The sequence below is a fragment of the Cinclus cinclus genome, chromosome 7, assembly GCF_963662255.1.
Source record: "Cinclus cinclus chromosome 7, bCinCin1.1, whole genome shotgun sequence".
NCBI lineage: Eukaryota > Metazoa > Chordata > Aves > Passeriformes > Cinclidae > Cinclus > Cinclus cinclus.
Genome location: NC_085052.1, coordinates 9,471,277 through 9,614,618, shown reverse-complemented (window position 1 = coordinate 9,614,618; position 143,342 = coordinate 9,471,277). Strand labels below are relative to the sequence as shown.

At 41.6% G+C, this 143,342-nt stretch overlaps 4 protein-coding genes across 6 annotated transcripts in view; 3 read left to right on the top strand and 1 right to left on the bottom strand.

The window, feature by feature from the left end:
• The window catches only part of PDCD4 (programmed cell death 4), a 15,996-nt gene extending 2,189 nt beyond the window's left edge, over positions 1 to 13,807 (top strand). For both annotated transcript variants that reach the window (XM_062496089.1, XM_062496090.1), the window contains exons 3-13: positions 308 to 404; positions 3,701 to 3,997; positions 4,540 to 4,634; positions 6,283 to 6,396; positions 6,655 to 6,876; positions 7,140 to 7,237; positions 8,747 to 8,861; positions 9,708 to 9,815; positions 10,855 to 10,965; positions 11,718 to 11,857; positions 13,061 to 13,807. In XM_062496089.1, the coding sequence (XP_062352073.1) occupies positions 365 to 404; positions 3,701 to 3,997; positions 4,540 to 4,634; positions 6,283 to 6,396; positions 6,655 to 6,876; positions 7,140 to 7,237; positions 8,747 to 8,861; positions 9,708 to 9,815; positions 10,855 to 10,965; positions 11,718 to 11,857; positions 13,061 to 13,121 (1,401 nt within the window). In that variant the 5' untranslated portion in view covers positions 308 to 364 and the 3' untranslated portion in view covers positions 13,122 to 13,807. The remainder of the gene's footprint in view (positions 1 to 307; positions 405 to 3,700; positions 3,998 to 4,539; positions 4,635 to 6,282; positions 6,397 to 6,654; positions 6,877 to 7,139; positions 7,238 to 8,746; positions 8,862 to 9,707; positions 9,816 to 10,854; positions 10,966 to 11,717; positions 11,858 to 13,060) is intronic.
• Positions 13,808 to 13,926: 119 nt separating this feature from the next.
• On the bottom strand, positions 13,927 to 14,792 carry BBIP1 (BBSome interacting protein 1). Its single transcript, XM_062496092.1, has 2 exons — positions 14,725 to 14,792; positions 13,927 to 14,649 (listed from the first exon to the last, which is right to left on the bottom strand). Exons 1-2 carry the CDS (start codon positions 14,768 to 14,770, stop codon positions 14,474 to 14,476), a joined length of 222 nt encoding a protein of 73 aa, XP_062352076.1. The 5' UTR covers positions 14,771 to 14,792; the 3' UTR covers positions 13,927 to 14,473.
• Positions 14,793 to 50,512: 35,720 nt separating this feature from the next.
• On the top strand, positions 50,513 to 86,654 carry SHOC2 (SHOC2 leucine rich repeat scaffold protein). Of its 2 annotated transcripts, XM_062496252.1 has the most exons (8): positions 50,513 to 51,215; positions 63,899 to 64,036; positions 76,173 to 76,303; positions 79,010 to 79,198; positions 80,457 to 80,579; positions 82,644 to 82,781; positions 83,238 to 83,355; positions 85,255 to 86,654. In XM_062496252.1, the coding sequence occupies exons 1-8, from the start codon at positions 50,513 to 50,515 to the stop codon at positions 85,461 to 85,463; spliced, it is 1,749 nt and encodes a 582-aa protein (XP_062352236.1). In that variant the 3' UTR covers positions 85,464 to 86,654. The 2 variants fall into 2 exon arrangements, with proteins under 2 accessions (XP_062352236.1, XP_062352237.1); XM_062496253.1 differs by lacking the exon at positions 63,899 to 64,036.
• Positions 86,655 to 103,976: 17,322 nt separating this feature from the next.
• ADRA2A (adrenoceptor alpha 2A) lies at positions 103,977 to 105,311 on the top strand. Its single transcript, XM_062496440.1, has one exon. It carries the CDS (start codon positions 103,977 to 103,979, stop codon positions 105,309 to 105,311), a length of 1,335 nt encoding a protein of 444 aa, XP_062352424.1.
• Positions 105,312 to 143,342: the final 38,031 nt, after the last annotated feature.

Sequence of the window (143,342 nt, the reverse complement as noted above, 5' to 3'; positions counted from 1 at the left end):
TTTATCAGCTAAAAAAAGCTGTGTACATGGGGCTTTTAGCCTTAAAATAACGGCTTTTGTCCCCTTTATAGGCAACAGAACTGACAGCTGCTAAGGCATCCAGGCTTAGATGTATTGAAGGGTGGTGCTCCTCTCTTGCTGCACCACTTACCTTCCCATGAACTTTTCAGCTGTTGCTAATAGTTAATTATAGCTCAGCACCCCCCCCCCCCCTTTTTTTATTTTTTATATATTTTGTGAGTGGAACCTTTGCTTTTTACTTTGGTCTAGTGTTTTTTGTTCTCTAAGCTTTTCTGTTTCTGTTTAGGCCTTGGAGGGAAAACATTAAGACTTTACATTTCACAGTCAGGTCTGTTAAGCAGCTATGGAAATAGAAAAGGAACACATTTATATTACTCCAACAGGTAAGTAATGTATTCAGTTGTTTTGGTTTTTTTTTTTACTTAAAATTGCTTAGCTGACCAGAAGTGTTCGCTGTAGAAAAAAATGCATCACCTGATAATTTTTTAACAATACTGGTTAAAAAAAATATCAAAACCTTATAGAATAGTTCTTTCAATTATATATCATAGAATCTTGATATATTATGTTTATTTAAATTTTATTAAAATTAAGTTGGCATTTCTTTAAGTTACTGGTTAGTAGTTGTACTTGTCTCCTTATCATCTGAGTTCAAGTCGTGTTGGTGTGAAGAAAAAAATAAACCTAAAAGTAAAATGTGTAGATGTTTTTAAGAGGTACAGATTCTGCTTTTATGCAACAATTTACCTTAAAATTAAAAGAAACAAATGTTGAAGGGCTTGACTGGAAGTGGGTTTGCATGGGAAAAAATTAGGAAGTACATGTTAGAGACTGCTATGAAATGGACTGTTTTGTCCATATCACACATTTATTTTATGATGCTTGGTCAGGGTAACACAGATTCTTGTTGCTTTCTGTATCTTCCAAAGGTTATGATGGTCTGCACTTGACTCTTTCATGTCAAAGAGATTTTAAATGTTTTTCAGAATAACATGTGTATATATGTTAATATGGTGGGTATTGCAGTTGAGCTGGCAATATATTCCGTATGATTTCTGATATTTAACCAAAATTAGGTTAATGCAGAGGACGCCTTGATTCTTAGCACTTTAGAATTGTATTTGGATAATACGTGGAAGACTGCAGGAGAGCTGGGTTGACAGAGTTTGGACAGTTTAAATTGGTAGAAGGCTTTGTTGATGAAGGTTGCCCATAAAAGCAAAGATTTTAAGTGAGCCTGCTAGGCTTAATAGCAGAGTAATGAGCTAAATTTGGATAACTTCTTAATATATAGTAAGCAAAGTATTAAAGTTGATTGAAGACTGTTACTGCCTATATATGTATGTTATATGATGTGAAAATGAGAAGCTGGAAGGAAGATCTGCACCATTGTATAGGTTTGTTTTATTTTATATTATTTGATTTTAATTTAAGTTTTTGGAAAGCAGTATATGTGTTCAGTCTGTTTTTTCAAGCCTAACTAGGTAACTAATAGTGGAGGGCCAGTTGGAGAAGGAGGTTGGAGCTGGAAGTGACTGTGTTATATAAAAAATTGTGTAGTAGTGCAGTGAGAGATAATAATTCTTATGGGTTAGATGTTTCCTGTGGAGGATTTCCTTTAGTCTTGAACCTGAGATCAGGATTGTGTAGGGAGGTTGGACTGTAGCCTCCCCGGTAACCTCCAAAGCTGTCAGAGTCAGGACTGACTTGTGTTAATTGTTGGCCATTTTCTTTGGAGACTGAAAAAGTAAATGGTCATTGAAGAGTGGAGTTTCTGGACAGCCAGGTCTCAGGTGTAAACTGGAGAAATTCATGGGAGACTGAGCATGAAGAAGAATTTGAGTGCATTTGACTGAGAGGAGCTGGTTGTTGCTGATGGAGTCTCTTGGGAGATGAGAGGAAGGAAACCTGTTTGGGTTTGCTCTTTTCTTCCCCTCTGTTAGCTTTATGCAAATATCTCATTGTTTTATTAAAATGTTAGACAAACAGAGAAAGCTGCTTGTGAGAAATCTTTTCCTGGATGTGATGCCTGCTTTTCTTTTTTAGCTTGCTGCAAGCGTAAAAGGAATGCTTTTGTGGGAGTAATGAGTGGAAAGATGAAGCTTAGCCTGGAATGGTGGCATTACTACTTAGCTGTAGCATTCACATCTGAACACCAGTATCTAAATGTTATTTCTTTGATGGAACTGCCTCCTTTGTGATCAAAGTTTACTCAGTTTAATGTACTCTTTGACATGGGTAAATACTTTGAAATTGGCAATATTCTATTAGTCCACTTTGTATTAAAAAAAAAAAAATCATGAACTTGTTTTGAAGTGAAAATAACATAATTCTGAGAAATACTGCCAAATGCATGGTGCTGATGAGAAGGTATTGGAAGGGTGAATTGATGCATTAGCTAAGTTCAAATACAAATTTTGAGTACTCTTCACCTTCTGAGATTATGCCAGTGACGTTTTCTGTAAAGTATTGGAAAAGCAGCTTCTTCTGAGTGCCCTTTTATTGCTGTCCTAGTGTTGGGGCCATGGGTGTGTCTTTAGAACTCTTCTCAGTTCTGAAGAAAGGGAGAACTGTGTAACAGAGAACTGAGGCTGTTCTCTGTCTGTGTGTCTCTTCTAATTTGCAAGGACTCCCAGGGTACTCACTGGAACATAAATGGGCTCTCAGGTGTTTTTTATTTTTCTTTTTTTTTTAAATCTTGATTAGTTAAGGGGAAGAATAGCTTGTGAAAGTTTTTGTTTATTATGCTCTAAATAAGACATTCTGCTGAATCACACAGCACAAGTAGGGGACAACTTAACTTTGTGAAATGACTTCAGACCTAAACATTAAATGTGCATTAGCTTCCACAGAGAGTGAAGTTATTGTGCATCTTGGTGCTGTGAGATATTTACGGATCCTTAAGCTGAATTTTTTGTTGAGTACAAACCAAACCTTTTATATTTGATTGTGTTCTGTTCAGAAACAGTCTTGACAGAAGCTACAGTGAAGGACAATCCATAGAGAAGAGAGATCCCACTGATTCGAAGGACTGTGTATTGTAGGAGTCTTCATTACCAAGCTCTCCAAGCTTTGTATTGAACAGCATTTTCCTCCCCATAACCTCAAAAACATAAAAGTAGTGATGTTTTATATTCTTCTGTGCCGAAATTTTTTGCTTTTCTTGCTAGTGAGCTGTGTTTGAAATTCCTTGAATTGAATAAGGGAGATGTTGGTTGATGATTTAGGGAGTTAATTTCACTTTGGTGACGAGTTCTGTAACATTGGCGAGTTCCTACAGAATTTACTGTATTGGCAGTTTCATTTGTTTCTAAATCAAGAGAAGAGTGGGTGGAGTGAGAACGAGGCACTTAGATCTAATGCACTTAGGAGTTGGGATAGTTTTTGTTTAACAAGGGTGGGGTTTTCTGTGGTTTATGTATTTATGTATGGTTTTATTAATTTGCTTTCCAGCTCTTGACATTTGCTCTGTTTAGATTGTGGATATTTTGTGCAGGGGAATAAGGAACTCCTTATTACTGCAGTATGTAGACATACCTTAAAAACAATGTTTGCCTTAACACTGTTGAAAACAAGAATTCCATATGATGTAATAATCCTTACTAAATGCAGTGTGTTTTGGTATTCTAACATAAAACTGTTTAAAATGAAATTTTTTTTTTTCTGTCTTCTTTTTAAGAGCTTGAGAATCTAAATGATGCTCCATTTTCTGGTGATGAAGAAAATGGTGGGTCTGAGGAACGAAAAACTGAAATCAATGGAAATTGGATTCCTGCAACTTCAATTACTGAAGCCAAAATAAATGCTAAAGCAAAGAGACGGTTGAGGAAAAACTCTTCAAGAGATTCTGGGAGAGGAGACTCTGTTAGTGAGAATGGAGAGACACTGAAGATCGGAGTTGTACCAACGAGCCCAAAGGGGAAACTCCTGGACAGGCGATCCCGGTCTGGAAAGGGAAGAGGTCTACCAAAGAAAGGTTGGTGTAGCTTAGTGAAGAGAGTAGAATGAGAAAGATCAAGATTTGTTCAAAGCACAGTACTTTTTTTTCTGCTGGGAATAGTTTTCATAAACCACAGTGTCTGTGCAGGCATTTGGCCCTTTATGTTATTTAGTGGGTGACAGTAGCAGGTGCCAGCAAATATAATATGTCTGTGATCAATCAACATCTGTCTTCGAGGGAAGTTCATTTCCTTAGCAGGCTTAATACACAAATCTGAACTGTTGATGGTTCATGGGACTGTTATTAATGCAAATTTAAATAATGGCTGTATTTGAAAGTAGAGTTTCAACCTTCAGTAGTTCTTGTGCAGTCCATACTGCTTCTAGTGTCTTACTGGAAAGTGATGAAAAGTGGCTGAGGAGGTGGGAACTTGTCAGACAAACACACTTGCTTCAGCATGTATTGTTAGTCAGGAGATGGGCACAAGCAGTGGAAGATCGCTTTTAAGTGAAAGAATGTTGTGTTGAAATCAGAAGCGTTTGTAAACTGGTGGTCCTTACTCTCCCATATTTTGCCAGGTGGAGCAGGTGGTAAAGGAGTTTGGGGAACACCAGGTCAAGTGTATGATGTGGAAGAAGTAGATATTAAGGATCCTAATTACGATGATGACCAGGTATGCCTATAATTTCTTTGCAGTATTGGTTTCTATTTCCTTTTATCGATTTTGATGGCCTTGTGAGTTAACATGAATGTCAGCCTGGCTACACTGAAATGCTCATTCTTATGCTCAATAGTAGATTATTGGCTAGTAAAATGTCAGCTAGTGCACAAGTCACTGTGTAATACTCACAAATCTTACTCCCAAACCCTCTTTCTGTGCCTGAGTAAGTGGCATCCCTTTCCCTGACGCATGTTCTCCACTGCTGGTTCCCATGGAGGTGGATGTTGCAGTGCTGCTCTGTATTGCACACAGACACTGTGTTAAAAATGCAGCACAGACTTGCTCAGGTTGGGAGTTTAGTGGGGATAGTATCCTTTATAGATTTTTCTCTTCTCTGTATTCTCAGCCTGCCCAATGTCTTGTCTGCTTGGTATAAACACTTCATGAAGTTGATAGCCTGGATATTTTGCTGATATACATTTATTTAAAATATGTTATGGAAGATTGTATCTTTCAGCCATGTTACTGCAGGAAGGGGAAAAAAAGCAAAGCTTATTGGGCAGAGGGGCTTTATGTAATTGAAAGGGAAATGGTGATTACAAACAGACATTGCAAAAGTCTCTGAGATCAATACAATTGCAAGACTGACCATAAGTACGTTCTGTACGACATAAGCAGAGCAATGGTGGTGTCCTTTGAGTAGAGGCTGTTTTCTGTGGCCATAGCTGCTGAAAGAATGGTACATGAGAATACCAAAACCTTCCAGGATCAATTTTCCCTAATATGTGGCACTTCACATAAACAGAAATAGCCATTAAAATGGAGTTGGCAAGTGCGTAGAACAAAGTTTAATAAAGAATGAACATTCTGTGAAACTTTGGTGTGATGGAACAACAGGTTTTTTGATTTCTACTATACTTCTTGATCATGAAAAGTTTCTTTCCATTGAACATTGGTTGAAAAACTTCTTTGATCAGGTGTTTTTGTTCAGCTCTGTAGTATTGCTCTGAATGTTGCTTCTGTAGGTGCAGAGTAGGGAACTGAATTAGAGCAGGGAGATCTGGTGCTGCTGGAACTCTGCAGGACAGGTGATACATGAGGCAGTTGCTGTGTGCCTCTTTTTCTCTCAGGGAATGCCTTTGTTCACAGATATTCTGAAAATGTCTTTTCTGTGATTTGTGCTTGGCACCACCTATCTGGTCACACAATTACCAGGGAAGAGGGAGCAAGGCAGGGTTCCTGCCCGGGACAGGAGTGCCACTTGCAGGGGAAGGTGCTGTGGTACAGACAACTCTGCTGGGCTGGAGCAGGAGCCTATGTCATTCTCCCTTCAGTATGGAGGCACTTGACCTCTGCTCCTGTGGTTGGTATCAGCTGAATCCTAGGAACAGAGTTTGGTGTGTTTGCCATTCTTTAACAGTAAATTCAGCCTTTCAGTTGCATTCAGCCAACAGTAGATTCAAAATATGAAGAAGTATGACAATTAGCCAGCATCATCCACACTTCAATAGTATAGACCAAGTCTAATGTTTTTTGGCAGATTGATTACTAAGAACAAAGCATTAAGGATTTAAAAAACCACTCTTTTGATACTATTAGTGCTGCATAAGGTGCAAGAAAAGATAGTAAGGGTATCTGCTTTTGTTGTCTTTTAAAACAGGAGAACTGTGTCTATGAAACAGTAGTTTTACCTCTTGATGAAAGAGCATTTGAAAAAACCTTAACACCAATCATTCAGGAGTATTTTGAACATGGAGATACTAACGAAGTTTCGGTATGTTACATGCCTTTTTATTTCTTTGTTTTGGGGGTCAGAGCTGTAGCATACAGGGTAATACAATTGCCAGCTGTGAATGAGTTTATGGAGAAGTTGGCAACAAATGTACTATAAGAATACACAAGCAGTTATATTAATTACATGAGCAGAAGCATATATGTAATTGTATAAATACATAAATATTTGAGGTCTGTTTATATATTTAAATAATAAAAATTATGAAATCTCATTGTTTTGTTTTTAAATGTTATCTAGGAGATGCTGAAGAATTTAAACCTTGGTGAGATGAAATACAGTGTGCCAGTGCTGGCTGTTTCCTTGGCATTAGAGGGGAAGGCTAGTCACAGGGAAATGACATCTAAGCTTATCTCCGACCTTTGTGGGACAGTAGTAAGCAAAACTGATGTGGAAAAATCCTTTGATAGACTGCTCAAAGAACTACCTGAATTGGTGTTGGATTCTCCCAGGGCACCGCAGGTATATTTGTAAATCCTTATGCCAGTAGTCAAAAGCTTTTTGTGGCTAAAATAGATCAAATAAACTGAAATAGACTCCATGTTTTGAAAAATATCTATTGATTTTCTTACTGTCTGTAATCCTCTCCCAATTACCCAGGCTGTGTTTTCACTTTGAAACAGCTCATTTAAATAAAATCAGAAAACCAGGCACATTATAATTATCTACTTAGAACTTCTTTGAAATTCAGCATTTAATTAAAAAATCCTTCTGTTTTGTTGCAGTTGGTGGGCCAGTTCATTGCTAGAGCTGTTGGAGATGGGATCCTAAGCAGTACCTACATAGATGGCTACAAAGGCACTGTGGATTGTGTCCAAGCTCGGTAATTTCCTTGCTTTCTATATAGAGAGAGTTTTCTATTCCAGATGTCAAAGATGATGATCAGGAATTTACAGCTTCAGAATAAATCATGCAGCATACAGTTCTTTAACTTCCTTTTTTTTTTTTATTTGAAATAAAAAAAACCCCACTAAATCTGCAACAAAACTAGCAAAATCCAGAAATACTTAAGTCAGAGAAGTACTGAGTTCTGAAAAATGTATTAATACATTTGCATTCAGTTTGTCAGGTTTATTGTCCATCTTATGTTTGAGGGTGAAAAATGAGCTGGAAAAAGAAGTGGTTATAGAATGTTTTGTCTTAGAAAAAGCTTTAATGTGATTAATGGGTAAATATAGCATCAGGACAGCTGCTGTAAATATGTTGTGAAATACACAAGGGATTAACTGTTTTGCCTTACAGAGGTTTGAAGCTTGTGCAGGGATTTCCGAGACTTTCTCTGTACTCTGTTTGTCAAGAAGGACAATTGTTTTCCATGTCAGTGTGAGAAGTTTGAAGAAGCAATCTCTGACAAAGAGGGATGTTTTAATAATGAGTCATGTTTTATTTTTCTTACCCCCATAAGTGTATGTTTCAGGCTTAATATGGAGGTGCTGAACTCCTGTTTCTTCCCGAAGCTGCATTTGCAATGATTATTGTTGGGCACTTTCAGAAGGAAGAGCAGTTCTTGGCTGCCTACCTTGGGGAGCTCAAATTGAGAAAATTGTCTGTCACTTATATAAATGTGTCCTGTGATTTGAAGGATTGTAGCCTGCATTCTGCACATCTGGGATGCTTGCTGCCTTTGTTATTTCTTGGCCAGTCTTTCCTGCTCATTAAATCTTGGTGAATAGAGTTATTGTTATTGGCTTGCCCCCAGCATGAGGACTGGGACAACTGTTCAGCCTTTACACGGATGGTACATACTGTATCCCAAACTGCTTTTTTTTCACCTTACTTCCCTTTTAAATTCTTTTTTTCAATAAACTGGCAAGCACCTCTAGCTTGTGCTATTTTTCCAGCTACATATTTACCTTCTGAAGTGTTTTCTTTGGCTTAAATTCTAAAGGTTTCATAATTCTTCAGACCCAAACGGAAAATAGTATTTCAGTAGAAAACCGTTTTGAGTGTGGCAGCAACTCAGACCTTTCTAGTTTGAGATCCACCTGCCAAGCAGCATTTGTAGAGGAGTCTGGATACAATCCACTTCTGCATAAGAAAATATTCAGCTGTTTTTCTGTGAGGATGTTTCAGCTTCCGCATTGGTGATTTAATCTACTGGCATCAGACTGAGGATTGTAACCTGTCCTTGGTATGAGCAGGAGCATAAGGGTGACAGAAAGACAATGCGGGCAGCTTATTTGCTGGTTTTATGATCCAGACGGTCCCTGTGCAGTTGATAACCCTGAGTTCTTCCCAAAGATCTGGTAGCTTTGTATGAGGAGAAGTTGCAGATGCATTTAATGAAGTTCTGTAAGTTTTAAGGGGTTTTAAGCACTGACTTTGCCTTCAGAGCTGCGCTGGACCGAGCGACGGTACTGCTGAGCATGAGCAAGGGAGGAAAGCGCATCGACAGCGTCTGGGGGGCAGGAGGGGGCCAGCAGTCTGTCAAACACCTGGTCAAAGAGGTAATGGCAAAACTCCCCTCTCTCCAGCTGGCTCTTGGTCTAAGCTTTGTTTGGGGTAGAGAGAAGAGAGACGTGTATCCTGTATTAAAATATGTCTTAGGTCACGAGTGTTGGTTTTCTTTTGTTGCTTGGACCTTCTTTTTTATGTAATTGATTTAAACAAAGTAATAGAACTGATGGAGATGATTTTGGTGATTTTGTAGTATTTGTCACTGGTGGGAGCATGCTCATACAACATCCTGTATTGGAATTACATGTTTATTTTTGCTTTAAGCAAAACTTATAAGCATTCAGCTCTTTAAGTTAAACCTCACAGTATAAAGTGATGAAGTAATTAAAAGAACCAAGATGAAACTGCCTAAACTAGATAAACTATTATTTTTTTGGTGTTGCTGATCAAAGGCACAGTACTAACTGAAAAAAAGAGAGAGGAAGAAACAGAAATCTTTAGAGATGCATACTATAAAGTAAGCAGGTCTAAAGGAGAAGTTCATGTTGTCATTTCTAGGTTGGGAGTGCAACAGATGATAGGAGGAGGCATTCGAGGGAGAGGATAAACTTAAAAGACACCCATATTCACCTTTTATGGTGACACACCTTATAAAACAATGATTTTGGTGCTTCTGTATCAACACTGTGGATCGGTATTTGGCTTACACTGTATTTCAGGTTCCTGATAACGTCTCCATGTAATTAATGCCTGAATTTAATTACATCTGTAAAAGCATTGGCAGCAAGTTTGAGGAACTAACTTGTGGCTGGGTTGACAGTGGATTATTGAAATAGTTGACAGCTTTCAAATTTTGTATCTAATTAGTGTTGGGTCTTTGTTTTAAAATTTAATAGATTGATATGTTGCTGAAAGAGTATTTGCTTTCTGGAGATGTATTGGAAGCAGAACGCTGCCTTCAGGAACTGGAAGTACCCCATTTTCATCATGAACTTGTATATGAAGTAAGGAGAAATCAGAGTCCCTTTAATAATTGTTGGTATTTTGATGTGGGCATGCAAATAATATAACTGGCAGCTGAAGCTTAGGTTGCTTGTTGTTATTTGAATAACTAAATTGTTTCATGTAAAGTTAATGGTTTGTGTGCTCATTTGTGTGTGCATTGTGCAACACGCAAGTTGTTGCTGATTCTGGGAAGATCCAGAGGTAGTTTTTGGGGGTTAAATAGTTGAATTCAGATTATTATAAAATTCCTGAAAATAAGAGTTCTGTTTATTTTCTGCTGAGGAATAGCAACACCAGCAACAACAAAAAAAAGCCCCCCATGCTTTGTTTTGGTGTTTTATTTCCTCCTAGTTTCAGATATCTGGGTATTCTAATGGGTGTTACCTGTTTTTGTTAAGTTTATAGAGCTTCCTTTTTCAGGGTGGGATTGTTTCAGCCAGCACATTTGTAAAAGCTTATATATTTCAGACCCATCCTATATGGAAGATGTTCCCATTTGTACTCTTTTATCTGCCAAATTGGGAAATGGTTGTTTACCAATGAAGCTGAACACCCACAATCTACGAACTTGTTACAGAAAATTCCTTCACAATAGAACTACAGAATCATTTCAGTTGGTGGGGGTTGTGCAGTATTGTAGATTTTAAGCATCTGAGTCCTTCTAAAATCACAGCTAAGAAACCCCCATGGATGCCGAATTAAAACCTCATGGATACAAAATCAATTAATTGCCATCTGTACTGCAGCAGCCATATGCATATAGTGCTGAAACCAGAGACAGAAAGGCAATGCTTTTCATTCTGTCTAATCCTTTCTGGTTTTTCATACCTTTTATCTTATCCAAAGAATTTTTCATCAGTTTTTGTTTTATAATAATAATAATAAACTGAAATTGTGAGTGCATGTAGCAAATGGGCTTTTCCTCCCAGAGAATTAATAATAATGCATTCATTCCTTTTTGTATTTCATATGGTCACACACCTTGTACCTGAAGCAGTGTTTTCATTTTAGTCAAAACACTTGCATGATTTGTTTTAGGCCATTGTACTGGTTTTGGAGTCAACTGGAGAAAAGACCTTTAAAATGATACTGGATTTGTTGAAAACTCTGTGGAAGTCTTCTGTCATTACTGTGGACCAAATGAAAAGAGTAAGTATGGCATTTAGAGGACTTTGCATAAGGTCTTCCAAAATGTCCAGCTGCCTTTATGCAGTTAAATGGTTAAAACTAATCATCTAAAATACTGCAATATTGCTTAATCTTTTAAATTTGTCTTTTTATCTGGTAATTCTTTGTAACTGAAGTAGTACAATAAAGGCCTACTAATTACAAGTGTCAAGTAGAGCAGTATAACAACCAATATTTTGTACAGTTGGAATTATCTGTGACTTTACTTCTCAGGATGAGTACAGGACAGCAGTTCTGTCCCAGGGCAGACTGGGGATCACGTGAACACATATAAAAATTGACCCAGCTGTGTTGCTGGTGTGAAGTGATGAAGTCGTCTCTGGCTGTCCCCAGTTTCTCCCCTGCTGCATATACTTTTGTTGGTCATTTGTGGCCACATTTTGTTTTCACTTACATAGAAGACCTACTAATTTTCTTCCCATGTTACTACCTATGTAGTAAAGGCAAGCTAACATACAGATTTCATACTGTCTGGATTTCTGACTTCTTTAGAAGTTAAAAATTCAGGTTGTGTTTTTATGTAGATAGATATTTGTATACTGCCATGGTATGGGCTGATATTATATACCTTATTTCTCTACTGACTTGTAACTGCAATGTTTAGGTTTGTGAAACCATATTTATAAAGTCCTTTGGAATGCAGAAGAGTATTTAAAAACACTGTAATAAAATAATAGAATAACCTGAAGGTTATTTGAATCCTTACACTGCAGGGCTATGAACGAGTTTACTGTGAAATCCCAGACATTAACCTGGATGTGCCACACTCCTATTCTGTGCTCGAGCGTTTTGTAGAGGAATGCTTTCAGGCTGGAATCATCTCCAAACCACTGAGAGACCTCTGCCCTTCAAGGTACTTTTTTGATTGTGGATAGGCAAAGGCACTGCTCTTCGTTCCTATCACAGGTTACAGAGAGCAGCATCTTAGGACCAAAGTGTTACTGATTGGAAGTGAAAACTGAAGGATGGACAAACAGCTGGGCTGGTAAAACGTGTATTAAGAAGCTGCACTGATGTGAAGCCTTTTGAGGCTGGGATAAATACTTGAGCCTCCTGTGAATCCCAGGCAGCACCCCTCAGTGCTCTCCAGAGAATACAGGCTGCCTCTCCTCTAGTTTTCCAGTTTGCTCAGTAGAAATCAGTGCAGCACCAAGCTGGAAGATCCAGGTGTCACAATGGTCCATGTAGGTGACAGTGGAAAGCTGTCAGCTGTGCTGGGGAAATGGGAAAAAAAATTCTTTAAAAATGGTTTAAACTTACCAAACAGTGTAAGTAGAATTCTAAGACGAGACAACCAGTCCTAATATTTATATAAAAAGGAACCGGAGACAAATATGGGATAAGTTCTGCACACTCCATTCCTCACATCTGTCCTGTGAATCGTATAATGGTTTTGGTTTGTTATGGCTTGGTTACTCCTAGCAAAAATAATACTATGTGAGCTGTATGTGATCAGTGTGCTGTTACCTCCTTACTGGTCACAAAACTGTTAGTAAGTTTCATTTCTTCTGGGGAATATATTTAACATTTTAAATAGGATGTTAAAACTATTATTTGCAGTTTTATGCATTGGGAATACTAGTTATTTGACAGGTCTTTTCTATTTTGGGTGTTTTGTTAGAGTTTTTAAACCATCTTGACAGCTTGTGATAAATTTGGATCTTGGAATGTTAGCATCTTTATCAAGAACAGCCTCCATTTGTGGACTTCACACCTAAAACTGTGTGTGTGTTGGTATCAAATGTTTTGCAGGTTTTGGGTGTGTGGGAGGGTTGAGAGTCATCACTGCATCAAAAGCTTGATTCTACTTTGGTTACCAGTTATATGTTGAGAGGCGTTTTTGGTTTGTGTACTTCAGTTTTAAGTAGAAAACCACCATCCCTAGGTTTCCAAACAAGCATTTTTAAGCAGCTGAGCTGACACTGTGATCACTGCTAACCCTGCTGAACTCACACTTTATATTTGACTTCTAAGACCCAAGAGGTTTCTCTCAGTGAGAAAAAACAAAGCAATGCTACTCTAAATTACTGAAAAGATACTTTCTACTTTCTTACAGGGGCAGAAAGCGTTTTGTGAGTGAAGGAGATGGAGGTCGTCTGAAGCTAGAAAGTTACTGAATGTGGGAACTGCCTCCTGAAGCCTTACAAGTTGAAAGGGAACATAGCTTGCTATCTATATACACGCATGCTCCTCTGGTGTGTGTATGTATATATGTATACACATCTAGGAGATACCAAATTTAAGAGTTGCTTAGCACAGTTCATATTTTTTTAAGAGCACATGTTTTGGGTACAAATTGTTTTTTCTTTGTTTGTTTTTTTTTAAATAGTTTTGTAAATTTCAGGAAGAAGTGTTCTTTCTCTGGGCATATAGTAGAACAACTGGCCACTCTGCTGTGGTGGTGCCTTGAAATAAGCTATCTCTGTATGTGCCATGTTTATGACCTAATCATTCCACGTGTGCATCGATGTCTGACTGCCGCTCGCTCTTTCCAGGACAGTGCTGTCATCATAAAATCACTGGTTTATACAAAGCTTTATTATAGAAGGGTCAAGTTAAGCTGCTGTGATCCCATTTCCATTGCTGCTAAAGAAATACTGTGCTTTGGGAGTTTAAAAAAAATAGCAGTTTCTTTGTTTTAAAGAACCCAAGAAAATGCAGTTGGGTCACAAGATTAATTCATCTGTTTCAGGGGAGAACACTGGTTGGTTTCAGCCCCCATGTACCAAACTTGTCTTTTTTTCTATGTAACTGGAAAAGTGAAAAGTTCTGGTAAAACATATTAAAAATATTTTTTTGTGAAGCTCTTGTTTCTGCCTCCTTTTTATTTATTTTAAACAGAATAAATTAAGCAGTACATCAAACGCTGGCCTTTGATATTGCAATCAGGAGGAGAGCACAGAATAATTAAGCTCATGCTAAGTAAGTATTTACCAGATTTATTTTGGAAAACACAACTGACTTGCGTAGGAGCGTCCAGGCTGGTGCAGATACTGTGAATGTGTCTTTGCAGCAGAGCTTCGCGAAGCCCTTGCTCAAGAACAAGACGGATCTAAGGAAAAATCGCTTACAAGAACATGGTAAAACCTCCCCTTTGTTTTTCAGTTTCATGTCAAGGTTTCAGGTGTTCTGAAATGCTGGGAAGAGCCATTCCAGGGCCAGGAAGATACTGCGCCCTAGGAGCCAAGCGCTTCAGGGCTCGAGCGGGTCTGAGAAGGCCGGCCTGGAGTAGGGGAGCTGTGGAACTCGCCTCCTCCCGCTTTCCGAGGGGTTCCGGTACCTCTACAGTCGCGTTTAGAGCATCGCGTGGGCAGCGACCAGCGCAACTTCTACGGCAGCAGCGCCCGACGCGCGGCCTCCCCGCCCAGCCCGGCACCACCGCCTGCGTTCAGGCCGCGCTTTAATGCGGAGCCCCGTTCCACAGCGGTACCTCCGATCGCGGGTGCCGCCGGGCACAATCCTCCCCGCGCTATTGCCGGGGTTGCGCGGCCCCCGCGGACGGCGGCGGGGCCGCCTCGGGCGCCTGGGCCGCCTCCAGCGCCGCCCTCTGCAGCTTCTCCAGCTTCTCCAGCGACACCGACTTGAGGGGCAGGATCTTGGGCTTGCACAGCACCATGGCGACCGTGTCCTCCACCGACAGCTGCCCTGCAACGGGAGAAAAGGGCCGTGAGCGAGGGGCTGGCTGGGCGGACAGGGCTGGGCGGTGCTCGCCGCCGGTACCTTGCTTGGGCAGCACCTCCCGGAGCGCTCCCGTTCCCTCCGGCATGGCGGCTCCGGCACGGCACCGCCCCCGGGGACACTACAGCTCCCAGCTTGCACTGCGCCGTGCCACGCCCCTGCACCCCTGTCGTGCCACGCCCCTGCACCCCTGTCGTGCCCCGCGGAGCGTGCTGGGAGTGGTAGGCCTAACGGGGCTCCGGCTGCCCCGATGCGCACTGGGAACTGTAGGCCTGAGCCTGTCGCCGCGCTGGGGCAGCCCCGAGCGCGGCGGAAGCGGCTTCCCGGGGTTCCCCCGGTCCCGGGATTCCGGGATGCTGCTCCTCGCCTCACCTGCGTCGGGATCTCTGGGGAGGAGCCGTCCCACCTGCGCGGGCTTGCCTGGCCCCGGCACGCCGCCCGCCCGCCCGCCGGGGCCCGCCGCGGAACTCAGGCTTTGAGGCGCTTTTCTGGTTTATTTTTTGCTTCTGTAAATAAAATCCCCAGCAGACACCGACCAGCAGACGGGCGTGGCCAGGGCGTACACGTCCCGGTTTTCGTTTCCAGGCAGCGCCTCGGGATTCGCGATGTGAATCATGCTGCTGTTTGACATGTAAACAGCAGTAAAAGCCGCTGTCTTTCTAAATACTGAGAGCTTAAATGTCGCCGAACCTGATGGGCCAGTGCACTGGGATCCCCCACAGGGGTCCGCCTTTTGGAGGATCTTTGCTACCGGGAGCAGCTTCCCTGGGAAACCCCCGCGGGCAGCCGCGTGTGCCCCGGGATGGGCGGAGAGGGATTCACCTGCCCTGTGCCTTGGCCGTGTCCCAGCAAGCCCCGATTCCGGGATGTGTTGTAATTTTAGAGTTTGCTAATGAGCTTGCTTGTGCGCCCTGCACACCCTGTGTGCCTAAGGATTGGCAGTCCAGGCTGGTAATCCTGCTAACCTGGCCTTGGCAGGCGGGGACGGCTCCTTTCAGTGTTCTGGGACTGAGATCTGGCTTCTTGCTATGAGTAGAATGAGGGAGAAAATTAACTTTGCTAATATTTCTTTTCCATTCTGCCTTGGCAGTGGCTGTATGCTTCCTTCCCTCTGCTAACTCAGGTGTCAGCTGTGGGATCCAAGATTTGCTGGGAGAGCAGTGATATAACTTTCAACTTCCAGTAAGCAGCACCTCTCTGATAGTTATTTAAAGCCCCTGTTTGCATTGTTCCAGGATTATTTCCTTTTTCCTCTAAGCAACCTAGAGTAGGAAGCTGACAGTCCCTCAGGTAGCCCGGTTCCACCTCTCTGGAAGCCTCGCCTGATGCTGGGTTGGAGGCCAGCAGAACGCACAGAGGGTGAGAGCAGGGCTTCTCCTTCCTGCTTGTTGTGGAGCTGGCCAAAATAACACTTCTGGGCTGGTCCAGGGCAGCTCAGAAATGGGCCCTTTTTGTCCTTATTCACATGTTCCACTTTCAGGTCAGAGGATTGCTGTTGATGGGGCTGTAAAATGGATGTGCTTGCTGGGGACATCCTTCTCTCCCCTTTGAAGTGCTCAGAAACATTCCCAGTGATTTCAGTGGGAAAATTTGTCTGATGTGCTTTTTTCCATGTGCCAATCAGTATTTTGTGCTGACTGGACGGGAAAGAACAAGGCACTACTTTATGATGGATGTTTTTAGACCACAACATTTTAAACAGTGCGTGCAATTTGCAGATCAGTAATTTGCAGGTTTTTGTCAGTTTGTTTTTCAAAACCAATCCAGCATCTTAGATATGGCTATGGCTGAAAATGAACATAAAAGATACCCAGTTATGACTGAAAATTTTGCGCTGTTAAAGCAGGAGTTATTGCTGTGGCAACAAATATGGCTTGCAGAGCAACAGAAATGAGCTGAAAGCAAGATGTTGAAATCAAATTGTAGGCCAGGTTTTTTGCCAGTGTCCTTCACAGTGCCAATGGCCACCTGGAGTCCAGCATTATGTGAACACTTGCATTTGGAGCCCATCTCAGTCGTGCAGGGAATCACTTTCCAAAAGCAGTTTTCCTGCCAACAGCGTTTGTTTGCTTGGTGGTAAGAAACAATGGTCAACTCAGTTTGTTACTTGAGTATTTTAGTGACTGAGGACTCTGGCATCCTGTGCTAGATCCATTTTCTTAGCTACTCAAATGCCAGCTTGGCAGCCCATCTAGGAAGCTGATAGCACTGGGACAGGCGTGATTGTGGAGGTTATTTTCAACAGTTTCTTGTAAGTCTGTTTTTAAGATACCGCCTTTCTTTTTTTTTTCTTTCCTGAGGAAAAAAAAAAAAATCACTGTTACCACCTTCATGACTGGGAGGTCTGGATGAGAGAGAGGAGGGAAGCATGGACATGCAGCTTAATATCTTACTTTTCAAAGTGCCTTAAAAACAGGATTTGATTTAGTTTTGAGTAAGGCTGGTATTTATTCACTAGAATGCTGTTGGCTATAGTTAAGAGGAGGGAAAAGCATTTAATAGAGGACCTAATTCCCCTTGTTTTCTTGGCAGAGAAACAACAAGAAAAAAAAGTAAATTTTCCAGTTTCAGATGAAGGATCCAATCTCTTCTGCTAAAGAAAGAATAGTTATACCCCATTTTTTGATCTTTTTGGCCTCTGGGGTCAACATGTGCTGAAATACCCATTCATTTCTCTCACGGGCCTTTCCAGTTGCCAGGAATATCTAGGAAGCTGTTTGCCAAAACCCTTCCATCTGGGAAAAGCACCGTGCACTTGCAATGGAACTGTGCTGAGTCAGTGCATTATCTTGGTGTCATTCCATGAGACTGAAGCAATCCGAACAAGACTGTCCTTGTGCCCAGGTCTCAAGCTGTGTCCCCATGGCATGAAGCTTCCCAGAGTCCTGAGACTCGACCTCGGGATGAGACCCAGTGTTATTTGAGAATGCGTAAATGTGGTATCCATGGAGAGGACAATGCGCTCTAGGTTGCACATCCTTATTTTACTGATGTCAAAAACAAGTTATTCGTGCACTGTGGAGAGCCTCACAACCACAAAACCAGCAATAATTCTATAAATGATAAGCTTGTTTTCCTCCTCCTGTTCCCAGATACTCTGAGTGCAGCAGACAGCGGAGATATGCATTGCTGGAATCCAGAGGGTTTCATAATTTGGCAGCCACTTGCTGAAAGCCCTGCAGATACAAAACAACACTTATTTCAAGTCTTGAGAAACATCTCCTACTAAGTAGAAGAAAAAAGCATTTAGGTGAAGCAATGTTGCTGGTCCCATTTGTTTATGAGGCTTAGGTTTTTGTCTTTATGCATTTTAAATGCTTTTTATTTTCCTTCTGCTTTTTGAGCCTTTCAAGTTCGTGTTTTCCATACGACAAGAAAGTCTGGAATCAAGTCCTTACTTAAAAAAGCAAAAATTTGGTTCAAAGTCCTGTATAATCATGTAGCTCCAGACATGGGGTGTTTAAAAATAAAGCCACTCTGATGAGAACTACCCATCTTGAAGGTGACTTTCTGTTTGAGTTTAAGTAAATACTTTGTTGACAGTTTAAGAAGCTTTTAACAGCACCTGATCTATGTTTGCTTTCCACTTGGATCTCTCTCTTTTTTCTTCTTTTCTAAATTTCTAGAGTTTGTTTCACCTCTCTATGTGCTGACAAGATCAGAACTGTAGTGTGGCAGCATTTGGTGAACGATGCATCTCAGTGCTTTCAGAAATACACCTGCAGATTTCATGCAATTGTCCCTGAAGCCGCTGAGTGGTACCATGGGACACAGAGCCCCGCTTCAGAGACAGGAGGAGGAAGGTGGTTTGGGTTTACTGGGTGGGGTAAGGCCAGGAACAGAAAGCCTGGTGTGGTTCCTTTCGGGAATCCCAAATGCTTTCACAGCCTGAAGCTTGATAGCTTGGTGTTTAACCCAGTCCTTGTTTCTGAAAGGGAGTTGACAGACAAATGATTTTTTTTTTTTTAGTTGAGCTTTCTGAATATACTTATTTTAAGTTTGTTGTTTGATGTAGTGGGATCCTCAAGCTGTATACAAAAGGGAAGATGTGCCTGGAAATGCATTATGCCAGGGACACAGAAACAGCTTTTTGACAGGCTGCTCTTCCTGCTAATACCTGGTAAATGCAGAGACCTGGCTCCATGTAAGTCCCATTCTGGTCTCCTAAGCCAAATGCTCTACACTGGCATTTCTAGGAGGTTACTGCTCTACTTGTGTGGTTTGAATCGCTTGAGTCTTTGGCCTCATGCCCTGGAGTGCCAGCAGAGGCTTGCTGTAATTGCCCGTAAGTGCACCGTCTGTCAGATTATTGTTTAATTATTCCAGCTTCTCACCGCCACACACTGATCTGTGTCTCTCTTGCTATCTTTATTTAATTGAGTGGAAGAAATCTGAGACTTGTGCTTCTCTTACATCACTTTGTTTTTACCCATCCTTGTTGCATCCTACTATGAAATCCCACCTTTTGTTTGCAGAAGCTAGTTTTCTATAGAGAAAAAAAACTATTGTCATTATATGTTAAGCATATGTTAGAAAAAGAATCAATATTTTAACACATGGTAAAGTCAAACCATAAATCTCTCAACACAGTCAAATGATTGTATTATTCTCCCTTGAAACACTGCTCCTCCCCCTGAGAAACAAGAGAGGGAAAGAAAACTCTTGGATAAGTAAGCCCTTGTCCTCACAATGCAGGACTGTTCTTAGCCCTTCACTCTGTGTCGCTCCTTCCTCTTCAAGATCTGTCTTTCCCTAGCCCATCCCTGTTCATCTGTTCCAGAGTATTACTGGGATATCAGCTCTTTTCCTGAGATCAGCTTGTGATGACCAGTTCCACTGCCTACCTGCTGCCATTTCAAACATCTCTGTGCTTCCTCCCATCCTTGCAATCAGGCTCCTAATAATGTGTGTTGAAAAATAATCTTTCTGAGCTTTCTCCAACACTCTCCTTGTCTGTATGGCCTATAAAAAAACCTGGCAGCACTCTGACTGCTTTTCTTCTCTCACGCTTCCTGTGCCTGTGACAAATGTGTGTCATTTTTCTGGTCTTACCCTTGGCTTTCAGCCTCTGAATTAGAACACTTTTCTTGTATAGCCCCCCCACAAAGCTCAAGGCTCCGGTGCACTACCACAATAATAGTAAATGTTAGGGTTGATGGCACTCACTCTGCTCTAGTTTTCATGGCTTTGGGCAGAAGGAGTTTCAAGATGTCCTTTTGGAAGATCTATCTTCATCTGAATGATTTAGTTTTCAGGGTTGCATTTAGAAATCCTCAGCTGAAACCTCTCTTTATATGTGTACTCCTTGTAATGCCTGGCTCCTTGACCAGTTTTTTGGGTTGCTCTTTTCACTTCCTGCAACTGAACTATAGGATTACTTATTTCATACTACTTTCTGAGGTTTTGTTGGGGTTTTTTTTCATCCTTCTCTTTTCTTCAGGAAGGAGTGATTAATGTAAGAATTTGTATGGAATTGACTTTAGGCTTTATTGTTATTTGTCACCCTTCAGGAAATACATCCCTGGCTCCAGCACTCAATCCCTGCTGGCACTCTGAAGAGGAAGAGAAAATAGCAGAGCTGCAGCTATTAAGACTAACAGGCAAATATTTTATTCAAACTCAACTTCTTCTTTCTGGGTCACGCTTAAATAATTTTCTGATTGTGAGGATGCGAATGAGGGTTGTGTTTGTTTGTTTGTTTTCCTGGAGACTCTCCTATTCAGCTGATCTTCATCTTCATCTTCGTCCACATTTCAGGCAGCAGAGCTTGCAGCCATGACAAGCTGTAAGCCCAAGGAAAAGTGCTTGTGCCTGTGGCCTGGGTTAACCTGCTGGCAGTGATACGTGCCTGGGCAGGGGCAGGTGTTTCACACAGCTCAGCATGGACATGCTGCCACTCCCAGCCACTTTTAGGACACAGGTGAGTTGTTTACAGCAATCTCAAAAAAACTTGTAATAAAGTTGTTCTGCCTTCCTGGAGCCACCACTCCCAGAGACCTTTCCCCTTTCTTGGCTACTGTGGAAGCCTCCTTCCTTCGGCTTCACGCCTTTATCAGCTAAAAATGATACAGTTCAGAACTGGTTCTGGTCAGACTCTGTCCCAGAAGGAGGGGCTGCACTGCCACTGTTGTGGCTGCTGAGAACAGGAAGATCAGAGAGGACAATGGGGAAGTGGAAGCCTGCTCCCTCTTTTATGTGGAATGGAGTCAGGATGTGCCCTTGTATGAAGTTCAGCAGAGAAAAACTTGGGCTGCTCTTGCATTCCTACCCACCATGCCATTCCAGTCAGCCTGGTACTAATCTCCACAGATCTCTGAAGGCATGAAACAACATGCAGTGTAAATGAAATCTGAGCCACGCCGCACCACACCGCGGTACTGGTGCCAGCCAGTTTTAGAAGACTGCATGAGAGCCAAGGGAAACAGGTACAATGGTAGAAGATGCCTTGTTCCACCTGCAGGCACAGACCTACAGCACTCGAGCAGCTCGTGAGGCAAGGGAAAAGCTGGTGAACCCAGGGCAGCTTAGACTTGAATGCTCTTTCCTGGGGAGGAAGTAGCTTTTCCCTTGGAAAGCTCAACTCCCCAGGGTCTGCATGAGGTCAATGGAAAAAGTGATTTCTTCAGAATATGATTCAGAGCACCTAAGCACAGGGCTTACCTTATTGACTACAAAGGAAGCTCAACCTCTGTAGATTTAAACTCACTTTTGAGAATACTCATCCCCTCTTGCCCCTTAATTGTGGGAGTTGTACTAGACCTGGATGTTGTTAGTCCTTGGAAGGCACACTACCTACTGAAATTCAGGTGCTGCAGACCAAAGCTAAGAGATTCTTGTCCACCAAAGCACAGGGTGTCCTGTTGGATCCTGCTTTGTCCTTTTGAGTTACCCTGGGATGTCAGAAATGGATTTGCAAGTACCAGAAAAGAAAATTATACCAAGAAACGTTGGTTTCTTCATGGTTGTCCTGACTGAAGCTGGAATATTCAGCATCTGTTTCATTTTAACTGAGTTTTCATTCTGGCCTTTCTCCCCTTTCAAAGTACAGGCAACTGAAGCCTTTAATTTGCTCTGTCTTTCACTGCAGAGAAAAACAGGAGTTTCTAACAGCTGTTACTCTCCTGTCTAGAATAGCTACACTGGAAAAATACAGTTTATTGTCTGTGAATGAAAAAGCTCTTGCTTGTTTCTGTTTGTCATGTTGACTTTGAAAGATAAATTGTTTGAACTAGTTGACTCGCCGTTTGTATAACTGAAGATTAGCTTGCTTGATAGCCTTCTGGATTTGCAGTTTTCCCCTGCACTAAAAAAACTGAAGAACTGCTGGGCTTGGGGTAGTTAGGACACACTGGAAAACAAGGTGCATACAGGTAAATAAGAAAATAACTTCATGAAGGACATTCTGGATGTGCTGCTTCAGTGCTCATATGTCCTGTCTTTCTGCCTGAAAGAGCTCTTGTAAGACTTAGGAAGCCTGTTTATAAATTGCTAACAGACATGGATAGGTGGCTAATGAGTTGAAAGTAGAAGCTGGCAGGACCAGAATTAGTTTTTACATGGTAGTTCTAAAATCCTAAATTGTGCTGCTTGCTTTTTGAGAACATAGGTACTCTGTCCTTTTATGATACATTTGCTTTGTAAAAACAACTGGAGAAAAAAAAGCAAAAATAACTTCTTGTCACTCAAATAAGCAGACCTGGCTCTGAATGTATAAAAGGAAGTGACAGTAAAAATAGAAACATCTTACTGTACCATAGTCCTTCAATAGAGAACCACATTTTGAGGTTCCCTTTCTTTGCATCCTTCTTTGTATTGCAAAGGCATCTTGCCTCAAGCTGAAGCTTTTGTTCTGGGGGGTCAGAGTCTGATTCAATGGGACAGAGCTTGGTGTCAGCCAGTACATTGAGTATCAGCTTCTAGACATTGACAAGGGCTCTGGCTCTCCACGTACATCATCCAGGTTTGGTTTCTGTGCCTTCTTCTCTCCCCTTCTGCCAAGTGGTCCAGCCTTCCCAGTTTTTGTCTACTCATAATAAAAGCAGTGGAGCCATTCAAGGGGAAGACAGAAAATAATGACAAAGACATACACTATTTCCATGATGGTTATGGTGCCCACAAAATTAAGTGGGATTTGTTGTGCCATCAGCCTTCAAAACATGCTTCTCTTCCCCAGAATAACTAAACCCCTTGCAGCCCTTGGCCAAGAGACTGAAGCCAAACTTCTGGTAAACTGACAATTCAAGGGAAAGGAACAGGATATGACAGGGAGGTCTGGATAGATTGAGGTGTAGATGAGAGGTAAAACTTAGTATGAAATTTTGAGATTTGAGACATGACATGAGACATTTGAGATATAGTGGGAGACTGAGATACTGAAAGAAAGAACAACTGGGAATTAGAGTTTTATGTTGAGACTGGTAGGCAAGGAACTGGCAGACAGAAGACACACAGAACTTCAGTACAAGGAAAGAAGAAGGGAGCGGAAAGTGGGATAAGCAGTGACATGAAGAACCAGACAAGAGACTGGACTGGGACCTGGCATGGGGAACCAAAGTTGGAGGCCCTGTTGGAGATTAACAAATAAGGGACAGTCTGGGGAAGGACGAGGTGATCCAAGTCTGAGAGTGGAGGCTGGGCACAGGCAGCAGGGAGGGAACAGAGTAGCAGGGGAGAGCTGTGGGAAGCAGCCCCACATGGGGCAGAGCAGAGGGGTATGTGGGTGGAAAGGGGCACAACGGGCTGTGCTTGCTGGGACATCCTGACTTGCAGAGCTGGAAATGGAACAGAGCTTCCCTGAGGCTGGCCTTCATGTTGGCTCAGCCAGCAAAGAATTTGCCTCTTGTGCTGTTTGCCCCAGCAGCAGTACAGAAACAGCTTGAGCTCTGTGTCCTTGGCTGAGGCAGCAGCTGCCTGCCTGGGGGAGGACAGCAGACTTTCGGGTAGTTGACAAAAATTTTACAGTTGGGAGGAGGTAGTGAAAAGGCCACATGACTGAAGGAGAAAGGGTCAATTCATTAGTCTGGCAGCCAGTAAATTAAGTAAAGACAAGTGGGATTATATATCAGAGGTATCTGAATCCAGTCAAAGATGATTCTGAAGTTACTAGATTGGTCTTGTGGTCGGCTTAAGCAAGCTTAACTAATTAATTGCTTTATTTTAGTTCACTGTGTAAGAGCTAGCTCCTAATAAATCACCCTGTTTTGTAGAAACATGCTTGAAACAACTGTGTAAATACTAAATAGCCTTAGGAATGGTCTTATGAATCCACTGAATAATCCAAATTCCAACACTCATCCCCCTCTACTGCTGGTCTGGATGGAGAATAACAGTCCACTGCTGCTGTTCCTCTTTCAGTAAAAGGGGTAGAAATCTGTGCTGGACACACAAGAATGGGGACACCCAGCTGGTGGCCCATGGAGGTGCTGTGATTCTGCACCAACAGCTGTCCTTTTCAGGAGCAAAGGAAATGCTACAGGTGTTACAGGAACATTATGAATGTTACAAAGCCAAGCCTTTAAAGGTTAGGCAATGTCCAAACGAAATTGCCAGTGAAACCTTAATTCAGAACCATGTAGGTTATAAAATGGTCTTTAATTATATTTCTCCTCCTGCTTGTTTCAGTGTGGATGGCAATAATTCATGGTGCTTGTACAGTCCTGTGGGGTTGCTGGGACAACAAAGATTGAGGAACCTCTGACTTGCTGTCTCTGGATTTATCTTAAGGAGGGGTACTCAGTCACAGTACCACAAGGTTCAAAATACAGGACTGCCAGCACAGACTCCTCATCCTGAGAGATCCCTCACTAATACTTGTAAGGACTGTGAACTCATACTCACCTTGTGCTCTGGGGCAGGTCTGTGCCAGAGAGATCTGGGGACAAACATTGCTGATGGAGACTGGGAGCAGGTTGGAGCTGAGCTTTCCAGCATCCAGTAGGAGGATATAAAATTAACTACTCCATTTGGGCAGATTGAAAACAAATCTTTCATGCATGAATTCTGCCTTTGCAAAAATGTCTGTTAGTTCTGATTGTTGGCACAAGTATTACCATAGTATCAGTCTAATCTCATATGACATATTTAAGAATTTGCAGCAGAAGGGTGGAGTTACCAGTGTAAATTTCTTGGCTGATTTATCTCATGTGACAATTGTCCTGCTCTGCTTTATATCAGCTTTTCAGAACAAATCAGTGGTTTTGAGTATAAAGTAACATTTCTTTAGATTTCAAATAATAATTTCTTAAAGCAAAGCGAGTAGAAACATAAGTAGAATCTCTAAGAGAACCAGAGTACATGTAGCACATATCCTTGGTAAATATTTAAATGCTAAGGCAACTGGGCAGTGACACTTTGCACACAAAGTGCCTGAGAAATGTAAAGGCCAACAAAACATTCAGATCTTTTTTACAACACTACAGTATTTTAATGCAAATTACTGTGTTCAATTAAGCCACACAAGAAGTACTTTTTTTCAGATTCCAAGCTCTCAAAGCAAAGTGTGTATTTCCAAAGGATCCTGCACTGTCCACAATGAAGTTTTACTGATTAATAACAGCAAATAAACATCCGGTCATTGTAAGAAATATTGTCACTAGGAAATTTCAACTGGTTTCTGTCTTGCGATCCAATATACCAAAAATCCAATTCTGGTTTTAATGCTGTCCAGCATTTATTAGTAAAAGCCCACATAACCACATTGAACTGTCTGGTTTGCCAAAGATTCACACAAAGGCGATTGGCAGAATTTTGGTATTTGATAATTGAATTTGAATAGCCTTGTTTCACTGAAACCAGCCCAGATGATTGCCAAAAGTTGTAAAAATCTCATCGAAATAGCAGATACTCAGATTTGACTATCTGATGTAGGAAATGGCTCCCAAATTTGCTCATGGTTTTGATTCTTCTGAAGTAGCTGCTGAACTTGAGCCTGTGGGACCAGTCCAGACTAGCAAGTACTGAGATCAATTAATAGACTCCCATTAAATTGAACATATTTTAGAAATTACAAATTTGAGATACTACTGCAGTGCAGAATCCATCTAGGCTTGAAAGGGGAACTGATTGCAACCACCTGAGAACTTAGCATTAAAAAGCTAAACCTTTCTCAGCAAAATACTGAAAGATCTGTTATAACAAATCGTCAAAGAACTTGCTTTTAAAGCCCATCCTAAACGAAAAGGGCGACTGATGGCAGGTGCTCTGTCACACTGGAGTGTATTTACACAGAGGTGTGTTTGTCACTTTCTGAATGGCTGCTGCCCTTTCTTGCAGCTCCCACGTATCCCCTGCAAAGGCAGCGTTCTTGGGCTTAAGAAGAATCAGCACACTGGTCCGAGGTTACGGTAATTGCCAACTGGGGATTGTCCCGATTTTGTAGAAAAACGAGACACGGGAATGTGGCGGTCCCCGTGTCCGTTCCCCGGGCCGTGTCCCAGCCGCTCCTTGCAGCAGGAGCGGGTGGATGCGCCCGGAGCGTCCAGCGCCGGGAGAGCTGCTCCGCACCGACCCATCCCACCAGGACTCCCGAGCCTGCCTGCGCCGGGGATCGTCACTTCAGCTCAGCTGTCGGAATGGCAGCAAAACACTTCGTGTTTGTTTTAACATTTTAACGAATTGCAGCGGGACACCGACGGAGCTACGGGCTGCCCTCCACAGCCGGGGACATCCCGGCAGCGCTGGCACGAACGGCAGCTTTCAGCGGGGCGTGCGGGGCCGGAGACCCACGGGACCCGCTGGGACAGCGCGGGGGAGCCCTGCCCGAGCCCCGCGGGGAGCAAGCCCGGGCTCCGGCAGCCCCGCACGGCCCCGCTCCCGCCGTCGCCACGGGCAACGCGCGGCGCTTCCGCCGTAACCTGGAAGCGCTCGGGGTCCGCGCTCGGCGGGCCCGCCCCGAGTGCCGCGGGAGGGCCGTGGGCGGGCGGTCCCGTGACGGCTCGGTGCGCACAGACGGTGGCCGGCAGGGCAGGGCCGGGCGCGGAGCGGAGCGAGAGCCGAGCGCGCCGCGGGAGGATGGCGGAGCCGCACGGTACGGGTACGGGTGAGGGAACGGGGCGGGCTGGCCGGGGGGCTCGGCCGGGCGGCGGCTGACAGCGGGCGGCGGCCGGGGGCGGCGGGAGGCCGCGGGCACAAAGGCGGGGAGGGCCGGGGCGCAGGTGGGGGCGGCGGAGTGCCCGTGCCCGCTCCGGCGGGACTGACCCGCCCGGTCCGCGGGCCCGCCGCAGGTGGGCCGGGCCGGGCCGGGCCGGGTCAGGGGCGGCCATCGCCCCCCCGGGGCTCGGCTGAGGGGCTGCCGGGCGATGGCAGCGGCCGCCACAACAACAACAATAACAACAAAAAGAAAGGAGGAAGCTCCGTGTTACAGCCTCACCTCTCGTCCTCCCCGCCAGCTCTCGGTGCCGGGAGCTGGCACAGAGAAATTGAAGCGAGCTGTGTGTGTGTAGTGGCAGTGGCGCGCAGGGTAATGATTACCGGCGTGCGGGTAATGATTACGGCTGCCTCTGCCCGTGTCAGTGCGGTCCCCCGCCCTCCCGCTTAGGCGTGAGGCTCTTTTCCTGTTTCACCCCATGTATTTATTGTGGCCGTTCTGATGGAGCCACAAAGACAGAACCTCGTTTCAAAAGTCGTCGTCTTCCTGTCTAGCCAGGTGATTTTCCCGGTATTTAAAACAGAGAGGTGTGACGGAGAAAAGCGGTGTGACAGCTTCCGCGTAGATTTGTGGCTGTCGAAGGCGTCTTCACCGAGTTGTTCGTGTCTTTCTCTAGGAAATGCCTCAAAAGCTGTAGTAACCTTAGTAAGGTGAACATCAGCGTTGACTGAAATTGCGACTGGGCGTGAGCTACACAGCAATTCAGCAGAACTGAAGTTTGGTGAAACTGTGTTGCTGCTTCGCTTGTCCATCCTATTTAGGAGCAGGTATGGACATGGAATAAAAAGTTGCAGTGTGTAAGAAAACAACTGGGAAGTGCTGAAATAGTACTGGTAATTTTTAAGGTGTGTTTTTGGGATGGGATCATGGAAGCATCAAGTTCTGCACATGTGCAGACTTTTGAGGCAGAATATTCATGATCAAGGAGTTGTAATTGTGTGTATTGTTATTGCTGCAGTATGTGGTGAGGATTTTTTTTGACTATCAGAATAGAAATTAAGATGGTTTTGGTAATTACCTTCAGGGTCTTAATTTTCTGCTGTTTCTTGTTTGCGTGTTTGACTTTATATATTGTTCTTTTTACCTTCTAAACTGTGTGGGGGTTTTTTTTGTTTTTTTATCATTAGTCATTATGATATACTTTTATTTATAAAATCAAGGGCTTAAAGTAGGTGGTGGTCAAATTAAATCACACTTATTTACAGCTATATTTCGGGCATATGTTGTATGGTGATCTTGATATAAACCTAGTCTGGTTTTGAGAAAGATTTACAGTATCTTATGAATTTGTTATTACACTACTGTGCATACATTTTAATTTTAGTAACACCCTTATCATCTTAATTCCCCTTGAATGTTTTGGATTTCACTATTTTGTTTTTCTATGTAATTATTCTCTGCTTCAGATGAGTAAAATGGGAGATTATTTTACTAATTTAACGCTGTATTCCTTTAATTTTAGGCTGTTTGTCAGCCATCAGCATTTCTGTACATGTGGCAAGGCAAAGCACGGATATTAGGCAGAACTAATTTTATATGTAACCTTGTAATACACAAAGATGATTCCAGACAAAGCTCTCCTTGTGTCCACAGCCTTCCTTTGAGGAATACTGAGGGATCCTCAAAGAGGATGCTGTCTTCTTCCACGTCCCTCTATCTGCTCTTTCTAGAAACAATCCCCAGCATTTTTTGGTTTGTGCTGATGGCCGGGGAGGGTCGATGAACGGTTCTGGTTGCTGCTGTTCTCGGTGTAGTTTTCCCTTTCCAGCGTGGCATATCTGTAAGGCAGGAGGTGCTGGGAGGGGCGTTCCTTTGTTATGTTGACACTTAAACCGCTGTGACGGGTGTATTCTCCTCCAGGAATTTTGTGTGATTGAAGGGATTCCTTCAGACGAGGAGCATTTTCTCCAGCTGTCTTCCTGCGCTCTTAGATTATGTACAGAAATTAATTGCTTGGAAGATCACTGCTGTGCGTGTGCCTTTTAGGAAACCCTTGTATTGATTGTGACTTGGCTGTGGCTTTCTAGAAAAGCATGTTTGCGTGTGTGTGGCAGTCCTGGCTTGTCACCGTGCAAGCCAGCAGCTGCCGACCAGTGTCCAGCACCCTTGAAATGGGTGGATGTAGGTGTTTACATGTGGGAACGGTGCTCATGCATGGTAACTGAATTAGGGCTGTCAAAGCATCTTCTGCCTGTTTGAAATAAAGGTCACATTCTGCAATCCCTTCTTGACAAGGCTGAGGAAGCCTAGTAAATAACAAAGCTCTGTTTTGGGAAGGTTTAGTACGGTAGCAGGGAAATAAAACTGCTTTAAGAGACGTCAGTGATTCCACTGAGGAGAATACCACTGTGGAGAATTTGGGTGGGTGCTAGGAAGGAGCTGTGTCTCTCTAGGAGCAGGCTCTCCTTCGTGTCTGAGGAAAGATGGAAACTTCTGTGCACAGGAGGGGAAGGTGGCATTGTCCCTTCCCATGTCCCTCCACAGCCCCTGGGATGGCTTTCCCTTTTGCCCTCCTTGCCCCTGCCCTCCCAGCACCTGGGTTTGGGGTGTCTGTGCTGTTCCTGGGTGCAGGAAAAGCTGGTGCCATGTCCTCGTGTCCAGCCCACCATACCTTCCCCTCTCAGCGTGGCCAGTGGCATTTCCTACTCAGAACACTTCGAGGTTCATTGCTTTTGATTTTATTTTTCAGTGAATACTCTTTTAATTGAAGTGAGGCTTGCTCTCCGCTCTGTCGTCGTAATACCTTGCATTTATTTTTACTGCATCTCAGAGGAGATATTTCTGCCTCTTGCTTTTTGGTGGGTTTGTGTGTGTGTGAGAGAGGGCTGGGGAGGACGAAGCAGTGAAGGTTAAAAAGCCAGTTACAACTGATTGTACAGATAAAAAGAACTCTTGTTTTCTTGGAAACTGTACTGCCTGACATAGTCTAGCCTGTTTGATACAGTGGTCTTGCTGTGTTGTTACAAAATGAACCAGGATAAAATGTAACAGGTTGTTATAATAAGTAAGGTAATGTTTGCAATATTAGCCATTGACCTTAATTCGCTTGTTTTTTTCTGCATTGCTTTGCCTTGACTCTGTTGTGAAATCCACATCACGTACTATTTTAAATCTGGGAATTCTCCAACATCAAATTTGATTCAGTAAAGGTGTTTTCAGTGTATCCAGGTCTCTGGATGAAAAGTGAATTTTAATTAGTAAGATTTTTTTTCCTTCATTATCCTCTAGTTAATGTATATTTTGTATAGACATTACGGACCATATATAATTTCTCTAAAAACAGTACGTGTGTGCTGCGTGGTGATTTTAGACTGTTTTAAGATTGTCTAAATTAGCAGTTTAAGAAGTACTTTATCTGTATTGCTCTACAAAAGAAATGAGAGAGCAGAGCACATCACATAATTGCAGACATGCTGACTGATGTGAGGATATGTTGAGAGGCTGTGAATTGATGTAGATAAATACTAGGATGCACGGTCAAAGAACTTTTTAAACAGTCTGGCCTTCCTTTATACTTGTTTTTTTTACTGTTGTTTTACTGTTAAGGTATACATATTGGGGTAAAAAATAGGAAATACTTGGGTCTCTTAGTTTGCTTTTTGCTTTCTCTACAAAAGGGTGGTCTGTTCTCAGCGTAGATGTGCATTAGATCCTGGTTTGCACTCCTGCCTCTTTTCTGTCTCAATCGGTGCTGGAGAGCATTTGATTTTTTTTATTTTTTTTTTTTGCCACGGGAAAGTACGTACGCGGTTTTTTTATTTATTATTTTTTAGCCTAGTTGAAAGTTTGCTGCTGTGTGTTGGTGATGGTGAGGTTTTGCCGAGAGGAGCAGCCCTGGGGGCCCAGCTGTGCTCCAGCCCAGTTACAGTCTTGTGACACATGGGCTGGCGCTCGCGTTGAATTGGTTGTAGCTTGCTCTCACCTTTGCTGTGCTAATCCTCTGCGTGCTTTTGTGCACAAGGACGCCTCATATTCTAAGTGTGAGCAAGAGGTACGGTGTGATCCGGCAGGCAGTATTTCCATGGAGCCCTGTTGATCCCGTAGATACTGTATCCGGTTCAGTGGACCTGCCTACCCTGTGATCGGAGGATTTTTGTTATGCACGCATCCTAATTGTTCTTTCTGTCGTCATTGTTCGCAGACTGAAGGGGCTGTGCACCAATGCAAATAGCCTTTCTAATCCCTTCCGCGTTTGCATTAGAATGGCTGCATAAATATTGCAGCACATCTCAATTCACTCACTGCTTTGACTGTTAGGCTTTAAAATCGGTTCTTTCTGTAGCACAGATCTTGTTCGTGGTTGGTATTGCTTTGGAGAGGGGTTCTGAAGTGCGTCCTTATTAAATAGTGAGGCTTGTTTGTGATGAGGTGCAATTTTAACTTAGCCATGTTCTAGTCTCCCACTCCTTTCAGCCCACAGGTTGATACATGCACTTGGAGGCAAAAAAATTCCAAGCTTGAGCAGTTTTTCACCAACTATTTCTAAACTCACTATATTTGGGATTGCAAAGCATGTTTGCTTGAGATTTTGGTTTGCTTTAATTCCAGAAATCCTATGGATGTCTGTGAGAATATTTTCTACATAAGGAATGTGAAACATTGTGCCACTGTTGTTTTTTTTTATTTTATTTTTTTTATCACTGGTACCGAAACATTTGTTGACTTACTGTAAGTGTCGATACAGGGATGTGACTGAAAGCAGACACTTTTTGGGAGCTGGTGGCAGATTGCCATCACCTATCTGTCAAAAGTTTGCTTTACAGAGTTGTTAGACAGAACAGTGATTAGCATCACGTACTTGGCTCTTAGTAATTAATAGATGCATAGAGACTTTTTGGTATCATCAGAGAATGCCAGCTTTTCTTGTGGCTATAGACTTACAAATGTAATGTGTCAAATTTTTTGGGAATGGTAGTACATGAAACTATTTTTTATATTTTTTGGCTAATCCATTTTAATCCTAAGGTTCACTCTGTTTTATGTGGTTTAGTGTATGAAAACTGCAGCAAGAAAAGTATGTTTAAATCGAATGTTAGGAGGTTTTTTTAATATATTTTATGTTAGTAGCTTGTCACTCTTCTACTTCTTTGCATGTATTAAAGCAGTATGAGTTATTCAGGTTAAGGATATGTAGAATGAGCTTGTTGTAAGACTTAAAATTGCAAAAACTGTTTTCTGGAACAGTAAGTGATTGTATTGCAGGAATCCTGAATTTACTTAGGACATCTGTATGATGATTGATGATTCACTTACGTATGAAGTATTCTGCATAGTGTTGCAAACAACATATCTATTACTAGAATACAGTACTTTTAACACTTATCTTGTCAAAAAATTGTGTCTATTGGAAGTTTAAAATAACTATTTATAGTGATGGGCATGAAAATGCAAGGTTAAATAATGTTATGTGAAAACATAAAAATAATCTTGAAACCCCAATACCTGTGAACACTAAGCTGTAGAGTATACGTCACATACATATATATATGGATTTTGATTATCTGTTAGATATTACAGATAATGTTGATTTGGTACATCAAAAAATATGGCAAAATCAGTTCAGGATTTGCTGTTGTATTTAGATCTGGCTTTTCAGTGTCTCCATCCTAATAGGAATTAGTATTAAATCAGAAATTGAAGAGTTGTTTCATGACAGTTTGAATGGTCAGAACAATCCGCTGGTCTGACATGTTGTCTTGACTGGGAAGAAAAGTAAGTGTATTTATTACTTTTATGAAGAAATGCCTGACTGGCAGCCAAAACAACCAGGGCCTGATATTTTTTTGTAGCTGAGGTGCAGCAGTGATTGTGGGGAGTCAGACTTCTCCCTTTTCCTTTCTCTTGCCTGTGCCCCAGCCATTTAAATCTTGGCAAATGGGGGATTTTGCTTTCTCTTTGTTATGAGGCTTCTGTCCTGTGACTGCCAGTAGTGGTAGTCTGTGTAATTGTAACACGTGAGCTGTCCAGTCTCCTATATAATAAGATTTCTGACTGTTGTAAATTTTTTGATGCTGAAAGTCATAGTCTTATTTTGTAATACACAGCATTAATCGTGGTTATTGAGAGTTGTCCTGGGTGGAAATACCCATGTTGTGTCAAAGTGTTTAGAAAAAAAAAAAATGCTCTTTTTTTACTACTTCTTAACTGTTGTGTAGATTTTTCTTTTTTTAAACGAAAGCTATTCAATGTGTCACAACTTAAAGCTTATATTGCACAGCAGTGAAGGTTGTAGTAAACCTGCAGATAATTAGCTAAAACTCTGTGTACAGTGCAACTGCAGGTGCTGAGTAAAGTGCATTGTGCCATGGAAAGGTTCAGAACTCTTAGCTTCAGTCTTATTTTTTGTTTTAGACCTAATCTAGCATCATTCCATCCTCATTAAAAGAAAACAACCTTATAATCTCTCTCAATGCTTCTTTCCCAACTCAACACCCCCACAATCAACCTGCAGCTGTCCAAGGCAAAGAAATAATTGAGTGATCATTATTCTCTTTGTTAGATGAGAAGTTGTGTTTCTGAAATTGTGGTGGTAGTGTTTTGTGCTCTGTTATATTCCCCTTCCCCTCTGCTGCAGAAAAGCAGAACTGTGCATTTCTTTTGGTTCCAAGGGATAACTGCACAGCCAGGAGACTTTTGCAGATTGCTGCAAATACAAACTCCTGTTTAGAAGTGTGTAGTTACATGGAGTCACTGTGTGTAGCAGAGAGAAAATGACTTCACTGGCAGACTGTATGTCTCCTGGAGGCATCAGGTGGCTTAATATGTAAACAAAAGTCCACTGCAGTCAAAAATAGATCTTTATAAAAAGAAATAGTGCAAAAAAGTGACCTTCTAAACAAGGAAGTGAGGGGCTAACAGAGAATTCATCTGTGTAGTCCTGCAAAATGCTGATGATAGCAGAATATGAAGGATTTATCATGAAAACTCATTTTACTTTTGCTTCTGATGTAGCACTTAGAGTACATGACTTCTAAAAATGGTTCATGTAAAGAAATGCTTGTACAATCGAAGGTTCTAAAGCCAAGACTATATAATATGCATAATTTGGAGTGGTTTGCACAAATTTCTTATTGAGGGGATGTATGGGTTAAATGAAGCCTCAGCGCAAATGTTATTGTCAATATATCTGCAACAATTACTTTTCTAATAGTTCTTCAAATCTAATGGCTATTGTTCAGTACTTAAAAGACCAAAAATATTACTTATTAAAGAGAATTTTATAATACTGGCAATTGCATAAGCTTTATTGAATTTAAAATTCTAGATTTCATGAAAAGGGAAATTCGTATTAGTAAATAGCACAAATGAAGATGTGGGAGCTTGTTTTTGTGCAGCAGATTTTGCTTTAGTAAGTCTGTCCAGGTCTTCTGAGCTCTCTCACAGTGTGCAGCTGATCACAGATTGCAGGTAATCATATTAGTTTTTCATGGTGGGCTACATATTGGCTTTTTGGAATACTCAAAAAATTGTTTGGCATCTTTTTTTGTAGCATATTGTGTGTGGCAGACCTAGCTAGGAGGGAACAAAAGTTTAAATATTATACCTGTGAGTTATAATTCAACATTTAAATACAAGAAGATGGATTTTTTTTTTCCCTGTGTGATTTCATCCATAAATTTATTTTCTCTGTTACATGTCATCATTAGGGACATTTTTACAGTAGTAATTTCTCTTTTCTCTTCGCCATAAAGAGTCTTCAGGTAAATGTTGGTAGTTATTTCTTGCATTTAGACTGTATCCTGTCTTGTCTTTTAAAATTTATCTCTTTGCAGTACAGCTCTTTGGAGAAGCCCTAAGTCATACTTAGATACTGGGGTTTCAGTTACATGCTCTCACTGTAGTATCATGTTTTCTTCTTCTAAACTGAGATGCTGTTTATTGAACCAATTAGCGGCTGGGTGCAAGCCAGAACTTTCTCCTGAAATCAGAATTAATGAATAAACAAATTCCACTGGAAGGATTGCTGTTCTCACCGGGCAGTGACAATTAACGTGTGACAAGGACACGGTTTGTATCCTGTCACCTCAGTGCCCGTGTCTGTCTGGGTCTGTGCCTGGCCCTGCCAAAATCCGCGGGGTAAACTTCTGAGTATGGATCACAACGTTCACTTTGCATATTTGGTGGTATGTCTGTCTTGGGCTGTTTTTGAAACCATTCCAGCTCTTCTGTAGTCAGCAGATGGGATGCATACGCCTTCATTAACAAGCAGTTAACTCCGCTGGTAGGACTGAATTTTCATCACGCTCAGGGTCTCTGACTTGGCTGTTCCTGCATTCCAGCTCCCACTGTTTGTTCTGCTGCCTCTAAGAAGAAATCGACAGGAGCAATACATGCTCCTGCCCTCCTGTGGTAATGAAAACCCAAATTTCTTTCTCATAATCAGGTTGTGTAAAAATGAAAGAGAGAGAGAGGAGATTAAGGAACTGTTTCTTCTCTTCTGGAGCAGCTGCTCGCATCTCAAGATGTGCGTTTACCTTTGGTGAAGTGTTCTGTTTCAGGAGCCCTGAGAAAATCATAGTTATTTCTGAATTTGCTGTTGTAGTATCAAGAAGACCTTGTAACCTTTTATAGTCTTGAATAAACTTTCTTGCTTTTGTATGTGATGTGCAATATCCCTTTCGCATTATAGAAGTTAAGGCACAAATTATAGCAGAGACTTTTACCAACAGCACTGGTAGTGGGATAGCTCTGCCTTCCCTCCTGTGAGCCAGTGGGAGCTGTAATGCAGTCCTAGGATGTGGCTTGGAGACACCAAGCTCACCCTGGTTGAGGAGCAGAGGTGGATCCCAACCCCAAGGTCCTCACTCCTTCCAGCCAAGTGGAAAGTGGAGCAAGGCAAATGGGCACAAACCCATGGCTGCAGTGAGATCTTTGTTGGCTGTGGGGACCATGGAGAGTAGCATGTTGCATCTTTGAACAGTGTGGTAACAAGTAGTCATGTGGCCTGGAAGGATCCTGAAATGGTTGTAGTCTGTATGTGACCTTTTATTTCTTAATGATCCTCTGTATTAATAGTACTAAAAGAAAGGTCTCATCTTAAAAGCTCTCATCTCAACTTCAAAGCTTGTGGTGTATATAAAATATGGACATATACCTTCAGACTCTGTAGGCAAGTCTTTGTGTAAAGTCTTGGAATGACAAATCCAAGCTGTTTGTCACAGCTTTCAGTCCTGTCATGTTCAGTGTCTACTGAAACTGGTTTGTTTTGCTTTTTCCCCTTTTCCTGCTTTGTGTTAGCAGGGAGACTTCCACAGTTTGCATGCTGTTGGTTCCTTGGGCCAGCTTGCTGTCTTTCAGAAGCATTTAAAATAAGCTGATCAGTTGTCTACCATGGTAATCTAAAAGTATGCTTGAGAGCTGCTTCTACTGATTTTCTCATTACTTTGTACTTTTACGACGTGATTTTAGCTCCTTCTTCATCTTTGAAGCTACGTAATTAATAGTTGAAATACCTTCCAACAAAAAGAAGTGGCCCAGAATAAATTTTTAAATCTTGGCTGTGTCTTATTTTGTGTCACAGAAACAAGTTAATGCAAAGCAAAAGGGTTTACAGAGCATGAAAGCTCCTCATTGCTCCTGCTTGTCTGTATTCCCTTATCCTGGGGTAACATGAGGTATCCTGCCTCCATTCATCTTAATGCACACATTCAGGTATGTGTGCATGCCTGAACTTTTTCCAAGTAACTGGTATGCTTCCATCGTTGAATTACTCTGTTTGCAAGTCTAAAGGTATAAAGTTTTCTAATCAAAAGTAGGGGGAGAAAACATGGAAAGTTTGTACGCGAGTTGCACTTTCAAATTGCTATTTCTAAATGGAAATTAATAATGATTTGAACTTTCTCATGCGTTTTTCCAGTGATAGAGCAGAGATTTGTATGTCATGTGAGCAAAAAGAGCAAGAAGTTCTGCTTGGTTTGTATGTGGCTGTAAGAGTTCATGGACTGAATTTCAAGTTGTCAAGGTGCAGAGTGTAAAACTACTGCTGAGAATCTTTAAATTCCTTCTAAGAGTAAGTTTTCTTTCCTGTTTAAGCAACTTTTACAAGTAGTGGAGGGTGAGATGGGCAACAGCTTTAGATATATCTTACTTATGGTTTTTATGTAAATGCAGTGTTGCATAGCCTGGTTTATAACTAGGAACTAAGGAACTAATCAGCAATTTTTCTTTTGTGGGGTTCCACTTTGATGGATCTTCCATAAGCACTTTAGGTGCGTGTAAATATTCATCCACTACAAATATGCTGCTCTTCAGTTACCAAAAGTAAATGGGCAGAACTTGATTAATAGAATAGAATTAATTGTGCTGAAAATAATCTTTTCACCAGTTTTTAACCACTTTTCAGGTAGCTACTCCAAGATCAAGTTTTTATTTATGTATTATAGAGATGATTAGTCCAGAAGCACAGCGTTTAGGATTCATTTGGATTCTCATTTTCCGTGCTGCCAAAACTCTTAATTGCCTGCTAGAGAACACTGTAAGTTTTCTTGTCAGTCACATGTGGGAGGCTGGTTGTATGGCCCTTTTTCTGACCTCCTGTGATCATGGGCACTTTTCATCCAAGGCTACTGTTTGGTTTGATTATTAGTATCATTATTAATGTGCAGCTTTTATCACTGCCCAGTGCTTGCAGCCAAATGTAAATAAAATATCCCAGCTTGAATAGCAGTGGCAAATGAAAGCTTAAACAGGTGATCACAGTGCAGAGTAATTAGCCAGTGCAAGGAAGTGGTTCTTTTAGGTCAAGACTTCCATTTGCCCTTAAGGGTCAGTTTTCAGTATGAAGTGCTCTGATATGCTGACATAGTTATTTTGCCATTATAATGATATATACATATATATATATATACTACACATACACACATACATACATATAAAGGGGGAGAATTACTTTGCACTTCATGAAGTTTACCAAACTCACTTGTGGATCGATCCCAACTTTATTTTGGTACTTCTGGTGACAGCTAGTGATGCTTGAATTAAGTAATGTGGCTTTTATGCAAACCTCCTAATATTTGAAATAGTATATAGAAATAATAAATAACAAATTGAGAGCTCCTGATGATAATACAGATGAGAGAGAAATTTTAACTGAAACAGGTGGTATTTTTTTCAGCCTAATTTGGATTTGCTATGTTATCTCCCTTTTTTATTTAATGTTCAGTCTTTTGTATCTCTATGAGCAACTTCATATATTGTATATGCAGCCATGACTAATATGTTGGAGTATGCAGGGCAGCATGGCTTGGAAGCAGTCCAAGGCCAGAACAGCCTTGCAGAGCAATGATTTGCTTCCTTTTTCTAAAGGACGGGAGAAAGGGCTCTTTGGGCAACAAATATTTTGACACAATTTTTTTTTGTAGATAGCACTTTGTAGTGCCATCTAGACATAATGGTAGCATGGCTAAAAGATGGAGGGCATAGACAATTTTATAGCAAATTCCTACAGTTATGGTGTGTTTATGAGAAGAAGTGGACCCATAGAAGCATCCCTTGATGATACCACATTCTTCTGGAGAGAGATGAAGAGCTCCTGAATCAAAATGATTTATTGATAAATTCTAGATGTAGGAATGAGATGGTGCTGTGTAAGATCATGTTGTAATGCAGCCCACAGTGATGAGTCTGCATGTTGGCAGGGATCATCTGGTCTGGATTGAGTGGTAGTGTTATTTGCTCTGTAAAATAAGCTAAAAGTTGGTTATGAGAAAAATGAGCAGTGAAATAGTATCATCTGCAAAGATTTGACATGTGGAATTTAGGGGTTAGAGGACAGCACACAGCCTCTGTGTCAAAAACAGAGGCTGTGGTTAAAACCTTTCTCTCAGTCATGTTTCCAACTGCTAGTTCTCACAAGCACGGATCTAATTTAGCCATGGAAAGCAAGAATAATTTAAAATTGAAATTTACTTCTTTGCATCATGTCTGAGTTTGACCCCATAGGATGCTGATCTAATATAAAGTGGTTTTATGTGTATATGAGTTCTTAAAAATTGGTAATTCATGTTTATAGCATTTAAGTGTGCTTTAATACTAAGCTAGTACTTACAGTTGTCAGACTAGTTATGCTACTTTGTAAGAATTACAGAAGCTTTTGGTTTGGTAGGAATTTGTGCAGTACACACAGTGATATTCAGCTCTTCAGATTGCAACTTCTCCACCTCCTGTTTGGAGAATTATTGTCGGAGAATGTAAGAAGGGGAGGAAGGAGGAGTTGTGGGGGAGAGAAGCTGCCCCTGTTTGCACAGCCTTATGTCCAGGAATCACAGGAGCTGGGGGCTGGTGGGGAGGAGGTTTCCTCAGGCACGTGCTGATCCTTTAGCCCGAGATGGGAATGAAAGACTGGATGTAACTGGGCTGTTTCTTGCCTTGCAGCAAAGGGAGGGAAGGAGCAAGGCTTGTGATGGGATGGAGGAATAGCTCTGGCATGTTGTGCCTTGCTAGGAGGGTGGCACTGGCCATAGCCTGTTGCAGGGGGTCACAGCAGTTCAGGTCCTGCTCCACACATCCTACTTAGCCAGTTCTGATGTCTGTCTGCTACTGCTCTTCGGTTATTCCTGTACATTGTCACACTTCCTTGAAGCCTGCACCCATACTCCTGTCTCACTTCAGGTACATGCTGGTGGTTTTCATCTCTCTTTTACCTGTACTGGTTTTAGCTGTCTTTTGCTCATCCTTTATGTTTTCCTTGAAGTGTCATTCCTGTGATTTTTTTTTCTTCTTTCCTCACTATTTTGAGTAAAAAAGGAACAAGCAGGTAGCACGTATTAGTTAAAATTAATCAGCTTGTTAACTATTTTTTATTTGTTTGTTTTTAGAATTTCAGGTACAGTGTTTCTACAGTGTTCCAGTTGCCTTTTATTCTTTCTGTTCAGGAGGTCTGTTCTCACATCCTCAGATATTTTCCTAGAATTTTCATACTGTTCATATGTATATATATGTGTGTGTGTATATATATATGTATATATATATATATATATGTGTGTGTGTGTGTGTGTGTATATATATATGTATATATATATAGTACCCTCATTTTGAACATATTGTTCTGGAGCATATTGTCATACTAAAATTTAATCAGTTCAAATCAATTAGTGAGGCTGTATATTTTTTTTCTGAGTGCTTTCTGCATATGTCTATTACTTTTTGGATTACACTTGGTTTGAAAAGGACTCGCTGTGAGTTGGTTCAACCTTTGTAAGTCATGTGAATGTCACTTAGGTGGTTGAAATGCACCTCTCCTGCCCCTCTCCTGTGCATTAGTGCAAAAATTAAAGCTCCATCACTTTGTTGAGTTGATTGTTGGAGGTTGGGTCAGGGTCACTCTGCAAGGAGCTCAGAGCATCCTCACATAGGTGTAGGTCAGAGTGGAGCAGATGTGGGCAATCCCTATGCAGGGAATCACCTGTTCTCAGCTTGCAAAGGTTAGTGCAATCCTCTGGTCCATTTATTCAAGGGGAACAGATTCTGCAAGGCACAAGTATCTGGAGACCAGCGGGTCTAGTGAGACACTGTTGTACCTGGGCTGCTGTAAAGGTTGCATTTTAAGTGTTCACAAACAGACAGTTTTGTGCTGAATTTTGTAGATGTTTATGACATCTGTTTTCTGTCTGGAAAAAAAGGGCAGTAAGGTGCAAAAATGTCAGTATAAATAGGCATATAGTGCAACTTTGTTCTTAATATTGTTAGAATAGTGATAGGAACTTTAGTGTAGCTCTAAGCTAGGTTGCTTATTCATAAGTTTTTTCAGATTTCCATTATCTTATTTATTTTTTTGGAAAGTGGTGAAGTAAAATGTATTACTGCAGTATTTATACAATGTGGTTTTATTCAGACTGTGTCTAAATTTTTTCTATGACATTTTTCAGGTTAGCACTGCTGCTTCTTTCTACCTTTGCAATACACAAGCCTTTCAAGTGTGCTGAGTCTATCACTGAGCTGATTTTTGACAAGCAAAAATCATGTTTTTCACTGTTTCTAGTAAAAACGTAATTGAAGACCTTTTGCATTTTGTGTTGTTGTTTTTGTTTTTTTTTTTTTTTTTTGTTTTGTTTGTTTAGAAGAAAAGGATGCCTCATCTGAACAGATTTTGAAGAATCTGCTTGGAAGGGATCATAGTAGTTTTCTTTTAACTTTTTTTTTTTATTTTGAAGGAAAACAACTTGTTCCTGTGAAGGGACCCAATTTATCATGTGGTTTCCAGAATTGTTAGTATATGTGAAATAATCTTTTAATCAGGCTCAACGTTATGAGCAGAATAGTATTCAGTGCTGGGGTTGAGGATGTTTTGTGCATCAGGCTCCATGACAGTGGGGGTGAGGATGAGGAGTATATTCATGGTAGGTCTGGACATTTCAAAGTTCTTCACAAGAAGGTGAACAGAACTTTTTCTCATCCTTGTATGTTTCACTTTTATCTGCTATCCTGGGAAAGAAATCTCTGGGATCATCTTGGGAATCTGTAAGAATGTGGATGAACTTGCAATAAATTCAAATGCTGTTGTTTCTGGGTTTTTTGTAATGCTAATGCATTCAATGTTGAGTGGGGAAGGAAACATGTAAGAAGCAAAATAAAAATACTCTTAAGATGTTATGAAAATTAAGCTTTCAATATAAACCAATCAGATAGGTGTGAATGAGATGGCTTCCAGTGTTGTAGGTGACCATACTTGTCAGAGTGTGTTTAATAATACCTCCCCAATCACTGCATACTTTTGCCATTTCCAAGATCCTCTCTCCATGCAGTGTGTAGGAGCAGGACTAGTGCCTGTTGACTGATTATTTTCTCAGTATTTTTATGTCTGTAATACTCTCTTATGTAGAATTACAGCTGCCTCTTGGCCATCAGCTGTGCCTGCCAGCCTCCTGTCCTTGTTCTTGCTCCAGCTCCTGCCTGTTTCTCAGCTTGCCTGTGCTGCAGGCAGGAGCTGTTTCCTCTATGTGGCTGCTGTGGCCAGAGGAGGGTGAGGAGGACAGTAGGGGAATGTCTCAGCTGAAAGGAAAGGCCTGTTTGGCCCCTCTGGGTTTGACTTGTTCTGTGAGAATGCCTTGTATCACAAACTGTTGGTGTTGAGGAGGTGAAGCAGGCTCAGGCTATATTAAATACTCAGCTTTGTTGCCACAGGAACTCCTTGTAGTTCTCTTATTAGACTTTGAGTGTCCGGGAGTGAATATGAGGTAAAACAGTGGCACCAGACATTATTATTAGATTTGCAGTTCCTAATCTAAATTAAAAATGCTATAGTTACAAAACTGGTGTTAAGATTACCTTCAACTTGAACAAAGCAATGTGCTTTTACCAGCTGTTAGTCTTGAAAACAGCTGAACCAAATAAATTATCTTACCTTTTCCCTCTATTCTTATGTTCCCTCAAAGCCTCTCTCTCCAAACCCAAAACTATCCAAAAAACACCCTGAGGGCTGGCAGGCAGATGCTGGTATATATCAGCTTGAAGGAGTGAGGTCTTATACCAATCAACATGATTGAAGAAGCCTTTGCCACAGGCACTGGCTGTATACTGGGCTACCTGAATCACCTATGGAATGCATCTATTTGTTTCAATAATACTTCACTGCTTTATGTCATGCTGTTTCATTCTGTTATGCTCAGTAGGAAAGCAGTTGAAGGTTTTGAAAGAAGCTTGGGAGCAATTTTGTTCTTCATCACCTCCTCAGATTGAGCCCACATTTCCATGGTGCTGTTCATTTGGGAAGTTCCCAAGGTATTTCTGAGTTGCTTTGGCTTTTCCAGCTGTGGCTGAGCATCATTTTGAGCAGTGGTGCAGGAACATGGAATCCATTGGAATGTGGTAATCTGCTAAATCATGTGCAGTAATGCAGTGTAAGAGGGTGAGGACAGGGAGAGAATAATGCAAAATCCAGTTGAAACTGAGTGGGCAGAATGCAATTAACCTCAGAAATGTAGCAGTTAAAAATGAGACTCCAGCTGGAGTGGACACACAATACAGGAAAAATACCATTTCTCTTTGACAGTTTCTAGTCCTTGCATCTGAGTATTTGGATGGCAGAAGTAGTTGGTCTCATCATGTTTAGGCAAATGATCACTGGAGAAAAGAGATGAGAGTATTTTAACTTGTATCCAGTTAGCTGAAACACGGTCATTTCTCTGTCGTCCTGTTTTCTCTCTCTCTCCTTATATATATATATATGTATATTAACCTGGCCTGAATCAGTTTGCTTTCACCAGCTAAGGTGCATTTATCTGAAAGTGTCAGATTACAAAACCAAACAAAAAAAACCTCGCTGGAAAGAACATTGCTTAAGCAGTAATGGGGGAAGATGTGTGTGTTTTTTTGACTTTTTATTCAGAATAGTCTACATTTGTTTTGGTTTCCTTTAATGTTTAAATATATAATGTAAACTTTTGGAAAAATATACTGTGATAAAGAAACAACTCTAGCTGATCATTGTGCAGTTTTAAAAAAAATTTAATTTAGTTGTAATTAAACAGAAATGTACACTTAGATTGGAGCAAATTTGATGCTAATTGTGGTTGTTATCTTTACTCTGTGAAGAATGCTGATCTGTTTCAAGGAGCTAGTTATTTTCTAAGAACAGGTCAAACCCAAAATATGTTAATGATTTTAAAGGTGAGGAGATGTGTAATTGGAAACTTTTGGGTGCAGTGGTTTTTTTTGGACTTTAACATTGTGAGTTTGGAAGTGTATGTCAGTTGAAAAGAAAATGTTAGTGCAGATTTCTTTTTCAATGCATTAGTTAGATTTAAAGTAGGTGTTCAATAAAACAATTATGTCCAGGCTTTTGTTGCCTTTACTGAAGATCAGGAACTGCAAATTATTTTAGCTAAAAAAAAAATTAAGAGAGGCCAGATATTGTTTAATGCTGAGCTGCAATAATGTAGTTATTGTGGCTTTGTCTGCTAGAATATAGAAGGTAAACTCATCACTCCTTTTAATTCAGAATTGTGTTAAAAATGCATTTAAAGTTGTTTTTTAGATAGGTGTCCCCCCCTTTTTTTTTTTTAGCATGGTATTTCTCTGCAAAAGGATCCTGTGACTTGGAGTCACAGTTTTGGTCAAACATTTGAGGGTCTGAGAATCATCCAGCACTGAACTTTGTGAAACAATAATAATTATTACAGAAAAGCATGTTGAAGAAGGTGAGCAAACTTATTATGTCAAATTCAGAGATAAACAGAAACTGCTGCAATAAAAAGATTTTGGTAGATAATTCTGTGTTACTGTTAGGGGTCAGGGTGGGATTCTACCCAAGATAGTATCTGGGCAATTTTTTGTTTAGCTGTGATGGGGTTTTGTGTGTGCTTTGTCCCTATTTCTGTAGGATTAACATAACTTAAATTGTTGATAATATAGATAACTTGTAGATAATATGTTACTCTGCTGTTGCTTTGTGTGTTTACTTTCTTAATTGCTGGTTATTCAAGTTTAGTCTCCTTTTCTCGGTTTTGTTTTGATAAGTTGTTTTTATTGCTCAGAGGAAATGAAAAATATTTTATGCTGGTTTGTAGTTTGTATCATCACCTTTGGTGGGACCAGTGGCATTTTCTGTCAAGTTTGTAACAAAACATTGTGTGGCAGGTTGCTTCCTTTGTTTATAGGAGCTGTTGAGGGATCTGAATAGTTGTGTCTGGGTGCTGTGTAGTGGAAATAGTGAAAGGTTGTTTTACATTGGAAATTAAATTTTTGCTACAAGTGGGTGGTCTTTATTCAAAGGAGGGCATTGGGTGGGTTGGGAGCACTTGCTCTTGCAGGAGGTTGTATGCCACTATAGACAGAGAAGTTGGTCACGTAAACAAGAACTGGGTTACCCCAGACTAATATATCCATTTAGAATGACCCTTTTAAGAGATTTTAGAACCTGCACTAAATCCTGGAAATTTGTTTCATCTAGAAAGTTAGGATTTTCAAATTTCATGTATTATGCAGGATTACACAGCCTGCTGATACAGCGAGTTGCCATGGAAATGGAGACATGCAGCTCAAAAGGTACATGCTGGGGGGCCACACATGCAGAAAGTACCTTTTTACATATTAAAATAAGCTGCTGCATGGAGTTAGCAGAATACTTTTCTCTTGGCATATATTTCTACAAAAACATGTAATGGTATTTTATAACTTGGCCAAAAAACGAGTGGATTTTTGTTCCTGCAAAAGAGAAGAGAAAGTGCTTCATAAAAATAATGTTGGAGCACACAGAATGAATCACAGTATGTATATTTTTGTGCTTGCTAGGTGAGTTCAAAGGCAGGGCACAAAAGATTATTTCTACCTCCTAGGAACTTAAAGCGTAGGTGACTTTCTGTCTGCAAGTGTGGAACCTTTTTGTCCTGGTTGCTCTGGACTTTGGTACATGACCTGGCACTTAGTGCAGGGAAGTACTTCCAGAGAGCAGCAAAGCCGGTGACCAGTGAGTGAAGAGATGGATTCCAAAGCTTCAAACCCAGCAGTGATGTCCTTGTGCCTGCCCATTTGCCCTGGAAGGGCACGGATGTGTCAGAAGCTGGGATAGGATGTCTTGGGACATCTGCCTGGTTCTGCAAGCACACAATGATCAACCTTCAAAATCTTTAGAAAATCATTTGCTTGTTTAAAGTAACTCCAGGTGTAATTGCACGTAGGTTTGTATTTAGGTGCCTGTAGTTACAGATGTGCTTGCGGATGTAAGACACCACAGGTGAAGTGTAAGAAAGCTCTTAGACATGGTCTAAATGGAGTTGTTTCTCCCTTGGATTGTCATTTGTTCTGTTATTCCCTCGACCCCCAGGTTTTGCTCGAATGTGAGGCTGGGTTACGCTTGGCTGTTTGGCTGCCATGGAAGCAGCAGACAGTTGGGATGATCTTGGCTGCAGTCCTGTGGCAGATGAAGATGTTCTAAAGGGCTTGAAGGGCTGTCAGAGCCCAGGCCTCCTCCTTACCCAGCTCCACAGGCTCAGGCTGTGCCTGCAGTGAACAAACCGCTCCCTCAGTGTGAGAGGGGATTAGGGTGGACACTGTGCCACATCCTGGGGTGTTGAAATCAGGCTAAATTGTTAGTCTGTGAGCTACCATCTGCTGGCCATCCTCTTACAGGACTGAGATTAATTTAATGGTCAGCCCTCTTTATTGAACAAGCCAACCAGGGTAGCTGGCACGATGAACCATGACAGTATTGCCCTGCTGCCACTGAGCACCCTGTGCTCTGGAATAACAGGTTTCTTCCCAAAGAAGAGAAGCTGCCTAGCTGGCGTATTTCAGCAGCACTGCTTTTGTTGAGATAGATGAGGTGGTTTTTGATCTCTGGTGGAGTGATGGCTGGTTGTTCCCTTGCTGTCTCCATACCTCTGAATGAGGTTTTGTGTTCAGAGGAGCTGTGCAACCGCTGGTGACTGATTCAGCAGTTTGCTCCCAGCTGGTCCGTGGTGGCTGCAGTGGCAGAAGCTGAAATGCACATATGCAGATGAAAACTCTGTAGGTCAGATGTTTGAAGCTGGCAAATTGTAGGAGAGAATGTGCTTTGTTTGCAAGTGACTCTTGGCTTAAGCTATTTGTGTTTCCAAATGAAAGTGGTGACTGTGTTGGTTGGGGTTTTTTTGGGTTGGCTTTTTTTTTTTTATTTTTTTATTTTGTATATGTGGTATTGAAAATGGAAATTCATTGTAGCCACTTGGGCTAAGCTTTAAATTTCATCCATTGCTTATTGATGTGTTCATCTTTGTGGTGTACTGGAATATGAAATGTTTTTGAGGTATCCCATGCTGTTCTAATTAAAAGGTAAATATTTTTAATAAGGTAGAATATTTTTAGTGTGTGTTTGTTTGTGAAGATGTGTTGCTGCAATTACCAGATAGCATTTGAACTCTGCCTTGTTGTTAAGAATCACTTAGGGCTGACTAATCAGAAATACCTACGTCAGAATTGCAGTCTTGGAACATTTTATTTATTATTATGTAGTGGAATAATTGTCTACTTACTCCAGAGTGTCAAGTATGAGCTGATTCCTTATTTCTTTGACTTGTTTAATATTTGGAATGATCCTCTGCTGTTATTTAGGTTGAAAAGCCCTAGGTGTGGTGTGGGTTAAGTTTAGTACAAACACAGAATGAAGAGGAAAGTAATTCCTATTGTGATAAAAAGTTAAATGTAGTAAAAAAATTATTTTCATATGCGGGCCTGTATGTCTCCTGCTACATTACAGAAGTAAAATTCTGTTACAGCTGAGCGTAATATGTTACACTTTAGTGAAAATGATGCCTTAGATATTACATGCTTAAAATATCAGAAATGTTTATGGTTTGAAGTGCCTGGTTTGGCTACTGAAACACAGAAGGGGAACCAGCAAGGGTTTAGGTGGAGCTGTAAAGTGACCATTTTGTAAGATGACATGCCACGATGATTTTCCTTTGGCAGAGAAGACTGCTGTTGGTTCGCCTTTTCACTTGAGAAGGAAGTGTTTCAGCTGTGGGAGACTTTTATTTCATTTAACAATTTCTTCTTCAAGCCATCTCTGTGAACTCACAGGAAACTTTCATGTAATTGCAAGTCACAAGACACTTGAACACATCCTCGGGGAAGTGAGGGACTGCTGAGAGTAATTCATGCAGGGAATAGCCTGTTCTGGGGGGTCCCACTGCTTTGCAGTAGTGGGTAGGAGACAGTTAAGGCTTTTACAGCCTTACTTGAATAGCAGTTGGCTGAAATCCTTTATCTCAAGCCTCATATTGTGTTACATAGTGACCAGGAAACATCGGTATTTATGTTGCCAAATTGCAGTGATTAGTGTTGTTTTATTCCTAGAACTGCAAAGTGTTCCTACATTACCACGCTTTTAATAAAGTATTCATTGCATAAATGTTTTAGGTTGTATTGCTCACAAAAACTGAAATATCTTTTCAGTTTTTTGTGCATATTTAAAAAAATAATTAAAATATACAAGGTAAATGTGTTCCGCTTTTCCAGACAGTAAGGAAGGTGATACAGTTTAGGCTGAAGTTGCTTCTGTTTCTGAAGTTTCATCAGTTACAGATGACAGAAAACACTAAATACATCTGGTTTATGTTCACCAGACATCAGGAGGAGTGAATCAAAACTCTGAAGTTGGTTATTTAGAGCTATTTACAAATATTTTACTTTAAAAAAAATAATATTTGGAACAGGGAAGAGATTATTTTCCTTAACTTCTCCAAAAGCTTTTTTTCCCCTTACATACTGTGCCAAGCAAGAGTCTTATTAAATTTTCCAAGTTCTCCAGGACATAATAGTTAAACGTTTTTATGTCAATTAATATTGTCAGGAAGTCAGTTTGAACAGCATTGGAAAATGGAAGTAGTTGGCAGAACTAGCTAATTTCACTGAATTTCCTTTTGCTAAAAATATCTCTAAAAGAAGCTCTCCTTTTGAGATACAATGAATGCTTGTTTGTCTGTAGTTTAGAATTGATGGTGACTCTTGTCCTTTAACCAAAAGGGCTTGAAAAATATTAATAACCTTTTGAAACATATTTAACTTCCTCTGTGGTATATGTAATTATACTCATGCCCCATACATGCTTGACTTGATGTATGTGAGTAACCCCATCAGCTTGAATGATGTGCAGTACAGATCATGTAGAGCAACTTATGTGAGGCTGAGCATTCTTCTTTCTAGGTACAATTAAAGTTATTGCTAAGAAACACAGTGAAATGCACGCAGATTATTTGGAGCACTTGCACTGCTGAGCTGCTTTCAGCAGCACTAATCTCCAGCAGTCTTTCCTTTCTGAGGCTCTTTCTAAATCTCCTCCAGCTGCTGTGCACGTAAGAAACGAAACAAATCTCTTGGTAGGTCCTAAATTTGATTAAACTGAAAGCTCAAGAGAGCAGCAGCCCTTTGAGCATTTCACACTTTGGGGACTCGATGAGGAGCAGTGGCTGTTCTGGCACTACTACACATCTCTTTTCTGTGTGTACAGGATTCAGAAACTGTGTTAGTTCTTGATTCTTTGTGTTACTGTTTCATAATGAAAACATGTTGTCAAGCCTTTCGGGCTCCCACCCTTTAGTCAGCTGTGTTTTTACATTGGGAGTCATTACGTTTCCTATTACTGGCGTTTTACAAGCCTGTAGATCATATATTGCTGAGAAGAAATTTTAAATATAATCTGGTAAGGTTAGTAATCTTGAGGAGAGGTCAAATTAATGGATGGTAAAAAAGCCATGTGGAAATCTTAAGGATACAGTAAGGAGCTGGCTTGTGCTGCTTTAGAAAACTCAACAGAGCAGAAAATTACCAAGGTAAAAACTGTTTTTGCTTGCTGCTGCTAGCATTCAGCCATGGTCCATTGCAACAGAGAACACAAGAACTGAAGGCAGTTTTAGGGCTCTTTTGGGGGGAGGGGTTATTTATTTTCCTTTCTTTTAAAATTTTTTCTATTATTGTTATTACAGTGTTTGTAGCACACTTGGTGATGCTGCAGCAGTAATGAATCAGGGTGAAGGAAGGCACCTCCTGACACACGTTCTCTTTCAAACGTTGTTTCTAAACAGCTGGATTTGCAGCTGGGGTACAGTGCCATGTCCTTCTGATCATCTTTAAATAGATTTTCTTTACCCTTTAAAATATATGAATGAATATATATATATAGAGCAAAGTGTGCTGCTTTGTGTTATCCATATACATTTTTGTATTTGAAGGTAAGCATACACAGCATGACCACAATTATAAATGGTTACTTGAGCTTTGCTAAAAAATGTTTGTTTTTATCGTACTTGCTGATGGCTTAAGTATGCAAGTATAAGTATATTATTTAAGATATCATAAAGATATATTGTGTCCTACTCCCAAGAGCAATTCCTTCATAATTTTGCTTATCTTGAAGCATAATATTTTATTTCTTCTGGGCTTTTGGCTGACTTTTTGATAGGTGTATTTTAAAAATCCTTGTGCTTGGTTCTTCAAAGCATGTGAAGCTGGTGAGAACGTTCTGCTCCACATGAAAAGAAGAGATCTGCAGTTCAGAGCTGGTCAGAAGAGAGATCTCAAGGCAAAAAGTGTTTGTGTTACTGGAGCATATTAGATGTTACTGTAGATCGAACTGAGATTCTATTGTGCTGAAAGAATAAGCCTGTACAGGTCTATTTGCACTTAAAATTATAGGAGATATTTATTGGCTGATTGGGCACTGAGGGAAGAGAGAATATTTATGTTGATGACCAGGGGGTTGTTGTAAGAACTAGGTAAGATGTAAGATGATGACTCAAATGTAGTACTGAAGGCAGTATTATGTTTAAAAATTTTTGTTCCCTCGCGTATAGTAATTAGTACAGTTCTGGTACCACAGTGGGTCTTGTGAGCAATGTGTGTAGTATTTTTAGTTTAGCCTTGGGTTTTTCAGTGACATTTGAACAGAAAGACAAATCGTTAACCTGAGTTAGTGAGCACTCAGTATTTAACTGGAAGTTTTATATCTACACTAACTTTGGCTTCTCTTCTCTATGTTCCAGAAATACCAATACAGAGCATTTGACCTGATCTCTACAGCTGAACCTCCTGATAGTAGGATTAGGAAAGAGTGCCTTCAGAACCAATATGTAGCAAATGGGTGTCACACCTCTGAAGCTCCTGCCTGGGTTCAACACTTGTGTGTTTTAAGGATCCTTGTTGCCTCAGCATTGAATTGTTCTGGTGGACTTCAGAAACAGATTTCATGCGGTGCTTGCTGAACGCTGAATCACCATGAGTAGTAATCTAGGAAAAGAAAAGGACTGTAAAGAAAAGGATCCGAAAGTCCAGTCGTCAAAAGAAAGGGAGAAGGAGGCTAAGGCCTCTGGAGGATTTGGGAAAGAGAGCAAAGAAAAGGAGCCTAAGACCAAAGGGAAAGATGCCAAAGATGGAAAGAAGGACTCCAGTAGCACGCAGCCTGGGGTAGCTTTTTCAGTGGACAACACGATAAAAAGACCTAATCCTGCCACAGGTACTCGCAAAAAATCCAGCAATGCTGAAGTGATCAAAGAGCTAAATAAATGCCGGGAAGAGAATTCAATGCGCTTGGATTTGTCCAAGAGGTCTATACACTTGCTTCCATCAGCTATCAAAGAGCTAACGCAGTTAACAGAACTTTATTTATACAGTAACAAACTGCAGTGCCTACCAGCAGAGGTGGGCTGTCTTGTGAACCTGGTGACACTGGCTCTGAGTGAAAACTCACTCACCAGTTTGCCTGACTCTCTTGATAACTTGAAGAAACTGCGCATGCTTGACCTGCGGCATAACAAACTGAGAGAAATCCCCTCGGTGGTGTACAGGCTAAACTCCCTCGCCACTCTGTACCTACGCTTTAATCGTATAACTACTGTGGAAAAGGATATCAAAAACTTGTCAAAACTCACCATGCTTAGCATACGAGAGAACAAAATCAAGCAACTACCTGCTGAAATTGGTAAGTGATTATGCTGACTGGAAGCGTGATGCTGTTTTTACATTCACTTTGCTGTTTGGTTAATTATACATAAACTGTCACTTTTCCAACTGCGCTTCATTTAAAACTACATAAAATTATGCTCTTGCTCATACTGTTCCACTGTTAGCTTGAGAATAGTCAATACCTTGTATATATATTTATTTTTTAAACAACAAAAGCCTTTTTTCTTCATCAGTCATCTTGAAATCAAATGTGTCTTGTTTTTGTCTTTGATTTGTGCTTTCACATATTGTGTCTTGAGAGCCCAGATGGTTTGAAAAAGAGATACAGGGGCGTTTTTTATTTTAAGATTTTTTTTATAAATCATTTATGAACTGTTCCAAGTTATAAACACATTATGTGCATGTAACAGAGGGGTGTGACCACAGTAATACAAGGTAGAGTATGTAGCTACATGCTACATTACCAAGGGCAAGCTGTTGGGTGCTGTAACAGTTAACAATATAGGTTAATTATTTGTGCAAGTGTCTGCCTTTTATAAGTAATGAATCTCTTAATACATGAACTCTGAAGTGACCAAATGTTGTACACATGGCTGAAGATTCTAATGACTTTGTAATGAATAGTATTTGTTTTTCCAAACCTTGTTACAAAGGTTAAAAGATGGTGAACTAGTATGAAAGTGCATTATTAATTTAAATGCTTTATTGCACAAAATGTGCTGGACTAGCTGTATATCAAGAACTTCTGTGTTGTTCGTAATATGTTCTGCTTCATGGAAAAGATGTCTTTTTAACATATGTAAGAGATTTGACACTGTTCTCAAGCAATGTTTAAACAATATGCCATATAATAGTGTGATTCTGTTAATCAGTAGGGGTTTTTTTCTATATATTACCGGCTTTTAAAATGCAGGTATAGTTTAGTCCTTTTAGGGGATGGGGTAACATGAACTTCACACAATTAAGAAACTGCTTTGACTTTCTTCAAGTGTGGAAAAAAAAAATGTTGTGAAAGCCCTTGTAGTTATTACTGTGAGTAATAATTCCCATGCTGTGTTTCTAAAAGCTGCTGCAACTTTTTCCTGTTGTCCAAGCCAGTGTGTGAGTGTGTTGCTACCTAAGTGGCCCCTATGGTCACTAATTTTGCAAAGCTCGGGAAGTGCTCCTGTTTGTATACCTGACAGATCTTTCTCAAGCCAGTGTTTGCTCTTTATCTTGCTCATCGATATGAAAGATACATAAGATAACATGTTCTTGATGGGAACTCCTGGACGTGCCTGGAACTGCTACCCCAGTTACCAGCACTGCCCAGTAACAGATGGCTTTGTGCGGTAACAGCAGTGAAGAAATGCAGTGGTGATGCCAGCTGCTGGTCTGAGCCTTTGGCTCCCTGTGGCAGCTGCTGGGAATAGCTGCTGGAGCCACAGTAACATTTTTTGCTAGGCAGAAATGAAATGGTTGATGTGGTATTTTCTGATCCACGTGATTTTTGAGTTGTCATGAGCTTCTCAGCAATCCTTTGAATTTCCCCTGGGAGAAAGAAGGAATTACAATTTTCACCTATTTTGACACTTCAGTTTAAGTTCAGTAGCCGCGTTGAATTTTTTACTGATCAACAAATCATATTGGGAGCCATGGGGCTGATGTTTACGGAAAACTCAGCATACTGTGTGTTTCTACATTCATTGAAGAAACTGTGGCCAGTCTAGCTGGTTAAACTGTGATAACAATTGTCAGTATTGTACCTGGTTCTGTTTGTGGCTCAGTTATTAGTTAATCTAGCAAAAGAGCCATCTTCTGAGGTTCAGCTGGGTTCAGTGCTTCATAGACTTAAAGTAATACCAGTAGTGTATAAAGAAGAAAACTTCTGTGAGGTGTTGGATCCTGGTGTTTGGTGTTGTGCTTTAGAAACTTCTCTTAGGTTTGTTTGATACTGCAGACACTGCTGTTGCTGAAAGAAACCTCTTTATTTCTTTTGTTTGTTGAATATGGTTTACATTGAAGTGTGTAATGTCTATATGTGTTTGTTCACAGTAGTCTTGAAAGAGATAACGTGTCACTGCTTCATGGGAAAATTAGTAGGTACTTGTGTCATGAATATATGACTTGTTTCTTTCTTTTGTATTTTTTTATTGTCTCAATATGTGTACAGGCAATGTTCTCAGTTCTCTGTAAAACCCTAGCTTGAGAACATTAACTACTTCTGTCTTTGTATGCAGCAGTTAGTCGTGCCTTTATTTGAATTGTGATAATGCTCATGTTCCTTGTTACGGGTCAGCACCTCATTGTGGAAGGCCTTTTAGAAGAACAAATGCAAGACAACTGTCACTTTTATGAAGAATTTCAAAAGGAAATCATCATGTTCATCACCATCCTCTTTAATTCAAAGTAAATTTATCAGACTAGGTTGCCTGAAATTGAAATTGAAAAATAAGATGAAAGGGTGTTTAAATAGTACAAATAATTTAAACTGCCGAGACACATAGCACAAGCATTCGAAAATCTTTTTCATCAGAGTGAAAACAGATAAGATAGTTTAACTTCTGTAATTGATTTTTACTCACTCACTTTCATGTTACTTTTTTGATTAAATACTTGAGTTGAAAACACAGCTGAAAAATGAAGCTACTGAGAACTGTATTTCTGGCTTTCCAATGGAATTTCTGTTTCTTCAAACACTTAGTATTTATCTACATTTCACATATGCACTTCAAAAAACCCCTTCCCTTTTAAGTTTCAATGCTTTTCATCCCTTATAAGTTTTATAATGCAGTATCTGAATACTATAAACTAGCAAGCACTCATATTATCAGCTTGTAAATAACACAGAAATTTTTGTTGCTGCACAGCGGTAAGTAAAATGAAGCCATTATCTTTTATAAAGCAATATCATGTGGGGCATTTCAAATTCTTTTAAAAAATGCCTCATTGTTCTAAGGCCTAAGGCTCACAATAGCATGCTAGTGTGCTTGTTCGTATTTTTAAAAATTCAAAGCTTATGTAACTCACTGACTTGTCCACCAAGAAAGAGTCTTGTAGCAGGTAACTATGATGTGCTCATGTTGCTGATCTGGTGCACACTGTGCAAAGAATCCTGAGTTTTCTTTACTTTGTCTTTTGAAAGTACATTTGCTACAAAAGTTTGGTCTGAACAAAAAGAAAACTAAGGATCCAGACTTCAGTGTGAAAAGTGTTGCTATTGTTCTCTCAAAGAGGGATGGCATGAAATCTTACCCTGGTGCTACAGACTTGTGATGGCTTTCACTGTTACTAAACAAAATTTTTCAGTTTTGTATAAGAATAAATGGCTTTCCAGCTTTAGGACCTTGTGGCTTTAAAATAAAGGGTCACCTGATTTGTAAGCAGTCATCCCATTGTGTTCCTAGGAATCTCTAGTCTCCAGCCTTATAAAATAAAGTTTTTTTTCCTTCTACTCTCATTGAAATAAATTGAATATAGGGATTTAAGTGCTTTGATAATTGAGACTTTTCTTCCAACACGTAGTGTGTCTTTGAGTAGTTGATTTTTGTGTCAGTGTTATTCCACTGTTCTTAGATGCAGCACTTTCCCTCTGTTGCTTACATTTGTTCTTGGGTGGTTCTGAAAACTGTTTTACAACTGACCTCTTTAAGGTGTTTGTTGTTTGGAGGAAAACCTGGAAGAGGTGAACCTGCCAGCTCTGAGCTGCTGGGAAATAAGCTGAAGTTTGGTTCTATTTTGCTTCTATTTTACAACAAACTTTAATTAGGCGACTACACTACAAAAGTTGTTTTGCATTTAAAACAAGCATTTTAGTGAGAAAGAGGAAGTGTTGCTATCTATAGTTAGTTAACAGTTGTGTTTGTTTCTGGTTCCCCCCCCCACCAGAATTAAACACCTCTTATTCCATTGCATCCAGTTGCTTTATTATAGGTAGGTATGTACTAAATCATTTCTGCTTGTACTTATCAGACTTATCTTAACGCTGTTCTAGAAGATCTGTATTGCTTCTACATTTTTAATGCGATCTGAAAATTATTTTGGTCAACTGTGTAATATGCTGAGGTCTTGGTATGCACTGTTGTATTTTCAAATATAAGCATATTTGTGTATATTTGACTAAGATGTAAAAATACTTAAATACTTTGTTTTGTTTAATGTTTAGCCAAAAGCTCTGCCTGTGAATTAGTGGGAGTTTTCATGAAATGGATGCACTGATGTATAACAGCTTCATGATACTGAAAGTGGCAGTATCCACTCCCTTCCTGGCAGCTTCCCAGCTGCTGCTTTTGTTGTCTATTACTTTAGGTAGTTGAAATCAGTGTAGTTTCTGATCAGCCTGGAATTGGTGTAGGAGGAGGAGTGGGAGAGCATGAACTGGAGCAGGGAGAGCCCTGTGCTTGGCCTGCACTGAGCTGTGGGGTCAGCTGTGCTCGCTGCAGCTCACTGCAAAACCTCTCAGGATTGCTCATGTTGCCCATGAGCATGTCAAATGCACTGCAGGTGCTCTGAGAAAGGGTGTATTGCTGTCTGCAGGGAGCTAGTGAAAATACATCCAATTTTGGTATCAGAATCTTTTTCTCCCTTTCCTGCTGCTTTTGATGTCTTGTACCAGAGAACCTGGTGTAGCTTATTGGAATCCTGGTAGCATTAGCTCAGCTGCACGTTTTTGAAACCATTTTTTGTGATGTTTTTATGTATAGTGATGAGAATCCTTTGATGGGAGTTTCTTGATGGCAAAGCTACTCCATGTTGTTCTTTCTTAAAAATTGCATCATACCTAACAGTGGTTATAAATTGTTTCAGAGTGCATCTTGCCCTGTATCCTGGTTCTAACCCTAGCTCTAAGCAAACATGTGCATAGAAACAGAGTAAATTTATGTATGAGGCTTAATCGGACTCCTTACCCACGTCCAGCTATTTTCATATCGGGGATTTCCTGAGTCTGGTGCAGTTTGTTTCTTAAGTAATTTTCAGTACACTCTTCTTCCGAAGGCTTAGCCATTTTTTTCCCTTTCAACTCCTATAAATGCATTTCATCTTTAGCAAGGTCTGCAAGTTTGCTTTGAATGTTGTTCCTGACCATAAAGGTCACTGTTACAGTTGTTGAATGTGTATATATACACACACACACACACCCCAAGTGCAAGGCAGAACTTACCTTTCTCCTGGCTGTTCAGTCTCTGGTGGCATCCATGAAATAAAACCTTGACAGAAATGTTTCTGTGTGGAAACTTTGCCAAAAGACAGTCTGGAGGGATAATTGTGAGGATGAGTTCACAAGGTGGACACCAGTTTCATGTCTTTATCTGGTAAATTGCCCATTCCACTGAGATCAAAAAGTGGAAGATTAGAATGGAAGAATGTGAATGCTTTGGTGAGTCAGGCAGTCAGCATGAGAAGGATGAAAACCAGAGGAATTGTCTTGGGATGAGGCCAAGCAAATGTTTCAGTTTGCAGCCTGTTACTTAAGCAAGCTTTTTGCATTTCTTATATTTGAAGTTTTATTTAATTTCTGCACGTTGTGTTGAAGGACTTGTTTTGCACAATCCGATTGATAATATTTTCTTTGCAAAGACAAGGTTGCATCTTGTACCAGTTCTGAATATTTTTGTCGTGTTAGCACACACAACTCAAATAGAAGTAATATTTTCAATGTGGTTGAAAATACATTTACATAGTTTCTGCATGTTTCTTGAGACTCCAAATATTGTGTTTTCTGTCTGTGAATGCAACTTTTTTCTGGGGAGAATCTGGTCAGGGCTGTTCTGCAAGGGAAATATTTTTAGAATGTCATTCAGGGAATCTGCCTACACCAGACTAGGAATGTCTTCGAGACTCTGTTCTTCTCTTCCCCCATCTACCCAATATTTAGATTATTTGTGGTTTCTTCACTGCTTTGAAACTTTTTCATAACACTTGCACCTGTTTTGTTTTCAGTAGTATAGACAGTGGACGAGATGTGTGCAGCCACATTTGTTCCGGTCTACTCACTCCATGCTGAATGTGGTACCTCCTTATTAAATTACTTGTTAGTTGCAAAGCTTTTCAGTGATGCTGTGAATTTCATTTCCCTTTTTTTTGTTTTAGTAGACTGACAATACAGAGAAATACTTGTTTATATTATTTTATCTAAGAACACCCTCCTGTTTTTATCAATTTGAAGGGAAAAAAAATAGTGTTTCTGGGCTTAGTTGGTAAGTGTCTGCAAACAGTGGTTGAGAATACTTTTATATATTTGTATTTTAATGTGATGAAAGCATGAAGTTGTGAGCAGGAGTTGAATAAATATAGGCATTGGTGCATTGTGTGTTGCTGTCAAGTTAGAGATAATGACTGCTGATTTGATCCAGTTCTGGGAGTTTTCTTGAGCTGCAGGAAGAGTGTAGAACTCCTTTTGACGAGCTTCAACTTTTGTATCTGGGTTCTGATTCTTGTGAAAGCTCTTGTGGGGATGCAGTTTTGTCTTGTCAGCTAGTCAAATTCCTCCTGATTAAATTTTCTTCAGAGTGGCTTTAGGATAATGACAAAGTAGTCCTGCCTTTTTGATATACTTGCTGAACTTACTGGGATGATGCCCCAAGTGTAGTTGTTTCTTTCTTTCTTTTCTTTCTTTTTTTTTTTTTTTTTTCTCAATTATTTTAAGTGTTTGGATACTTTCATGAGAACAGAGGAAAAAAAATCACTTCCCTCAGGCTGCACTTGCTAATGTAGCCTGGAAAGTGGTTAGCCTTTATTATTCGAGAGCTTGTTCTACACTGAAAATGGATAGGATCCAGATGTTACCCCAGGTTCAGCACCACCAGGACCCCCTGGTCCTTCCCTGCAGAGCTGTTTCTCACCTCCTGGTGCAAGGTTGTACCTCTTTGCTGGGTTATTCCCTGCTAGGTGCCAGACTTTGCCTTTGTCCTGGCACTCAAATGAGGTTCTGCTCTCCACCTCAAATCTGTCTTGAGCCCTTGCTAAGACTTTTTTCTATATTTTGCTGTTTGGGATTTTGTTTGAATGTGTTTTCAATTTTATTTATGTTTGTTGCTTTCAGTTTTAATCAATAAATGAAAAGTCTGCTGTTGTGTCTTGTTGAAGCTTGTTTTAGAGCAGATTTGGAGTCTTTTCAACTGAGCTTTACTTCTGTGTTTTCAAGTGGTTCCCACAACTAGATGCTGGTGTGCATTCTGCAAATTGTGAATAATATTAATGTCCTTATTCTTACTTATATGAATATTTTAACTTTGGTAGTCAGTAATTCACTCACGACCATATGCATTGCTTCTCCTCAGTGACTCTTCTGTGTAAGTTACAGTTGTGCAGTAATAATTGAGAGTAGCTCTTACCTCTGCTTACCTCTTCTTTTGGCAGTTGGTAATGCAGAGCAAAGAGCTCAGTCTGTCACAGTGATGTACTTGGATCTCAGAGAGGCAAAAGATTCTGAAACTGTGAAATTGTTTTTAAATGTTTTTCTAATAGCAGGAAGCTTGCTTTTAGTTTTTTCTACAAAAAGTCTTGCCAAAGACTTCTTGTGCACTGCAAATTATTTTTCCTTTTTATTTTTTCCTTTGCCAACAGAGAACCAAGTGAAAGATGAAGAGCTATGAAAGTTATGGGAACTGTTTTAACTTGTTCCCAGCATTGCTGATTTTGGATAATTAATACTTAAAAATTAGCTTACAACCAGTGTTCTGACACACCAGCCTGAAGTCCCACTAATATTTGCATTCTCCTTTTCCTTCTGCTTCCCATAAGAGTCTTGATCCTCTTGTTGTGTCAACTGGCCTAGGATTTATCATGTTGTGAAGGATTTCATAATGTTCAATCTACTTAAGCATGGGCAGGCATGTTGCTAATCCAGTGGAAAACAGGCTACATTACAAATTGTTTACCATCCAAGAGTGGTGCCCGTTGACTGAATTAGTGATTGGAGACACTGAAGCCTCTTTGCTATTGTCCTGTATACTCTCTCCAACTGTTAATTTGTGTGTACTTCAGTGTTTTTTGATGAAGCAGTATTTTGTGTTTTAAATAGACAAAAAGAACCTTCAGAGTTTTGTAAGTCGGGGCATGTAACCTGGCCCCCTTGTCATAACAGGCTTTCAAAGTTGGCCATGAAATGGGACTATAATTCTGCCTCATTATGCTGAAAATATTAGTCATTTCATTGTGCTGTTTTTTTAAAGCAGGTATATTTAGCATTGTCATACTATAACATTTATTCTTTGTGGGTATGAGAACAACAGTGAGGTGATTGCTCATTCCACCTTTTTTAAGGATTGTTGAGGTCGATACTTAGGTGTATTTTTAACAAGTTTTTTTAAATGGAAGGTGGTTGCAGTCTTCACTATCTTCTCTGAAGAATGCATTTGAATGGTATGGTTTTTTTTTTTTAGAGCCTTTTAAAAGACAAAGTTTTAAAAACTACACGCTAGGGTGTAACTGACTGTTTTGTGAAGGTTATTAATAGAGAAACTGTTTTATGTTTTTCAAATGGGCATTGCTCCTACTTTAAAATCTTTTATTGTCAAGCCAGCTAGTACATGCAATTCCTGTCTGCTTTCTTGGCAGACTTTGAGCTTTAATTGTTTGTTTTTTTTTTTCCTTTGCAATCACAGTGCAATATAGTAAAAACATAAAAAAGGGAAAAAACCTCTCCTGCAAAAAACAACTAACTCCAAACCCTAGCACCTTCCTAGTTTATTTTTTAGTTCTTGTGAGGGTGCTTATCCCTTCAATGCAGTTGCAAGTAGTCTGTAGAGAATCCTTTATTCACTACTGTGAGCTTAGAACTTGTCTGTTTGGGACATTACTTGTGGCAGAAAGAGTTAGTTCATTTAACCTAAGGTTAGTATTTCCCTAAAGCAGTGCCTGCCTTATTGTAGTGATTTTGGGTGTTTGAACAGTATTTTAGTGAAGTGAGGCAGGAGTTGTCCACGTGATAAAAAGGAAAGGGTTTTTCTTCAGGAAACTGCTTTCTGGTTAAGGCTGATTTTGATCTTCTGCACATTTCTAACTGACTTATTTCTGTTAAATCAAGATAAAAACGTGTTTCAGCAGATTTTATGTAGTACACAAAAAAATTGCAAATGTTGATTCTTCTACTATGAATAAGATCATGAACTCCTTACTCGTTAGCCTTTTTTTCTTTTTGTACCTGATCAAATTTTTGCTTTAGGAAAACTTCCTTTTCAATTTTTTTTTATTTTCTTTTTGTTTTGTTTTGAGAAGCATTGTCTCAGTACAGCTGCCACTGTTGAGACAATGAGAAGGACACTTTCACTCACTGAAACAGTGGCTCCTGGGAAGAGCGTTGTGCAGATGGCCTCCAGTTTGCCTCTTGGTGCTTGCAGTTCATTATTTGCTGTGTTGATTGCTCATGCCATGTGTTTGTGCTGGTGTTAGTCCTGACAGAGCTGCTGTTGTGAGCAGTGCCTGCACAGTGTGGCCATTGATGGGTAGGTCACTACGGTCACTCATGGAGCTGCCCCTGGTGTGTGGCTGCTGCTCTGGTGGCCACACTCGCCGTGCCCAGAGCCCTTCTTACCCCAGAGCCTGGGGTGTGTTCAGTAGTGCTGGTCACATTAACTGTGCTGCTGCTGGTACTCAGACCTCAGAACAGAGAGCTTCTCACCCAGGGAAATACAACTTAAGGAGAAGACAGGGCAGGTGGTGCTAGTTGGCTACAGGACATGACCAGCATTGGTTTGTAAAGGATTTGACCTTTTATTTTCCTATGGTTTCCTACGCTTGCTCTTCTAAGCTACATTGATTCTTCCCTTTCCCATTCCTATAAGATTCCCTAGCAAATCTTACCATCCCTAGTTGCTCTTCCTTTTACCTCATAGTAGGTGTTCAAGCCCCACATGCAGTAACAGCCCTCAATATGCAAGGTGCTCTGAAGAGCCTTTCCATTTATGCACCGTGTTGGGTCTCACACTTACTTGGACAGCCAGTTTTTTATTTTAGTTCTTAGGTCACAGCTGGTCCTCTATGCCTTTCCACATGAAGATGTAAAAAACCATTTTGTTCAGTTTAGATCATGACACCAAGGATGTGAGTTTTGTCTCGCTGTGGGCCATTCACTAAAGAGCTGGATTTGATCCTAAGTTTCTGAGTGAACCTCTTTATATTTGTACTGTTAGGGTAATCAATTGACATTTTTCATTTCTATCTCAAATGGAGCGTTTAAGTTGATAGGTTGGGTTAATGCTCTTCACTTCTGTGATCTGTCACATCATCCAAACATTTTTCACCTTGTTAAGCATATTTGATGTAAGATTTTTTGCCGTACGTCATGGATAGCAACAGGAGAGATGTACCTTGAGTGACTTTTGTTGACTTGCATGCTCTCTGTTGTGTGTCAGTAATTCAAGTTAAAGTATTGGAAAAAATTCAGTGCCAAGAGCATTTCATCTCCCCTCTTCTTCTACCCTAAGAGGGGGCAATAAATCCGTTTTGATGAAATGCTGTCAAACTATGAGTGTCTTTATGTCCAAGAACAAGATTCCTTACTGGGCAGTGTGAATCAAAAGCTGAATATTTCTATATCTCTTAAATTCCTTTCCTTAAGTCATTATGCTTCATAATAGGGCTTAAACTTTTGATTTCTGCTCTAAAATCTAAAATTTGTTGGACAGTTCTCAATCTGTTTCAACATTCCATTTTTTTAATTAAATGCTTACCATTACCAAATAATGTCTTTAATGTAACAATATTAAGTATGGCCATATAAACTAAAGTGTTTGGTTGCCCTTAATTTTCTAGAGAGACATAGGCATTACTTTTCATTATTTTTCCTCCTCAGAATTAGGTAATAAGATGTTAGTTTCAAACATTTAGCATGTTGTTGTCAAAGATATCAGCAGGTGCAAAAATGAAGTGCAGCACATGTTGCTGCAAAACCCCCAAGTATTTCTTCGACTTCAGCAGATGTAGAGTGGGAAGAGTCAAGTAAATGAGAACTCGGCGCGATGAAATGGAATTTATGCCATATTTCAATTTTGACATCGTTCGTTAGGGTCTGAAGTGAAAACAAATGAAAACAGCAATCATGAAGTGAAAACTACTGCCCTGAAGTATGTGAAGGTTCTTGAGTTACCTCAGTAAAGTTTTGTGAGGCTCTTTTTTTGTTTGTTTAAAGGGAGGGTTGTTTAAATCTTCCTCAAGCTTTGCCTTCTCCTGTTGCATTCTACACTTTTTCCATGAATAATAAAGGTGCCGTTGCCACAGACATTAACTCTTGCCCAGTTTTTTCTTACGTTTGCTTTCTTCTGCATGGTAATGGCATTGACATGGGTTATGTAGTGCTGGATACAGCACATTTAGCTGTTTCCTCTGGTTGCCTGGCCTACACTCGATTGCTGATGTAAGGGAGGGGACACACAGTGATGGAGTAGCTGCTTGAGCACCAGCTTTACATTTCCACCTTAGTTCCTACAGAAACATCCCATTTTGGGTTATTTAGTGCAGCAAATAAGATCTGTGAACATATCAGTTATATCTATATATATATATATATATATATAAGAAAAGCAGAATAACAAAGTTTTGACGTTGACTTTGTTCTTGGCCTTTCACAATTGTTCTGTGATACATGATGAGTATTGTGGCTACATGACACCTGAACTCTATACAGAGTTTAAATTTTATGATTTATTAAGTCAGCAGTTGTGATTATATGCTGACCTAATGAGTAGACACTCTACACGTCAGAACTTGCCCAGGATAATCCTGCAGGCCTGTGTGAAAATCCTTGTGTCAGAGATACAATGCTGAAGCTTAAAAATAGACATTTGCTTCTCAAAAGGAATTTGCTACTCTTCCAAATTTGTTACTCACTGAGTCATACTCTAATATACAAATGCAGTGACCTCATCTTTACTGGAGAGAGTAGAAGCTGTTCAAATCATATGCATCAGTTTCACCTCCATCAGATGCAAAAAAATGTGAATACATACACCTGTATTCATACACACAGCTTTTTTTTTCTTTTCTTTTTTTTTTTTTTTTTCCCAATCCAAGAATCTTTTGTTCAGAACACAGTGTGTCTGACATAAAAATAGGTGAAACTACTGTTCAGGGAGTTGTGCCTAGCTTTGCTTTTAAATGAATTTATAAATGTCAGAAATTAAGCAGTTCTGTGTAAAGTGACCCTAAACTCCAAGCAAATCCAAACTTTTTTAGTGCTTAACAGATAAGCCTTTCATTTAAAATTTTTATTTGCTGTAGGTCTGCTTGCATCGACTTGACTTATTTTAAGTTGTCTTTTTTGTGATGACTAAATAATTTTGCTGTCTCTTAATTGTTGATTTTTGTGCCTGAAAGTAGTTAGTGATATCAAAAGAGTTCTTAATTTCTCAAAATTTAATGCAGTTCATTTACTTAGTGATGTTTTAAACTTCTGGTCAGCCTGAAACAAGTGTAAGATGCAAGTTTTTGTGCTTGTATCCCACAGATTGAACTGTCAGAATAAAATCAATCAGTAAATAACATTTCTTTGGATAAGCTGTTAAAGCTTTATCTGAGCTTTTCAAAATTGTTAATCAGATTTTAGATCTGACTGATGAAATTATGATCCTGTAATACCTTATTTTATATGTATAACTTTATGGTAGCAATAACTTTTTTTTAGCTTACCCCAAAATCCACCTGATTCTATGAATCTCTGTGTGGAGGTCATTGTTGAGAGCTGTACATTAAAGTCCTTTATGCTTTCCTGTGTGCTTTTAGGTGAGTTGTGTAACCTCATAACGCTGGATGTAGCGCACAATCAGCTTGAACATCTTCCAGAAGAGATTGGAAGCTGCACGCAGATCACCAACCTTGACTTGCAGCACAATGAGCTCCTGGACCTGCCAGAAACCATAGGTATGTGAAGAGGCTGGAGAAGAGAAAATAAATCACTATTTCAAAATGTTCAGTAAGGGGAACTAATTTAAGAGCAAGTATTTTGTTGGTGGCTGTAGAATGACTGGTGTTCAGCTCAACACAGCTTCACACTTGAGATTTAAACCAAGGTATGCTTATTACCTTAAATGTTACCTTAAATAATTTAAGAATGGGAGTTACAATGAAAAAAAAATCCAAGTCCATTACTTTTAAGTCTTAAGGTGTTCTGTGGTTATAAGCAAATGTCTACTGTTTGTTTGTTCATTCTGTAATGAAAGTGAGCGTATAAAGAAATGAAAGGCTCGCTTATAGTTGAAGTGTAGTACTTTGGCAATTAATTTTAGCTTACATCTTTGCCTAAAGAAAAATAGAACTAAAATCATAAATGTTTTGAATTATTTATGTATTTATTACATTCTTTGGTGGAACAGCTAAAAAATCCCCCAAGCCCACAAGATCATTATGCTCTTATGCAATAGAATGCAGAGAGTTTGCAACTTAGATTGGGAGTAATAGACTAAGATAAACACAGTCCTGGTTGGTTTTAGAATCTTATATGGGATAAAGCAACAAAATATTACTTTTCCTGTCTCATTAAATTAGTTTTAAACAGATGGCAGAAAATGATGGCTGCTGTGATTTCAAAAGACTGAAAACAAGGCCGCCGTGATTTTAAGCTCTGTCACCAGGATATACTCAGAAGAACGGATATTATCAGTTTAATGGGATTCAATGCTGAGCATTTATTAATATACTTTAATGCAGATTAAGGTGGGGAACCATTTAGTGACACTACAGCTTTTCTTCTGGCAGTAAATTGTTGACGATGAAGTTACTGTGGCTTTTGCTTGAGCAAGTTTGACCTGAACAGAGTTTATACTGATGATGTATCCACTGGAACTAAACTTCCTTCCTGGACTGATGAAATTTTTAATGGGATCTGGAGATCCCATTCCATCTGGAGTTTGCATCTAACTTACACCATTCATAAGTACAGCCTTTATTTTTGTTGCTATTTTGTAAATATTGCTGAATGTTGTTTTACATAACACTTATGTGTAATGTATGTGTCACATTTAAGGAGTGAGTTCCGTGGATAAACTGTTAATTATGGGAAAAATCCTCTAAGCAAGTGTTAGATTTCCATATTCAAGGCTTGTAGACTAATGCTGTTAATTCCTGTGCAGAGTAGTATGATTTACTAAGTTGTTTAGTGCCTGGTAGTCACTGAACTTCTCAAAGGACCAGAAAATCTCACTTGTAATATGCTGCAAGACTTTGCTGAGAGGGAAAGGTCTTTGGGTAGGAGAGACACATAGTTATTAGGCAGTTAAGTCACTTGTGACTTGTGATAGGAAATTGCTCACTCTGCAGTCAGGATAATTTGCATTCACCTATTTCTTCAGAAGGTCCTGTAGGCTTAAGTGGTTTCTTTTGAGTCAGGTTCATACCTGGTTGGACTGGATTTCTATTTTATTTAAATTTTTCCCTTGCCTTGTCTTTATAATGTTTAGAAGTTACTTGCTTTTAAATGTTGGTAGCTGTCTCTTTACATGCTTATCTGAGCTGAATATCAATGTTTTAGATCTCAAGAAACCACCAAAGACAGCTGAATAATGGTAGGGGCCAGCAGTGAGCCATCGTGTCGTTAACCTTACTCTAGTTCAGTTTTTGCTCCACTGGACAATCTCCCTTGCAAACACTAAGTTTAAAAAAAAAAGTATTTAAATAAGAACTTAAAATAAGAAATCCGTGTTCATGCCTTATGTGGTTTGCAAACAGAATTTAATAGTGAAGGGAAAAATTTTAGGTTCCATCTTAAATGATAATGATCAGCCTACATTTATGCATGTTGCAGAAAAGGCAGCCGTAGCCAGTTCAGCAACATTGGCTTTATTTCTTAGTCATCACAGTTATGGTTGAACATATTAAAGCAAGCTGTGGCATGATTTTTAGATTACAGCTTGCTTTGTGGTTGGGGTTGTTCAGCAAGAAGCTTTGAGTACTGAGAAGAAGCCGACGAGTCAATGGCGCGTGTCCGCCCGCGAGCGCGGCTGGGGGCGGCCCTTGGGCCTCTCCTGCAGTTTCTGTCTCTTCCCTGCTCCTGGGTGTCTGCCTGGTGTTTGCCACCACTGCCCGTTCTTGCAGCATTTACCTGCTTCCAGGTATCAGGACACTCACAGTAAGAGTGCTGTTAATGGTTCTCTGTTCAGTCAAACTCTGGGTTACAGACCAGGGACAATACACACCAAGCACATCTGCTCATTATAAATATTTGATGTTCTGTGAGCCCATGAGCCTCCTGTTATGGACCAGAATTTCCATTACTGCCGGGTCTGTCCCCTCCTCCCCCACTGGCACTCTTTTGATGGAGGCCTCATTTTTTTCTTGGAAAGGATGGTTTTGTCATGCTGCTTTGAAAAACAAACAGCCCCCTTTGCTTTCTAATTCTCGCTCTCCTCAGTAAGGACCCCTTTCCTTGCTCTGCATTAAAAAACCCTTCAAAAGTAGCTGTTGGACTATGTAAACAAGTTTTGATTTTACCACAGAAAAAAATCAGAATCTGCCAGATTTTAAAAAAAGCTTGTTTGGTAACTAGCAGCATTTACTGAAATGTGCTGGAGCAGTGAGAAAGGGACGAGAGGGTGACATGCAGGGGAGTGGCAGGGAAGGGATTATGCATCAGCAGTGATTACAGAGGTAACAGAGCCAATACACTCTGTAAAAATACCAAGTTCTTCTCTCAGCTAATGCTTTAGAAGCATGCTTTTGTGCAGTAACAAATGTCAGTTTTAGATATTAGTTGTCAGGAAGTGACCTAATGCCTTGCTTTTTAGATACTGGCTTAAAACATTCATATCTGTATTTCTGTTGATTGAAAATTGTAAAGTACTTTTTATATTAGATCACTTCCTGTAAGAAAAATGAGCTTTGTGGAATGGCTTAGCACATTCTGAGAGTCTCAAGCCCAGAATCAAAATCATAGTGGGATTGTAACTGTTTAGTGTTTTCATTGCAGATTGCACCCCCCTCCCATGTTGTGGTGGGATTTTTTTGTTCTTTTGGAGGGTGGTGGAATTGTTACTGACTTTTATTTACAGAGTGTCTTATCTCTGTATACGTAGCTGGCACGCTAATATATCCAAAAGTTATATAGAAGAAGGTGATCAACATGCCATTTATATTAAAATTATTAATTGAACTTTTGAGACTGAAGACAAATTTTGGGTGGAGTAAATTGTTTCTTAGGATTGCAAGATAACTTAGATAATTTTGTCCTGTTAATACCACGTTGTGAGTGTTCCCTCATTGAACTTTCAGTTGTAGCACTCTGTACAAATGTGTTCACAATTTCATATGTAAAAGTGTAGAAAAACTTATTTGAGAAAGAAATATAGCAGAAAGAGAGTTAGAGGTTTAAAAAAATACCAGCTTCTTAATCTGTTTTGTAATTTTCTAGTTTTGTGTGCTTACATGTGCAGCTTGATTATAGTCAAATGTGCCATGTTTACAGACATCTAAAGCAACAGAAATTTTAATAAGAAAAAGAGTAGTCAGTTGTAATTGTTCCAAAATGATACTTTAAAAGCAGAAAAGGTTCTGTCAATGGACACACTTTCCAGTGTCTGATGTAGCACTGTTCCTAAGAGATGGTTAGGAAAATTGGAGGTGTATTTACAGCTCTACTCTACCCCCTGCCCTTTGCTATGGCACTGTAGCTCAGAAGCTGAAATGACAGCTTTCATGAAATTATATAGTATTTATTTATTTATTGGTTTTGCTGGTTGAAATTGTGCTCCAAACCACGCTTCTAACCTTTTTAGTCCCAGTGTACCTCTGAGAGCACTACTGCACTCTTTAAACCTGCAGCTGATAAAAAATGAAGCGCTGACCAAAACCAGACATATGGCATTGGTGCAGGTCAGCTCATGCAAAATTGTGGTTGAGAGCTTTAAGTCCCTAGAAGTAAAGATATTTCTGAAGAAATGTGAAACCACTTTAAAAGGGTATTTTAAATTTGGCAGGTTTAGCAAAAGCAGGAGTCTTGTTCTGAAACGTCTGAGCACCTGCAGCTCCCTCAGTGATCAGGGACAATGTTCAGATGCAACTGATGGGTTTGATGTTATTAATTACTCACTGTCCTGATGGAGCAAAGTGTAGAGGCTTCTGCCCTAGCTTTCACAGCAATATTTGTATTCTCAACATTTAAGCATGACCTTGTGCTTTGGTCAGTGAGCATTCTGTGCTTTGTGGTATCAAGCCTGTTTCCATAGGTTCTCTTTGGGAGAGCTGATCAACATTCTGTGCTTTGTCCAAGGTTTTGTTCTTGGACTATGCTGTTAATTAAAGTTCTTTAATTGGATTCTGCTAGCATTGGGCAATTGCAATAAGTTCAGCCTTTTCTTAATCTGGTTGAAAGCAGTGGCTCCCCCTCTTGTACCTTAATTTTTGTATTACTTTAAGCCCTGTCTAGTTCTCATGGTGGTCTCATAAAGGAAAACTTCTGGTTGCTGTTGCCTTCAATTCTAGACTTAGTAAATGTAAAGTAGCAAAATTGACTGGAAAATGTCAAATAAATGGAGGGTAAATGGGAAGTGACTTGCTCATTTTGTCCTCCAAGTTGAGAAGGGCAGGGATGAGGCTGGGAGGTGTTCCCTCACTAGTGAAGATCAGACAGTACTGCATGTGATGGGCAGGGGACATTTGGGTCTCAGTGTTTGCACGGATTGATGTAGATGCTAAAAGCTCACGGTGTGACATGGCAGCTGTGCAGAAGAAAATCATAACAGGTACTTCTACGTTTGGGAAGTCACTGTTGAATCTTTCCTCACTGTTCAGAAAGTTTCAGGGTGTCCTTTCTCCTTTCTGTGGGTCCGTCTCCCAGTACCTGCTGTTGGACAGCGTTCAGCTGCAGGGAAGATACAAAGTGGAACACTGGTCTCCATAAAATAATTCTCACATTGCTTAATTAGCTAAAATTGTAAAGATACATTAGTGTGTTGTACATTTTATATGTTTGCTTTATATAGTAGGGCAGACTTAAAAAATTAAATGCATCTTTCATTTAGGAAAGGTTAATGTTTTTATTGCATTGCCAGTTAGGTATAAACTGTTCATACAATATGATTCACATTTATATAAATCTTTAATTTCACAGAAAGACTTTAAATAGTCATTTGAAAAGGAAAAATAAAAGACTACCAATGAAAAATTAAATAATTTTCAGTTGCTTTTTCTTACTGTATGCAGCATGAATTGACTAAAATGCAGCGCTTTTGCTGATAGCTCAAAATAAGGTCCAGCTGTTGTTTTTGTCTCTGTTGCAATGTGAAGTGGTTTTGTATTTTTGTATCACTTTCAGCTAATTATAATTTTATATTTTAATTAATACATTTTCAACGCAAACCTGATACAGTTAAATACATGTGTACTGCTTTCATTAAAGGTTAGGAAAGCTTCTAGTGGCTAATTAATTCTGAGTTGATTGATTCAATCTCTTTATGAAAATATTTTTTATTTTGTATTTTGGTTGGATATTCATCCTGGTAAGACTAGAGTGGGGACAGTTTATTTTAGTGAATGCATGTACCATCACACAGTAATTAGATGTGGAGACCAGTGTGTAGGGCTATATTATAACTGCAGCTCAGCATTTTCAGGATGATTAGTATACTGCAGAAAGAGAAAGCCTATAATCTTATTTTCTTTCTGTGAGAAGCAGGCACAAGGAAAGAGTGATTCAAAGGAACACATCAGAATTGAGATGAGCAGGTCTGTGAGTTACATGCATTTTGATGAACACATATTAAATGAGTTTTAAGTTGAATTTTCATTGCTTAGATAGTTTCAGAAACATGTCACTAGGAGTTTGTGCTCTCTAGTCTTATGCAGGTGGTGTGTGTGGTGCATGTTGGATACCTGAGCCTCTGTTGCTCAGGTTTTGCAAGTATCTTGTGTGCATCTTTCAAACAGTCAGCAAAATACAGTCTGGAATCAGAGCTGGAAAATAACTGACTGCCGATATGGTCACAATTTAATGTTTTAATATTGAAATAATGAGGGAAAACCCATCTTTGGATGATACCGTTAGACTGAAAGTAGAGAGAACTCTCTCTTCTCTTCAGATTTAAACTTGTAGGGGTGGTAGAGACTAATTTTAAATTAATGTTGAATAGCTTTTGTAATAGATACATCTTCATTATAACTCCTAGACTTGGCAGAAGGAGGATATTGCGCCTTGGTTTGAGCAGGGCAAAAAATGATGGACCCTGCTGACTTTGGTAACTTGTGAATTTGATTTTGCTGCCTACACCGGCTTGCCTGGTATATCTGGAGGTAAAGGTGGCTGAAAAGACAGACTAAACTACACTAGAAGTCACTGCGCTGTTATATCAGTAATATTGCAAGTTGAATTTTGTTTTGTGTTTAACTACACTTTTGTATTTGGAACAGAATAATTACATTTCATGCTTTGGCTTTGTTACTTGATAACAATGATCAGGTAGGATTCTCTTCTTTTCTGCAGTTCTGCTAAGAGTGGTTACCCTTCCACCATCACCTTTCTGAGTTTTCTTGGGCATCAGCCTTTAGCCAGAGCATATTAAACATTAGGGATGTAGGAATTGTAGAAGGGATTTGCTGTCTCTCAGATGATGATCAGTGACACAAGTTTAGATTCGTACAAACCCACAGGCTTCAGTTTAGGAAGAGGGTACCCCCAGACCAGATGAATAATGACTATGGGATTTTGTTCTTGTTTCCTCTGCAACAAGATCACTGAGATCTCTTTTGGGGAGTCTTGTTGGACCAGTCACTTGGTGCTGGCGCTCTCTGCTTGTGGAGTGCAACGAAGGTTAAAAAACTTTTAAGCCTTTCGTTTTACTCTGCAGCTATCAGGGGAACTAGTTTGCTTTCTAAAAATCTGTTAAACAGTTAAAAAAAAAAGTTGTCAGAGGTTGGCTGACATCTGGAAAACAAGTATATAGTAAGTACAAAGTGTGGTACAGGCATCTTCTGACTCAGAAGATGACCAGGAGCTGCTGTTGAAATATCTGAATGCAGTGTTTAATCTCTGTCCACAGATGCCCATCCCTAGAATGTCTACCATCTCCCATACAATTTGAAATTTACTTCATATTATCATCTTTGTTACTTGTACTGCAAGATTAATACCATATGGTGTATTAAATTTAATTAATGTATGCTTTTTTTTTTAAAGTGACTTCAAGTTTAATTTTTTCTTTTAATTATTATTAATTTTGGCTGTACCTCTTGCTTTGAGTTTGTTAAAAATGACACCTGATATCCTTTGTATGCAACTCAGTAATTTTTCTTAGCTAGGAGAAGATCCCTCAGTGAATTAAGCACATGGCACTCCATGAAGTAACATGTGGCCATGTAAAACATGTTCTTTAATAGGTGACTGCTCATTGTGTGCCAAGTTGAGTCAAATCAAAATCTAAGAATATATATACAAGTTAGGCCATCTGAAATGCTTAATAGTGCCATGTTGTTTGTAGCAAGTTCCTGCAATTTTCTATTGTGTGCCGAAGCTCACGTATATTGTTGATTATGATCTTATGGGGTTTTGATGTGTGCAGCTCTTATAAGTCCAATTTGTGTTTTTGATGTTATCTGTAGAAGTTTTTTCTAGTGAACAGATTTTTTAATTGATCTGATGCTTTTCGTTTATTGAAAAGAAAGCAACTGTTCCTGGTAGCAAATTAGCTCAATGAACTAAGTTTCACATTAATAACACCCTTCATCTAAAGATAGGGAATTTGAAGGATTACTTTCACTAAGGAAAGGAAAGGAAGAGGTGTGGTAAATCACAGAAGAGAGCATTTATCACTCCATTTAAAAAGCACTGATAGGACTTTGAATTAAGAATTTGTATTTCTTTATATTATTCAGCTTAGAAGTTATTTTTTCTCTTGGATTTGAAATACTTAAAGAGATGTGGAGACCACTTCAGGTGGTCTTTCTGAAAAATAGTTTTGTTAGCGTAGTTTCCTGCTTTGTTTCCTGTCTTCTCTTTGTTTTGGGATTGGCAAACACCTGTTTTTCCTTTGATTAATATTTTTGAAGTGCCTTTAATAAGTAAGTAATTTAAACCATCTATTTCACATCCCTTTTATTGTAACAGTTTAATTTAATATTTCTGGATTTGCATGCTTCCAAGGATTTTTAATACACTTCTGTGTAAATGAAGCAGCTAATCCTGAGAGAGACATGAAGTCACTCCAGTGAAGGGATTATTAATTCTGTGCTGAGGTTGTTTCAACCCTGAGAGCTGATGCCTGCTCATGGGTGTGAATACTGTGCTTCTGAGAAAATGGACCTGAGACAAGGTGTCTGTGAAACCTGATTCCCAAGAGTGACTGTTTCTGACAGAAGTTGAACTAAACCAATTTTTCACTAACTTGCTTAGGCCTGGTGTGAGTTTAGGGCTTAGGCTTTGGGCTCTTATTTTTAGAAGTACCAATGAATAAGGCAGTTGAGTTGACAAGGGTTTTCTTAACAGGCTGTCTAAGAAATCAAGTTGGAAGGGGTTTTGCTTGTTGCTTTTCCTGCTGGTATCTGCTTCTTGCTTGTGGTTATCAAACTGTCACGTACATGAACATTTAGTGCAGCATTTTCTGAGTCATTACCTGCGAGGGCTGTTTCAGAGGAGCTGCTGAGGTACGGCTTCAGTGACAAAAGCACAACTGCAAGTGGTCCTGATGACAGTCTGACTGGGCTGATCATGATCAGTTGTTCCCTTCCTTGCCTTATTCCTTAGACCTACTCTGAAGCCCATCAGCAGATACCTAGTGCTATTCCATCTCAGGAAGCAGTAGCTGAGCTGGAAATGATGCAGATGAGTGCGAGCACTGTAAAGCAACTCGTAAGACAAGTATCAGCTAGGTAACCCTGAGCTCAGGGAGCTGTAAGTGGGATCATTTGATGGTTCAGTGCACCAGGTGTGGTCTTGAGCAACTTGTAACAGTTTCTGTGGTAAAACAGTTTGTCACTTGGTTTTCATGTTAGCCAGCTGGCCCCTGGACCATGGAGGCAAACCTTAACATTGTACTGTGCATTCCTGTTAAAAAGAAAAGTTAGCTTGAAGACACTGGGCAGAGGGAAGAGCTGTAAGGGTCATCCTGTTTTGTGAAGGTGGGACTAAGATCTGGCTTGTCCAGCATGTGAAGATAAAACCTGATAAGGGTTTCACAGTGTGATGCATTAGCAATGAGGTGTGCGAGGATGAAAAGATATCTGAGCCTTGTTGACAGAAGACTGTAAGTGGCTATAAGTTGGCTGTAAATAAATTCTGACTTGAAATAAGAAGGTAGCTCCTGTTGCCTGCATCAGCTGGGCCCAGAGCAGGCCTTCCAGGAGCAGTGGGAGAGGTGCTACTGTTCCAGCTCCTGCTGGAATCTTACTGGTTTTGTCCTCAGGAATAATTGTAGTTAGTGCTGTGATGTGTAAAATAATCATAAGGAATGTGGTACACACAGGATGGGTCTTCTGTTATGCCTTTGTGTGCTTTTCCCCCGGAGAAGAAAGATAACTAGTAAAGAAAGAGTGATAAAGTTCTGTTGAGAAATGCTACTTATGATAAGGAGAAATTACTGGGAGCTGCTATTTATGCCTCCTTTCTGATAATGTCATGAGGATCGCCAACATGTGTCATTCTCTTCTTTACGGTACATTTTGAATCTCTCTAGTGGCTGCCTTCTTTCATTTTTCTGAAATGCCACATTGCTGGTAGGAAGAGAGCCATATACATACAGCCTGTGCTCACAATCTGGAACTGGCACAGCAGTGTTGTATTGCTAAGCAACAGTTGGCATCACGCTGTCTGCTCCCCTGGCCGTCCTTTTTGCCTGAAAAATCCAGATCAGCATCTAGCGCATGTTTTAGGTAGTGAAAAGAATAATAGGTTTATATCTTATTTTGTGTAAAGTGTGTTGTTCATTCTTTAGTAAAATATTAAATAAAAAGTCAGAGAATTTTTAGAGAAAAAATTCAGAGAACACAGTCAGAGTGTGCTTTGTTCATCCTAGGATGACAAATCCTAATGATCTTGGAGCCTTGCAATAGGATGGTTTTTGTGTGAAGTGAGGCCAGTTTTTTATTCAGCCAGCAATGTCTGATCTCACAAATACAGCATGAAATAGCTAAGTTACATACAAATCTGTGTCTTTGTACTACTGGACTGTAGCATCAGAGTAGGTCCTAATTATTCTTTTTAGTGTGTATATGCATTGCAGGATTTAACAGGAAAATTTGGAAGATTTTGGCACTGGAGTGCAATGTTGATAACCTTGGATTTTAAATGTTTTTTCTGGTTAAGTGAAGATTTTCTTTGCTGCTTCTATAAAAATTAATTTTACTTGCTTAGAATCCAGCACTTTAGAAAATAGAACTTGAAATCCCAATTGAAGGTGCTACTAGTTAAGCAATGGTATGTAGCTACCTGTTTTGACTTTTGTTTAGTTGTTGATGGTACAAAGTAAAATTTGTTGCCAAGCTTGTTCGGTAATTATCAGATATGCACTGAAAACTCATCCTCTTTCTCTTTTTTTTTTCTTGATTTGCAAGATGTAGATTATTTTTGTTCTATATTAAGGGGTTTGTGGGTTTTGGATCTTTTTCATTTACAGTTTTATGGGGGAGTTAAAGTTTTTCGTTTTCTGCTCTTTTTTTGGTGCTTTTTTGGTTTTACTTTCACTGCTCTTGTGACTTCTCTGCTTTAGAAACTACAGCGAATCATACAACATTGTTTCTAGTTTCAAGTTTTTATTATCTACATTCCCAACTATTTGGTGATGTAGGGGAATTTTTGCTGTATATTTTGACCAGGAAAGAGATATTTTGCTGCTAGCTTTGTTGAAAGTTTTACTCTGCCTAGCAGAAATACTCTACATATTTTTCTTCTTTTGCTGTGCTCCAGTAACCTTTGTATAAATGCACATGCACACTAATACAGCCTTCACTTAATGAGCAGCTAGACTGTACATATTAAGACCCCTTCATCTTTTAAAATTAGTTCTGGTTATTCATTCTACCATCTGCTAAATCCTGTGTTCTCTTTCTAATGTGTCTGCATGATACTTCAATTTGCAGAACAAAGGTGTTGTGCCATGGTGGTTGTAAAAGCAAGTGTAAAACAGCAAATGTTTTGCAAGGAACTGATAGTGTGAAGCTGTTCACAAGCTCCCCTGGTGTGATGTCCACACCTGCACAGACACCTTTTCTGACTGTAGGGATGATCCAGAGGTCAAGTTTCTTTGTACAGTTTGACAGTTGGCTTTTCAGTGAAGCTCAAGGCCTTGCTACCTGCAGGAGAGGCTAAACTGCAGCACTCTGTAGATCAACACCATCCTTGAGCAGTTGGTTTTGGTCTTTAGTACTTGTTAGATGGTAGAAGATGGAGCTAAAGGGAGCTTCAGATGGGAAATTTTCAAGTTGCGAGTTTCTCAAGATTTTTATTCCCTGACAGAAAGACGTATCAACTGGGACCATCAGCTTAGCAATATTCAGAAATGTTTTTACATACACTACTGTCCGGTTTTTTGTAGATTTCCTTCAGACTTTTCCTTCAGTATCACTCAAAAACTTGGAAATTTTGGGGTTTTTCCTATCACCTATTAAAGGCTTTCTTGCTGTTGGAGGATTGTAAAGCTGTGGGATTTTTTTTTTCCCTGAAGAGGAAATTGTTTTGCCAGGACCTGAGTTGTATGATGCATGCCTGGGTTCTGGAAATATGAGTCATGGCATTGAATGATACTGTCTGTAATTTTAAAAAGTAATTTCGGGGACATCTGGAAAATGATAATATATTTTGTTGATAGATCAGGATAGAAGGACTTTTATAATGGGATCTAAGCCTTGCTTGCTTATATTATGCAGAACTTCAGAATAATATTTAATATGCACAGTCTACTTCTGCATGGTTGACTTCAGCATTGGAAATCTGTCTATGTCCTGTTTTGGGATGATAGCTCCATTTCACCATTTGAAATTCTGAAGTGTAGAGGGAGAGGCAACAGAAGCATTAGAAGTCACACCTTGTTCTGTGCATTTCTGTGATTCTCACAGTATATTAACACATGTTTTCCACCCATAGGAAATCTGTCCAGTCTAAGTCGTCTTGGCCTGAGGTACAATAGGCTGTCAGCAATTCCTAAGTCTTTAGCAAAATGCAGTGAACTTGATGAGCTGAACTTGGAGAACAACAACATTTCTACTTTACCAGAGGTGAGGAGCAGAGGGAGTGGACTGGGGAGGGGATGCTGCTGGAGGGCATCGATGTTTTGTAAAGGGAGTGGAACGCGGGAAATTATTTCATCTTGCATCTTAACTCTGAGGAATATCCTTTGTTTTAACCTAAAAGTAATGTAAATTATGTCAGTTGTGTAAATATTAGGTATATTTAATCAGTATAGAAGGCATAATGTCATGCAGCTTGAGTCAAAACTGGGAGCAGCACATGTGGTTGTATTTGCTGTCCTGTATCTTTAGAAGACCTTAAATAATGAGTTCAGATTCCCACCCTTCAAGCCAGATAAGTGTTTCTCAGTGTTTCTGCTTCGTGAAGCATTAGTGCCTGAAAGTAATTGCTCAAATGACAGAACAAAAATATGATGTGATTGCTTCTTATTTTGGATATTTATTCACTTTCTTTAGAACCTTTTAAGATGAGGACTTCATGACAGAACATAAAGTTTATAGTTCCTACTGTTTTAATGATGGTCAAACTGCTTTCCTAAGCTGTCATCCCCATGACCCCAAGTAGTCAAAATTACTAGTATAAAATGAGTTTAAAGGTTATCTAAAGATGCATATAGCAAGCTATAAATAGAAGAGAAAAAAATGCGCTCAGAATTAGGTGAAGTATTTACAGTAACAAAGGGCAGTAAGTAACTAAATTTCCTCAGATAAATTTCTGAGCTCAGCAGTGATAGACTAAAACAGAGAATTGAATAAATGTTTGGGCAAGACTATAATTTAAGAAAATGCCTGAATGAAAGCCACCAGGCTGCTTTTAGGGTGGGAGCTAAACTAGCCCACTCCACCCAGACATGTTACAAAAGCAAAAATGGTGTAATTACAAAAAGCTAACGTGATGGATGATTACTGGCTTTAAAACATATTCAGTCATAATACAAACCTTTTTGTGTCTGTGCTGCCTTCTTCAGGTGTATTTGCCAATGATATGTTAGCACTAAAGTTTGCAGAAGTGTATAGTTTATAGTGAAATCTGTTTAAAATAAAACATGCTGTGCTATAAGACAACTGTATTTGTAGAAGAAATTTCTGAATTTCAAAACATAGCTGAAGCTGCTGACACAATGCCTAATAAATATTTTATCTTAAAAGGATGGGCTGGAGGAAGGCAGCACTGCCACAGCTCTCATAGATGTAAGAGCATTGTTCTCTTTGTACTGCCAAGGCTCTCTTGCTTCTCTTCAAATGCATTTAATTACTCTAGGCTATTAGAGTGAATTAGCTAACATATTTTAGATGCTTCTTTGGTATACAAGCAGACTTCAAAACCAGCTTTTTGAAATGCCAAGATGCATCTGAGTCAATAAAGTATGTTAGCACTCGGGGACTGCCTAACCCTAGGACTGATATGTTAATTGAAGTATACATAGAAACAATATTTCCTAACCAAAGATTATACTAACTAATGATTAGGCTAGATTAACACTGATTTGAAGATCCATTATTTTATCTGTAGTGGGGAAAATGCTTCTCTGATATTTGCTGAGATGCCCCCAGTGTCTAAAGTTATAGACAAGTCCCTATTAGATCCTATTTTATTTACAATAATGTTATTAAACTATTTATAAAAGCAGCCAAAGCTTTCCTGATGGAACAGCAAAGCCATGTTCTTAAAGCATTTACAGTGAATATGGAGCTCACATCGCAATTCAGAAATACTGACATTAGGAATATGGTTGGAATCATTATCTTGTTACTGCTCATTCCTGATTGCAGATGTTGCATTATTTATGGTATGTAATGCCATGCATAAATCTCCAGTTTCTGTAATACTTAAGCAAATAGGGCTGGATTCAAGTTGGTGTAGTAATAAGCAAAGGTGACACTTCAGCAGTAATTTAGATCTCATTATTCATCTCCACAGTTCCAGCAATGTGCTTGGCACATAACTAACAGATAAACTGAAATATGAGCTGCTGGGGTTTTGGAATCTAATTAGATTGTCAGGAGAAATGAAACTCTGGATTCAATAGACACCCGTTGCTATCCAGTTTAACTGCAGGCTTCGTGCTTTTCATTTTTTGAGGGGGGAAAAAATATAGTAACTACTTAGGAATATTTTAGAAAATGGGAAAAAAACCTGAATTTTCAAACCCATCCCATGCTTTTTCTCTGTCTGATTATCTGAGACTATTATGGTATAATTACAAGACACTGACAAGTTGTGATCACAGTATGGATTTTCATGAAGTTACCAGTAATTTGTACTGGATTTGTCGAATGCCTCTATTGGGAGCCATTGTGTGGGGTTGATATTTCTTTGGGCACTGCTTGGATGTGGGTGAGCTGTTGAAGCCAAAACAGCTGCTGGGGATGGGATGGACATGCTGCCCCTGTGCTCCTGAAGCAACGTGTCATTAGGAAAGTTGCTTTCAGAGGAGACAAAAGTTACCAAACCTCCCAAACCTGTGCTTTTAAATGTGGTATGTTTGCTTTTTTTGTATCTGTCAGCATTCAGGGAGGAAGGGGGAAAATAAGGTAGTGGCTGTTGATGGTGAGCAGAGATTGTTGCTGGTGGAAGTTTTATCAAATTTAACACTGGTTTGTGTGTTGCAACACTTCTTCAGGGGATGGACTTGAGGGGAGAAAAACATTTCTAATTAGACCCATAAGGGAAAAGAGATGCATTCACATAAATCAGTCCTAAGTTCATGGGTGGTTTTCTTCTTTCTACAGGGTCTTTTATCCAGCCTTGTCAAACTGACTAGTTTAACATTGGCCAGGAACTGCTTCCAGTCCTATCCTGTGGGTGGCCCGTCCCAGTTCTCCACAATCTACTCTCTCAATATGGAGCACAACCGCATCAATAAAATCCCCTTTGGAATTTTCTCTAGAGCTAAAGTATTAAGTAAGCTGAATATGAAGGTGAGGCACAGAAACATGTTACTGTGTAAAATCAATGAGGAGCACTGTTTGCTGCTCCATGAATTCTGGCAGACTTAATAATGTAAGGAATTAATTTATCATGCTGACGTGGATGCTGCTGCTATCACATTTATAAATAATTCTGTATTAGTCTAAAATTGTGCTATCAACATATTGCTAATTTGTCTTTATGTTTGTTAGTTAAGATTTGGTCACATTTTCTGAGTTTGAACAATGAAAGTAAGAAAGCTGACTGCAAAATTCTTGAATATTCACATGGGACACAAGCATGTAGAGTTGCTTATTTCTCCCTCAGACACTGTTACAGTTTACATTATAAACAGAATTATGTAAATTTTTTTTTTTAAATACAGTCTTTTGAAACCTAAGTCTAGAGACTTTTGGCAGTAGTTGAAGAGCACAACAAAAGAACTTCTAAGTGTGCTAATACAGTTAAAGTAGGGAAAAGAGGTTATTTTTTTCTATTAATAGATTTATTTCAATAAATGCTTGAGCAGTAGCTAAGCTCAGCTTCTGATTTAAAATAGTTTGACACAAATGCATCCTCAATTTGCATTTAGTCCAGTTTTCATCACATACCCATTTGTAACTTTGCCTGTTTACCGGAACTTTGTATGACCATTTTAAAAGAGATTTTGTGGTGTCTGTTCTAAATAATATATTTTAGAAACATTTTGAGCAGTAATATGTTCAGAGTGATTTCAATGGCTTTTTTTCTGAGCCAATAAAGTATACAGGGGTTTTTTGATTTTTTTTTTTTTTTTCCCCTCAGTGGGGTTTGATATGTGGGTTCTGGTGGGTTTTTTTAGTGGTGGTGTTTATTCTCTTGTTTTTTTTTTTTCTAAACTCCATGTATTTTTAGGATTCAAACATTTGCTGATAGCACCTTTGTAAGTTATAGTGAACTTTCTGTTCTTTTTTTGAACCCACCATCCATTGTATCCAGCAGAAATAGGACAAAAAAATGTTTTAACCACTCTGTGAGATCTTGAGAGCTACATACTTTTACTTTCCACTTCAGTTCATAATAGTAACAGAGAGCAATTCTGTGACTCTAGATTGGTACCACTAATACTTGGTGGAATTTGAAAAAAATTGGCCAATTACCAACATTTTATTCTTCTGATTTCATTATTGAGTATGTTGTTATGAAGTATTTCTGTTTGTTTAATCTGTCAGATGCCTTCCCAACTTTTTGCAGGGGCAGACCCTAAATGTTTGATATGTTAAATCACAGGACAATCAGCTGACGTCTCTCCCCTTGGACTTTGGGACTTGGACAAGTATGGTGGAACTGAACTTAGCGACTAACCAGCTCACAAAAATCCCTGAGGATGTATCTGGGCTTGTTTCTCTTGAGGTGAGAGGAGTATAAATTAACAGCTGAGTGAATATTTGCAAAATGGGGATTCTCTACTTTAGGTTTAAGTAATATTACTTTTGGGTCAAATAAAGCTAAATAAATATGTGTTTCTGTGCTGTTTAATCCCTTGTTGCAGCTGTGGTCGTTGTCAACAGCTATTTGAATGTTGTTCTTTAGGCTCTCAATGAGTGTGCACAAACCACTATATACAGGTGTATTTTTAGCCACGTAGAAACAGGAATTAGTGTTGTAAATGCAATGTTGCTGAACTTGGTTCAATTCCTGGAGACCAGCATGGAAGCAGCAGGGATCAGAAAAACATAATGAAACATTCTACAGCCAGGGGTGGCTTGAGTGTATTCTGTGAACCTTGTAGGCAGCCTGGTGGGAATTCTCAGCCTTTGAGGGGAAAGAACTCATAGGTTAAAAGCATGAACTAAACCTGCTCTGTCCCCTCATCCTGTTTCTCAGGGTATCATCAGTGGAGACAAATTATTGCCTTGGAGGGACAGAAAGATTAGAGGTACTTGTTTGAGCAGTTGAGGGGACTTTGTAGGCTCTGTGAGTTGCTGGGAAAAATCTTTTAAAGAACTATAACAAATGGCATATTTGAAATTGCAAATTTCCAATGTGACTTCTCCTGTGAATATTTAATTATTCCTGTAGTGTGGGGCAAAAATTATGACAGAGTAATAGTTACTTAATAGCCCAGTTCCCTTTTAATATAAGGCCGTGGTCGATGTGATTGGGAAATTAGTAACCTCTGAAGACTGGGTTTGCTGGTGGTCTGTGGGCTGCTGAAGCTGGAGAGCTGCTTGGTCTGCTGACCTCTTACCACTGTGCTTCTCTGTAATTAAAAAATCAAATACAAAGGGCTGCTTGGGCAGTGTTTCTACAAAAATGAAGGTTCCCACAGCAGTGCTAAGTCAGCTGCATCAGTAATATTGTCTGTTCCTGCCTATATTTCTTGAGACATGATTAAAACATTACTGTTCTCACTGCTCTGTGCATGTGGAGTGCATAAAGGATGGTCACTGAAATGCTGCTTGTGCTAATCCTCAGGCAGTGGCTTTAGATTTTCGCGTTGATTCTCACCATGTCTTTATTTTGTTCCTGCCTGTGGTGTTCTCACATTACCTGAAGCCAGTGAGAGCTGGGATTATTGGTAGAAGATAGGCTCTTGCAGCCTTGGCTGGTTGTGTGTGGCTGGCATGAGGGTCCATGCTGGCTGCTCTTTCACATCTTCCTGTTTCAATGTGCCTTCTTAAAGAACTAGATAATAGCATTGTTTAATCAGTAATTAATTATCTGACTACTTGTGGTGCTGTTATGAGGCTTGATTACTTCCAAGAACTGCAGGGTTTCTTGGGAGGAAAAATGGTGTATTAGTGTAACCCCTGTTAACTTGCTTGTGGAATGGTGAATAACTCTGTTAACTGACCCTGCAAATAAGCATACACTTCTTGAACCTGTGTATGGGGTATTTATAATTCAACTCAGAAAGGAGGAGGAAAACAAGAGGGCAGCAGTGTAGTAGGGGTGGGTGTGTGATGACAGCCTGTTTTGGAAAGCCAGTGCTCTGCTTAGGTGCTCCCATCTGTGTGTTTATTTGCTGCTGCTCTTAACCAAAGGGACGCAGGGAGAAGAGGAAGTACTAAGTCTTTTATGGAGAACTTGGCAAGCACAGCAAATAACGTAAAACATGATTATGAGATGGCTATAAGGAAGCATAACAAAATGATAGGCAAATTCTGGAAGAAATTGTTTTTCTTTGGTCATTTGAAGAAATAAGGTTACTTTTGGTTTTGCTTTGCATTTATTATGTATAATATTTGAAAGTAGTATATCCTAATTGTATGTATTTGTATCATTAAAGATTTGAAAAAAATTGTGAAATCACTGACATGTTTTATTTTCTTTAAATTTTCAGCTACTTCCTTATGTAAGTGTAGGGTAATATTGGACTTCATTACTTGCAAATATTAAAAAAAAGTCTCTTCATCTGTTATTTACTTATTGTGTTGCTGAAAGTCTATGTTTGGTTGTTGTTTCTTTTTTGAGGTTCTTATCTTGTCAAACAATCTCCTAAAGAAACTTCCGCATGGAATTGGAAATCTACGGAAACTCCGAGAGTTAGATCTAGAGGAGAACAAACTGGAATCCTTGCCAAATGAAATAGCTTACCTCAAGGATCTGCAGGTGAAACAATAATTGGTCGAGATGAATATCTTGCATCCTTTATTTATACCATGCTGATTTAATTGCAGCTTGTTGGATGAGTGGAAACTATTTGAGACTGGACATGGAAACAAAAGTTAAGAGTCTTGTGCAACTTCACCCACAATTAACTGTTCCCCAGCTGTATTAGTTAATACTGAACAAAAAATTTTTGAAGGTTTTAACTGTTGTACTCATGAATGCAGTACCACCCTAGGAATTATTTTAGTCATGTTCATGAAATCTTCTGTTAGGCACCTTTTTATTTTTGCATGCAGGGATGTTTAATAGAGCTTTGAATTGTTGCTGAATGGTTGAAGTCGTTCTTATTCAAATTCAGGAGTGTAGAACCCATTTGTCAGCTACATATCTTGTTACTTGCTGTCATTCCAAGGAAAAATCTTTAAGTTAATTTGTAAAAATGTGTTTTTCTTTTAGAAATTGGTTCTGACTAACAATCAGCTGACCACCCTTCCCAGAGGAATCGGTCACCTTACCAATCTGACGCACCTTGGGCTCGGAGAGAACCTTCTCACACACCTTCCTGAGGAAATTGGTAAGATCCTGTTGTCTGGTTTGATGCAGTGTGTCTGGGCAAAGCACATATCATAGCCAGCTATTCTGCTCAACAGTAAAAGCCACAAAATTAATTTGAAACTTCTAAATATGTACAGCCCGACATGAAGCATGTGCCATGGGAACAGAGCTAGAGTGTATGATCTTTATCTTGCTGAGCTGCAGTGGAAAGGATGCACTATTTTCTTTCAGTTCTGCTGCAGAAAGCTGCTGAACACACACCAGCTTGTAATGGTAACATTCCTTACCTCCAAATTCTCCTACAATTTTTGTGTTATCCACGACTCAACTTCATAAATCTGTTTCTTGGAGACAGAAATGAAGTGCACTGATCCTACTGTAAGGCCATGGTGTACACAAAACCCTTGTGATAAGGTGTAGACTGCTAAAACAAATATTTCTCCTGGTAGTCCTTCTGCACACACTTTTGTTTATAGGCCCTCATACAGTTTTTCACCTTGATGAGGTGAGAAAAGGAAGTGGAGTAAATCTACAGAAAGAAAGGAAGGAATAGGATTTTTCTTTTTTTTTTTTTTTTGGCCTACCTGCGATATTCAGTCTAGGTGTGTTTCAGAGCATCTGAAACTGAGAGCCCGTTTCTTCTGTAATGGGTATCCATGATATTAATCCTGAGCACAGTTCTGAGCACTTAAGTTAAAATCTTATAGTTCTGGCTTATTATGGAGGAAAAAATGATGGGATAAGCTACACCAAGCAAAATGTGGTCAGAAACAGTGATGTACAGATGAAGAAGGCATGGTTTGTCTCTTGCATCATCTTTGGTGATGAGCTATTACAGCTGCTCATCTTGTATGTGCCTCAATTTGAGAAAAACCTAAAATAATCTAAACCTGGAACTTCGTAATTTATAAGCTAGTGGGGAGAGTTTGGATGCTGTGGAAACAAACCATGGAATTAAAATCAGTAAGAAAATTTTAAATACCATTGCAGGAGTACAGTTTGGTTATTAAAGCTGGTTGTCCTCACAGATGAGAGCATAGTTACTTGTTGTCAGGTGTGACTGTTTCATGTATCATGCTATCAACTGTTTCTCAGTATTTTTTTTCTGTAGCTTCTCTTTTTGGTTGGTTTTCCATACCATGAGTCCTGCCTACTGCTTTCTCTTGTGAAAGATTAAATAACCTCTTAGGTTATAGGAGATGTTTATGGTAGATAAGATTGGAAAGTGGGGAATATTTTTGGAGAGGACTTCTATGTTTTTGAAAGAAGGAATGTAAATCTCAAGAAAAAATTACTCTGTTTTCCAGCTTCTGGTTAACTTGTTAACTTGTATTGCAGTATCTGTAGTAGAGGCAAACTGTAAAATTTGAATTCGGGAAAAAATCATCACACTTGTTAGTTCCATTTAATAAATCATAAGTTAATCTTCCTGTGCGCAGAAGTTACAGTCTTCTGCTTGTTTCCTGTGACACGACAGTTATGGCTTCAGGTCTTTTATATATGGATTCTAGTGACATAAAAGGAATGGCATAGATATTTTTAAAGAGACAATAGATCCTGTATGGTATAAGTATTTCCTAGGTCCTTTTCACTAGATAGCTGTTCCATGTTCCCTGCACTTGCATAGCTCTTGAGTGACTATGGTGAAGTCCCTCTCAGTTCTCTTATTCTCTATATTTGCAGTTCATTTACTATCTAAAGGAGATGCACTAATGGATATTTTTACGGGGAAACTAAAGCAGATTGGTTCTTGCTTAGGTACTGGTGAACAGAACTTGCTGTGCTTGAGAACAGGAGTCTCACTGACTCAAGATTCTGTATAGGAAAGAGTCCTCAAGTGGACTCAGAGCCTCTGTCTCAAAGTTATAAACTGTATAAATTGAAAAGATACTACTACTTATTATTTTATTTTAACCAGGTACACTGGAGAATCTGGAAGAACTGTATTTGAATGACAACCCCAATCTGCACAGCCTTCCCTTTGAGCTGGCTCTTTGCAGCAAACTGTCAATAATGAGTATTGAGAACTGCCCGCTCAGCCACCTTCCACCTCAGATTGTTGCAGGAGGACCCTCCTTCATCATTCAGTTCCTAAAAATGCAGGGACCATATCGTGCCATGGTCTGATGCTCATCGACTTGTCCAATACACTGTACAAAATACAAACTGCATTAATGTTGTAATTGTCTGTATATGTATATATAATATAATATATGTGGTTTATATTATATTATATATATATAAATATATAAATAATATAAAGAGGCAAATTTAAGACTGCATTATGTGTTTCTGCTAATAGAGGAATCATAGCCATTTAGATTTTTTTTTTTTATTCTGTAAAAATGCTTGTCTAAGTTTTCTTTGCAGAACTTGATGGAAGTTGTCTGAATAATCTGAAAATGCCAGTTCATTTAAAGCAATTGCCAATGAACTAAAAGTTTAAATTTAAGGGAAAAAACAGTTTTGCTTAGATATGCTTTCAGTTAAGAGAAATGTATAACCTTTATATAATGAACTTTTCTGTTTTCCTCCTCCCCCTCCTCGCCCCTTTTTTTTTTTTTTGTGTCAAAACCTGAAAGGGTCATGTGCCCTGAGGTTGGGATTTTCTTTTAACTTATTTTGAGATTTGAAGCAAATGGTGTTTTTATATTGTTTACAGTCAGAGTAAATCACTGGATTTAGTTTTATTCTGATTTGCTCTGTTTTAATCAATCATATCTAGAGTTTATATGCCTCTGCTGATGAATTTTTATCAACCAGTTTGTATACTAAAAACATACTCATCAGAACAACTGGCAGGTGAAAAGGATGCAGTCAAAACAAAAAGAAAAGAAAAAAAGCTTGAATTCCTTTAAATCTTGCTTCCCTGAGTTATCAGTTGCAGGCATAACATATCTGAACTGAGCCTTTTGCAGTTGGTCTTTTCTAGCACAAGTAAACCTTTTCAGATTGGTAAAAATGTGGAGTATCCTCAGTGAAGAGCGGTTTTCATTGTGTGAAGTAACAAGTCCATGAGGTCTAACAGTACAGTTAAGTGACAAGGAAATAATATATATGTACATTTTTATTACAATGTTGAGTCATAAACTACAACAGGCAATTTTAAGGATTCCTTATAGACCTTGTACAATAAATGAATGTGTCTTACTTTTAAACACTGCAATATATGTAAGTTTTAAGGTTGGTTAACAATGTACTATGGTTTTATATCTTGACTTGCCTTGTACCTCCTTCCATTATGGAACTTCTGTGTCCAAGCACAATATCTTCACACTGTGCTGTTTTGCTGCTGAACTAAATGCACTTTTCCCCACAGCTGGGGCACTTGCTTCAAAATATTCAGTTCAGTATCTTGATTATTCTTTTTTAAACTTCATCCTATCTGTTTCAGTATTAAACCGATCTATTAAAAAAGAGGCACCTTTTTCATTTGTGCAGAGATGTTGGTAGCTCAAGAGAAGCACTGAGAAATAAGTAGTGGACATTCAGTTTTATCATGAATTTCTTGGCTGTTTAGAAGGCAGAGGATGCTTCAGGGAAGATTTACACTATTGCTGCACTTGCAGGGCCAGTTGTCCTTTTTCAGGAGGGTAAGAACTCGAGGCAGTCACATTCCATGATTACCCAAGAACTGTTCAGTTTTTATTCACTGGAATTGCTGCTGGGGTAGAGTGACTTACAGGACTGTACCTTTTGGACAAAATCAAATCAATGGATGCCATGGGAAGTCTGTTTCACATGCAGAAGTTTGGGAATATTATTTCTGGCTTTCAGGCATGCTTATTTAGATGTATTTCCTCAATCTACTTGCATTTTGTTTTGTTGTATGTCTTTTCATTAACAAGGAGTAAGTTTTAAATGGAAGGCAGGTGGAGATATAAAACCTTAGAGGGCTTAAACGTGCTGTAAAACTATTGTAGATGTCACTGGATTTTACTAAGTAATGTTCTATTCTTTCTCACACACTCTCTCTGTCGTTCCCCCCTCCCCATTTTTTTTTTTTTACGTCTACTGTAGCTTTTCAATTTAGACTTTAGTTTATAAAAAGCTAGTTCCTTACAGTTCTGCCTGAGTTAATCTTTCTCAGCTCTAAGGTGTTAAAATATGAAGATGCTGAAATGCTTAGTATCCAGACTGTAATGTAAGTTCTGAATATACTGCAAAGTCCATGTTTGTGCCCTCAGGTCACTAGGGGGAAACTGATTTGATTATTATGGTTCCTTAAAGCAAAAGTGGCGACCCCTTGTGCTTCCAAACGTCTTGGTCTCACTCCCTGTCTGCTCCTCAATCCCGTTTTTATAAGAGTTCAAGGGATTGAATTAGTTTAGTTTGTAAATATGTTGATTATTCACCTTGTTAAGGTACATGGTTAATGACTGTATGATTGGAGCTGACCCTCTCTCACATAAATTCCTGTGGAGAAGTTGGCTACCAGAATAGTGCTCGTTACACTCCCTTAAAAACAAGCTATTCTTTTCAGTACACTTATAGGAATAAACAAAGCTATGTTTTAATTTGTTACTATATTAAAAACAGGATATTTTTTTCGAACTGTCTTTTTACTAGTATGGTTGTTGCAATGCCAGATAGTCCTGAGCCCTGTTTTAGGAGTTTAATTTTATACACTTTGAGGTGGATGCTTATTTTTTCAGTGTCTCAAGAGAAGATTTGAATAAGAGCAGTGTGAGAGAAGTTCTGGTACAGGAGAAATTATGTCAGAAGAATCTGAAAAGTTCTTTAAAATTAGCTGAAGGTTTTTAAAGCATTAAATATCTGGCACAGATTGGGAATACATGCATATAAATCCATGTAGGTACAATACATGGATTTATATCCAGATCTGTACATAGATCCATATAAATCCAGCCATTTTGCTCATTCAAAATAGTCTTACCTCCTGAAATAACAGACTCTTGCATTTCCCAGGATGCTGGATTGATATAGATTCTAAATGGTTTTATTGCTTGGTGACATTCAGTTGAACAGACATACTGGCTTACATTTAAGAGGTTTAGGATTAAGAATTTTATTAGCCCATATGAGTTAAAGTATGAATGGAAAGAACGTCATTCTGACAACTGTATACATAAATACAAAAATGTATTTGTGTATCTGTACATGTATGAAAGTGTAGACAAGGCAGAGAAATAAATTATTTATAGCATTTTAAAAAATAAGATTGAGAAACAAGTGATTTCCAATACTTGTTTATTTCCAAATACTTGTTTATCCTCCTTGCTATACCGAGGGAAATAATTTAGAATGGTTATTGAAACATGTGACAGTCTTTACTTTGTGTGAAAATCATGACCTTGATTGCTTGTCCATAGCCAAAATATCAATTTTGTATTTGTCTGTGCCTGTGTACACACATACTCATGTCCCACAGACACTATCCTGAATCATGCCTTGATTTAATAAGCTAAATTATTACAGACTATGTAGTATTATGGAAGTCTGGAGAGGTATAAAGCAGATAGCAGATTTGCTAAACCTTTAAAAGAAGGAGCAGTTGCTGTTGTCACATTGGTCACATATTGCATTTTAATTTACTGAATAGGAATTTGTTTGATAATTCTTTGCAAAACTTTTTTTAGCATAAGCCTGTTGAAGTTGTCTCTCTTGCTGTCCCATGTTCAAGTTTGACACCAAAATTGTCTGGTATAAGTTCAGTGGAAATGCTGCTTGTAAAGTTGGGTCACACAGTTGTAAAATGGGGACGTTTCATTTTGGCAGATGCCAATGGAAATGTTGCCCTTCATACACCCTTTTTAGAAAGATTTGGACTGTAGAGTATTTGCTTCAGTGCCTCTGATTTAGTACTTTTAGGAACATGCATGTTTAGACATCTTGAAGGTTGTGTTTGCTCATGTACATGCTTTAGACAGTTTGTACTTAGATTGTCTCTGGTTAGTGCTTAAACCCATTGTGTCACCTGGAATTCAAGTGTCATCTTCAATCCTCAGAGTCTGAGAAATATCCTTTATTTAAAGATTAGAAAAAATTTGAGAGTTTTTTTTTTCCCCTCTCTCTCTTTTTTTTTTTTTTTTTTTTTTTAAATCCCCAAAAATAAATTAAACTTCTAAATCAGCACAAATCCATGTCAGGAGACTTTTCATATCTGGATGCGATGAAGAATTTTCCTGTCAGTGTCACACCTCAGTTGTATCAACTAGACATGCCAGAATAGCTTCTAGTTAGAAATGTGCAGTTGGCAGTAATTTGCACAACACAAACTTCAAGACACAGTAAGGACAATTACAAACAAATGATAGGATCTACGAATGGGTTTGTTATCACATTAGCAAATATAAAAAAAAATTATGTCTATTATTATTATTCTGATTTCGATCTTAACCAGGACTGCAAAGGACCTTTGCTATGGAAAAATATCAGACCACATTAATTTTGTGGTGAAAAGCTAAGTAAGAGTGTAAACAGTCCACAAAAATGTACTTTTAATCTGAATTATTGTAATGTTGTTATGTCTATATAAAAGATTGCCTTGCTTTTTTAAAAGAGTCATTCTGTATCAGTGCATTCATTATAAATAGTATATTTGTAAATAAGCTGCCACTGAGTCTTTTCAAAGTTTTCTAGTATTTCTAGTCTGACATTAACCTGGATATAAATTTACTTTTGCAGCACCTCAAATTATTAAAAACTTATTTCTCATTATATACTTACCACTCTTCAAAAGATCTCAAAATAGAGATTTTTCATGTGGAGCAATTACAGGAAACTTCAAAAGTTGGATGGTAGTCACTTCTTTATTCAAAGACATGTAGACTGGAGACCTAGAAAGCAAATATTTAAAAAAAATTATATTCCTTTTCGTATGGTTTAATAGGGCATGTAGTAAAAAAATCCCATAGCTTTCTCTCTGATGGGGAAAATCAATCTTGGATTTTAGTGCAAAATGTATTTCAGCAGCAACAAAATTAAAGTAGGTATAGAATTGTGATGCCTAAAAGACAGACACCAGTTTTTAATCTTCAGGTTTAATAAAAGACTGTATTGCTAAGCTGCCATGGCACTGATTAAACTGCTATCTTCCAGCTCTGTGAAGCTCATTGCACAGACTTTCAAGAAAGTCACGCTTACGTCGTGCCCTACCAGCAAACAAACAAAAAAAACAGTGTCCTGGAAGTCAGAATAGAAAGACCTCAGGAGTTTGGACATGAGGAAAGAGGAAGAGGACTGTAGCTGGTCACTTAAAAAAGCTGGAACCAACTCTCATAGTGTGCAGCAGTCACTTGTGCAATGAGTGCTTCTGTCATTTCATCAGATCCCTGCTGATTAAAATCAGTAGAGGGTCTGATTAAAATACCTGAATTTTGATCCTGTAACCATAAGAACAAGCCAGTCTCCTCACCATGGCACTCCTGTGCTGTGATGTTGGACCACCTCCCATCCACCCCTGTCTGACAGGGCTGTGCAGATGTGCAGTTCCTTTGCTGTACTGCTCCAGACCTCACCAGCCACAGTTTGAAGGGTTTGCAGAAAGGAAACAGCATCTGCATCACTGCGTTCAGTAGCCTTGATGGATAAAGCAAGTTCACAGAAGAAACTTTACTTTTTCTTTTTTCTTTTTTTTCCCCCAGTTTTACATCTCTGTGTATTTCTGGCCTCTGTGACATCCTGTGTCTAATAATTCTACAATATCATTATGTGCTGGGTGAAAAAGTACTTCCTTTTGTTTCAAACCATGCCCACTTATTTTATTTGGTAACTCCTAGTTCTTGTAGAACTAGAAATCTATTAACAGTTTTTTCCCTGCTCATCTGCTTTTTACCACTCTTGAAGGTTTTGGGTTTATTTTCATAATTTTTTTCTCCAAGTCATGGAGTTCTAGTTTTTCAGCTTCTCTTCAAGCTAAACCTCTTCCATTCTCTTATAATTCTTGCTGCCTTTCTCTGTGGTTTTCTAGTCCCAGCTCTAAGTCTTTTTCCTAGTTTGTGGCCTTTAGCAAACTCTTTGTTCTTTGTGTACTTCTGCTTTGTGAAATTACAGTTCTGTTAAGAAAATTAAAGTTGAGTGGGTAATAAAGTTTAGTACTAAGATCTGGTGAGGAATAATCCCACTAGGCAAGGATCAGATTGGGATTTGTACTTCAGAGCAGGCCACCCTCTGCTGTAGATAATTGTTTGCTCTGATTAGCTATAACTGTCTTCCATCATCTCTTGCAACTAGGTATAAAAAACAACTAATAAAGAGTTTTTCATAGTGTACTGATTTAAATAATGCCAGGATTTAAAATATTCTCTTCATGCTAGTAAGAGTTCATTGTTTTGGAAGATTTTGACTTTTGAATATTTCAGATGACCTTTTAAAACTGTCAAAGCCAAACATTATCTGAAAATACTGGGAAATTTCTGTTATTACTGTTTTTTTGGAAGAGAAATTGGAGACTGCATTGGTTGGGTTTTATTTTCTTCCTTTAAGTCTTTGTAGAGTGAAGAAAAGGAACTTTCCCTGACCCTTCCATGACAGGGAGCATCCTGCTGACAATTGATAGCATCCAGAGCTTGGCAGCCACCTGGACTGGGGGGCAGCTTGCTAGTTGAGACCACTTTTTGTTCAGATGGTTGAAGTGAGCATCCCCAGATGAGCCTGGCCACAAGAACCTTTCTATTTGGCTCTAATTCAGTGAAAAGTGAAGAGTGTCCTTAAGGCTGTACAAAAGATCTCAAAAATATGCAGATGGTGTCTTGTGTGTCTGTGGCAAGACAAACACGACATGTTTGTGTGATTAATCCAGCCCAAGTGCTCCAGGATACCCAGTGTCCCAGCACTGCTCTCCAGTGACAGGTGCTGCTCTCCACTGGTGGAAGTTGAGTATTTTAGATGCCCACTGTAGGTTGTTTAGTATACAAATACTGCATAAAATCTGAGCACTGGGCAGCTCTGTAGAGCTTACCTGATGCTGTGAACTCTTTGTGATGGCCATGGTAGAAAAAAAAGGTGTTAGAGGGCTGGAGATGGTTAGCTTTGATACAACTGGAACAGGCTGAGTGCATTGAAAGCTAATTGGTTTCATTTTTGCGATCCATCTCAGTCAAACAAAATACATCATCTCTTCCTTCAACCCTTGCCTCACTTCGGATTGTAAGAGTGGGAGATAATTTGATTACCAAGATCAAATGATGATGTTTTAGAGGAGGAGCCATCTGGAGTTTCTGAGTGAGCAGCTGGCAGCCTGGGCTGCACAGTTAATGATCTGACAATGTGCCTTGCAACTATTTTTTTTCTGCTGCAAAACCTTTTAAGAGTCTTCAGAGCTCAATCTATCCCACTGCCTCCAAATAAGATGCTATCTGCAAAATTGCAGACAAGTGTTCCCTTTCAAAAGCTCTTTCCACAATACCCTCTTTTTCCTTTCTATTAGTAAAGTATTTCTTTGTTAAGACTCATAATGAATCCTTAATTTGTTGTAGTTTGGTACTTGGCTTTGCTTGACCTAGTAGTAGCTGGTTTGCATTTTGTCCTGCATTATTACAGCTGTACTGCCTGAAGTGATTTTCAAACTTCATGTGGTCAGTTTTAATGAAAATACATTTTTTCCTTGAAAATCTTAAGATGCTGTTTGAAAACAGCAGTGGTAAAGACAGTGCAGTAAAACTCTTCTCCATATGACCCAAGCTTTTTGGATGCCCTTCATCTTTTTTGGTCCTGGACAAGTAATGTTAACTGAGTGGGAAGTTATAACTGACTTAGAATTATCTATCCTTGCCAGAGCAGTAATGGGCAAGAAAGTTAACTAGGTATGGAACTTCTGGTTAGTGAGGCAGCTCTGATTTCAGGCTTTTTAATCATCTCTAAGTCAAGCACTTATTTTTAGGCCTGCCAGGCATTTCCAGCTTCCCAAAAAGCTGTATCAGACAGTGCCATGGGGTTCTGATCTGGGGACCAGGAGAGAGTCCCAGCAGCTCCACAGAGTCAGAGGTTTGCCTGGAAAGACTGAAAAGCACTGGAGGCAATGCCCTATAAGCAAATGGAGCCAAGCTGAGAGCGGGTGGTAGCCTGCCAGCCTCTCCTGATTGATGCTATTGGTAGCCCAGACTGCAGCTCCAGGCACAGCCAAGATTCTTGTGTCTGTAGCTCCACCAGATGGATGGTCCTGAGGCCACGCCATTGCTTTTTCTGTAGACGCTTTTGAAATTTGGGGAGGGTTGATGTCACTTTAAAACAGAACCATAACTGTTTCTGTTCCAACATTGCTTTTTTTTTCCCCTGTGAGCTCTTCAACTCCTATCCACTCTGATCTCAACCTCTCCACTTGTGCTCTTACCTGCCAACTTTCTAACTTCAGATTTACCTCTTTTGCCAGCAGCCAGGTATCTCACTCCCATGCCTCCCACACTGCTGAGCTGAAGCAAGTGGAGGAAGGCAGGGAGAGCAAAAAGATGGTGTAGGACCAGTGACTTCTGCCCCATGTACCTGTTGGTGCAGCCAGTTCTTCTGAACTTGCTTTGTGTTGGTTATGAGCCCCTTTTCTCCAGTTCTATTGCAGAATGGAAACACCAAGAGAAAAACAGGATTTGGGAACAGATGGCTGGGAGAAGAAAATAAAAAAAGATGGATCAGCTGCACATGGCACAGCTGTGCATTGCTGTACAGCTTCTCTGTTGGCTCCTTGGACACAGCCAGGTTTTTATGTTGTGTCTCAGAGTCCCTGTAAAGGGATGCATGTCTGAGTACCTGCCAGATAAAAGATTTGGCTTGGGGTACATGTCAAGACCTAGAAAGGAATGAATTTTGATTAAACGGCAATTCTGTGGCAAATCTGTGCTCCAAAACATTTAGGAAAAAGGATGGATGGTTTAATTTTTGAAGTGACACAAAATGCTTAACAGTCTGGTAAAGAGTTCTGAAATATGTTTAATGCTTAATAATACCACTTCTGCTTTAGGAAAACTCACATGCTCCCACAGTTAAATTGTTAGTGAAGTATTAATAAGAAAATGACATTCTCATTTCATACAGATACGTAATTCCCCAGAAATGTTTAAAAATTTACATTTTTAAAAAGTATTTGTTAAATTTGCCGCAATTGCTTTGTATAATTTTTGTCTTTTTCTCTGCTTAAGGAAAACTGAAATTGGATTGTAGTGAGGAATCAGTGGTGATCTTCAGTGACTTCAGAGGACTTTTCAGGCCTGGCAAGGTGTCCCAATGCTTAGGGAAGCACATGAGCCTGGTGGCTGGGTAGGTAGATCGGAAGGGCTCCTCAACAAAATGGTTTTGAGTTGCCATCAGTTAAAGCCAGTTGCAGTAGCAGTGAGCTGCCTTTCTGAAGATTTGGGGGGTATTTTTAGCCTAGCTAGAATGAAAGGGTGCTGAGTTTTCACTTGTGTTTTTTCCTGTGCGTGTCTGAGGGCAGTGGTACTATGCCTCTGGGAGTGCTTGGCTGCTGTATGGCAATTTCCACTTTGTGGTTGTTGCCCAGCAAAAGGCTTGGCCTCAACAAGTGGAAAGAAAGAGTTCAGGATGGGTTCAGTTCTCCCTGTCTGGGGAGCTCCAGTGTTTCTCATGGATTGCTTTGCCGCTCGCTCCTGCCCTTGCTTTTCACTGGGTCTGACAAGCTGAACAGCAGAATATGCACGAAGTAGCAGAGATTGCTCCTTTCCCTTCCCTCAGCTATGGCTCCTGTTGGTTTTTCTTGAAGTGGCGGAGGGTGTTAAAGACATCAAGCCTTGTGAAAATGGGTATGGTGTCCTGTGTTGATGGGAGCACTGACCTGCTGTATCCTTCATCAGAGTGCAAAGGCAAAGTTGTGGCAGAAGAATCTGCTGTTGTTCTGTTCAGGGTTGAAAATGACTTCTCAGGGAAAAAAAGTAAGAGTTTGAAGCAGCAGAGATTAATGCTTACTGACATGTGCTCAGTTTTCTGTTACACTTCAGGGAATGACATGGATTATTTTGCTCTTGAATTTTGTATGGCAGGAATTTCCCTTGGTACCTAGGATGCTTCCAGGGAAAGGGAAAATCTGAGTTGAAAAAGTGCAAGTGGAGATATAGTGTTTCACTCATCCTGCCTTCTCTAAGTGCTTTGTCCTCATTACACATTACCACCCTTGATTCCCAGATAGGATAAATGTTTCCTGGGGAGAGAGCCAGTTTGTGCTGCTGAAAAGCAACTGACAGTGCTGAATAAGCAAGTATATCAAAAGCTGGTGTTTAAACTTAATTTGAGCCTCTCAGGGAGAAAAACAAGTTGTACCTTGCTATCTGTAATATCCCTATGCAATATGTATGTGACTGTGTCTTGCAATCTGCAATATCCCTGTGATTGTGGCTTGCAATCTGCATAGGGGTAATTGTCTTGTAGGCAGTGTGGGAATGAGTGCAGTAATGATGATGGATGCAGAACCTGCATGCCACTGTGAGGATGGAAACTCTGGCCCTGGAGAGAAGAACCCTTCATTCTCTGCCCACCAGATGAAGATGGTTGCACTCTGTTTTTGGCTCACCTGACTACCACCTCACAGGCCAAGAAGGTGGTGGACCATGGACCAGCTGGAGTTCAAATGTGGAGCAGCACTTGGCCCTGGTCTGGGGGCTGAACTTGCTGTGACCTCCCCATTATGGGTGGTCTCCCTGCAGAGACAGGTGCCCTCTTCTTCCCTCTCATGGACCAGATTATGTGCAAGCATTCCTGCCATGGCCAAGTGGGTGGATTGTGGCTGGGATGTGGAAAGGACCTTGGTGGAACTCTCCCCTTTGGCATGGCCTGATGGCAAAGGGCAGCACAGGGAGAAAGCAGCTCTGGAAAGTTGACAAAGACAAGCTCTCTCCAGCGCCCCAGGTACTTGTAACACCTATCTGAGTCCACAGTGAAGGTTTTTCCTTGGAGCTATGTGTCCCTTGCCACCTTTTGTCCTCTACTCACTGCACCCCTGGTTAACAGTTCAGCTGAGGTGGGGAAGGAAAAGTTTCAACTTGGAAGGGCTGTGCTCACCATGACATCTCTTCCTGGGGGCTTGGCTCAGCCTGGACTGGGTTTGGTTGCCAGCAGACCTGGGTTTGCTCTGCTGCCTATGCTTGCTATCCCCTTGGGAGCAGGGGCCATTCTGAGGAGAGGCTGGGGTAGGAGCAGGGCTGGAAGAACTGCTGCCTGGGGGAGGAATTACAGGAGCCTGTGGACTGCAGCTGGCATGGGGACAGTGGGGACACAGCAGCATGGGGTGCTCAGTGTTCCATCTGGGAGGGGAGTGAGCCTGTGCAGAGGGGTGTTTTTACAGGGCCATGATTTAGGACTGGGAGACTTGCAGGGCTCTGGATGTTGCCTGTGTCCTCCTCTGTATCCCCAGCTGAGGCAGCTGATCTAAGCAGGAGGAGTTGGTGCAAAGCACAATCTCCTTCCAGAGCTGCTGCAGTTCCTGGATGGCTCCTCAGTGTTATTTGCTTTTGCCACTAGATGGTGAAGTAAGGAATAAGGGAAAACGCGGGAAGTCTCGCTATGTTCTCTGGTGGCCTCCCTCCCTGTGAAACCATGCTGACGTGCTCTGCTTTCTGGGAATCCGGCAATTTCAGGCAATTATTCCCTGGACATTTTATACAGCTCAGCCTTCAAGAATTGCTGCCGCCCCCCTGCATTGATGTAGCCGTGGCAAGCTGTGTTACACACAGATGGCAAACCTGCCTGACGCAGGTCAGAAAGCTGTCTCCTGCTGTAGCAATTTACTTTGGTCTGGTTTTGGAAGAGGGTGTATGATCTGCTTCCCCTTTCCCACTAGGACCTGAACCTGCTGTGAGACCCACACCTTGGCAGATGGGAATTGCAGTCACTGCATGGCTGCTCTCTGTTGTGCCATCTCTTTTCAGAGCTGTTTGCTTCACTGGCAGCTTTTCTCTGGCTGTGCCGGAGGAGTTAGCGTGGGATGTGTGATGGACCGGAGAGTTACAGCTCACCTGGGGCACCCCTGCCCTCACAAGAGGGATCGAGGGAATGTTGATGACGGCAGCCCCTGCCACAGAGGTAGTGAAGTAGATGGTGGAGAATGGGGAAGGAAAGGGCAGGTGCACACGTGTGGGCAGTGGGGAGTGGGACTTGAAAGAATGAGTTACTCCTCATCTGAGTAACTGAATGCCAGCGTGTCCCAGCTGGGAAATTAAATGCTTTATAGGGATGCGGTCTCAACTTTGTCTTAAACATAGGCTGACTCTGCTCATGAAGGGGAACTTGTTGAGCTGCAGAAACATTATTGCTTTCGTTTAGCCAAGGTTATTAGGTGCCCAACCTTTTCTGCTCTCTGAATACTGCCCTGGGTACCACTCTGCCCAGGATGACCTGCTTTTCACAGAATCATACAATGGTTTGGGTTAGAAAGCATTTTAAAGGTCATATAGTCAAATCTAGTTCCCCCGCAATGAGCAGGGACATCTTCAGCTAGATCAGGTTGCTCAGTGTCCCAACCAACCTGACCATGAACACTTTCAGGAATGGGGCATCTACCACCTCTCAGGGCGAGCTGTTGCAGTGCAGGCTTGGAGAGCCATTCCCTTTGTGACTGGCTGGAACACTGACCTGCTTGCCCTGGTTCCAGGAGTGTTGCAGTGCTTCTGGCTTGGTTATTTCTTGCTGGGCATTGTTGCTGAGGGGAGTCTTGGCACAGAAGCAGATCAAGGAATGCCCACAGGAACAAGGCTGTGTGTGGGCAACCTCCAGGCAGGAGTGGGGCCAGAGGTTGGGGAGTATCACCTACCCTAGGTCTGACTATGGCTGGAAGGATTTGGCTGTGTTTTCACTGTTTTGGCAGTGTGGTCCTTGGGTATAGAAAAGCCCATTGTAATCTGGTACGCAGTTTTATAAGAGGCAATGACTCAGTTCCCTGAGTGAGATAGTGAGCAGTATGGAAGGTTCCTGTAGTGTATTAGGAATGGTCCAGAGACAGTTTGGTTTATTTTTTACTATGTTTCCACTGCTCTTGGCTAATTTCAGTGGGATCTATCTTGTGAGCTGGCACACTGGGAAGCCTGGGGAGGGGAATGGAGCTGCTCCCCAGCACTAAGGGATGGCCCCCTGTTGTTTAGTTCTGGCCATGTTGCAGGATGGAGTGAGGAAGAAGTTCCAAACAGGGAACTGAATAAAGAAAACAACACTTCACCAAAACACACTCACTTTGTGCTTGGCACAGAGGTACATGTATGTGTATGTGTGTGTGTGTGTGTATTTGTGGGTCCTGCAGAGAGAAAATGCACATCTCACTCTCCCTTCTCCCACAGGCATTGAAGTGCCTGAGGGGCAAAAGCCAGTAACATGCAGACAGCCAGGGAGGTTTCTTATGCATCATTCCTCCTGCAGTGCTGAAACAAGCTTTTTATGTTCCAGAGGCCACCGTGACACCAGGCAGAAGCAAGAGGGGAAAATACTGAACAAATAAACCAGAGGCTTGCATGAGCACAATCCCCATGTCAGCCTCACCCCATACTCTGCCATGCTATAATCTGTAGCATGGAAATGTTTCTCTTGGCTGTTGGTTTAGGGCTGTGCAATCAAATCTGGTAGTTAAAATCCTGCTGAACAGGGCAGGCAACCCGAACAGTAGAGGAAAGGCAAGCAGAGCTCTCAAGTTGTTTGCAAAAAAAAAAAAAAAAACACCTGAGGAGCAGGTGGTCACACAGCATCCATCTTGTGCTGTTTTGAGCCAGCTGTCTGCGTGGGGGGAATGAAGAACTGCCACTGTAGGTAATATTCAGTGTGTCTCCTTTCCTTCCTCTCTAAACATCTGATACCATGGCAGCATCCCTACTCACAAGGGGATTAGGTGTTAGCACAGACCACTGCTGCAGCTATCCCTTTACTACTGATTTATTCAAAAAACTTGGAAAAGTACATCCAGCAGCTGAGTTCAGAAAAACTCTGTTGGAAAACATGCCTGGCTCTGCAGGAGCTATTGCTGTGAGATCTGTGAAAAGAGCAAACCCCAAACTCTCATGTGCAGCAGTGGTGGGAAATGGAAGGGCTGTGGCTCTGAATGTGTGTAGGAGGAAAAGTGCCTGGGATCTCAAAGCAGCTGGAGGGGTGGCCACACTAGACAGTTTTTGAATTTAATTTAGAAATAGAAGGAAAATAGGAATCACAACATTTGAAACATCTTCCTGGAAATGGTTGGTGTGCTTGCTGTATTACTTTGCAGTGACAACATCATAAACCCAGCAACGCCAGGTTTGCCTGCAGAATGTCTGTGCCTCTTCCCTGACAGCTCCTATGCTCTTTCTGCTCCTGGGGTTAACACAGTAAAAGGGAAAACCAATTTTTTGTGTGACTTGGGTGCATCTCTGCTGGCTTGTCCTGGACCTGCAGGAAAACTGATCAAATTGAAGCTGCTATGAAGGGCTACTCAGTCATTAGTCCACAAGGTGTCACAAGCCATGGGGTTTCAGTGCCTTACACTGAACAGTTAGTAAGGCAAATCCTCCTGAAAGACACCCTGCTTTGAGACATTCGGATAAGCCCAGCAGCATGATCAAAATACACAGCTACAACAAGGGCTTCCTGCCGTGGATATGCAAATATTGAGATCAGTGCAAATCACAGACCTCATGCAAAGCAAACTGACTGCTGTTTACCTCCACAGCTACAAGGCTTCCCTCTTTTATGCTTGTATCAAGTTGCTCTTGAAAGCTTCTGCTGAGCAATGATTTGTGCACCTTGTTCCGATGTTTGCCCCTTTCACGTGGTTCCCCCCAGGAGTCTGTGCTGCTGTGCCTTGGCATAGTCTTAGGTTTGTCCAGTTTCTTAGGCTTGAACCTGACTCTCTAAAAAGCAAGCCTTGGTACTTCACCAGTGTTTTTTAAATTTTCCCCTGCCAGAATCTCACTGCTCTTCTGGAAATAAACAACTCCTGGGGCTGGTTGCTCAAAACACACATTTTTCAGCCTTATTACCACAGCGATTCTTTCCAGAGATTCTCTCTTCATATGTGGTTTGCTTCATGCTCTGAGCAACTCTGAGACCACATGAATGTTTCTCAGCTCCTTCTCCTCGAGAGGCAATAGGGGAGGGTGGTCTCATTTCCCTGCAATGGAGACAATGCTGGAAGCGATGCTGGAGTCGAGGAGTGGAAGAGATGTGTAAACATGGAAGCAGCATGCCTAATTAATGACCCGAAAGCAGCCGTAAAGGTCAGTTTGTTTGCGGGGCACGCTGGAGGCACGCGAGCTGAATGCCAACTTGGCGGCCGTGCCTTGGAAAGGTCACTGCTGCCCTCCTGGGATGGCAGCAGGTGCAGGGGGAGCCATCACAGGAGGCTTGACAGCCTTCAGCCTCACTCATTAGCGTGCACCCAGGCCATCCCCCTCGTCTGGCGAGCCCCATTCCTCGTGGGGCTCTGCTGAGAAACCAGGCTGCTTTCTGGGGAAAGGGCAGGTTCCTGCAGGTCTTTGGTGTGGGATGCTGCAGAGAACAGGCTGTTTTCTGGGCTGTCTTGTCAGGCACTTGTCGACTGAGTTTGATCTGCAGAGTCTTATTACTCATATTAATGTTGTCAGAGGCACGCAGGCAAAAATTGAGTGTCTGGATGCAAATGCCAGGGAATTGTTATAAAAATGTTCTCTTTGGTAGCTGTTTTTTGTCCCTGTGGAACTTTTCTCTACAGTCTTCCAGGAGCTAAAAATTCAAGTTTCTTGCCTAATCCCAGGACTCTGGGAATTAAGGCTTTATGAATATTACAAATTATCATCAAGTGTAGTATAGACTTGTAAAGACAGCTGTCCTATAGGACAAGGCGTGCCATGGGTTGTCATGTGAGATCTTCAGGGTACTTGCCAGCCCTTGCAATTTCTGACCAGCCTTCATCTCAACAACTGAGCAGAGTCATGAGATAACCTGCAGAGAAAATCAAGGGGAGACTTAGCATTTCGGAGTCACTTTGCAGACAGCGCTGAGCACTTCTGCTGTCAATAAAATCACAGAGATGTCACATGCACACAATGGTGGTGATGAGAGGAAAGTGCCTTTGATGAGGCAGGTTTTTCCCCTCTCTGAAATGAACACAATGACATCCCAGCTGTTCCCCACTTGCAGAGAGCTCTCTTTCTAGTGGTTTTTCTGGGACAAACCTTTTTTTTCCAGGTCTTTGGCCTCGTGCTTCCCTTGAGCTCTTTGTCCCAGAAAACTGATCAAAGCTGCTTTTGCCATGCAGTGGATCAGGAGCAAGGTTGTTGGTTGTGTTTAGCTTCAGGCAGACTGAGGGTGTCTAGCTACAAAAAGAGACAAAAAATCAAGGCAGATGGTCATGCTTTGTCATTTAAATCAGCATTCTGTCTGTGTTGGGAAATTCAGAGAGCATGGGGAGAAGGCAGGGTGTTTCCAGAAAGGCACCATCTCAGGTCTGAGCAAAGCATCTCAGACAGTCCTTGGTGGCCTTAGTGAAAGTGAACTGTTAGAACTGGGATGAACTGGGATGAAGTGTTAGAACTGGGATCATCACAGAAGGGGTTCATCATGCAGGCCTGCACCCTTCCCTGTCTGGGTGCTTCCGCCCAAGCAGTGACCATGGAGGCTTCTGCTGAGAGTGATGAAGACTCCTTATCTGAGGAAGACTCTGCCAGGCAGAACAAGGCACCCTGCAGAGCACAGTGGTCCCCTGCAAACAGCAAAAGGCAGAAGGTGTTTGCCAAGTCCAGCATATCCTTGACCTCTCACCTGGCCTTGCCATAGACTTAGGTGACTTGGTTCTCTCATCCTTGCACTGAAGTATGTGGTTGTATGTCACATTTATTCCCAGAGATCTTTTCTGTGGGCATGTCAGTCCTTTTGGGTTCAATTTACAGGTTTTAAATTACTGTCTGCATTTTGCCCTTTTTCCAGACACACCAGTGCAGTGGGCCCTGCACTCACGTGCTCAGAGAATGGGATTCCCCCTCGTTTTCCCTCACTCAGCCCTATGCCAGTCCCAGAGGCTGTGCTGTCTGGCTCCCAGACCCTGTCTCTCCCATTCCTGTTCCCTCTCTTGGGCGTCACTGCTCCTGGGCCTGGCTTATAACACAGTGTGTGGCACGAGGACAAAGATGACAGGCCTTCCTCCCTGAAGGCTTTCCTCTTGCAGAGGAAATTGGTTCATTGGCCTGAGCATTCAGCGCAGCGATTGAGAGCAGCCTGAATCTGGAGCACCAAGTGAGCATCACTGTAACCATCTGAAAATGAGGAAAAAGAGGCCGCGAGCAAAGGGGATCAGGGCCGGAGGCCGTGTGCTCCGGGGGTGAGTGATCTGTCCGTGCTGAGGGCTGTCGGCGCCGGGGCTGGGTGGGTTACCTGGAGCATCACTATTGTTCCTTTGCTGTTACAGAGCTCCCACGCTGCTGCTGCAGCCATGGAGTGGGTGATGCCAGCCCCGGTGCTGCCGGGGAGCGCCCGGGGAGGCTTTCCAGGTGCGGGGCACCCCAGGCCAGGAGCGAGTGTGCTGAGCCTGTGGTGGGGCGTGGGTGCCCCGTGCAGCGGGGCTGAGCCGGGCTGCGGTCGGCGCGGCAGTGCGGGGCTGCCCCATCCCCGGCTGCTCCGCCAGCCCGTCCTCCCCTCGGCCGTCGGGGGGATGCTGCAGCGGGGCGATGCCGCCGCTCGGCCCGGCGGCTGCAGTGATGCACCGCGGCCAGCAGGTGCCACTGCCCCCCCGCGCTGCCCGAGGCCGCCGGCAGCGCCCGCCCGGCGGGGACCCTCCGTGTCCGGGGACCCTCCGTGTCCGGGGACCTTCCAGCCCCGCAGGGTCCCCCGCCCTCGGGGCCGGCAGCTCAGCCCTCCACGGCTGACACGCGGGGCCGTGGGGAGGGCGCTGTCCTCAGGGCTCCCAGCGAGCACGGGCGCACAGTCGGAGAGGAGCCCGTCCGTTCACCGGAGCACACGAGGAACGGGGCGGCAGCTTTCACTGCCTCGCTGCCCGGCTTTGTGCACCCCCGGCCGACCCGCGGAGGCCGCGCAGCGGCCGCACGGCTGTCGCCTGCAGCCGCCCCTCGCACGCCCATCCCCGGGGATAGCGGGGCCGCTGCTCGCTCCAGGCGGGGCGGAGAGCCGGGCTGGGCGAGACCGTGGGACGGAGACGGCGTGACAGTGGGTGCTGGTGTGTGCCCGGAGGGGCCGGGGAGCGAGCGGGTGTGCGAATACAGGCAGTGCGAGCGGGTGTGCGAATACAGGCAGTGCGAGCGGGTGCGGTGTGTGCGCGGAGAGGGCTGAGAGCGGAGCGAGGGGCGTGCGCGGGGGACGCGCGTGTCCGTGTCGGTGCAGGGGTGCGCGGTGTGCGAGTGGAGCCGTGTGTGTCCGCGTGTGTCCGCCTGTCCGTGTGTGTCTCTCTGTCTGTGTCTGTGTGTGCGTGAGCGCGCACCGGGGGCAGCTCCCCACGTGGGGCTGACGCGGCAGCCCCGGCCCGATACGGGGCTATAAAGCTGCTCGGCGGCGAGCGAGGCAGAGCAGCCGCGGCCGGCTGCAGCTCCAGCCTCGGCCCCGCTCCGCCCGCCCCGCCGCGCTCGGGGGTCCCGGCGGCAGCGCCCAGCATGCGCCGTGCCCGCCCGCAGCCCCCCGGCTCCCGGCGCTCCGCTCCGCCCCGGCCGGCGCTGTAGGACGCGGAGGAGCCGCGCGGAGCCGGGCACGGCGCGGGTGGAGCCGGGGCGAAGGGCGGGGGTGTCCGCGCAGCCGGGGTTGATGTTTAACCTGGAGCGCCCGTTCACGGAGAGGGGACACTTCTTCTCCTCCATGGAGTACCAGCGGCAGCTGGAGGAGGAGGAGGGCTACCCCCCTCCCGGCACCAACGGGACCTTCAACGACAGCGGGGCCGGGCCGGGCTGGGGCACGCCGTACCCTCTGCACACCACCATCACTCTCATCAGCCTGGCCGGCTTGCTCATGCTCTTCACCGTCTTTGGCAACGTTCTGGTCATCATTGCTGTCTTCACCAGCCGGGCGCTCAAAGCCCCGCAGAACCTCTTCCTGGTCTCCTTAGCCTCAGCTGACATTCTGGTGGCCACTCTGGTCATCCCCTTCTCGCTGGCAAATGAGGTGATGGGGTACTGGTACTTTGGTAAAGTCTGGTGTGAGATCTACCTGGCCTTGGATGTGCTGTTCTGCACCTCCTCCATTGTGCACCTCTGTGCCATCAGCCTGGACCGGTACTGGTCCATCACACAAGCCATCGAGTACAACCTCAAGCGTACCCCGCGACGCATCAAATGCATCATCTTCATCGTCTGGGTCATCTCAGCTGTTATCTCCTTCCCGCCACTCATCTCCATCGAGAAGAAGAGCGGGCAGCAGGCTGACCAGGGGGTGGCAGGGTGCAAGATCAATGATGAGAAGTGGTACATCATCTCTTCTAGCATCGGCTCCTTCTTTGCCCCCTGCCTCATCATGATCCTGGTCTACATGCGCATCTACCAGATAGCCAAGAGGAGAACAAGGGTCCCGCCGAACAAGCGGGCAGAGCGCCCCGAGAAGAAGCAGAATGGCTTGACTGAGAAGGAGGACCTGCCAGCCACAGCACAGCTCAATGGGGAGAAGGCAGCAGGAGGCAGTGGTGGGCAAGAGGGAGAGGTTAATGGCATAGACATGGAGGAGACCTCTTCCTCCGAGCACCAGGAGAACAACCAGTGTAAGAAGTCAGAGAGACCATCGAGGGGAAAGACCAAGACTAAGCTGAGCCAAATTAAGCCCGGGGACAGTTTGCCCAGGAAGACAGAGGAGGAGAGGAACACCAAAGGGTCCCGCTGGAGAGGCAGGCAGAACCGGGAGAAGCGCTTCACCTTTGTGCTTGCAGTGGTGATCGGGGTCTTTGTCATCTGCTGGTTCCCCTTCTTCTTCACCTACACGCTGATGGCCGTCTGTGAGAGCTGCTCCGTGCCCGACACTCTCTTCAAGTTCTTCTTCTGGTTCGGTTACTGCAACAGCTCCTTGAACCCTGTCATCTATACCATTTTCAACCACGACTTCAGACGGGCCTTCAAAAGGATCCTCTGCAGGATAGAGAGGAAAAGGAGTGTTTGAAGGACCCTTTGCTACTGGCAGGACTAATCAAGACTTTGTAGGAGTGTAAAGTGAGTCTCTCTCGGGCTGTGCTTGTGTGGGATGGTTTCCTTCCGCTTCTGAGTAGGAAGCCTTTAAAACCTGAGATGAGGCTGTGGGAGCCCCGGGCAGCAGCAGAGAGAAGCAGCAGGCAAGTGGAGGTCCGAGCCGTGGCATTCGGCTTGCCGGGGAGGATGGCCTTTGACTTGCTTGGTTTGTTAGGGTTTTTTTTTTTCTTTCCTTTTGCCATAATCTCTCAGTGGATATTCTCATGACTGCTCAGTTTGACTCTTTAAAGGCAAACATCGTGCAGCTCTGCCAGATGAAAAACAAAGAGGGATTATGCCACACCAGAGGTGTTGGCTTTTTTATTTAGTTGTGTCTTTTTGCCCACCTATTGTGTATGTAATGAATTTTGACCCCCTTGTAAAATACAGTATTGTATTCTTGAATTTGAATGCTTAATTTTTGTAAGGCAAGCGGCTTTGAAACTGTGAATGCTTTAATTATCTTTGATACCTTGAAAGTTTTTCTTTTCCTACCTGCAAAGTCCTTCACTCAAAATGACTGAACAACTAGAGCCATCCCCCTATGTTGAGGGTTAGTTCTTTCTTTTTTTTTCCCTCTGTGGAATTTTCCCCTACCTGACAGTTTGATAATATTACCAAAATTTCCAAATTCCTGAATATTTTTTTTTTGGTTTTTGTTTTGTTTTGTTTTGGCTATAAAGCTTGCGATCACAGACCTCACCAGACTGGCTGTTTTTGTTGCTTTTTTTTAATGTCATACATGTTTGTGTTTAATTTCTGTGTTGCCTGTGACATGACACATGAGATGGCAACAGCCACCTCGTTACTCATGAGAGCAGAGCCTGACAGAACGGTGGCTTTGCTGTGCAGGCAGGGATGTCCCAGGCAACAGGGACTGTCTCCCTTGCAACATGAGCCTTGGGACCTGGCCAAGCTCCCCACGAGTTAATCTTGTTTGATATTATACCACTCTGCAGCACTGAAATGTGTTCGATGCTCACTCGCTTCCTCCACCTCAACTGTAAATAGGTAACGTTTCAAAGCAAACAGCAGGGCTCTGCATATCATGTTATCTCATCTGTGCTGATTTGTAATAGTTTAACTTCTGCAGAATTTCCTGCAGAGAGGAAGGGATTTGTGCACAGTGGCCATTCATCTTTCTCAATTAAGAAAGAGTTCAGTTTTTAACCTGCCAGTCTCATCTTTCCTAGGAAATAGGGAAGCATCCCTCTTTCAGTCTTATACAAGGCAAAACTCTGAAGTGGGGAACTTAACTTCCAGTTTCCCCATTATTTTATAATGTAAGTAAGCTTTTTTTTTTTTTAATTGAAGTGTAAATATTGTGGGATTGGAGCAGGAGAGAGAGTTAATACTGCTTTTACACTCTTTCCTGAAATGGCTTTCAGCTTTTTGTGTTAAAAAAACAAACCCAAAACAAAAATGGACATAACAAATCTAACATTCTTGTGCCATGAATAAATTTCTGGAGAACATTTATAGGAAAAACTTTTGATTTATCATAATAAATAAATGAATCTGCAATGTTACGAAAACAGCTTTATCAAATGCTGACAAGTCACAGAAAGTGCTTGGAGAAAGCAAAGTTTGTATACATTGAATGTATAAATGAATTTGCCTTCTCTGGAGTTGTATGGTACACAGGAAGAGACGTTAAAAATATGTTTTTACTTTTGGGAAGTGTTTTGTTGATTTTGCTCTCTTCTTTGACTTTCTAATTAACTCCAAGTGTCCCCAGATGTATCTTGGGACTTGGAGAGCAGTGTTTACATTCACTTGCATTTTCAGAACTGAATCCTCAAGAGGTGAGGAATGCAAATAAACTGTGCTTTAATGTAAAAAAAAAACAAAAAAAAACAAAAACAAAACCAAACCACAAGCAGAAGTTGCTATAATGGATGATTATTTTTATTAAATAAAAGAGCGTTTACAGATCAAGTGTGAAAATCCTCTGAATAATGTTAGCTGGTTTATTTTATTGTGTTTTATTTTCTGAACTGTTCACTGATCCACCAGTAGCTTTGTCTTGCCATTTTTTGAAGAACACACTGGAAAAGCACTTGTGTTGTCTGAAAGGGATTGTTAGCCCAGGTAGGAACAATGGCTCTGTTCATTGTGTAGTGGCATAATAACAAATGAGTCCCTTATATTTCTTGGGTATTTCCACCCCTCCTCTTTGTGCCACAGTAAAGGATTAATGTGTTTGTTAAAGAGAAGAGTGTAGGGTTTGAGGGTGTGATTTGCACCCTGGGAGTGAAGCCTGACACTACTGCTGGGGATGCCTGCCTGGTGTGGCATTTGCAGCTATTGTGAGGGTTTGTTTTTAATAATCAGTTTGCAAATGGGATTAGAAACAATTAGGCTGGAAAGCAACACTTGGTGATATATGCAGGAGTGTCCACCTGAGTGGGCCTTTGTTTCCAGCCCCCAGGAGATAGAGCTTACCCTTCCAAGTGCTGCCAAGACCCTCCCTGAACGAGGTGACTGGGGAATGTTCTCCCACTGAATGTGGAACTGCTTGTGGTGAGAAAATAAATGACCAGAGCCCTGTGCGGGAGCTGCTGGTCCAGTGGCCCCACTCTGTCAGTGCCCTGGGTTGCAGTTGGAGGTGCTTGGAAGGTGGCAGGGGGCCAGGGTGTGTAGGCAGCATCCCTGCTTGGTGTAGGGCACCTGATGGTGGCCCAGAGATGAACATCGTGGTGGCTTTCGTATGCCAGGGGAACTTGGTTTGGGTACAGTGTCCTGGTTCCCCTCTGGTCTTGGCTGACCCTGATGGCCTTGGAGGGTTTTACAAAGCAGATCCCATGGGAGACTCTGGGTCAGTTCCTGGGACACGAGGTGATCCAGAGCCATTGACTGCCCTTGTTCCACCCCTCTGGCTGTCAGTTGTCCTTCCTGCCAAATCGCTCGTGTGGACAATATAGAGTATTTTGGTGGGTTTGGGGCTGGGAGACTGAGGCTCCTCCCCCTCCTGACTCCCTCCTGATCATTGCTTCCAGGTCATTCCCTTGCAAATGACCCATTAAGGGATGTAATGAACTTTGATTATTTTTTATAACCTTTTATTTTGGGGCTGAAAGGTTAATGGTGTGAGGGGAGGGAGAGGGACCTGTCTCCCCAGCTGAGTTGGAGCCAGCTAGGCTGGCACAGCAAACACCAGGCAGAGTTGCCACTGCCAGCTGTGGCCTGGGAGGTTTTTCTCCATCACTTTCCTCTGTGGGGTTACCCTGCCCACCACCCCTTGTATGGGGACCCCGGTGGAGTGCACAACTGTGCCAGATGAGGGATGTGCAGGAGAGGCTCAGGTGAGTTGTTCTGGTGGAACAAATGTCCTAAAATGCTTCTGGGGAGAGCTGTATGAGCAGCAGGGTTGCCCTTGCAGAGACCTGTGGCTGCCTGCCCAGGGCTTGTCCCTGATCCCCTCAGAACTACTGATATATTCATTTGTTTCCATGGGGTTTTGGTCCACGTTCTCAGGGGGCCAAGGAGCTGGTCACATAAAGGAGCCTCTTTCCAGTGTGAGAGGAGCGAGGGAGGGACTTGGCCTGAGTCACTCTGCTCGCACAAAATGATTTTCCCAGACCCAGAGGAGCCTTGGCGGATTTCAGACAGTGTCCATCAGCCTTCCTGTAAGTACCTTCCTGCTGTAAGAACCCCCAGTCCCACCCTGCATCCCCGTGCCCAGGGGGAGGTTCCTTCTGGGTTGGGTGGCAGCCCTGCTGCCTGTGCAGCTTTCACCAGTTGAAGCTCTTTTTCTTATTTCTTAACGTTCTCTGTTCACTGTAAAAGTTCAAAGTCTGTTGAGATTGTTCCTTTATTACAGCCAGTGTCCTGGCAGACAGCTCCACTTGCAGCTCTCATCCTCTCTGGTATTAACTGCTCTTTGCAGCTGGTTTATAGGAACATCTCTGTGACTTGTGAAATGTTTGTAATAGCTGTGATTTCTGTGCCTTATCTCAAGTTGTAGAAGTGAAGTGAAGAGAAAACCGAATTTGCATCAGCCCAACCCCTGCGGTAGCTGCTGGTACTCACTCAGCTCACAAATGGTCAGGACCAGATCCCAACCCCTCTGGGAACAGAAAGTGTCATAGTCTGAGCCCTGGGAAGTCCAGGTGAAATTCCATCTGGGGGTCATAGTGCAGGAATGCATAGTGCAAGGGGGCTACAGCACAATCCCAAATATCCTCAAGGCTGTGCAGAGGGGATGGTGAACAGGGCTGTGGAGGGCACAAAAATTCATGCCTTTTTTGTGTCAGACCATGGCTAGTCCCAGGGGGGGAGCGTGGGGAGGAGGAGGAGGTGGTGGTGGCGGCCGCCTGCTGTTGTGGAGCAGGGGTTGTTGAGAGGTGTTGAATGGAGATACTGATGTTTGAGCTGGTCATTCAGCATCCTTCCATCTTGGGAGACCTTCTTGGCCATTTCAGTTGTCCCTAGAAGAACTCATTTTCCTAGGAGGACCACGAATATTGAGGAGTCATCCACATCCAGGAGTATGGGGCTGTGAGGTGGGTCTCAGCACCCAAATCCAACAGAGAGACATGAGGGCAGGACATAAAAGGGAACAGGAGGACAGGTCCCTCACTTGAGCATAGGTGTCATCAACAAAAGTATAAACTTGTCGGTTTAAATTAGCTTAAAACTGGTTAAGCTGGCTCTAGTTTAGTCTGTTAGTGTGATCGTCAATTCCATGTTGGCCAAGTTCAGAGGGAGCATCTGTGCTGCCTTGGATCTAAGGTCCTGCTTTGCTTCTGTGGCTCTGAGAGTGGCCTGCAGCAGATTTTAGGGAATAGTGAAGAGTGATGACCCTTCCCAGGAGGCTCGGGGGTCATTAGGTGCTCTGGGATTTCCTGGGGTCAGCAGTGCCTTTTGCACTAGTGGAGAAATTCCACTAACATGTGTTTCCTGTCAGCAATGCTCTGCAGCAGGAGGTCTGGATGGCTTTCAAAAGCACGTTTGAGTCAAAAGCCAGCAGTTGGGTCTGTGTGAGAGTAATGGGGTGAATGGGTTTTATCAGGAGGTGAGAGGAGCTGACCTGAGCATCCCTGCTTTCCTGCATGCAGTGCCTGCAGCCTTTGGTCCAAATTGGTTTGGGCACAGCTCAGGATATTGCATTTGCAGGAGCAGCCTTGAGGTCCTCCAGGACTCTGTGACCTGCTGCAGGGTTCACTCACAGACATGAGAAACATTTGCTTTAAGTCAGCTGCTACATGGAGGAATAGATTGCTCTATTGTTGTTTGAAACAGTTGTGTTTTGTTGGACTTTATGGCCTTTCTTCTTGTTTGTTTTTCAATTGGTCTCCACAGAAAAGAAGGAAAGAACAAGCTTCTCACTGCTGGATATCTCTGATAAAATAATTCTGGTGAAGGCTGCCTTTTCTTCACCTGTGCATGTGGCATTGCTGCAAAGCATTCATCTTAATTTTGAGATCTTATGGTCTTACTGAAAGATTCCCCAAGAAAAAACTGAAATAAATGTATAGATAAATATTTAGAACACTGCTCCCAAACTTCTTTTCTGAATTGACTAAGCTTTTTTGAAGAGTGAAAAGCTGAATTCTGGTCTTTTGCTACCAGGATAACTTTCAGCACTAAAAAAATTTGGACTAACTCTTCCTCCTGCAGGCCAAACCATGCAGGGCTGGACCCTGAGTGTGGCAGACCTGGCAGCTGGGCTGCTGGGATGCTGATTTATACCCTGCTGGAGCCCCCTCTTTCCTAGCTTACTCCTGCATATTCCTGGATAATCTAATGATAAGTCCTGTCCATGTAAGGCTGAGTTTGTTCTGGGTTCTATGATGCAGATACTTGACCTAAAATGGCTTCTTGAGCAGGGTTTCCCAGAATGAAATTCCTGTTAATTTAGGCAGCCTTTCCTTGCCACAAACACCTCCCCATGCTCGTTGTCTCTGCTGTGCTGTTGCCCAGACAGGGCATGTGTCCACGGGGGACACCAAATGCAGCACTGAGCTCTTCTTTTCCCCAGGGAGTACCCAAAACACAGAGAAGTGGCATGACCCCAGTCAACCACAATGCCAAAATGAAAAGGGAGTGGAGTATCCCTGTTTTTTCTCTTGGCTATGGGTTTGACCTGTAACCTAAGCACAACCCAAAGATTTATACTTCAGAGATGTTAGTTAAAAGTAATCCTGCATTTATTATTTTAAAACAAATATCTTGTGGCTTCAAACCAGCCTCAAAATTTAGTGGGGACAGAGGAGTAAAAATGTCCAGTTTGAATGAAATCATCTGACTTGTTTACATTGAAAGATTTACCATCTAGGGCATTTGGCATTGCTGTCTCAGGATAATGAAGATACATCTGATACGTTTTGAGAAGCATTATAATTGCTTTCACCAACACCAGTCAGTGTTTGGGTGGGATGGCTTTTAAACAGTGCAGCAGGGAGGAAAAGAAAAGCTAAATGTGCTCTGCAGAGTTGGGCATGCACCAAGGAGAGCAAGGTAAGCAGTGTTGGATGCAGGGCAATCTTTCATCATTGTTGGCTCTGTAGGGGGTAATTAGAGAATGTGTTCTGGCTGGTGTGGCTGGTGTGGATGGGATTTGGTCCAAACAGGGTTTTCTGTGGTGAAATAAGATGGTTGTAACAACAGATCCAATGGTGGCAACTGCCTTTAAAGCCCTGTGTTAATTGGCTTAAACCTTTGCATTGGAAATGGTCTGCTCCTGTTACAGCTGTTGCTCATTGCTCCCAGAAATGTCTGCTCCTGCTGCTGTGTGATGTGAGAGATGTGCAACGGTGTCAGAAGGGTGGTCAAGGACTAGGAAATTATTCACACCAGGGATGTCCACCTGTGAGGGGCTTGGGTTTTATTTGCCCTAAGTCCAGTAACTGTTTTCATCACCTTAGCTTCATGGATTCCCAATGCTGAGGATGTAGCAGTGTTTGGGAGTGGCACGAGGACACACACTTGAGGGTGTAAAAATTAAGTCCATAGAAAATGAGACACAGTGAAGCTCGGTGTGGAAATGGCTGGTGTAAATCAGGTGATGCTATTGTACACCCATCTGCAAAAGGATTCAGCCTGAAATGTGATGGGAGGCAAACAATCCACTGCAGCAATTCCAATAATAGAGAACATAAAGATAGGGCCCTCCCCTCTTATTAATTGATATCTCACTTGGGATTGCATAGACTGACATCTTCAAGTTATCAGATGTTTGGAGGGAGAGGTGAATTTTTAGTTGTTGTTTATTCAGACCAAGATTTAATTAATATTAAATAGATTAAATATTTGATGAAATGGACTGAAATTAAATATTTAGATCCCTCTTTCCCCCCAGATAGCAGACCCAGTGGATGTTTATGTGGGCAGTAAAGCTAGAACATCTTCTGAATGTCAGAGTGTGTTCAAAGACCAGAATTACATGGGAGTATCATCTGTGGATATGAATTAAATTTCTCTTGGATCCTTGTCTTTGGCAGCCCATGTGGGAACGTGATCTTCCTCTGGGATTATTGAGCCACGACCTGCTGGGACTTCAGGTACCACTTCGGTGAAGGCTGTCACCCTGTTCTCCTGCCACATTCATCTTCAGTGGGAAAAGAGGCCTCATGGGGAAGGGTTTTCTACTGTGCTTCTCATTTATCAGGGCAGTGGACACAAACTGAGAAGAAAACAGCCTTGCTTCATAGAGATTAATTATGTTCCTGAAGAAGAAAATGTGGAAAAGTAGCATCTTGCCTGAAGGAGGGCAGCTAATTCCTCACCAGTCATGCAGGCTGGTGCTGTGTATCCCCCACCAGAGCAGGAGTGGGACCACTGTCCCCCAAGTCAGAAAACTGTTTAGCCTTTAGTGGTAAATGCTGAACTAGAAATAGTCTTGTTGTCAAAATCTACCTGCCAGTGTGTGGAGACTGCAAAAATGACCCTTGGTTTGGTCCAACCAATGATGGCTTGGAGCTACAGTCCCTGCCTGCCTGTCATGTATCCAGGGCTCAGGTGATGATGGACACTGGGAGGGGTGGGGATGGGAATACATTTCCTTCAGTGCCCAATTTCTAGTGCTGGTGTTTGGCCCCTGTGCTGGCACTGGCAGTATTATAGCCAGAACGTGTTTGGTTTTGGCTGCATTGAGCTTGTTTTAAAAGTATGTGCACTGTCCTAGCAGGAGTTTGCTAAACAGAAGTGTTGTCATAACCCAGCAAAAAGACTTGTGTGTTTAGATAAGACCTCTCATCAAGAGTGAGGCCAAACCCAGTGCTCTTGTTGTCCAACAGACCTCTTTGGTCTACTGGAATATTTCAGAAGCAGTAGCAGAGTAATGGCTTGTCCCTCTCACCTCTGCCAGCGTCACTGCATGGGGACGAAGCCAGAGCCACCCATTTGGAGTGGTTAAGTGACTTGCTAGAGATTGAGTGAGAAAAGCTGTGGTAGATTAATAAAAGATGGTTTTAAATAATTCAGCTTGGGCCAGCTGATGAAGCTTAACAGGACCAGAAAGCTGATCTCATTCAGTTTGGTGTGCAGCAGTGCCTGGGAGGCTTTTTGACAGGAGGCAATAATGGATGTTGAGGACCTCTGGAAGGGGAGTCTCATGCTGTGTGGGCATGTTTGCCCACTCCATTACTAATCTCACTGTGGTTCTCAGAGGTTGGTTGGGGATGGGGAATTTGTGTTTGGTGTGGTGGCAATTGTTCTCTGTGTCCTTTGGTGTCTTCAGGGTCCCTTTGGGTTTCCTGATGGGAAGAGGCATCCCTGGTCTGGGTGGGCTTGTGAGTCCATGCTATCCATGATACCTGGGAAAGGCAGCTCTACAGTTTGCTGGTGGTGGACAAGGGAGCCTGGATTCCAAGGTCACAAAGGCCCATGATGATGGTCCTTGCTTGAGGTGTGTGCATCCCCAATGCTCCCAGCATCACCTAAGGGACACCTGCAGACCCCTGGGGAAGGATGCAGACTGTGGGGCTTCCAGCCTTACTCTGCCCTCCTGTTCCTGTGGCTGCAGGCTGACTGGCGCTCTGTTTCCAGACACCAGCACTCCAGGCTTGCCTTGCCTCTGGGTGCTGCAGCAATACTTCATTAAATCCAGGTCTTTTTCTAGGAATCTGCTGAAGAAAACCCAAACAAACCTGTATGTGTTTTTATGGCTTATCTCTGTGCTGCTGAATTGCCCTGAGTTTCATTGCCAGCAGGCAGCAGAACCCCCCACAACCATCAGGGATGTCTTTTCACTTATCCTGCCAGGTTTTCTCAGAGCTGTAAACAGAGCCAAGCAGAGAAAACCATTTCCAGAGCAGATTTCTGAGGGCCCCCACAGGACCACAGCCAGGCAGGCAGGTCAGCACCTGGGAAAGTCAGCCCTTGCTGGCAGCTCTCCTCTCCTTTTGGTGAATTGCACCAGGCCCTTGAGCTCCATTTTCAGCTGTGAGGGCCTGGTGAGGGCTGACTCCCCACGGCTGGGCACAGGTCTTGAGAGGCTGCCCCCTTGATGCATGGATGTCAGTGGCACCAGGCCAATGCTGAATGGACCTGCTATCACTCATATATGGGACTTCCTCTGCTGGGGAAGAGAATTAGGTGATAGCTGAGCTGATTGTATTTTCGCCTTGTGACACAGAGAAAGGCACATTCAATAGGAGCCCAAAGAGCGCCTGATTAATGTGCTTCTGGAATTGGATTGTTTAATGCAAACAGCTTTAGAGATATGACTAAAGTAGGAAAAGAAACTTGGAAAAGACCCCATTTGGGATAAAAGCAAAGAAGGCTATTTTTTGCAAATACCAGTATAGCTTCTTCTAAAAATAATATCTTGGATGTCTGTTTGAAAATGAGGACCAAATGTGATTCTGAACGGTCTAATGCAGCCTGTCACTTCAGAGGAGCAGGGATGGAGACCTCTCATTGGAGGCAGGGGATGTGCTTGCAGGCTCTCAGAGCACAGCAGAAACCAGACTGTGAGGAATCCAAAGCACAGTTTTGGAAGGAAAAACAGTGATGTGAACGAGTAGCATTTGCCCACAGGCTGCTGAATTCAGGGTCACACTTCGCTGTGTTGGCAGCCATCTTCAGTCATGGCTCTGGGAAGATTTTTCAGAATATGTGAGAGTTTCTGAGGATCAGGAGAATGGCATGTGGATGGCCATGCTTCCCATCAACAATGACATTCACATAAGAAAAGGAGTAGCCCACTGTTAACTTCTGGTGGTTTTAATTTTCTACAGAGGAGCAGGAGCAATATCAAAGGATGGGGTAGAATAAGGAATGGTCCTTGCAAGAGAGGCCACATCAGAGATGGCTTTCTCTTCAGTTATTTCAGGCCCTTTTTGGCTGTCCTTGCCTCTCTGGTGCACTGTTCCTGAGAATCTTGTAGAAGCAGCAAGGTAGGTTTATCTTCTTTTTGCAGTCTTTGCCTTAGCATCTCAAGCAGATTTTTTTTCATCAGCCAACAGCTGAGAACACTGTGTTCAAAGTGAGTTCAGGATGCAAACATCAATGCTGGTGCCAAAGCCTTGCAAATGATTGAAAACCTTCAGGGTACCCTTCAGAACTAACTCAGACAGCATACAAGCAGTTTTGGGGTGTTTTCATAGACTTCTCACTAATCTAATATTAAGCGCTGCTCCTACTTTGCCCTTTCCAAGAAGTGATCCAGCTGTCCTCTGGCCTGTCTGTGAAAAACTTAGTTTTTTCTTCCTTTGGAGCTGATGAATGTGTTTTATTTGAAATGTACTGATCAGAGCAGTCCACCTCAGGCAGGGGTAGAAGGACATGCACCCTACAGAGTGCACAGTCCTGCCTGATGGCTTCACCTGACCTTTGCAATTTATGCTGGGGAAAGGCCTGCCTGTTTCCTTTATGACCAGCGTCTATGAAGAACACAATGGCAAAGCACTGAGACCACCAGTCTGTGGAGCATTTGTATTGGGTAGCACTGGACCTTTCCTAAGTATGAATCAGAGTATGTCTCTGGATGGAAAATTTTCCCTTGAATCTCCTTAAAGGGATTTAATTCATCTGCCTCTGCCTGTATGAAAATGTAGATGATGTCATGATGGGACTGAGAAGCCAAGATCACACCAGGAGTCAGCAATAGGTGATCTAATGGAAAAGGTCAGTAGGTGTCAGCTGTACTTCCCCAGGGCTTTATAGCTGCCTCAGCTGCTCTCACCTTTGTTGCCCATTAGACAAATCATTTGGCATGATGCCTAAGGCCAAGAGAGCTGCCAGGTGGCTCAGGGAGGGCCAGACAGTTGTATGCCAAGTCCCTTGGGCTGAGTGTAGTCAGCAAGCTCTCCACCTTGCAAGCTCATCCTCTTTGCCCTTGCTTGGTAACCCTGTCTCCAAGATGACTTGCCCAAAAACACACTAACCTTCATGGGACTTAAATAGACCCTGCAAGCTGGAACATCCCATGTCCTGAAAGCTGGATGGCTTTGAGTCCTCACTACTAAAGAGAGGGGCTACTTCAGCCCAAACTGTACCTGAACTATCACAGGGACAAAGCTGCAATATTTCTTTAAGCTGTTTTGAAATTGATTGAATGACTGATGGCAGTGTTGGGAGCTTTTTCAGGGATGCCCCCCTCAAAACCAAAACAACACCAGAAGGTGTTTTTTTTTTGTGACATGTTTTGGTTCTGTCACTGTGTGTAGTTTTTGTGATCACTTTGTTTTGCCCGACTGCATTGCTCTGGGCATGATGGGAAGGAAAATCCATCTTTCAGTAAATATTCCTCAAGCCACCTGCTGTCACAGCAGATTGCTGCATGTCTCTGTTCCCAGAGAAAAAAACCATTGTAAATCTGAAATTTCAGGTCATGTTCCATGCCTTCTGCTATCTGATCCACCTCACAGTGCAAAATTTTCAGCATGTTTTGGGTGTAACCTGAAATATTATGTTATAAGCATGAAACATCTCTAATATAGAATGTGAATTTCATGTGCAAAGACTTAGAGGATTTGGATTTCCAGGCCAGAGGAAGAAGAACATCTTGCAGCAAAAACCTTTTTGTGTCTCTGAGTCTCCCCTCGGAGGGGAGACTTTTGCACTTGCCTGGGAAAAACTCAGGCACTGTGCACTAAGTGCTCTGACACGCACCTTAATCATTTTGCCATGGTACATGAAACTTGAGTGTGTTTCTTCATCCCCAGCTGCATCAACAGTCTTTGGAGGCTTTATAATTGAACTCTGGGTTTCCACTATTCTGGATCTCCACTCTCTAGCCTTGCTCTGCAAAGACAGTGACTAAACCTTCTCGTGAGCTTCTCAGTGACTGTATCTATGCATGAAGCAGCTGGCTTTGTAGGCAGATGTTTGCCCATCTTTATGCCTGTCACAACTTATTAATGTGTGGCATGACCACAGTGCCTCTGGAAAGAGCCCAGCACTAACTGCTCGCTTCCTGGCCTTGTCATCCATTCTTTCTGCCAGGTCATCTCCATTTAAGATCTGCTTTCTTTTGGATGTAATTTTTTTTAAGTGACAGTGCCCTCAAGGATTTTGGCAGAAGAAAAGCAAAATGGAAAAATCCTCCTGGCAGGACCCATTCTTCTGACACAGCGGCAGCTGCTGTGGAGGAGAGCCAGCAGCAGGGATCCTCTTTGGAGGAGTTTACAGGCTGAAGATCAGAGCTTAAGCTTCTCTCCTTGCCTGGTAGCACAAGCTGCCTCCCTGCAGGGAGAGGTGGTAGCCAAATCAAGCTTGAAATGTGACATTCACAGCTCTAACTAGATATATATGTGGCTTCACTTTGACTCCAGAATCCAGCCCAAGCAGGTAAATATGAGTGTATTCCAATGCTTGCCAAAAAGTAGTCTAGGAACTTTCTCAGTGCAGTGACCAGCCAGGACTTAATAGATTCAGCCTGTTTAAATGTCTGCATTGAGGCAAGCTGAGTCACCCTGAACACTTACTTTCTCTTGGTCCATGGTGAAGGGAACCTCCTGGCCCTCTCTAGGAAAATGCTTGCTCTAGAACTGCAACACTTGGAGAGAAAAATCTGGTCAAGGAGGGAATAACGTGCTTTCCTTCTACGTTTTGCTGGTGGGCTCCATCCAACTCAATAGGCTGACCATTTGCAACTCTTCATAATTTATGAAGCCTTTACTGAATATTTTAATAAGTACAGCCACAGCAGAAAAAGAGGAAAGCTTGACAGTCATTTCTCATGAGTCTAATGTTAGGATATATAAGCTTGGAGTGGGGCTCTGGACAGGGACTGGATGGAACTGCAGAAGATGACAGCAGTCCATCATGTCTGGATTTCATGGGCTGAGGAAGCTCATGGGTGCAGGTACATGATGCTCTCAAGGGTTTGCTGCCCTCATAAGCCAAAAGCAATGTCTAAGTTTTAAAGAAAGGTGTTTTTGCTTCATCTTCCCATCTCTTTCCCTTTCCCACTTCACATTGTTAATCACACTGGCAGGATGCCCTCCAGGCTGAGACTGTTCTGAGAGCAGGGTGAGAGGAGGATGCTGAGAAGGAACAGCAGGCTGTACATTTTTCTTCTCTAGCATGATTTAGCCATGATTAATGCACATGGAAAATAATCAGTGCATTCAGCCTAATTCTGCAGAATTATTGAAGGGATGATAGCAAGGGGAGTGGAGATATTTTGCCACTTTTAATATATTTTTAGGAAGGAGGCCAGGTGTCATGTGAATCTGATTAGGTGACGTCAGCATCTCGTTTTAAGGCAGGGAGAAAAATTTACCACTGTGGTTGTTTTTTGTGGATTTTTTTTTTTTGTCTGCAAAAGGCATTTCTGGCCTGAGTTTTAGGGATCTCCTGTTATTTCCCAAAACCAGGTCAAAAGAAGCTCATTCATCATTAAAACAACACAGTTTGTATTAAAGGGAAGAGGGATTGTAAATGGGGAATCTTTGAAAAATGGGATTATTATGCCTTGCTCTTTTGCTCTGAGCTGGTGATCACCTCAGCCTTTCCACTCCTCCTTTCAATGTGCTGCCAGTGGGGTTGGGTACAGCAAATTGCTCCTGGTTCCTGGGGGAATGCACCATGCAGGAGCTGGGTCAGGCAGATGGCTGGGACCTGAGCACATCACTGCAATGTGGTGCTCATCTTTACACACATCACCAAAGCTCTTGTGTTTCAAATTAGGTCAGAAATAGCTACTTCTAGTTTGCTTGCTGCCATGACCTCTCTTTATCCCATTAGGAAGGAAGACATCTTGTTTTATAAGCCAGAGTTCTTATAAAACTCTCTTCCCCTCATGTGTTAAAATGAAATAATAAGACTGGTTTACTGGAGAGATTTTAATATTTCTTCAGATTTTATAATGCACTAAATAGTACACAAAAATGACTGATATGGAAAATATTAGAAAAGCCTATTTTGTGGTTTCAATTGCCTTTCTGGCCCAGGTAACCATGTCAGTTATTTCTTCCAATTGTGTTTTTTGTGACTTTGAATTTACATATTATGTATTTTCCATTTTCATGTAATTGCCATTTACCAGCACAAAATTAACACTTCTTGTCCCTGCTGAGCTTACCGCTATTGATTTTTTTTCATTAGTTTTCTAATTATGCAAACTTTTATTAGTTTTTTCCCCTCTGTAGGTTTCTATAGGTGTCCATGCCTGTTCAGAGAGATTGTGCTTAATTTCAGAGTCCAAAGACATATAATTTAAGACAGAGCTAGAAGTCATGTGGTCCCTGAGTCAAACTGCAAAGAGCAATTGGATGCCATGGCAGTTAAGTCAGGCTCTTGGGTGTTGTCTCATCACAGGCACAGCAAGGCTGAAGCTGCCTCCTGCTTTGCGTGGGTGTCTTGCAGCCTTCTGGGCCCATTGGAAGCAGTGGATACCTGTGGCTGCCCTGCATGGCAAAGCCTTGGGATTGGGACATCCAGGGAATACCCTCACTGCCTTCCTGCCTGCCTTGGTGCTGATGGTGCCTCTTGGGGTCTGCAAGCACATAGCTGGGGCCTGGATGTGGCACTGGTGCTGTTGATGTGGGGATGTGGCAGCCCCAAAGGGCTGGGGCACAATGCAAACCCTGCTGGGGTTTGTTTCCTGGGGGCAGTCTGACCTCATTAGATCAGTTTGTCTCATCATGGTTGGGTTCATTCTTTCAGATGCTCTGCAATGATGCCTTTTAGTAGAGGAACAGGATTTGCCTTTGCATCCTTGCATATCAGGGTACCCAGGTTTGGGTGGGAAGGGTGCACAGAGAAACGACACCATCTGCAAGAGAGATGGATGTTCTGTCCTGGCAGGTGGGGAGCAGGGTGAGGGGACACAGGTGTCCTGGTGAGCCTGAGCAAGCTGGTGCACACAGCCAGGTGTTGGGTGTGCAGCTCTGTGCTCTGTACCAGGCCACCAGAACCTTTGGAGAGGTACTGGGGCAGGAGTCGTATTCCACTGACCATTTACAAGTTGGCTGAATGTTCTTCCTGTAGATCAGCTTCAGGAATATGCTGTAGGTTTGGAGATTAGAATGGAGATTATAGCTAGTCATTTTAAGCTTTAAGAGGTAAGAACTTAACCTATGCTAGCCAGACCTGAATAGTCTGCTGTAAATGAAGAGGACAAGCCCATATGTTCTGCCACTTGATGAGAGTTCCTCAGAAGGTCCAAAATGCTCAACAGCTCAGGGAAGAGCAGACAGATGTTGCCAGGGGCTCAACCCTAGGAGTTATTTTGCCTAGATGAACAGTAGTGATCTGTCAGGTGGTGTAAATTGAGTGGCCCAGTGCTCCTTGATACTGAGGTGTCCAGCCAGTAGTGGGTGCATTTCCATGAGACTAGGAAGAGACTGGGAAAAGGTTGGAGAGAGATGTGGCCTCCTGGTGCAGTCTTTGGGTCTCGACTCACAAGAATAAGCACAAAGTTCTTCATGCAGATGCTTTTCAAATGAGTGAATGTCAATTGCCTTGGCCGGGTATGTTAGTCTGGTACCTGTCCAAGGTATTAAGGAGGAGATTTGCTTTACATAGTGTAGCCTGCCCTTGCAGAGAAAACCTGCTGAGATTTTCTTTTTTCTCCCTTTCATGGTAAGCACAAGAGCCTGTGGTGGTCACAAGATCCCTTCAGCAACATCCTGACTCAAGCAGCTTGTTGCATTGTTTGTAAAAGTCCAATTTTCTTTTTGAGGAAAATCAATACAGCTCATTACTTAGCCGAGCAAAGATCCCTGTGTCAGTTCTACTGGAAGGCAGGCCTTGAGCAGGCTCAGCCACTGTTTGTAAGCCAGACAACAGACCGATAGCCTTTGTCTTAAATTATCTTTTCCAAACTAAAACTGCCCCACTGAGAAGACTGATCAGCTTCCCGCAGACCACCAAAAAGCTGCTCAACAAGTGAATACCACCAGCCTTGGGCAAAATGCACACTGGAAAAAAAAAGTAACAGCACAGAAGATACTTTTTTACACTTGCTGTGATGACTGTAAGCTCTCATGCTGCTTCTTCATTATATCCTTTCTTCTAGGCTCTGGCTACATCATCATCAAGTCTTTTCATTTCAGTGCTAAAAAGAAAGATATAGTGCTACAAGGCTGACAGATACCCAAATATTTTTTGTTGAGCCTATTTTGAGTGGTGAGAAGTCAAGTGCTTGGCCCAAACTTATGAGGAGTTCAAGACATTTATGTAAGCACTCAAAGTATTTTAAAGCAGCTTTGGAATCTGAGACGAGTAGGCACAGTGGGCAGTGCCCTTGCCTACCATGTGTTTGTGTGTATGGCTTTGAGGACTGCACTGTTGGTCATTGTGTCTATGCAGGATCTGGACTGGGGGCGTCCTCACCTACATTCCCTAGTAAATATGTATTTTGGCCACTCATATGAATATATAGGCAGTGAAAATTGCTCCTTGCAGGCCAATTTCAGGATCCAAGACTACAATCCCTTCTCAGAAGGGAGGACAAGTTTGCCAGTTCAGAAAGTTGGAGGAGGTATCGATCCTTTGTGAAATGGAGAATGCAGAGAAAAAATGCATATTGTGGCTGCTGAGCAATATGATTGGGGGCTAAATAATCATATTTTGATGGTTTTGGTTTGAGATCTGAATGAGGACAATGAATGAACAGAAATTTAGTGGAGACATTTCACTGCAGTTAGTTCAGTGATGAGGTCAGTGAGATTAGAGGACCAATTGTGCATGGAGAATTACAGAGGAGGTAACCTAATGGCTGGGGTACTTACTCAGCCAACCAGAAAGAGCTATAAATGAGGATACAAAGCTGGTAAATTATGTTAAACAAATTCCCTGTTTTGGCTATTCGCAGGCTGCTTCAAAACCAGAGTGGATAACAAAAGGAAAACTGAGGTTTATTTTAAGGGAGCAATCAGCCAAGAAATCTGTCTTTTCTCTCCAGTTCACCTTTATGGTGGTCGCTCTTGAGAGAAGATTTTGGATGCATGGAATGCTGGTGAGCTTGGCCCTGCTTGTCTCTTCTCCATTAGGTGGTGAGGGATGAGCAGCATGCTCGGGGCTGGGGGAATGTGTCCTGTCCCAGCAGCAGGGAGTGGGGCAGTGCTTGCAGCAGCATTTTGTAGTGCACTGACCTCTTGACCAGCTCCTGTCTGCACATGTGTGCCAGCAGGTCAGGAAAAACAAAACTGAAAGAGATTTGCATCCTTGTCCCCACATGCTGTTCAATAAACCTCTCTACTTTTGGCTTCCACAACTGGTCTGTTTCCAGTCTTTCTCTGTACCAAGACTTTGATCTAATGAGCTGTCTTTAAGAATTTATTCCGGATTCTAGATAATTTCAGGTTGTAGAGACCGTGAACAGATGACATTGCTTACATTACCAGGCTCCTCTGGTGTTTGATGATGGCTATGATTGCAGTACATATAACATTATTATTTGACTGCAATTACAATAGCATGGGTGGTGTTATGCCTGACTAGCTGATTAATCATCTGGAGCAATGAGTAAATCTCCCCCTCTTTTGCAATAATTAATATGTACAGCAGGATTGCAGTTGGCTGAGTGAGCGTGGAAGTGATCAAGGCAAACAGAGAGGTGTTTGGCAGCTTTGGGCTGTGGGAAAGGATGAGCATATGGAGCTCTTGGGGCAGTTATTCCCTCTGCGATGTAAACTGTAGCTCGAGCCAGCTCTGATCCACCTCAGGGAGCTGCATTTCTCTTGTGGGTGGCCAAAGTGCTACAGACAAGTTGGTCCAGTCAGAGTTATAAGGTCTGGCTTTGAGGGTAGGGCCCTTTAAGACTGTAGGATGCTTAACTCTTTCCTCCTTGCAGGGGTCTGAGAGCCCTTTGCCAGTGTGTTTGTAGCTACCTGGGAGTGAAGAGGAGAGAGAAATTCATTACTAAAATTGGGTTAAATACCTGCTGTTCTGGGGACCTGCCATGATGGCTTAGGGCCACTGTTGTCTCCAAGAAGGTGCAGTGGCTTTTTGGTTCTCCCTGCAGTCTGGGTCACGTACATTCATTCAACAGCAGTACATATTGTCTGAAACTACCTCATGGTTTTGCTTGTGGGCATTTACAATTCAAATCAAGAGGCATTGCAGCCTTTCTCTTCCTCATATTTTGATTTTCTTCGCTCTCCTGATAGAGCAAAGATCAAGCTGAAATATTAAATGTCCTCCACAATGCAATTACATATGGCTGGTTGCAATCAATCCCCAATGTCTCATGTAGTTTGCTATTGCTTTCCCCTTCCCTCCCCTTCCTGTAAAATACTTGAGGCTTTAATTTGACAAAAGATAAAGACTTTGCTTTCCACCTCTATCCAAGGCAAACTGAGCTCCCAAATTTTAGTTTTCACAGAGGTGAATTAGAGGTGATTAAAGGTGATGGAGGCAAGAAGACTGAATGGAAACACAACCCTGCAGCTTAGTGGACACTGCAGGACAGGGAAGAGAGGACGGACCTTGATGCCTGCTACAGTGATGGCAAACCACTTGGTAAAAGCAATGAATCAGCACCTCTGGACACCTTTTGCCAGACACTTGGTTTATCCCTGCAGGACACAGCAGTGTTCCTGTCCCTGACAACCTTGGGTTATATTAAGCTGAGCATTTCATCACCGTGGGCTGAAACTCTGTGAGTGAAGAGTGCTCACACACCATCAGATTGAAATGGAAGAAACCCCAGAGCACAGGGGGAGTGAGGCTCCAAACAGCACCCCCACCCATGGTCCCTCCTTCAGGGCTCTGCCCAGAAGCCCTTCTGCCACTCCTGTGGTACAGGTGTGTTGAGACCACAACACATTTCTTCAAAAATCAATCAGTATTTTCATTACACTTTAGTCTTTGTCTTACCTGTCTGAGCCTTACACATTATTATGTTGGTGGCTGCTCTCAGTGCTGGTGTGGCTTTGTTTATGATACAGTCATTTTTTTACTATCTGATTGCTAATATCTCCTGTTTTACATTCTTTCCACATCAATCTAGGAGACCAGAGATAACTCAGATGAAAAGGAGTCAATTATGTGGTGCCTGGGATACTCGTAGTCTGGACTTTATGACCCAGGAAGTTTCTCTCTGTACCATGCTCCCAATTTGTTTTTTTTTTTTTTTTTCCTTCATTAATATAAACAAATGATATATCCTGGATTCTCTGCAGTCAACAGCATTTGCCTTACTGGCAGTAACTGACTTGGAAGCTACTATACCTCCATGAATTTTAATATATATACATATATATTTTCCATCAGCTTTCCATCAGTTAGGAATATTTTTTTAAACTTTGCTTCTTATTTTCACTTCATCATCAAGTTGAAAGCTTGCTGACACTAGATTCTTGGACAATTTCTGAAATTAACCCAAACTAGGAATTTTACATTGCTTTCCATTTATGTGATGGTATTTTCCAAAGCTTTCCTTCCCACTTCACCCTTGATTGGCATGATACCGTGGATATGGGCAGGAGATGAGTGGGGTCAGCACCGAGTCCCAGGAAACTCTCTGCAAGTGACTGCTGAGAGTGTCAAACTAGTGATGCAATAGATTAAAATTACCAATGATGTATTGCTGTTGTCTTCAGGGAGGTCTTCTCCACGGACAAATAGCTCCTGTTACTGTGACTGCAATGCCCAAGTCTTCCCTTCTGAACAGATTTCTCCCTAAAACAGCAAGCAGCCAAGCAATAATGACAGTGCTTAGGTGACTTTCAGATTTTTATGATTTTGTAAAAAGGGATGAGTGGAAGCTTATGAATTTCAGTGTGAGAATGCACTGAGAAGCAGAAGGTTTGAGTTAAAGTCATCATACTTTTTTGTCAAGTATTTGGATTTTAGGTGTGGGGACCGTGTAAGGGAAGAATATACCTCATCATAAAGTGCTGGAAAACAGTTCTTGTGAAGTTTTGTTTCCAGACACTGAAAGCCCATTGAAATATCATATATATCATGCAGTATAACACTGTATATTTTATTGTTTCAGTACCAGATGAGATTCTAAACAAGCATTCTTCACTCTCTTATATTTGAGAGAGGACTGTTTATTATTTGTTCTTTATGACATTTTACCTGGCAGAGGGTTCATTTTGAATTTCCCTGTGTTGAGTTGCCTTTGTGTCTCTGCCAAAGCCTGGCAGGGGTGAAGCAGTCCTGGACCTGGAGAAAGCACCTTGCTTTCCTCCTAGAGGCTGCTCCTTTGGCAGTCACCCTTCCCAGGGGACACTCAGAGTACTGGTGAGAGAGAGCTGGTTGCAGATGTGAGCCTGCAGACTCCAGGACTGTTACCCAGCAGACTTCACCAGAAGGAAAAATTACTGGGGAAAAAAAATATAAATAATGCAAACACAGGACACAACAGAAAGAGTAGCCTTAAGTACCTCAAACTGGGAGAATTGAAAATCATCTAGCTGCACCATGACATTTTAAGAAAAGTCATTATAATTAATCTTGTTTTAATATAGAATAATAGTCCAAGAAAATACAACACAAGCCATACTTCTCCTGCTAACACGTATCCAGGAGACAGAGTGGATTTGAAGTAAGGTGATCTTTGTAATATGGTAGAAATAAATTCCTGAGAGCAGCAATTGATCGATATGGAGAGTGGCAGGTAAAAGCAGTATAAATACCTTCTCTAAAAGCATAGGATATAGTAATTCCCACAGGAACCAGGAAGATGTTAGCTAATCAGATACACCATAAGCTTCACTACCTTGTTAAAAAAAAAACAAAACAACAAAAAAAACCCCCCAAAAAACGGGAAAAAGAGAAAATCTCTGAGCATATGGTCTGTATGTGACAAATGTGTATGCTGGGACTCTGGAACAGGGGAAAGCCATGGCCATGGCTGTGACTCATTCCTGAATGACCAGGGCTGAGTGGCACCAAGGAGGCTGTTTTCTTTCATGATGCAAGTGGCTGTGTGGCTGTGGCACCTACCCCAGGCCAGTGTGGAGGGCAGCTTGGCAGTGTGAGAGTGTCGAGCTGGTGTTGAAGAGCCAGCCTGCTCTTCTTGGTGCACCTTTGAGGCATCTCTCTCTCACTGACTCCAGGTACAGTTAGTAGGGAGGCTGTCTGCGGGGGACTCTGCCATTCCCCTTAGCAGGCAGGAGATCAGGATTAGCACAGTCCTGCTAAGCTGGTCCTAGGGAGACCAGGTGTCCTCTGTGAAGACTGGAGGAGAGCTCTGTCCAGTACACTTGGCTGTAACCAAAGGAGCAGAAAATGGCAATGGCTTGTACTTCAGCTAGAGCCAACCCCCCAGATATTAAACAGACTTCGGGGAGAATCCATGCACAATTCACAAGTGTCACTGGTCCTGCAGGAGCAGCTCCTCTACATAACTTTGATCACTGCTTTTCACACCCACCTACCAAATTTATTGTAGAGATTATATTATACTCCTATGTAGAGGTGGTGGTGTGTTGGTCATAGTTTATTCTGGTTGTATTATTAATTCTGTCTTTCACAGATGTAAGTACAGATCAAAAAGTGCACAGAAGTGCTTCTTACCAATTTTACAGACTAACAGTACCCTCAGGTGGGGTAAGACCTCCTTGATGCCTGCTGCTCACTAAGTGTCTTTTCTCTCTAGTACAACATTTAAGATTCTGCCATTTATCCAAGCCCTGGCACTGGTAGGACCCTCTTTATGCTGATTCAGCTCAATAATGTGGCAGAACAAATAGTACAATAGAAAATAAGATGGTTTATGCTGAGTTAAGGAATTGAACTCATCCCTGGCTTTGTTTGCATAGGCCAGTCAGAAATCTCCTTCCCCAATGAGATGGTGCTAATTCTCATCTCCAATTTTAGCTCATCTCCCACATCATTCTCTTCTAGATTTCTTTTGATGCAGGTAAGTAATCTGTAAAGTGTAATGTATACCTTTTCCCCACCTCTGCCTAGAAACTTCTTTTGTCATTGCAGGGGGAGCATGGGCTAAATATTTTCTCCCCAGTACCACATGGAGCTGTGCTTCAAGGGTGCAAACTGCTTGAAAGGTGGAAACAATCCACAGCATAGTAAGTGTTGGGAAGGACAAAACTGTGGTTAAATAATGAAACCAGTTTTTAGTGATAGCCTGACTGTCAGGCTGGCCACCAGTGTGTTGTTTGTTTTTCCTTAGATTTGTATCTCCCAGAGCTGGTTCGTTAATTTTTTCATTAAGCAGCTATCTGTCAATGTACTGTGTTTTAATTATGCCTCCTGCATGGGTGCTGGTCTGATCTAATGATGCAGGGAAAAGCTTTCCCTGTAGGACATTTCCTATACTCCAACCTCTGGGCTGCCCCAGCCTTGTTGCAGGGGCTTAGTCCCTGTGCAGGATCAGACCTTGGTGTGCTCAAGCAAGACTCAGGTAGGGAAATATCTCTGTCAGTGCACAGCTCCTGCTGCTTTTTTAGGAGTGTCTTGAGAACATGGAAAAACAGATTATAGTTTGATGCTGACTGCTGGGCTGTGAAAATGTTCCTGACAGTGGTTGCTTTCTCTTTTTTCAGCTGTCACCTGCACATCTTCTCTGTTACCAAACCTTTCTCTTCTTTCTATCTGAAGCTCCTCTGAATACTTTTTCTGAATTATTTGACTCCATTCTCATATTCTACCTCCATCTCTCTGCAGAGATGCCGGGAGCAAACTGCTTCTCCTGGACTGCAGCTCATGAACTCACCTACAATCTGATTCAAGTGCAGTTATTAAAGGGTAGTGCTGCTCCATTGACTTGAGTTGTATCTATATTGCATGATGTAATGGAGATTTATCAAACCAACCATGATCAATTTAGTTAGCACAATAAGAAGTTTAGCCAGGCTGCCATGGGGCTGCTAAAGGGCTCATTTACCCCTTTAGAAGATCACCAAAGACAAATGTTAATTTAGTAGGTGCAATGAATGTTCATTCAGATGTTTCAATGTTCATCCAAAACTCAAGCTGAGCTACACTTTCCAGAAGAAATAAAAAAAAAGAAAAAAAAATTCCATAATTCCATAGATTTATTAATATTTTACCAAACACTCTCCATAGATTTATTCATATTTTATATCCATAGATTTTATTCGTGAAGCAGGGAAAAAAGGAAAATGTGAAAGCCCTTGTTTCTTAATTCTGATTTTACTAATTGCAGTGCTGAAGGGATAGTTTGCATCTGTGTTAATCAGCAGGGTCTGTTTGCTGTGGGCACAGAGGTGTAAGAGAACCACTGGCAGTGAACATGCCCAGTCTGATGCTGGAAATAGGAATCTCCATTTAAGTGTGAGGATACCTGAATTAACTTTACCCAAGGAAAGGCACTGTGTGTGTGAGAAGCACTGAGCTGGACAGGAGTCAGTGCACGACCAGTTTGTGGGAGGAACTGTGTGTGCTCATGACTGCAAATGAAGTAACTCCTGTTCAAACACCCAAGAGGTACCTGGGATGAAGGGTAACTCAGCAGTCAGGTATTCCCAGTGTGAAGGGTCTCTTTCCTATCCCATTTTATTGCTATGCTTCATGGTTCTACCATCTGTCATAGTCTGTATTAGACATGAAGGGATGAAATCACCCTTATCATTTCCCCTCCCACCCTAGGTGAGAACTATTTGTGCTTTGGTTGATTGAAACCTGCTGTGGTTGTTTTCAGGACTCACATATACCAGGATTAATCTGAAGATTAATGTCCAAAAGAGTGCATTCTGGCACCTCTGATGATAGACATACTGTGACACTGGTCTCAGTTGGTGTGGCATCCAGCCTTGAGTACTCTGTGGTAGAACTGTACCCCTATGCAGTATCCTCTCATCAGATAAAACAGTGGCTTGTCCTTAAGTTGTTCCATAAGAAAGGAAAGATGGAGCACTGAGCCTCTTATGGGTCAGCTTGCAATAAGCATTAATGAATTTTAGAAAAGTCTTTCATGAGACCAGAAGCATTGGGAAGGACAGAACCACAAAGCAGAACACTGAACGCAGTGCTAAATGCAGCCTAAAAAGCTGAAAGGAGAAGAGCAGAAATACCACAAATACAGCAAGTCTCCTTTGCCGGGCAGTGGGGCATCATAGCAGCAGATGCACAACTTTCCTCCAAATACATAAAAATGAGCATGATGAAAACAGGGGATAAAGGACCACAGGGCAATGCTGGTAGAACCTATTCCACCCTTGGGCAGGGGCAAAGACTATGTTTGGTTGTAAAATGCAGAGACGTCACCGCATTCCAAGTACTGAGTGCAGTTATGGATGCAGTAGATCCCTTTCTAGGACGTGTGCATGGGGAAATGTTTCCCAGAGACAGAGGGATTTCAATGTGAAAATTCCTTCTCGTCTCATGGACTGCGCCAAGGAAAACAGCACTGGAGCAGGGCAGTCTCCCAGCAGGAAGGAGTCCATGAATGAGTCCACTGCAGCACCATAATGGGCATGAATGTGTGCTGGCCCTTTGCACATGGGAGGGCTGCAAAAGGCCTTGGGCAGAGCCCTGTGCCTGGTTGGTGTTAATCTCATCTCAAAATAGAAGATGGAGAAAGCAGTAATGATCTGCCAGGCTTGGCAGTACTGGCAGAGAGAAGGGAAAGGAAGGGAGGATGGAGCAACCAAAGAAGGTGAGGAATCACGTAAGTAAAATACATTTTAAAGAAAATCTTACATCAATCCCTGTGTTACTGAACCAAGACATTCTCAAGTGAGAAGTTATTAGAGTTCATTACTCCTGGCAACCTATGGCCATTAATTCTCTCTGGCAGCAATACCTAAGGGTGGAGGAATATCCAGACTGTCTCTGAGTGCTGGAATGCAGAGGCACGATAGGGCACAAATATTTTCCTCATAGATGTCAAGGAAGTTGAAGAAGATAAAAATGGTGCCACGGGGAAAAGAACAGTTAAGCGAGCAATGGGAACCACAAATCATTGACAGGTATTGCTCCTTCTGGCACCAGAGTTCAGTGATCCACAGGAAGAAACACCTCTTCTGAGGATGACAGACATGCTCCATCTATTGTTTCCTATCTCTTTACTTTTCCTATATTGTCACATGTTTCCTCAGTCATAAAGCTCCTTATGATCTTGGTCTTTAAATGATCCAGTGAGGAAATCAACCCAACTAGACACTGTTTCCTGTACTGGAATGGCCTGAGAATTGCTGAGTCTGGTTTAGACCAAAAACTCTAAACTTTTCCTCACTACTGCAAAACAGGATGGTGGTTCTTATGTAACACCCTGGACAGGGGATTTCTCACCAAGTTTTCTCTGTCTTTGCTTTCAAGACCATTCTGGCTGTCTTCCTGGGAAAAATAAATATCTTAGCACCTACAGCTATCAATTCCTGCCTTTCAGACCCTTTTAGTCCCTAGAAGTACCGTGTGCCTTGTAGTTTAAGGGTTTTCAAGCCAAATCTGAGGTCACAATCTCAATGTCAGTTACAGAGGATCTTCAAAGGTAATGCATAATCTTTCTCTCTGATGCTCATGGAAATCCCCTTAATGTCCCCCTCTACTCTCAGCTCTGGTTATGGAGGCTGAGAGAGGAATGCTCTCTCACAGAGTGTACCTGTCAGCCAATCTTGGTCAAAGTCGGGATCAAAGCCTGGCAGCTGGTATCCATCCAGGAGCAGAAAAATAAGTACACAGGTGGGAGAAATGAGGGTCTGAAATTTGCCCTTGGGTAGCCAACCTTCTGTATCAACACTGTGAGTATTCTCAGCTGTTAAGTAAAAGCTGAGAAGATAAAGCCCAAATATAAGAAATTAAAATCAATAAAGTCACCGAGTCCTCCATGTCACAGTTCAGACTCATAAAGAGATACAGCCACTAAATCCCCACAGTGCTCCTCTTTCACAATTGCACACATTAAGAAAAGGGAGGAAAGAGTTATATGAAACATTTGTCTGGGTATAGGAATCAGTTATCTTAATGATGCAATATCAAAAGGAAATATTGTCTCATTTAGACATCTACCAGCTACAGTCACTACAATGCTCCCAAAAGAATGGTAATTATTCTCACAGATGCCTAGAAATTAAGAATTATACTTTCACTATGTTTAATATCCTAGCTGTGGTTTCAAGGATCATCTGTCTTAGCAAAGCTTTGGGGATCTAATTCAATTGCTTTTTCCCTGTCATTGCTTATTTATAAAACATGTATCTTTCTGGTGATACTGTGTTCCAGTGGATCTCTCAGAAGCTGGAAAAATGGGTGAACAAGATAGATGTGATCTGTTCACCATGCCTCTAGGACTGCATCCTGTCCTTAGCTGTCTTGTTTTGCTAAACAAAGGACATACCTAAAAAATGCATCAGCCTCGAGCTCATTACACCACACGGTAGGGCAGAGATATAACCACCTTTTGGTACTTTGTGCTGGCTGTTCTGCTAAAACCAACAGCCAGCTGGTGATTTTTCAACTCAGCTAACAACATCTGCAAGGTGTGAGACATTTGCTTACCTGTGTGCAGACGAAGGATAATTCATAATGGATTATTTACAGGATCACACTATTATGGAACGGTTTTACCAGGAGTCCCAGAGTAATACCTAAATTGATAAGCTGTGCAGAGACAGGGGAAATGTAGCCATTCCTCAAGAGAGACACTGTAGTGCTTGGGGATGGCACATGCATGTGCTAATGATAAAGACAAAATATTAGTGTAATATCAGAGGATGAGAAAATAAGTAATCTATGTAAAACTTCTGAACCAAATCTCTGAGGTGTGTTGGCCACTGTGCTTTTTTGAGCATTTTCAGCAGCTCATGCAGTTTGTGTTCTGGGCCAAAACTGCTCAGCTTGAATTTTCTGTCACTCCTTATATGGTTAAAATTAACCATATGTTTAAGTGCTTTCAGGTTAGAAATGTTTATGGATAGGCAGCTTCAAATTCCAGGCTAACCAATGCATGTCGTCTTATCATCTTCCTTTAGGAAATAGCTGGCAGAGCCTTTCAGCCCTGAGAGTTCTCTCTCTCCGTAGTCCAGATTATATTGTTCTGATTAACAGACCACAAGATGGATTTCTTTCCAAACATCTGATGCCATGTGAATAATTTTCTTAATTAAAAAAAAAAAGGCAGAAAACAGAAAACATGAGCATGTATATTACCATTGTTGCTGTGATAACTGCGAACTATTACATATTTTACTTGACTGCTCCTGTGGTTTTGTACAGTTCTAGGAACATGAAGAAAACATTGTGAAGATGGTTTTAATGCAATACTATAAAAGTTTGGATTCAGCTGACTACCAGACGCTGAGTCATAAAGAGAGGAATGTTTCAGAGGTAATGGATTATAGACAGTTTGTAGGATTCAGTATTTATCCTTACTCGAAATCATTGATATATATCACCAGTGATTCTTGCTTGTCCAGGATCAATGTCAGTTATAACTTCTGGTCAATGTGGGGCAGCATCTGACCCTGTCACAGCAATAACCTATGACCTGGTGCAGGTCTTAGGGCAGGAGAAAGCGAGACTAAAAAACTAGCCAGTGCATGTAGGGGGGAAAGACGTGCTTAGAGTCTGGAGAGTGAATAAGGGAAAAGACAGTCGGTTTTCTAACATTTATTGATTAAATCCTACCCAGCCTCTTCATGGAGTGCAGCTGTCTGATATAAAAGTAGGAAGCCAGCACAGAGGATCAGCAGCACCGTGCAGGGGGAAATGCAGCTGTACGGCTCCAACAAATCTGGTGGTAAATGTGCATTGTGTCAAGGCATGGAGCTCTGGGCTCTCCCAGGTGCTGCGGGGCTCTGAGCTTGGTCTTTGTCACCGAGCTGGAGCTGCTGTTCTCCAGGGAAGCAGCTGCTGTAAGGATGGATGGAGTGTTTGGCTCCACCTGCAGTCATTGTAGGATTCAAACCGTGTCACTGCCTGGCTGGGTTCCTCTCACAATCTCCATACATGCACACAAACAAAATGACAACGATGGCAAAACACAAGATGGGAAGTGCAGCTGTCAGGAATTTCTTGGTTCACACAAGGAAAATGGAGAGTTGCCAAGAGAACTGAGAGAAGGAGGGCAAATCCCTGATAAAGGAAACCAAAGTAGACAGAAATAATAAAACAGGAGGCCTTTTAAGGCTTGAGAAAGTGTAAGGAAAAGAAAATGGTGTGGAGGCAGAGGAATAAAAAAGAGGAGCACCAGAGGGAAGTTATGGAGTTATTGTTGCTGCAGGACCACAGACCTGATGCCTGTATGCTAACTGTACTTGGTTTATAGTAAGCATCAAACCTCAGCATCTGTATTCAGATGAGCTGAGAGCACATTCCATAGATTCCATAGCACTTGTTAGGGAATGTTGTTTTCCTACTGCGACATTTAGTGACACATAGGAGATGAGCTAGTGGTCTCTGTCTCCACCTTCTAACAGAAGTAAATTTCTCCAAAACCAAAAGTCCTGAAATTCCTGGCTGATCTGCTCAATCTCTGTTTTAATTTCTGCTGGAGAGTTGTGAAACCAGGCCCTCAGAGTAAAGTGAGAGTGAATTTGTGTGAGGCCAGTAGTTGTGGGCAACTGGAGGGATAGGAAGGAGAAAATCACTCTGGTGGCTAACTGTGGGCACGTGCAAAGGAAATAATTTTAAACCACAAAGTGTTGTAGTGGCCTCTAAAATATGTATCTGACAAAAAGGCAGTTTAAAATAAAAGGCATTTGCTAGTTCTGGAACAAAGCAGCAATTTGAGCTCAGAGACACCTGTGAGAAGGTTTCCCTTGCTATGCTTCCATATGCAAAACACACGCCCAAAAGGAAAAAAAAGGACTGGGGAGCTGCAGTTATTGCTGTATGGGGCTGCTGAACTGCATTCCTGAAGGAAGAAAGGTGCAGAAGACAAGAGTGAAAAAGAAGCAGTCTGTTTTGAGCAAGAGGTCAAGGACCTGATTTGCAGCGTATGTCTTTTTATCCCAAAATGTCTCACCTAACAGAGATAGCCTCATAGGCTAAAATAGATGGCAGTGTTGTTAGGAAAAAACGGGGAGATTTAAAATGGGACCTGATTCCTGGTACTCCAAGATCAGTTTTGAAGAGTAAAATGTAAATCTATCCTCCACAAGGTGAGCCATTTCTGTTGCATGAGCATGAGATTTGGAACCCCTTATCTGTACTGAAATGCACCCTTCTCCCTCCTGTCCTTCCTCCCCTGAGTTCTCAATCCCAGATGCCGGAGTTCCTTCAATCACTTATCTGGCAGGTACATGAAATGCAGCATTAGTTCATGTGTTAATAAAATAAACTATCACAAAAGTCAACACCTGCTCAATATTCTTAACCCTTTCTACAAGAGTTAAGCTTGGAAGAACTGATGAAGCAACATTTGCTGTTATGTTTATAGAGTAGTTACATGTTACTGAGTGACTCAGATGACAAGGACTCATCCCTGGTCAGTCCTCTTTTGCTGTTGTTATATTCCAGGGAAGTACAGTGTTATGCAACTGCCTGTGAAACCTGGGGTCTAAAGTGCAACAAACTGGCCATTGTTGCACTAATTATTAAGTCCTATTAAGAGGCATAGGTGCATGTTGCTCATTTTATAGTCTGTGTGTAATTTGAGCCTTTCAAATTTTTCTTGAAAGCCTCAGCTTAGTTGCCTATCATCACCTGAAGCAAAGGTGATAAAGTTCAGGGGAGTTTTGCTGTTGGACTGGTCGCTGTATGCTGTTGTTGGGTCTGGAAGTGTATGTGCATTTAGGAAAAAAACTACCAGAGGCTGTGAAGGTGTGTTGGGGAAATTTCAAGGCTGTTGGTGACAGTCTATTGTGTTAGATGGACAAATTCTCCAAGTCAGTTTGCCTGTCAGCTCATGTGGTGGCAGCATATGGCAGCTTCAGGGAAAAGCAAGACCTTTTATGAGGACATAAATACCTAAAATATATGTCCTTGGACTATGGTGTTCAGTTTGCTCTCTTCATCTCTGGCTATACAGATTCTGAGGACTCTGATCACCTTGGCATGTATTATTGTAAAGAACAGAATGACTGCGTAAAACCAAGAAAATGTGTCTGTGGTCCAAGATCCTTTTCAATCATCCCATTGTTTCCTTCTTCACTGTATTGCCTGCTGCCTCCCAAACACTGCAGATAGCCTCTAATTCCATTAGCTCTGCACATGAGTGCTTAAGCTGCCCACTAGCATCCTGTCACTAGGCACAAACTTCCCTAAGGTGAATTATTACCCAATTATGGAAGTTTTGTAACCTTTTCTGAAGCATTCAGTGCTGGTCACTCAGTGCAGACCAGGCTTTGATTGATCAGGACTAATGGCAGGGCAATGTGAAGGAGGATCTTTTCTTGGAGCTGTCTTGAATAAGATAGCAGTAGTAGTGAGTAGCTAGTACAGAAATAAAGATGCAGGTTTTGCTTTTTGTCTTGAAGAAACTGCAGTTTATTATCACTTGGGATGTATTATATGAAGGTAAAGAAGAAATCAGAGAGAGCAGTAGCATCTGAACAAGGTTAGAGCAAAGAGGCATTGGGCAAATTCTCTCTCCTATTTTCTCATGGGTTTGTATCTCATGTCAGTTACTGACACCATAATTACAGATATGATGTACCAACAGAAGCAAAAGAGGTTTCCTGTAGTATTATGTTACCAGACTGGAAAACTTAAGGAATCCAAGAAGCGTTTTGTGTCTTGCTACCTGTCTTTTTGATCACAATACATCTGGTATTAAAATAGGTCATGGCCTTGCTACACAAAGTGCTGTGCAAACATACCACAGCAGACCTTCACCCAAATTGTCATGGAAAATCAATTTAAAGCTTCTCTTCCAGCTTTGTGATACTTTTGACCCAGGACAGATTTCTCAAACTATGTGGAGATTTGGTTTAGTGAGATGTGGGGAGAAGTGATGTGCAACAGATGGTGACTTGGGCATTTTTTACCTTGTCAGAAACTTCATTAGGAAATGTAGTTTCTACTTGGGATTTGAGGGATGTGGATGATTTGAGGATGTTGTGGAAAGATGTGCTGGAGGCTGGCAGTGGTTTTGCTGCTGTCTGTATGTGAATGAGATTACCAACTCAGATCATTCTGGGTTCATTGACCATCAGTGTTGTTAATATTGATCAGTTTTAGCAGTGGGAAAAAGGGAGGGAAGACCAGTGTTAAAAAAAGAAAGACAAAACTAAAAAGAAAAATAGTTGGAGATATAAACTAGCTACATGTAACTGAGCCCTTTGTATGGTATCCCTTATTATATAAAGTATCAAAAGCTCTTTATGGGTGTTGATAGATTTATGAGAAGGAGTGAGTTGGAAACAGAGCAGGAAGTTAGAGATTGTGCAGTAGTGATAAATTATTGGGGAATATAGTTCACATCTCTTGCTTTCCCAAAGTCCTTTGTGGAGTCACAAACGGCATACTGCTGTTTCTTCTGTTAGAATCTGGTCTCTGTCAATTAAATGTGTAAAGGAAATCTGCAGGGATCCTGGTAACACTGGGCAATGTCCAGACTTGCAATTGAAGCAATGTACATACGAAAGTGGGGGGATGAATATCAATCAAGAGTTCCTCTTACCAGATTTTAAATTACACTTCTGTGTATCAGTTTTCCTGGGTACAGCTAATGTAGAAAACAATGTAGCCTTCATGCCACTTGGACAACAAGAATAGCACAAAGTGAATCTAGAGCCTGAGATACAGAAGTAAAGGACTAAAACATGTGCTGAAGTGCCACATGTACACATCTTCTAAATACCTCCAGGGATGATGACTCCACCACTTCCCTTGGCAGCCTGTTCTAATGCCTGACAACCCCTCGGTGGTTTTGTTAATATCCAGTCTAAACAGGCAAGATAATCTGTTCCATAGCTTTCCCTGGGCCTGAGGTCAGACCGACAGGTGTGTAGCTCCCTGAATCCTCCTTCCAACCCTTCTTATAGATGGGCATCACATTTTCTAACTCCAGACTCACTCTGGACAGATAAAACAGAAAGGTAATCTGGAAATCTTTAGTATTGCAATCTGGAAAGCAAAATAATAAAAAAGGGATTAAAGTGATAATTTTTAGTTGATGGATTTTGTTTGTGAAGCTACAGTAATCTAATGGGGAACCTGAATTTCATTGAGAGAGTCTGTATGCTGCACAGGATTGAATAATTGACAGAAAATGAAAATACAACAGCATGGAGGATGATAAAGTACATGGCCAGTCTCTGGCACCCCAGTTTTTTTGAAGTGGCTCCAATCCCACCAAAACACTGCTGAGGGGAGCTTTGTCTTCAGCCCTGGCTCCTGCAGGAGAGCAGGCTGGTTGGTTTGTGTGAGTCAGACCAATTCTGGTAAGTCAGCTTGGATCAGATATGGGGCAGAAAAAAGCTGCTCCTCCTGGAGCACAGTGTTATCTGGTGGGTACAGCTACATTAAAGAGATGCAGCTGTTCTGGCCAGGAGATTTATTAACTCTTCATCTCCCAGGGTTCGTCTCACGGAGTTTGTGCAGGGGCTGTGCTGGCTTCCCAGGCAGCCTGCTCGTGAGAAGGAGCCAGGGCAGCTGTTTCCTCTCCTGAGGCAGAAGATGCCCTCTCTAAACCTTACAGCCCAGGTTAATCCAGGAGGCAGCATATATGAAAAGGTTTTGTGGACCTCTTCACTGTGTAGTTGTGGAAACTTGTAAATGATAGGTGTGGACAAATGGGGTCATCAAGGTGTACCCCTGAGCATGAAGACCACAGCCAAGGACAGAGCTTGCCTTCCCTTTCTACCAGCCAGAGTGCTCTGAATCATGGGAAAAGCAGAACTTTTTGGTATTGGAGATATTCTACAAGCCATATCAAAATAAAAGTATATGAGATGTTTAATACAGAATAAGCTTCAGCACAGCTGCAGACTCATCAGTGATTATGTTCTTGGCTCTCATTTTTTAGGCAGACCTTCAAAGTCAGCTTTGGTTTATTTGACATAATTGCTGTAATAGTACCCACCAGCCTGTTAATGTAGAAATCTCAGGTGTTTGTTATTCAGGTCAATATGTCATACATAGATATTCCCTATTTTTCCACACTGCTTGTTAGTATAATGCTCAGGAATGAACTAATGTAATGTAAATAATTTAATTAGGGCGAGATCATTAGATCTACTCACCCCCAAACTAACATTATTTTTTAAAAGCCATATTTCAATTCATAGGAAGCAGACTGCACATATAAAAGGCTGCCTCACAGCCAATCAGCAGTTTTTAAAAAAGTAACCCTTTGGGAAGGTCTAACTTAATTTGTAATTTCTTTGTCTCCAGCTCAGTGGAGAATGAATAAAAACCCCAGTTCCTCTCCCAAACCCAACCAAGCACACAGTGGAAGCTAACTCAGGCAAAAGCAGCACACAGCAGTCTCACAGGCCTGGGTGCTGAATGGTGTGGCCATTTCTTGGTGTCCACATTAACAATCCAGTCCCAACCAGGAATCTGATATGTTAGTCAATGCTCATCTCAGTTGGGTTTATAGAGCTATGGAGACTTATAATTGGTTCATAAATTCTTTTCCCTAAGCCATTGTTAAGACTGTTATTGCTAAGAAATTATTTGGCTTTTCTGTTTCAGGCCTTTTTCACTAGAGTCCTGAAATTTTTGGTTGCCTTTACTTAAATAATGAATCTCTTTCCCACAGAATGTCTCTCATTTTACTACAAAAGTATTTCCATCTTTTTTTTTTTTTTTTTTACTTTTTTAATGCATAAACAATTGAGTGGGAATTTTTTCATTATTCTGGAAGAGACATCAATACCTTTGCCTTTTTTGTGCAAAAGGAAAAATCAGTCAAGGAAGAGGTTGAATTCCTTATTTTGGTTTGTGTTACAGTAGTGATGAGAGGGATATGCTGGCAGATGTGACCTTGGAGGCCAATGTTCTGGGCACCCTGGAGTCCCAAAGGAGTAGAGGAAAAGGACCAAGCATGAGAGAACAGGCTGTCCTCTGGGCTTGAGGCTGTCTCAGGTCACAGGCTACCCTATGCCTGCAATGTGCTGTGCACACTATAAGATATTTAAATACTCACATATGTCATACTGCAGGGTAAAGTAGCTTGGTACTGCCTTGATTTCTTCAGTATGAGCTATAATCCTGCTCCAGAAATAAGCCTTGAATTTGAATTCACACTGGGAGGAGGCAAGATGTTGAAGTACAGTCACCTCTGTGTATCTCAATTAAATATGCCTTCAGGATATTCTAAGGGAGTACAGAATATGTGCCCAGAGACACATAAAAAGATATTTTGTTCTTATTATCATTTTTATTGCTGTGGTTATTACCAGGTATTGGTTTATTTTACTTATGAATTCTTGACTGAATTCCTCAATGAGTTCTTTTAGAATACCTCTGTTCCTGTGTAGGTGTGTCCATCAGCTCAGGGCATGGTCAGAGGATTGCTGTTGGGTAGTTCATATGTGGGAAGGGATCAGAAGCTTGGAGAGTGATGAACAAGAAATAAGAAGTCAAGGTAAACACTTCACTGGCTTTTGTAGGCTCCTGACTGAAAACTGGTGTGTAGGGTGAGGACTTTATAAAGGAGCAGATCATCACTATTATACTTCAGTTCAAAATATGGCAGCACCTCAGTGTTTTCAGCTCCCATTAGCTGAACTTGTGATAAGATGATAGCTGACTGTTTAAAGGGACTTGAAAGGCTTTTTTGAAGAATTTGGGACTGGAAACTTTGACTTGGTTTCCTTCTGATATGGACATAGTTATGGGGCTTCATAGCCTGCCTTATTTCAAGATTTGTTTAATACCTTCATAATTACATTAAATTGGCCAGGAAATAGGCTGAGGTTGAGGATATGAAGACCTACCCACTCTGCATGATCCTGCATGGCAGCCTGATTTCAAGGTTTTCTTGGTTTCATTGCATATTCAATATGGGACAAAGGTATTTCTGCATTTTAATCTGTGTTTCTTTTTTTTTTTTTTAATTACTCTAATTCTAATTATGTAAGGGGAAGTTTTATGATGCAGACATGTTACATTATTATCTCTGTAACAGGAGTCCAGAACTATTAATCAGAATGCTCCAAACAATGGTAGTTGTAGTGAGCAGAGGATAGAAAATGGGGAAAGGAACACAGCCACAGCTGCCTCACTGCTTCAGAGAGCATGCAAGTGTCCAAAATATAAAGATCAAACAAAAATATTCACATTTACTGTGATTTGATATAGGCTAAATTCACTTTAGACTTAGATACCCATCAGATTGCATCAGCTTTTTCATCTCTGCTGCAACAGGAAACTTTGATTTTATTTCCAAGGGACTTGAGTTTGGGTTTCATCTAAATTAAGTTGAGTATTAGGGCCAGTGAAAACTGCAACTGAACTCTTCCATCCTCCTCCATTCAATTTCATGCCTCCAATTACTGTGTTTCTAATGAAAGGGATGTTTACTACCAGGCATCTCACTTGAACAGATTTGGCAAGCTGCTGAGAAATGTAAGTCACAAAACATTTGATATGAATGATTTTTTCCCCATCAAAAAGATCTTGTGTCAAAAGTGAAGACAAGTCTCTGCTTTTGCTCTTCCTAATTACGGGATGTTAGACATTAAACATTGAACTGGAAATCCAATTACATGATTATTAATCAGATGCATTTTTTTCAACTTGGGGGGAAAAAAGGCTAAGTGAAACATGAAAGTCCACTGGGAAACACCACCAATTAAAGCAATTAAAAAAGGACATGAAATTCTTAATTTTTACACTTGGCTAGATAGTTGATTGACTGGGCTTGACTCTCCTGGGAGTGGGTGTGCAGGGCAGTTTTTTATTTGCTTCTTGATATCACATGCTTCTGTTACAAAGAATAATACATTTTCTTTGCAGGAAAATTTACTTATTGTGATATGGGTAGATGATCAGGTTTAAAACGTTTGATCAGGTTAAGTGATGCCTGTCATTTAACATTTCCACTCACAGGGAGAAGCACATATTCCCTCCACTCTTATTCTGCAGACAGACTTTCTGACAGCTGAAGTGTAGCCAGTAAATTTCTTTTCCATTAGAAGCAAATTGTACAACAATATACTAAAGTAATTACATCATAAATCTTCTTGCCTTGAAGTTAGACTCTGTGGTACACACTCATAAAATAGTGCAGTAGCAAATAAAATCACTGCATCTGTGTATATTTGTCTTGCAATAATTTTTCTGAGGGTGGTCTATAACATTGAAAAATGGGAATTAAGGAGGAACTGAAAGGAATTCAGTGTTTCTTGCTTTGTATAAGAGAGGGGCTATGGTTCTTCAATTATTAGGGCTACCTTGGAGCTGAACATGGCTCAAAGCAAAGATCATTGCCAGAAGTCTCCTTAGATGTGCATTAAGAACTGATTGTAATATTCCCTTGATCATCCACGGTATGGTGAGTCTTACTGAAGATCTGAGTTCAAGACAGTGTTGAAGCACCTTAGGAGTGTAGCCAGTGTAGATAGAATACCTCTAGGATAAATCTAACCATTGCATGGCTCTAAAATGATTTGAATATCAGGGAGACACAAATGAGAATATTTTCACAAAAAGAAGTAACTGCCAATACACATATTTTAGCTCCCTAGAAAAGAACAGAACATTTAGGTGATGTACCTAAAGCATTCACTTGGCACCTGAATGTGAACAGGCATCATTTAGCATTCACCACTGTCCACTGTGTTGTTACCTGTGGCAATAAAGTTGTGGTTTCTTGGCAGTTTTGTTCCTAAAGACAAGGGCTACCCTGGAGATAAACTCCTGTAACCTTTCTGATACTCCATGAATTGTGCAATAGGAAAGTTTCTTTCCTTTTTTTGGTGAGAAGATGACAGCAGTGGTCCTGTCCCATCCCATCCTCCTTCTCCAGGTGGACTACCAGATCTTCAGTTTTCTATATTATATTATTTATTTCATAGTATATTGCTGAAGAGCTCTGGATCCAGCTCTTCCACTGCCAGGCTGGATTTATAGGAGTGCATGCCAAGTTTAATTTGCTGCAGTGTGTATGGATCAGCAGTCAGAACGTGTGGGCTTTGTCTCTTCCCAGAGCAATGTCAGTGCTGTCATTCACTCCTCCCAAATAAGGGGCAGCTCTTATAGAGTTATTTCCAGGCTATTTGTGGGTCATTTCCAGGACCATATCTTGTGTTTTGGTGGCACAGAGGGAGAGGGGGATTCATGGTGGTGATCAGATTGCTGGAGAAAACAGTACAGGAAAAACATACGCTGAAAAATCCCACAGTGGAGCTTGTGATTCTGCATAACACTGCAGCCGTGGATCAGCCATGGCAGCAGGAGCCCAGCAACCCCAGGTAAATGGGCATTGCTATTCTGTGAACTACTGCCCTCATATAGACAGCATCTCTGGCTGGGTCATGAAAGCTCAAAACAGGAGTTTGACTGATTCATTTGGGAACCAGGCATGTACAGGAGCACCACAGAGATATTTTCCCTGCACGGGAAGTTCATTTGATTATATTCACTATATTTGGTGTGATTTGCTGCGCTCAGATATTCAGCTGCAATTAGATGGTTAGAGATTCATAATTAATCTTGACTCTGTGCTGCCTGTCAATCTGTTCCCTTACATAGCTTATGGCACTGTTCTGAATATTTTGGTGAGGAAATACCCCTCTTTGGAGTGGTTGCTGATGGCAGGAGTTCTGTCTGTATCTCCTGTCAATGTCTCTTCTCT

Coding starts and splice junctions, on each gene's coding strand:
- BBIP1 (XM_062496092.1), bottom strand. CDS start 14,770: ATGCCGGAGGGAACGGGAGCGCTCCGGGAGGTGCTGCCCAAGCAAG. Junction 14,650..14,724: donor GGAGGTGCTGCCCAAGCAAG/GTACCGGCGGCG, acceptor CTCCCGTTGCAG/GGCAGCTGTCGGTGGAGGAC.
- SHOC2 (XM_062496252.1), top strand. CDS start 50,513: ATGAGTAGTAATCTAGGAAAAGAAAAGGACTGTAAAGAAAAGGATCCG. Junction 51,216..63,898: donor GCAACTACCTGCTGAAATTG/GTAAGTGATTAT, acceptor GTGTGCTTTTAG/GTGAGTTGTGTAACCTCATA. Junction 64,037..76,172: donor GGACCTGCCAGAAACCATAG/GTATGTGAAGAG, acceptor TTCCACCCATAG/GAAATCTGTCCAGTCTAAGT.
- ADRA2A (XM_062496440.1), top strand. CDS start 103,977: ATGTTTAACCTGGAGCGCCCGTTCACGGAGAGGGGACACTTCTTCTCC.